At 40.8% G+C, this 144,179-nt stretch overlaps 1 protein-coding gene and 1 long non-coding RNA gene across 3 annotated transcripts; one reads left to right on the forward strand and one right to left on the reverse strand.

The window, feature by feature from the left end:
* Positions 1 to 57,964: 57,964 nt before the first annotated feature.
* Positions 57,965 to 117,984, reverse strand: CLIC5 (chloride intracellular channel 5). Of its 2 annotated transcripts, none has more exons than XM_039696036.1 (6): positions 117,661 to 117,984; positions 90,363 to 90,472; positions 89,895 to 90,020; positions 88,453 to 88,559; positions 69,356 to 69,537; positions 57,965 to 67,120 (listed from the first exon to the last, which is right to left on the reverse strand). In XM_039696036.1, exons 1-6 carry the CDS (start codon positions 117,721 to 117,723, stop codon positions 66,953 to 66,955), a joined length of 756 nt encoding a protein of 251 aa, XP_039551970.1. In that variant the 5' UTR covers positions 117,724 to 117,984; the 3' UTR covers positions 57,965 to 66,952. The 2 variants fall into 2 exon arrangements, with proteins under 2 accessions (XP_039551970.1, XP_039551971.1); XM_039696037.1 differs by lacking the exon at positions 117,661 to 117,984 and adding an exon at positions 110,299 to 110,421.
* Positions 117,985 to 118,064: 80 nt separating this feature from the next.
* LOC120496011 lies at positions 118,065 to 120,133 on the forward strand. The gene is made up of 3 exons (XR_005626197.1): positions 118,065 to 118,327; positions 119,102 to 119,160; positions 119,786 to 120,133. It is a non-coding gene; the product is annotated as an uncharacterized LOC120496011 (long non-coding RNA).
* Positions 120,134 to 144,179: the final 24,046 nt, after the last annotated feature.

Genomic DNA, 144,179 nt, shown 5'->3' on the forward strand with positions numbered 1-144,179 from the left:
AGATTTGAACCTGCACTTTCCTATTTCTTTGGAAAGTTTCCTAGCTGTTTAATTGCTTTTTTCAGGTTTTTTTTTTTTTTTTACCAAAGAGTTGTATCTGCCTAGCTGGAGTTAGTGTCCTGCTGTTGAAGTGCCTGTGTACATGTTAGTCCTCCTATAACAACAGCTGCTCACATGGCCAGCAGGAAACAAAAAAACCCCTTAGGCACAAAAAAAATTAAAATATTGAAGGACTTCATAAAAGTGACCCAATGGACTGTATGAATTCAGGCAAGGTCTAGTCACTTCTTTGAGGTCTGGAGGGGAATTGAAATCTGCAGAAGAAACACTCTCCTGACAGCTGGGATCTCCCTGCAGACAGAGCGAAGGTGCAGGGTATGGATCTCATCAAAGACAGGTTTGTGCTCATTCATGCCTTGCCAGTTCTGCTCACTTTGATGATAAAATTCCTTCTCGCTGCAATTTCAAGGAAATGGGGAGAAAACACACCAAATACTTTGGAAAATGTCACTATGGCTTTTCAAACAATTTTGTGTTAAGGAGGCAATGTTTTGTCTCTAAAGGGGATTTGCAGTGTTTCAACCAATACTAAATAGGAAGCTAAACCAACCTGTCACTAAAAGTAAAACGTTGACTCGTGTTGACGTTTGAGCCAAAACTCGTAACAGGCCTTGGGAAGAACAGCTAAGATCTCCTGCATCTGCTTCCTATCTGGAGGTAGAGGTTATTAACTTTGCTTTACTTTTTACTATGATAAAAAAAAGGAGAAGAATTAGCACCAAAAATATAAATTAGTTAAAAATCACAAGTCTCCTCATATTTATAGTGCCTCTCACAGAGAAGTAAACTCTTGATAAAACTGTTAATATTGCCACAGAATCATAATGCTCATTTTTTTAACTGTTATTAATCCCATTCAAAGAAAGAAAGAATTCAAAGTATTCCTATTGTTAAATGTGGTGAAGTGGAGAAATGCTAAGAATTCTGCTCCAGTATTATTCACTGTTTTCAACAGCTAAAATAACAACACCCAAGCTCATGGACAAATCTGACATGGAGACAACTTTTCTGGCCCTGTAACTGATGATTTAGAGGATTATAAAGTTCTGAGAGCTGCAGATGATACACATCAACTGTGTTGAGGAGACAACCTAGGAATATTAAAACCTGAAATACACATTACAAGTGACAAGCTAATCAGTCTTCCATAAAACTTAACACAGCTCTCCAAGGAAGAGCTGCAGTCTTTAGGAAAACATCTCTCTAAGATATCTGTCAGGGGAAAAAATAAAGAACAACTATTTCCATGAGATTTGTGAACGTTAGAAAATACAACACTTCTACTAAGTCCTGGAATACATGACCACACAGTGGTAATAAAGTGTCTGTCTCAGAGCCTTAGTTTCCCAAACTCTGTTGGAGGTGACTGAGACTCATTTCTAAAGCTTTCAGCTGGGATGTTTTATTTAATGGGTTTTGTTGTGTGGGAACTGATCAACACCCATGATATGATAAGGTCTGCCACTTAATTGGGAAATGGTTTGACTTAATGAATTTGAGCTCAGCCACTGCCAAGTGCTATCAGAGGGTGAAATCAATGCAACAAAAAGCCCCACCAAACATTGTGTTATGGAAATGGGTGGCAGGATCTGCCTGGATCAGATTCTGGTGGACCTAATATGAGAATCACATGGTGAGGTTTTGTGGTTGGAATTATGCAGAGAGTCAGTCTAGGTGATCTGAATGGTGCCTCCTGGCCCCAGCAGATATTAAAACAAGGGATGTTTTGATCTCTGTGTTGTTTAAAACTTATTTCTTGTGTCTGTTTTCACACTGTGAGTGCAAGGCATCCACTTGCACTCATATTTGTGAGCTCTTAGCCCTCTAATCAAGATCCTGCAAATGTTGTCTTTGGGAATGGGGCTAAATATATTCAAAAATGTTTGCAGGAGCAGGCATTAATCAGAGCAACCCTTTCTAAAAGGACTGCATTTAATTAAATTAATTATGTTTCTTTGTATTTAATTAATTCCATGCTTCAGGGTTTCCACTGGAGGCTTAGAGAAGCCAGGAAGATTTTTTTTCCCACCTTTGATGAACAACTTGGCTGCTGATTTTTGGTGTTTATTTTTCCCCTATTTTACTCAGATTCATCACAGATTGGCGGCACTCTGGCATGGGACATGAGGTCAGGGGCACTGCTGCTTCCCTCTTGATTTCTTTTTGCTCCTGTGCTCAGGTTTAAACTGCTCATCAGTTGCAGGGCCAGAAAAATCTTCTCCATATCAGATTTGCAGCAATTTTGTGCATTGGGTGGATTCCTTGGGCATTTTCACCTGACCAATGTCCTACAATTGAAAGTGCCAAAATCAATGGTGATGATTTGAGGCTGTTCTGGTCTCCTCATGTTCAATACTATAGTTTTAAGGTTGTTTTGCTTTCTCATGTCATAGATTTAATTTTTAACTTTTTTTTTTTTTTTCCTGAGTGTTTGGCAATGTAGCCAATGCTGTTTGGATTTGTGCAGAGAAAAGGCCCTTAGGGGACCTCCCAGGCTTAAGCATCTGCTACACCTGCTCACAGAGGAGTAGATTCTGTTACCCAAGTGATGCTCTACAGTCTGACATCGCTGAGATAGCTGAGCCTGAAGTCAGTGCCTAAAATTGTTTTCATAGTTTGTGGGGAAAATGCATCTAACAAAAGGCAAAACACAGAAATGACAGCTAGCCACAAATTTAAAGAGATTGTAATGCTGGGCTCAATAAAGATAGGTGATATATTAAAAAAATTATAGGCTCCCATTACAGTTTATAGCAGTCACCATCCTTTTAAGGGCTTCAACCCTGATCCATGGGGAAGAGGGAGAATTCAGAGCAGAGCCAAGGATGGAGGGTGGGATCTCCTCATGGCTGGCATGAAAACAAGCAGGAGACCATTTCTTGTTCTCCCTCCATGTGACAGGGCTGCATCAGAGTGCTCAGCTTGAAAGAAAACTGCATGATGAGAGCTGGGACAAGGAGGTATCCAGGAATGGATAGGGATTTGTGGTGACCATAATTAATTAGGGCTGTGACAAACTACTTTGTTCAGAAGTGCAAAGTAGAATTAGTATACTGATAACAAAACATGGCTTTATTTTTTTTTTAATAAAGCATGTTATTGACCATAGGCTTTAAATGTGGGCTTTCTACTTTGCTTTTAATTTGGTTTTTTGTTTTATTTTTTTTATTTGGTGTGCATCAGCACAGCGACACAGTCTTCAGAAAGTCCCTAAGGAAAGGTCAACATCCAAGACTACCTTTGATGTGAATAAAACATGGATGGAATTGCAGAAATGCCTTAAAATAATTCTGTGTCTGTACAGGACAAAGCTTGGCTCCCACTGGGACAACTGAGATTAAAACCAATGTCCTTAGAGTGAGGAGCAGGGGCCTGCTGGAGCCTCAGGGGCCTGCTGGAGCCTCAGGGCCCAGGACAATGCTCTGGTTGTCCATGTAAGGAGAGATCAGCACAGCTCCTCAACAGTCCCTCTTTCTGGGTTCTACCCTTGGAAACCTTAATTATCAGACAGGTCTTGCTGTGAGTTAAGCCAGGACCAATGTCACTAGATCTTCCTTCTCAAAATCCTCCCACCCTCAGGTAGAGAGGATGACAGAAATGTTCTGACACAAGTACTCTGTGGTTCAGCTCACAGTCTGGGCTGGGATTGCAAATGCTGTGGTGAGGCTCAGTGTAGAGTGTTCCAGGGCTTGCTTGAGATGAAAGGCTGTGTCATTTTTCTCCAAGAAATATTGGTCTGTGGGGGAAGGAAAATGATTGCTGTTAGTGCATCCTGTCAGGTGTGACTTGCAGGGTTTTTGTGTTCTTAGGGTTCCCTATTGAAAAAAAAAAACAACTTTCCTGGCTCAAGTGAATTTTCTGCAATAAAGGTAAGCAGAAAGTTGTTTTGGTTTGTTTTGGTGGGTTTTTTTTTGGTTTTTTTTTTTTTTTTTTTTTTTTTTTTTTTTTTTTTTTATCTTCTGGGCCAAATTGTGGAATGAATGAATTTCCCCGGGAATTAATGAACATCACAAGTCTCACTGTCCTCTGGTGAAATGCAAGACATCTACCTCTGTGGTACCTCCTTCAAGATATGGGACTTGAAAATATTTCTTTGGGAAATTCCCCTATGGCACACAGGTGTCTGCTGGGGAAGAAGAGACACAGAGCAGATGACAACCACCAGTCATGTCTCTCGTGCGTTCCTGCAAAATCCCCTATGCCACACAGGTGTCTGCTGGGGAAGAAGAGACACAGAGGAGATGACAAACACCAGTCATGTCTCTCGTGGGTTCCTGGAAGGTGGTCATGCATTGTGGTGAGGAGCCCAGCACAAAAAACATTCAAACATACCATCCCAGGGTCTGCCAGTCCAGCACTGCCCCGGCTTTGTACCAAAGCCATAAGGGGATTCTGCCTCAGTAGCAGGATGCCCTCTTACAGCCTCAGCACTTTGTTGCTCTAAAACTCTAGAAGATTTTTGTTTGGTTGTTGCATTTTTCTTTTTCCAATAAGTTTTGAAGGGAAAAAATATATACAAGAAATTCCTTCCCTTTAACAGAGCTGTCTCATTTTTTTTTTTTTAGATTTGCAGCTGAGGAAGGGTGTGTTCAAGGAAGAGAATGCCAGTTTATTAGGAAAGCTTTTATTTAACAACAAAACCAACCAAACACCAACCAAAACAAAAGTCAACAAGCTCACGGGTAAACAGTCCAACACAACAAATCAGAAACTAAACAGTAATGTCAGTTAAAAAAAAAAAAAAAGTATTATAATTCTTAAGTAAAAGCTACAAACAGAGCAAGCCAGACACCAAACTGATTTGATTATTCCTCTACTTTAGCACAAATAGACAAATGTCAAAATACAGCATTTTGTCATTCGACAAAGTGAAATTCTAAATTGAATCAAGTTGAACAGAGAGATGACTGTAGTTTAGACAGACACTCCCTCCCCTCCTGACACTGTGGGCCTGCTTGGCAGAATGCTCAGGTTTCAAATGAAAGAAATGTGTTGGAAAAGAGCAAGCAATGAAAAAAAATGTCCTTAACAGGAACTTCATTAATTAAAACCCAAGAGGCTGACAAGCCTTGAGCTAATATCGTGCAATGTTGGGATAAAGGGTATATATTACTCAGATCTACAAGCCAGGTTTATCCCCTGCCCCTATTATCAGGACTGGTAGAGATTTCTACTGTAATTTAAACAGTATTCACTGCTGGAAAAGAAAAGAAAAGAAACACAACATCAATAAAACTGAGCATGTTGTACTTCTGCTAACCTTAGGGCAGTGTGCAGCTCTCATCATTTATAAAATTCTGGCTATCAGTGTGAGGGTGTTATGCTGGGGCACATCACCAGAGTATCTCTCAAAGTACCTAAAGCAGATTAACCCCTAATGCAGATTAGCCTCAGACTGGCTTCATAGCAGTTGTCATGGACTTGTTGACTTCTAGCATTTGAAAATCCACCTTGGATAGGATCATGTCTCAGTTTGTCCATGAGTTTTCAGTTTCTCTTACCTTTCTACAGCCAGATTGGACTCTAGGCTGGCCAAGAAGGAAAACGGAGGGGAATCACCCGAGAGCCTTTTGAGTATTTTTTCTGGAAATAGCAGAAGAGATTTAAGGAAGAAGGGGTACAGCATTTCCTGAAGATCATAAAATCAGCTAAATTGGAAAAGACATTTGAGATCATCAAGCCCAACCCATGACCAAACGCCACCTTGTCAACTACTGTCAGATGTACCTTGTCTTCCATTAGTCCTATAAAGCAGATTTTAACTTCTGGTTTGTAGGGTTGCTCTGCCTGCCATAATGCTGCAAGGTATTTTTCATCATAGGTTCCTGTGTAAATATTCAGTTTACCCCTGAATATTTATCAGAACTTTTTTCCATGGCACTCATTGCCCTCCAAGCTGGGTTTCTCTGGAAGTGTCATCAAAATATTTAATTCCCTTGCCAGTACAGAGCACAGAAAAATATTTACTCCTGTCAAGCAAAACAAGGAGAGAGTGACTGGAGGGGAGTTTAGACCAGACAAGAACCTTGACAAGACAGATGAAAAATAAAACCAAGAACAATTCAAATAAGAACTCTGGGGTGAGATGGTTCAGGCTGTGTCTTGATGGAACTTTGAAGCAAAGAGATAGAGAGACTGGTGGAAAGTCACATTCCTGGGCATTATGTAGTTGCATGAACCAGGCCTCATGTCTCCTTCTCTAACCTTTGTCACTTTTAGCCTAATTTCAGCATGTGGTGATAAGGAAATTTTGTGATAATGAAGCAGGAGCACCTTTTTTCACCTCTTTTCACCTGGGGAGTATTTATTCATTTCACTGAGTTGCTGTCCTGCTCACTGACAGAAACAGTGATCCAAAAGCAGGAAAAGATCACATCTGATTGGGAAATATGAAATGGACATTTTTCACTGAGGACAATAGAAAGGAAAGGACAGGAATTATGGTTAGCACCTTGCTTACTGTGCACTTTGCAACAAGGAAAATTAAAGGATCAGTAGACCTTATGAGTCTCCCAATGCACTGAGCATCTCTGGGATTAACAGGAGGCAGAACAAGAAGAAAAAAAATTAAATTGCAATATTGCAAAGGAGATCATAAAAGAAACTGGTTTTCTGTCTTTCCTTTTTGATATTGGTTTTAAATTTTTTATTTAAATTAATTTAATGTAAATTTCACACATAGGAAAGAATCATATTTTGAAACAAAACCCAAAGCACTTGGAAATTTCATTTTTCATCATGACATAACAGACCTTCTTTCCTTTCCTTCTGCTGGCCAGTCCCAGCCAAAAACCCAGAGTCCAAAACCCATGCTCAATAAAGTATATGGAATAAAACAATACACGTTTGAGTACCAAACAACTGGTAATAATCAGGCTATTGAAATCAGGGGAGTAAAAGAAAAGGAGTTGAACCCATTTGCCAAAGGAAAAGGAAAACATACCCAAGGCTATTGCAAAAAGAATAAAAAATGGCAATGAGAAAAATTTATTTCTCTAAACAGAAATTGCTTACTAACATAAAGGTCTCCTCAGGACAGAGGAAACGGGCAGATGCCTCACTCAGGCTAGCAGCAGTTAGACATATTTGTCTCATTGACTTTCATCTCCAGCTCTATGGCAGTCCCAGAAACCTTAGTGGAGGTGGACGAACCATCTGAGTCCACCTCCACCATCTGAGTCATCTTGGATGACTCCAAGTAAGTTCTGCATCCATTATTTTAGGCCATATGAATGTTTGCATCCAAATCTAAACACAACTTATAGCCTATGCCTATTTCTATTTAAAACTTCCCTTCACAATAGAGAGCAAAACAGATTTATTTTTCTGTTACTATTATTAAAAAGGAAATAAGATTCCAACTTTGACAGGTGAAGTTAAAGATTTCTGCATGGGATTAGATCACAAAATTCTGGAATATTTCCTGCATAAGCTCCTAGTGACTTCATATTTAATGAAATTTTGAAAAATTGGAAGCAAATCTCAAATTACTAGAAATGGCTTTCAGTGAGAAATTCAATCTCAGTTAAAATTCTTCAGTCCATGGAGTTTATCATAAAGATAATTGAGCAGTGATGCAACTAGAAATTTTCACTAGAAAATCTGTGAAAATTCTCTTAAAGTGGAAAGCCTCAGCATGTAATCAGTCTTATAATCAATCAGAGAAAGAGATAAAGGGAATGGAAGCCCTAAAAATTACAAATAGAAATATGACAATGGAAGTGATTCTTCATAATAACGAGCTACAAAGGAAAGCAATGATATATTCACCTGAGGAACTTTTCAACAGGCTATAAAATTGTCAAAGATATATTTTCACCAATTCAATGCTGTGGCTTTATTGAACAAAAATTATTGGAGCATTTACCCAGGCTAGTTTGGATAATCTGATAGATGCATCTCCATATTAAATGTCTTTGAATGACCTTTCTGGCTTTAAATCTGCTGACTAAATTAGTCTAGTGGTGTCCCCACTAGACATGAACATCTATGAAGCCACAGACCTAATCTTTGCAGAATGAGCAGATGGTTGTGGTGCTTTGGCACAGCTGAGGGTGATGAGGCACTGGAATAGGTTTGTCAGAGAAGTTGTGGAGATGCCCCATCTCTGAAGTATTGAAGGCCAGGTTGAACAGGGCTTGGAGCAACCTGGTCTAGTGGAAGGTCCCTGTCCATGACAAGGAGTTGGAAATAAATGGTCTTTAACATCCCTTTTGACCCAAAACATCCTGTGATTCTATGGTTATGGTGTTAAAATTTGAAGTAAGTTGCATGTTTCTAGTTTAAAAGTCGATGCAGGATTCGGACAGCTCATGTATGTGATGCCCCAAATGAGGTGAAAGGGGTTTCAGCTGGTGGAGGAGGCTGTTAATGCTGTCAGCCTGTGCAGATCTTCCCTCTGAACAGAAACATGCAGAGCAAACTGAGATTTATCAGCATAAAAGAACTGCCAAGGGAGAAATTAAGATCTTCCCAGTGTCTCACATGGAGCTTTTGAATTCAGGCTGTCTTCATAGTAGGAATATTAAGCAATCTGAGGAGACTGCCTTACAGTCATTCCCAGGCTTCTTTGTGGAGTAGCTGGCAGAAAAGATGGGAGGGAAACAGCAGAGAAAGGTGAAAGATAAAAGGAAAATTTTCAAGTGAAGTGTTCCACTTATTTAACTGACTAAAGTTCACCATCTGTGTAGAGCTGTGTTGAGAGCCAAGGAATTTGCATATTACAGTGAACCATTTATGAAATACACAAATACACATATAAATATACTGTAGTAAATTTTATTGTAGCTGGGGTTTTTTTATCCATTAAAAGACCATATATACACTAATGTTCATAACTTTACATTGATCACTTGCTATAAGTAATCAACACGTTTTTAAAAATTCTGAGGATTTCACAGAAAGTTTCTCAGGATTACATTTAACATAGTCTTAAGCATTTACTTGATGTTTTCATTTCACTTCCAAAATGGAGATTTTTTTTTCTCCTCTAAACACTCCCATTGCCCTGGTTATTTTTGTTCTTTTTGGTTGTTTTTTGTTTGGGTTTTTTTTTGTTTGTTTGGTTGGTTTTTTGTTTGGTTTTTTTTTTGGTTTTTTGGGGTTTTTTGTTGTTTTTTCGTTTTTTGGGTTTTTTGTGTGTGTGTGTGTATGTCTTAGGATCAAACCAGGAAGAATATTGCAGGTGAAAATTTTTTTTTATTTTATTACACAAAGTGACCTCCCTAATCCTTTCTGACATATAAATAAGAAAAATCTTCTCTAGGACAAGGTCACACGTGGTACCTCTGTGGGTTTGCATGAAGAAATTCAGTTTCCAGCTTAACTTTGTTTATGTGAAAGGCTGCAGATTTGCAACAGTGAGGAATCTGGAGACTCAGCTGCTATATTCTAGTAGATCTTGGCACAAAATGAAGTTCTGAACACATCTGGTCAGTTAGTGGCAGAGTGTGTGAGTAGAGAGAGAAACAAGAGAAGATGCCCAGAGGTATCTTGCTCCTGTGCATTCTCTTGCAGTATTTGTCAGTCCAGCAGCATGTACAGTTCTAAATTATTCTGCACTTTCAACATCCACTCAGTCTTCAGCCAAACTCTCTGCATCTCTTTATGGAAATCATGATGGTTGTTCAGTGCTATGGAACTCAGTAATTCTTCTACCTTCTCCATAAAAATCAAGTAGATAAAAGCTACAGAGTGGTCTCCCCTGGTCTTGCACTTTCAGTATGGAATGGATTTGGATCAGGATAAACTGATCAAAGTGGAGAAATGGCCTGAAAGAACAATGAGCAGCACATGCAAAATTCCAGATTGAAGGATGAATAATCAACTGTATAAACACAAGATGAGGACTGAAAGTTTTATTGGAAAGTGTCAGGGTGTTACAGTGGATCAGAGGCTGAGTGAAGGTCCATCAAAGCCGTCATACTGTTGAGAGAAAAAAAAAAACCAAAAGGCAAACACAAGCCCATGAAGCCCCTGCTGCTTTCTTCAGTATCAGTATGTCCCCAGCTGGTTACAACATCCAGCTCTGACACATCTCTTAGGGAAGAGCATACCCTGACCAGGACAGCAGAGAAACTCACCTGAGGATTGGAGAAAGGCTAGAAAACCTGGTCTGGGAGAAAAAAAAATAAAATAAATGTTTTTATGAAGACAATAAACCTGCAGCACCTCCTGAAGGTATCTTCCATATATCCCTGTTTACATGCAATGTCCATGGAACTTATTTACTTTCCTACTTTAGACACCACATATGAACACATTTCCCTCACATCTCATAGCTGAAAACTCCCAGGAATCCATAGAGTCCTGTGCCTCCTCACTCACCATCCTCCAAATTTGGCTCTGACCTCCTCATCTCAAGGCTTTAGACAGCTCCAAACCTGTCAGGCAGCAGGTCAGGGCTCTCCCCAGCCAGCTGCCTTGCAGCTTCTGGATGAGGAGCTGGCTGGGCCCTGCCTGCTGTGTACAAAATAATCTGGGTTTAGGCATCAACATGTACTTGGTTTCTTCCCCTATAGAGCAGTGTCTTCCCAGCTAAATTACAGGAGTTCTTATTTTGTAAGATAGCAGGAAAGTTGTCAGGTATGAGCTATAAATGCAGATCCATTGCCTATTCAGCAACTGCTCATTTTTAGGGCCATAAAATTAACTATTACAAAACACATACTTTCCTAAAAGAGGCTGTGATTCAGTGAAGCTGAAAAAGCTCCTTTCTGAATAGGCAATAGGACAGGTATTGGGATCCAGCCTCTTCCATAGGTGTAGCATTTGAGCTACATCATATTGCCATGCTCACTGGCCATGGAGAAATTTGTGATTTCTTGAATTTCCTCTGCACCAGGCAGGGTAAAACAAGAGAAGGTTGCAGGAGCATGGACATTGCATTACAACACTTACTGCTGTGCTAAGCAAAGCTACTAATCACAACAGGAAAAAAGCCTAAACTGCCCAAAAAACCCCTAAAGATACATTTTCATAGCAGAATATTTGATGCAAGAAAAAGTACAAAAGTACAAATGTATGCAAACAGATACTGTACTGGGTAAATTGTGGACACTCCCATTGGAAAACTTGTACATGACTGACCAGTAAGTTCAGAATAATTTGCAAAAAATTGTTTAATAAGTAATCATTAATATGGAATAATTCCAAGGTAATCATAGATACTAAAAACTGAGATAGCACTTATTGGTTACCTATCTTTGTGAATTATTAGCCTGCAGTCTGCAAATAGCACATACATCTTATTAAAGAAACTAATTTTCCTAGAAAATGAGTCTTAGGATAGACCTGAACTATAGTAAATATTCCAGCTTTTCAAACTGATTTTATCTTCATGGAAACAATTCAAGCCTCAATTTATTTTTTCAGCTATGCTGTTGCTACTGAATGAGAGAGCTTTGACTCCACGTGTTGAGTATTCACCTATTCAAAAATCAGATTATTGGCATTCCAGTCCCCTTAGTCTTTAGGCAATATCTCCAACGCAAAACTTCCCTATGAGGTGATGGAATATTAGATCAGACCTTGTGGTCATGATCCATCCATAAAATGAAGCTAAACACAAGGGAATTGTTTTTAAACTTATTTTTAAAAGCTTATGCTTAAACTTATGTTTATGTCTAACAAATCATCTGAGGGCATTGCAAACACTGAACAAAGGTGCAATCTGGAGAAGAAAATACCTTGTTTTTCCTCAAATGTATCAAGCATCTCCACCTTATGGGTAGATGTGTGCACCTACACACACTTGCACGCATGCACAGAGCCAGGTACATGCACACACATATCCATGTGCATATAAATAGTTTTATGGCAGGTGCCTCCAAATGGCAGTGTTCCCACAGAATCCCCAGTTCTGTTTCTTGGCATGGAAGCAGACTTCCCTGCCGTGTAAAGACATGCTGTTATGCTCTTATGAGTTTTAATTTTCTGGCTAATTGTTGACAGAAGATCATGAAATCTCAGGGCACCCAGTCAACCCTGAGACTGCAAGGGAAAGTGAGGAGCCCAGACACACTTAGCAGCTCTTAATAACTTGTTGAATCTGAACTTCTGTCAACTCTGGCCTTTATTCTTTCCCTAAATCTGCGCTTGGAGCTGTTTTCTGTGTTGAGACATCTTGGGAGCCAACAACCAGCATGAAAGGAAGGATTGCTCTGCCCATCCTTGTAATCCCCTCTCTACGGGAGAGGTGCAGACATCTAAATAAAGAAAATTGCACTTTGTGTGTCACCAGGCTCCTCATCCATCATGCTGCTCAGCCAAAATATGTGCATATATGCCCCCAGTGAGCTATCTATGGAGGAACAGAAGAGAGAGCAGGAGGGATTGCTATGTCTGCCTGGTTTCTAAGAAAGCAATGGACTCCCAGCATAGGAAAAAAAAAAGTGTTCTGATTAGAACACCACAGCCCTTTCTGATTCATTGCCTTGGAGAAGTGAGAGCAGCTTTGGCATATACCCCTGCTATTGTGTGCCAGCTCTGAGAGAAGCCACACAGAGAAGCCTGGGGCCATACACCATAAGCAAAAAAAATAATCCACCGCAGTAATTGCTTCTTGTTAGTGCAGCTCAAACCCACAGACTGCAAAAGGTTAAGCTTTTGGTATAAAACTTAAATGGAGTCTGTCATGTTGTTCCCTCATAAATACAGTACTGTACTGTTTAGTTTGTTGCTTAAATCCTAATCTCACTGGTGCCTGGACCTTCTGCAGAAGTCTGAACATGAGAGAAGATTTCTAGTGTCAAATTCATTTTGACAGTAGACATTTATTTTGTTTTATTGGGATTTTTTTTTTTTTGGTGATGGTGTTGTTCTCGTTTATTATTGATTTTTTTTAATTAATGTTCTTACTCTCTTCACTGAAGTCCGCCTCCTACATGTGACATGCAGAAACACACACATGAGTATGATCATGAAACAATATTGTGGTCACATGCCAAGGAGGAGGTCAGGTCCTCAGGTCATGAGTCTGTGGGTCTACATGTGAACACCTTCACTGTGGGAGCACACCTGAAAGGGTTGGAACAGGGCTCCAGGCTCTCTCTAGGGAGGCTGTGGAGAAGCAGATTTCTCAAGCATGGCTAACACTGTCCCCAAAGCCTCTATGCACAATTAACTTGGGGAACTCACCACCACTAGACAGAATTGAAACCAAGGTGGCAGTGCTATTCAAAATATGGCTGCTGAAGAACACCACAGAAACATCCAGAAGTACCTTAACTTGCATAAAAATATGTGCATAGGGAAAGCAGCAGTGAATTTACATTCCTAACAGGCAAATTTCTGCGGTCTACACTCATTAACAAATTGCCTTAAAAGGCAGTGAAACAGTTAACCAAAGCGACATCTCCCTGCAGAAACTGTGCATAAAAATGTGCAAATGTTGTTTTCCTTCTCTGTATCAGCTTGTGTCCCAATGAACTGCCATAAATTATTCTGCAATACAGATTCTGAGTAGTACAGTTAAGCTCATCCCAGATAAGAAAGGTTTGTTGTTTGCAAAGATGTCATGGTTTTACCCACAGCAATAATGTATCTCTAGACACAGGAATCTCAGCCTGCTCGTGTGAATCCTCATGACTTGCTACAGTGGGAAAATAACAGAGTTAAAGATGGGTCAGAAATGTTGAGTGAGTGATCAGCAAATTCAGTCCCCTGAACTAACCTCTGGAAATGCTTTTACCAAATTCAGGAGTGAAACAAAAGTTCATCGTGAGCCATTTCATCATGACCTAAACTGTGCTGTTCAAGCTGTACAGACAACAGGAAAGCATTTCATAGCAATTTCTCTAATTAAAAAGCATTTTCATTTAACAGGTTTCAAACAGATTCCATTTTTCTGTGACAACTTTTGTGAAGCAACTCACTTAAGCACTTATCAGTATGAAAAACAGCATATAAAACCAACTTGAGAATGGAGATTTCTGAAAACAATTATTTTGCTAATGGTTAAGACAAGAATTTTCGTAATACTTTTAATTAAACATATGTTGTAAATAGTCAAATAAAACTAATAATATTGGCAATTGTGCACCCACAAAAATGTATCAGACAACTTCCCCTTCTTTAAAGCAAGCAATTTAAAGACATTTGTTCACCTGCTCTACTCTTTTGCTTGAAGCTATTAAACATTCAGTTACACTGATCTGAGATTGCGATCATGTCTGGTGTGATGAAATGTGTTAGATTAGATTTACTGACTGGGGAGCCTGGATCACAACTGCTTCCTGTTCCCTTCAGAATGAATCTGAAATTATTCCTTTAAAAATCATTTTATGAACCTCAAACCTAATTCAAGTCTCAGTTATAGGGTGTTTTACAAAAGCATATCCTAATGTCTATCCTCTGTCCTGACACTCCTTGTCAGATTCCTGCTCCACCAGCAGCTGCCCATTAGATTGGGTTCCTCAAGCATGGTCCAAACTGTCCTGATCATCTCTGTTGCTGGTCTCTGATTTGGTGGTGGTTGGTTCTGCCCCACCTTCCTCACTCCTACCCTTCCCTTTGGTGTCTCCTCTCTCTTTTCATGCCTGCGCTGCCTCCCACAAATGGAAATCATCCCCAGCTGCTTCTTTATCACCCCTGTTGGGTGCAGAGACTCTTGGGGAGCCAGGATTTGGCCGATTTCCCTCTTACCCAGTATATTTTCCTGTAATTTTGCTAGTCTTCTAACTAATTTTTTTACTTATTTGCAAATAACTCTACATCATAATATTACCAAGCCCTTCAGTGCAGTTTTCCTCTGCCTCACTTTTGCCTTACCATCTCCACTTTGGAGTTCCATTCTTAAACTTTCACCTTGTCAGATCTCACCAGTGCTTTCAAAGTTGCAGCATCACCTTCCTCTGGTTTTTGGTGCCATTTCTTTTACTCCCTTTCTGTCTCAGAGCACTCTGCTTCCCTCTTTCTGATACAAACAGGGGCATATGTGTTCCTGCTTTAGCACTGGCAGCCCTACCCTGCATGATGCCTTGTCAGATCCTGTCCTTCTTACCTCCAAATTTTTCACTTTCTTTTAAATTTTACTGCCTTTCAGTCACTGTTCTCCCACAGCACTCCAGAGATACTGGTCAGGATTTAGGGTGCAAGCATATTTTGACTTCTGATTGTCACACTGAGGAGCAATTGTCACATCACTCCACCCTTTCTGTCCACAACCACCTCTTGTTTCTTGCCTCACACCTACAAGACCTTGTTACCAACACTTGGAGAGTCACCAGGACCCACTGAGTCACCAGGAGAGCCCGTGTGTGAGCCATTAGCCCTTGGCAAGCACGGTGTAAGACATCTAAAGTGGGAACTTTATTAACACAGGGTCTGTATTTATACAGCTCCTGGTTGGGGACCTGACCCCAGAGTTCGGGGTCCCCAAGGGCCGAGGCACAATGACTAATAATAGCACTAATCCCACAAATATCCGCAAGGGAATGTTTTTGATTACAATACAGATGCTGATGTTTGAACACGGGGTTTCAAAATCTGCTTGCATTGTAATTTAAAAGAAATGGTTATGCTGTGGAAGGCCCTTTGACCCGTCTATACCTGCTCCCAAAGTGATGTGAAATTCATCCCCTGCAGAAAGGCAGAACAATGAGCCAATTAGACCCCCAAGACCCACAAAGGGTGAGTTATGTCCATTGAGCACCTACATATTATGAAAGTAGATTGTTGAAAAAAAGTACCCTAACTCTGTAACAGTCTCTTTGAACACAATATAAATGCTACTGTGGACCACAGGGGTTAATCCATTACAACAAGGCAATTAGATTTAGTGACTGTTTGGAAGATAAAAGCAGCGAGTCATAATCAATCCTGAGAACCCAGACATGATAAATTTCCATAATTTCCTCTTACTTCATAGATCTGAGCATGACAAAGCGAGTTAGGGTGGAGTGGTTACAGTCCCATGTCAGAAACGCAAGAGGAATTTTATTTTTATTAAACAAGTTACATGTGAAAAAGGAGTCTTTCTCTCACTCTCTTTCTGCAGTCCCATTCCAGATGGTGATATGTTTAGCCCTCAAATATTTTGACAATGCTTCTTGCTAAGCTTTGAATGTCAGTTTCTGGAGGAAGATGGGAACAAAAGGGGCTTCTTTCCTGGTTCTGCTACAGCCAGGGCACTTAAAATTGAAGGTCCTATTCACCATCTTCTGGTTAAATCCTGGTCAGGACAGTTATACTCTGCTTGCAGCTTGTTTCACCCACCATGGTGGGTGGGAAAGCACAATTCCAGTCTTGTCTGGAGGTGAGACATAGTGTTATGCACACCCAGGTGCTTCCCAAGGCACACTTCAGTAGTGGAACTAACAATTTCTGCAGCTGAGAGTGGCAAATCCCCCAGTCATTAAGCAATGGGCTGTCCACAGAGCCAACCCCTCAGGCCAGTGGGAAAGGCTGGCTCAAAGGAAAACCACCCTGGTAGTTTGAGTTCTGCAGCCACTGGTCAACTCTGCAGCACAGGTCAGCTAACCCGGCTGCAGGAAGATCCTGCCTCCCTGACCATGTCCTCCATCAACCTCTGTGATGGCCTAAATTAGGTAACTGAGGTTGGATGCCTGCTTGGTGTAACTCCACTGACCTCACTGTGATGTGATATGTCTGCAAAGGAAAAGATTTTGTTTTCACTGGGCATGGTAGCAGGGCAATGACCTCGAAATGTTGATGTGGAGAGTCAATGCCCAGACTTTCTCTGGAGATTTGGGTTAGAGGAACAGGGCTGCAAGTGCAAGGCACTGCCACCCTGCACAGCACAGCTTCTCCTGGCAACACTGCAGGGGAGCTTGCATTTGATCACAGGCAGTGGGATTCATCTCAGTTTTGACTCTCCAAAAATTACCTAGGCAAGCCATTGAGACTCCTGAACTCAGGAGGAAAAGATCAGAGAGGGATTAGAGTCGTAGAAGCATTAGGTTGGGAAAGACCTTTAAGATCAGGAGCAGGCAGAGGTTACTGAGGGATAAAATGCCTAAATAGGAGAGATTAATAAATTGTGAAGGTGCTAGCCATAGTACACAATAAACAACTTGTTTAGAAAAGAAATTTAACATTTAAAGAGCTAAAGCAACTCTTTTAATCTCTAGCAAGCTAAAAGCAAAAAATTAGATAAGATACCTGAAAATGTTTGATATGTCCAACAGCTAGTTAGCATCCTACTCACCTTTCCTCCTTTTCCTAAAAGAAAGCCCCAAATTAAGCCGGTTGGGCAGAACCCAGGCATTTTCCTGGCCCCTTGTAAAGATGTAAGTTCAGAAAAACCACACAGGAATTCTCAGGAAAAAAGCTGTCCCTAGTGGGACAGTCCTATTTTTTTCCTAGGAGAATCTCAGAGTTGTCTTCTTCATTGAGCCCCCAGCTCAGCATCACAGGAGTTGCCAACCAAAAAGGTGACAGAACTCTAAGAGTAAATAAACAGCATCCCCCTCCTCTCCCCACCCACCCATCAGACCCAGCATTGTGCATCTGCTGGCAACATTTGGGTTGGGAGAACAGGGATGAGCTGCCTTGCTGGCTGTGCTGTTGCTGAGTGACACATAATCCCCTGTTTGACAACTGGCCTGCATGTCTGTGGTGATGTGACCAGCTAACAGCAGTTCATACATTCCTCTACTGTGTGTAGCTTATTAGGCCTTTCAACATTTTTTCTTATTAATACAAGAATATGTGAGGAGGAAGAACATGGTACCAATTAAGTACAGCCATGAATTTTATGAACAGTATGCTGGAAACCACATTAATGACTTCATCAAGGCTAAGTGCACACATCAGTCCAGTGATATTTACTTCTTAAAATAAATGTAGAGCTCAGGAAGGACTCCCAGCTGACAGCCCTGAGGACCAAAGCAGCCTCCCAGCCACAGAAAAGACACAGTGAAAGCAGCAATGGGATATACCTCATTGCATTGCCATGCACATGTGGGCCCCAAGCCCACGCAGAAGGGTCACCTCTAGACTGGCAGAATAATTCAATATTACATCCTTTGCTGCTTATCTGCACTTGGAAGAGGTTCCTGTTTACGCCAGCAGTAAGAGGATCTTTAGTGCTACAGTGACCAGAGCCTGGATTCTCCTCTGAACTGCAGCAAAACAAATCAAATTACAGTTCTCCAAGAGTCAGCATCCTTTCAATGCACCTCTCTGCCTGGTAGGAAGTAGAGTCTCTGAGCTGCCTGTGAATTTAATCTTTGTCGTCTATTTGCTATTTTTTCCTAATATATTCACACTTTTATTCCCTTTGGGGTTTGGAAGAAGTTTACCATAAATATCCCTAAACATTGTCTATTTTTGTTACTGTGGTTCCCTTCTTCAACATATCCTTTGCCACACTGTCTAAAGATGACCAACTTGAAAAAAAAAATCTTATCCCATTCCTTATCATACTGACCAGCAATGCCTCAATGACTTTTACTCCAGGGCTACCTGTTGAGTTATTCTCATGCAGGGGGTGGCCAGTGGTCAGCCCTATCCCACTGGATGATTTATTCCAGCTCCAGACACCAGACACTCCCACTGCATTGGTACACCTCAGGAGTGGACAGTCTCAACTATTCTAATGAATGGTTGGCTTCTGAATACAGAAAATTGGAGGGTTTTTAAAGACTTTGGGTTTTTTAATGGAAGAAGCCACTTTTAATGCAGTTTATGCAGCGAGGACAGTGAGGTCCAGATCTCCTGCAAGAACAACAAATATTTCAGACAACCCCAGCCACAAAATTCATATCCAGTTCAGGATTTGAACATCCATAAACTTTGTTCTTGGTTGTGAAATTCAGCTCAGATTCTCATGGCAAATCATTTCTAAGGCCAGTGTCAGAACTGGACCCAGGCCATTCAGTGCTGGGAACTGAATCACTGCACATAGAAAACTGGAAAATTGTCAAGTGAAGAGAAATATACTGAAAAAAATGTTAATGGACACCCCCTTCAGCAAAGGCTGTTACCTGGGTATTCCATGCATAACCCTTAGGCTGCTTCAGTCTGTGTTTTTCAACTTTTATTCCAGTGCTAGTGAAATTTATCACATGCTCATTTTGCACAGGTACTATTTCATGAGAGGATATTTGAGATAAAAAACAAAATCAAATTTTGCTATGTATTCTTCCTCATAGTGAAGGAACTAAAAATAAAGGAAATGGAAACAAAGCTTTTTCAAATACATGACAGAAAACAATTTTTTAACAAACTACGAACTGCGAAATTAATTACTTTTACATAAGATTACCAAATACACCTGAGGACCAAAACAAATAATTGATTTTAAAGTAATCTTATATATGATCAGAGCAGATTTATCCTGGAACAAAAGCCATCATTTAATTTCTCTATAAAGAAATTTATGGGTTTTACTTTTATGGGTTTTAATGAAGTTAAGCAAGTGAGGACATCAGTCTTCAGATAAATCCGAGTAATTGTCTTCTCTTCAACAGAATTGCACAACCACAGAGCTGCTGGGTCTGGAAGGCACCTCTGAAGATTGCCCAATCCAAGCCCTTGCTCAGAGCAGGGTCACCTGCAGTGGGTTGCCCAAGACTCTTTCCAGGTGGGTTTTGCATATGTCCACGGATGGAGATTCATCAAGCTCCCTGGGAATCTTGATCCTGTGCATGACCACTCTCCCAGTGGAAATGGTTTCTCTTATGTTAAAATAGAATCTGCTGTGTTTCACTTTGTGCCCACTGTCTTTTCCTCATTTACTGGGCTCCATGAGATGAGGCTGCCTCTGCCTTCTTTCCCCCTAGCCCCTTCAAACAAGCATTTATACACAGTGGTACTTTTATTTTTCTGTACTAAATTCTATATCACACAGTCCTGAAGACACATATGTGTATATATATATTGATTTAAAAATATAAATAATCACAGCTACGTGGCTGGCTTTAAAACTGCACATAGTCCTGATCTTTTTGGAGTTCCTCTTGTGTGCAAGCCTGCACAGGATCAGAACATTTAAAATAACCAATCTGGATCCCAACAAGAAATATGCATCTGACCTCAGGATGCCGGGCATCTCACAAACATAGCTAAGAATTATGTATGTCAGGAAACTTACGTGGAGAAAGATTAGAAATGGAAACTATGAATATTTAAGTGTCTCCTTGGGTTTTTTAATGTAAATTTCACTGAGCCCAATCTCTTCAGTCCATGTTTTTTTAAAATATTTCCATACCTCTCGAAGTATCTAAGGTATGTTAATAGCCAGCTTTTATGCAACACAAGAAAAATGACACCATTTCAACTTATCAGAGTTCCTGCTTAGCAAAAATGTCACCTTTACACAGTTTTTCACTTATTTTTGTTGAGAAGTTAAGTCTCTTCCTGCACCTTTTCTGAATTAAAAAAGGAAGGGCAAAGGTGGATGATGAAACGTGCTGTGAAACACAGTTATACATGAGGAACCAGGCATGTAAAGTGTATTTTCATAACGTTCCCAGCAGCAGCCAAACTTCCACTTCAGAAGAGCTAGCCTTTCACATTTCTTTTTTTCTATGGGAAGGAAGATTTCCAGCACTGTGTTTAGTTTCCATATCACGCTTTTGCTGGAAATGTCCTCTTTCCATACAGTACCTCTGAGTCACGGCTCAACGGGAACGCTGACTATAATCTCCTCTTGACATTAAGATGTTGCTGAGCGACCAGAGGATATTTCAAGCAGTGGAATTCATGTTCAGCCACATGTTTGGGCTGACGACCAGTTAAACCTTGCTAGAGCAATATTTTTCTATGCTGTTAGTTTTTATACCAAACAAGGTCTGTAGTAACTGGATGCCCCAATTGAGCAAAGCTGTTTACAAGAAATAAATCACTCCTGGCGTTAAGAAAACACAAAGCCCGTTACTCTCAAGCAGAGCATCATTCAGATCTTTATTTCCCATAAACCTAACCCCCCAACCATGTGCATTCTCCTACATGGTGACTTTGAGTTGTGGTCAGTGCATTTCCATAACACTTTATTACCATGCTTACCTATTCTTGCAGCCTTACTTAGCTGCAAATGCATAAGCCATGATTTTGCTTCTCAAAAAAGGTAAAAAAATGCAGGTGAAGAGGTAGAACAAGAACATGTTAGAAGAAGTAGAACAAGAACAAGAACATGAACAAGAGCACGAACACCCCTGACATGAGGTAGAAATTTTGTTTGCTTAGTAAACCAAACCTTAATTCTCATGCAAAACCCCCAGTGATGCATGAGGACCAAAATTTGGCGCTGAAAACCGTGTGTGGCTGGTGCAAGCCCCTGAGTTTCAGGTCCTCTTTCCACCAGCCCACAGAGGATATGAGTTATTACAACTCCTGGCGCAGCTTTCCGCTCTGGAGGCTCCTGAGTTGCGCCCTGACGTGTCAGGTAAGCAGGACCCATCTGACACTTGTGAGCCTCAGGCCTCTGTTGCAGACAAGCTTCCTCCAAGCAGAGCGGGAGTGCAATCCCTGGTGATGTGGAGCTCAGTTCTCAGACAGATTTCAGACCAGGAGGTGGTTGTTCTGTTCCATTTCTGGAGCAGCACCCTCAGTTTTATAAGCCTCAGGGAGCAGCTGCTGCCAGCAGGGAGCACTGAGCAAACGCTTGGAAGGAAAAAAGGAAAGAGATCTCAGCAGGTTGCTTGCTTCCCCTCTCAGAGGAAGGTGAAAGTGGAGTGCTGGACCAGAACTGGAAGTCAACCTCAAACCCACAAGATGTCAACCCTGCCCATGGCCATTTTTGCATCAAAGTGTCAGTGACTGGGCACAACCACAAGGTCATCTCCATCCCTCTCTTTCCAGTGCAAGATCAGATCATACCCAAGAGGCTACAGAGGTTGATGCTCCTTGGAATAGATTTCTGTCTGAGCTGGAAGTTTCTCATCTCAGATAAAATTGAAATTCAAACCTCTGCGTGATCATGTAGCTGTTAGCTCCCTTTTTACAATGTCAGGAAAACAGTACTTTTATTTTGGTGCCTGTAATCTCATCTCTCCAGACAGTTATCTTTCAGCATCAGAGCCTGCTTCTTCCTCTCTTTCTGTACAATATGTACCATAAGAAGACCTTGATTTTTGACTCAGACCTCTCATTTCCTCGCCATGGAACTGAAAAAAAAAAGTTATCTTGAGACTTTAAACAAGTTCCCACGTAACAGAATTTCACTTTTTATTTCTCATATAGGTAGTAAAATGGTATCAAAAGCAAATAGTTACAGCTCAAACATAAAGTGTTCACCTAAATTATATATATTATATGATTCATTATTTTATGGGCATTGCCTTTGTCTTGAAACATTTTGTCAAATGTCCTCGTGGGTCTCATCCCATTTTACTCACCCTTTAAGATCATCAAGTCCAACCATTAACGCAGCAATGTCAAGTGCACCCCTAAATTATGTCCCTAATCATAACATCTATAATAAAAATTATAAAAGCTCTCATTTCTGCCAACAAATTAAGAAAAATATTTGTCATTCAATCTCAAGAGTTTGCATGCAGAAATTTTGGTTACTGTAGGAAAGGTGATTGACTAGATATTAATGAAAACACTTCTGATTCTAAAAATATGGCTTTCATCCACATGAGAGACAATTTCCTGTATTGTTTTCAGGTAGTCTGCTAATTTTAAACAATTTGCTAATTTTCCCATCCTGGAAATGGCTTTTTAAAGATGCACATTACAAGACAGGCCAAAGGATCCTGCTCAGAACAGCTACATTTATTAAAATAAATTAAATGAGGTCAAGCCCCTTTCTCTGATAATAGGAGCAGATGGCACAGCATAGGTCACATCCACGTCTTCTCCTTCATTCCCAAAAATTCCAGTGTGTCATTTCCTACAGTGCTTCTCAGGAACACCATGAAGCAGCCAGCACAGGCCAGGTGAGTGAGCAGGTGAGCACCTGGCACAGGCTGAGTTTCAGTGCAGAGGTTTAGCGAAGGTCAGTTTTTTCATTTTGAGGATTTGTGCTTATTTACAGTATTGAATAAAATATAATCCTAGACAGATAATCCAGAGAGCCTCCTTTTCCATACTTCAGCTATGGACAATCCCATGTCCATCTCTGCACAGATACAGAAAATTACATTTTTGGGCTAATTAGTGGAAGCAGAGGTGAATGTTCCTGTTCCAGGCTCACTCCCATGAATGCAGGATCTGGGCTCCCTGTGTGGGCACAGGCTGAAGCTCAGTGGGCAGATTTCCAGGCTTGGTGGTGAGTGCAGCAGGTAGATCTCCTGAGACTTATGACAGGAAACTCTATGGCTGCGAAGTGCTTTAAGCTGCCTTTGAAGTCTCAGCTGTGAATAATCATAACATTTCCACAAAACTGACATAAATTCTATGGTGATTATACCGAGTTCATGTTGACTGTGGAGCCAGAGGTATAAAGCTGTGGCACCGAGTGGCAAGTGTGCTCATGAAACTGGATAGCCCACACTGTAATTTGTAAAACTGGAGAGTGTGTTTGGCCGTTGGATAAAATTGGAACAGCTTAACTTTGTGTCATCAGTCCTAATAGCATTAATAACACTTTTTTCCTAGATGGTAATTTTGGCCAATATCCCTCAAAGTGTTTTACAAAGTGACAAGTAAAATTAACTCTAGTTTATAGGATAATAATTTGAGGCACAGAGAGGTGAAATTTCTGGCATTAGGACTCACAGTCAAAGAACTGAACACCCTGTTCACCATACTGCCTTCTTGGTGGTGCTAAATCCACATTTTGGACCAGAAAATACTAAATTCATGACTTTATATACTCCTATGCCCTTTCAATGTTTTATGTATGATATTTTTAGGTAGATATCTTCTATGTGTGATATAAAGGATTTAGGCTAGTTGTGTTAAAGAAAAAACAATTAGTTGTTATTGGAATATTGCTTTGCGTCCAAAGCTGTGTGAGAGAAAAAAGCAGACAAAAAGAAAGCAGGATAGATTTTTAAATAATTTAGATAGATTTTTAAGTATCACTTATGAGTGCAATTCGCCTTTTTTAAACTGCTTAACCATCCCAAGAATTGTTGTTCTTCAGAGATAGTGAAATAGGGAACAGGTAGGCACAAACAATTTAGACAGATAAATTAAGAAAAGCAATTAACAGGTAGGAAACACTCAACCAGCCCTACTCATCTTTTAAGCTCAAGTGCTGCCTTCACCCTCTCACACAGCAGTAAATAAGAACAGAGCCAGACACACTGGGTTTAAAGGTTCAAACACTTCCTCCTCCCCTGCCCAACAAAGAAGAGAGATGTCCAAAATATTTCCAAAGCAAATTACGATGGAGCCAACCACAAGAACGTCCTGCCACTTCACAGTGGCTGGTACCCAGCCAGTCGTGCTGTTTTCCCAGTGGAGTGAGGAGCAGAGTCTCAGCATGTTCTTCGACCTCAGCCCTGTCAGCCTTTTCCAGCCTCAGGAATCCCTGGATAATTGATGACCAGCTGGCCTCTGTGGCTGTCTAGGTGATTAGCAGTGTACTTGCAGAAGGGTGAGAGCCATGCACTTTGGATCACCCTCCATCACAGGTCTCTTGTGCTTGGCACCAAGATTGAGGATGGACTTGTCATCTGCATGGTACTGCTATACCATGAAAGACACCACTGCAAATCCAGGAGGACTACACCAGTGTTTTTTCTTACTTTCTGACAGCTTGGTTTTCTCCAGCGTTTTTGGCTTTCTTAAAAGTGGTTTCCAGTTGAAATGCCCCGTTTCTAAAGGGGACATTAAAAAGAGGGAAATAAGCTTTTACAGAGGCAAATAGTGATAGGAAATAATTTTGAATTAAAAGAGAAGAGAATTGGATTAGATGTAAGAAAGAAATTCTTCTCTGTGAGGGTGGTGAGGCCCTGGCACAGGCTGCCCAGAGAAGCTGTGGATTCCCCATCCCTGGCAGTGTCCAAGGCCGGGTTGGATGAGACTTGGAGGGAGCAACCTGATCTAATGGAAATTTAGATCTCCTCCATGGCAGGAAGATTGGAACTGGATGATTTTTAAGGTCCCTTCCAAACCCAAACTATTCAGTGATTTTGTGATTATTTACAATACTCATTGCACAGATGTTGGGGCCAAGAGCCACAAAAAGTCTTGGGTGCTTAACTTGTCCTAATTATCCTTCTAAGATCCAAATCCCTGAATTACCTCCCACCTAACTTTGGAGGTGCCTCCAAGGCACCATCAGCTGAATTCCCTACATTTGCCACAAATCCTTCCTCCTGGCACTGCTAAAAAGCACACAGTCTAACATGTGTGTCATTTTTAAATGCTGCCAATCCCCTTTTAAGGGTACAGCTGTATCTATCCAGGAATCTACTCAACAGTGGGAGGACAGGTGAATAAGGAAACTCTAGCCCTCCTTTAACACCCCTTGGTGTAGGATATGCCCTCTGTGACAGCAGTGGGAAGGAGCTGGCAGGAGCACAGCCCTCTGCAGAACTACATGAGAACTTAGCCCCATACTATTATTCAGACAACACTGTCCTGTATGTGGCTTTCATACCATTATGACACTCCTTTTTATACATCTTCATAACTTTGTGAACTTAACCATTCGGGCTGAAATTTTACAAATGCGGTTCACCTGTTTACAAAACAGAGCCCAAGGAAAAAATGTTCCATTGTCTCACAGTATAAAACTCAACAGAACGCAAATAGGTGTTTCATTAAAAAATTCTCCTATCCCTCTTCTCCAGAGCTGGGATTTGGAATTCAGCAAGGGGCTTACCCTACTGTCAGAGACATGCCTTTTCCTGCGAAAACCTTCTCTGGTGAAATTACCCGGTGAAATTATCCTATGAAATGAGCCTTTGGGAACTCTGAGGTCGCACACACTCCACAGAGACTTTTTTTTCAAGTTTAACAGCTTTGGAGTTTCCTCCAGTCCTGAGCCAAATATGAGTTTCTAGATAATTTGCTGCTCTTGGCTGTGGAAGGGGTGCTGGTAATGCTGGGGGAGCACGGAGACGGGGGATGCTTCTCGTGTGCTCCCATTGCTCCTCCTGCTGGAGCTGAGCAGCATGAGGGAGGTTGTTGGGGAGGGAGATGGGTAAAACACCAGCTGTGTGGGTATAACTAGGGCAAGGGAAAAGGTTTGTCCATTAAGACTTTTCCCACAATTACTGAAGTTGGCAATTTATATTATTTTTAAAGGAAAAATGTATTTTCTGTGCAAGTTTTTGTGCTGTCAGCTGAATGAAAATAAGTAATTCTAATTGCATGGGGAGATGTAAGCACAAGTGTTCCCAGCACCAAGAGCAGGGACCTCAGCAAGAAAGCAAATGAGGCCTCTTACACCTCTCCTTTCTGTCCCTGTAGTCCCTTGCTCCATTTCTCCATATCCTCTTGAGAGTTATGGGACTGCCACATTGCATCTCCTGGGTCTTGAGACTTCTGATCCTGAGCACCGGATGAGACCAAGATGGTTTGGATGGATAGTATATGATAATTTCAATATAGAGTCACAGAATTGTATAGGTTGTAAAAAACCTCTAGGAACTTTGAATTCAATAATTAACCCAGCAATTCCAAGCTGGCCACTAAACCATGCCACCAAGCCTACACATCTTTTAAATACCTGCATAGATCTTCTGCACGTGGAAAGAAAACTGAGACTGCAAAAGCTACCTAAACTGTGGCTTTTCCTAATTTCTTGCTCGCCTTTGAGACCTAAAGCTCTTGAAGAATAGAGAGATGTATTCATGTGTCTGTATGTAATATCCATTTTTGCCAGCTAATTTGTGTCTGGAATATCACAGACACCAGACTATCCAGTGTGAAAATGTTCAATATCCTAGGTAAAAATGCTGTCAAAAATTGGCATTTGGCTATGGGCTGCAAAGCTGAGAGAAACCCCAAAAAGGAAATCAAGGAGAGTTTCATGATCCAGTTGCTCAATAGCCTAATGCAGTTTTTCAAAGCCTCAGTGGTGGATTCCTGTCTCCAGGCTCTCTTGTGGTCAAGGAAGTGTGAGGAGCCACAAATGACAGCATGTTCTTGGCAGCAGTGAGCTAGCCTTGCAAGTCTTGCAGGACTCTGGTTCCTCAGGTCTTCAGGTTTTCATTCACCACAGAAGTAAAAAGGGCATGCACATGGCTTTCTAAATTTTCTTTCCATCTCCTGTACTTCATGCACATCCTCTGGTTCATACGTGTGTGAGTCTGAGAATGAAAGAGGAAACTGACGGATTTATCTATTTCACATCACTTTTCAGTAATGTTATTAGATGGAAAATGAAAAAAAGAGAAGAAAACCCATCAAGCAATGAAAAAGCATTTTTAGAAATGGAGACAGTAGACAGAACTGAAAAAACCTGTCTGAAATATCATAAAATTTTGTATGAACATAATTGAAATTTCTCAACAAATCCTGAAGGGAAACACACTTACTATAATTAGTTGTATACATAGGATAGCAGATGGCTGGATTCACTTTGAATTTCACTATTGTGGTTTTCTAGCTAAGTATCTCTCACCACTAGAAGACACAATGTCTGAAGTCCTTCCTGATTGTAAAGGTAAAAGATTTTGTGTTGGACACCATAGACTTGCCTGTTGAGATCCCTAGTGAAAGGAGGTGTTCAAAAATCACTCCTGGTACTTGGGAGAGGAATAAAGCACCAATGCCTCACCTCAAAAGCAGCTCCTCACCAGGCTGTGCAGGGCTGCTCTTTCAGTTGCTGAGTAAGACAATCTCTTCCACATCTGTAGAATAACAAAACTTCCTCTAGAACTTCAACAAAGAAAACCAGGTTAAACCGAAATAATACTCAAAGACCAAAGTGAAAATCCCATTCCTTTAAACCATGTCTTCCTAGACAGGGATACACAACTAAAGTTAAAACTTTCTTTGGGAGACAGAGAAATTCAAAACTTTTGCTTTGGACAGCTGAAAATTTTTGTGAGCTTGGGCACACAAGGTACAGACAAGGAGCAAGGAAGGATAAACAAGAAACTATAAGCTTGAAATTCAAGAACAATTTAGATTTGACTAGGGAAGAAACTTTTTTATGCTAAGAAAGTATATTGCTTAGGAATTTGAGTTTGTCATTATAGGCTGCTTTTTAGAACATGAAAAAATGTTGAGAACAACATGGATGATCATGTCTTCAACATCATGAAGTTAATATCTTCAACATCTTTTCCAGTTAATATTCCTCTAATTCTGGTATGTCACATGCACACATGTAAAACTACATTAAAAAGACACCAGTAAGGTTACAAAGCAGGCTCAGGCTGCTTTTTAGAACATGAAAAAATGTCGAGAACAACATGGATGATGATCATGTCTTCAACATCATGAAGTCTTTTCCAGTTACTATTCCTCTAATTCTGGTATGTCACATGCACACATGTAAAACTACATTAAAAAGACACCAGTAAGGTTACAAAGCAGGCTTCAAAATGTTCACAGAAATTAGACTTTATGCTTTTCCTATCTCCTGCCCCTGCACACATGTGTATGAGACAGCTAGCAGCATTATCTTGCCTGACTGCCATTTTCATTAGGAGAAATGGCATTGGGGCTGGACAGGACAGGCATGGGGACTAAATACCATGTGTCTTTCTATTCCAGACCCAGATGATAATTGAAGGATAAATTGACCTTTGCAGTGCATTACCAACAGCTGTTCTGGATGTGCTGCTGCCAAATCAGCTTTTTTTCTGTTATCTTCTGCCCCTGCACACATGTATGAGACAGCTAGCAGCATTATCATTGCCTGACTGCCATTTTCATCGGGAGCAATGGCACTGGGGCTGGACAGGATAGGCATGAGGACTAAATACCGTGTGTCTTTCTATTCCAGACCTACATGATAATTGAAGGATAAATTGACCTTTGCAGTGCATTACCAACAGCTGTTCTGGATGTGCTGCTGCCAAATCAGCTTTTTTTCTGCTGGATGTTACAGTGAGATGGATTGAAGACCAGTTTTGGAGTGGGTACAAGTGAAATTGTGCTGCACCTCCTTGCTGATAATGGTGAGACAAGAGGTGTTTAATGATATAAAGAGACTGAAGAGATGCTGTAGATCTTTTAGGTAGTCTTTGATTTGGGTCTCCCTCAGCAGAGCTTAGGCAGAGATCACCAGTTCCACCATGAGTGTGCTTTGGTATGGGTCAAGAAGGCCACTACATCCATAACTTCTGTGTGTAAGAACACAGCTTTGCTCAACTGTCTATAACAAAATGCCTTCTAAAGCAGAACTTCTAATTATTTTTTTTTTCCTACCAGCAAGAGAGGAATTAATGAGATTACAGAAACTTGAAGGACTTACTAGTTTGCTAGGCAAAATCTTTGAAAGGTTTAATCATATGTCAGTATTGTTTCAGCCAAAACAGTAAAGGTGCAATAGCAATTCTGGTACATCTCTATAAATCTTTTAAATTTGAATGTGTGTGAAGATTGCATTTATGGTTTCACAACCAGCTAGAATCTGTAATGCCTCAGAGGAACCACTTTGTCAAAGTGATGACTGCTCAGACAGTTGGTTATAATCTGAGTCAACACTTCCCCAGATACAGAGATGAAGAAGACATCATAGTAATTATCAAAAATTTATGATCTCAGAATTAGTGGTTTAACTCCCCTTCTGCAGCGATTAGCTCCTCTTTTTTGAAACTCTTCTTCTACACTCTGCTTCATTTGAGGCAAATTTAATAAGCAAATCCTCAATTTCTTTTTCGGCTCCTTAATGTTACATGTGCATTACTTTGAGGAAAAAAAAATGCATATGATTAGATAACTAAAGACAATGATAATTTACAGTGCCAGAAGGCAACATTTGGAACTTGATTGACACCCTTAATTCTGGCATTTATCAGCTTTTAAGTGCTTGATTCTACAACTATATAAAGTTCTTTCAGGTTGGTTGGATTATTTATTTATTTACTTTGAAGTGTAATATCCTAGGTATCAAAAACCCCCATTTTCCCTTCCCCTGCATGGCTCATCAGGTGCCACCATGCCAACATTCACGTGGGAAGGACTGGGCTCCTTTGACGCAGACTGTGGACCAGCCTCTATTAAAGATAAAAGAGAAAGCAGCAGTGAGACTAAACTGTCCTCTTCTACCAGAGTTATGTGGAGGTGAGAAAACTTCACCAGCAATTTTCACAGACATTTACTGACTTCAAAGGAATAATGAGCAATAGAAATGCTGGGAGTCATCCAGACTGCAGAGAGCCCTGCAAAACCAGGGCTCATTCCTTCTTCCCCTTCCTCTCTTACTTCTCCCAGTCTCCTTCCTACTTTTGAGTATACCTAATCCCACACTTCTATGCTAGACAGACTCAAATACAGCTGCTCAACTCACAGCAGAAAAATATCAGGAGTCAATTTAAGCATGCGGGCATTTAATGATTCCCTGGATGGACAGATTGAAGAACAGCATGACAGACAAACAAACAGACAAAAGCTCCTAAATATGTGGCACAAGCAGAGGTATGCTTTTTTTTTGACCTGCAAAATATCTGAGCTCAGATTTCATATTCTCAGTGTGTCCAAAAACTGCATTAAAAATATTTAGGGACGCATTACACCGAATTTACAAAATCTGGAGTCAGCACTTGTTCACACACATCAAAGCCCCATATAAACATGGGCACATTTGACTCCATTGTACAGATGTTAATGACTTTTTTACTGTAGAGGTTTACTTTTTGGTCACTTTTGTGGTCAGGAAGATAATTTTCAAGAAGCCCAGTAAGTAAATTCAGTAAGGCCCAAGGAAGTGGGTATTGTCATCTGTTAACTACCATGTTGAGCTTTGAAGTCAGGAGAAGCCACAGTGCTCACCACATGGCCATGGTTAATTTTGAGTGGTAATGTCTTCCTCCAGATGACATTATGTCAACCACTGCAATAATGTGCTCTCTCTAGCTTTGAAGGGTTTTTTTTCTGATCAGTGCCTAGGATTTTATCGGAAGAGTCATGGACCTTAGGGGAACAATTGCCAAAAACTCATTGTGAAATTTTGCAGGATCAGATTACTGTGGTGGAGAGAGGGTGAGAGTCCAAGGCAACTTTAGACATGTCTGTCTAACTCAGTTTATTTGATACAGGTTGTACAATTGCACAAAGTCTTATTTCCCTGTCAATAAGAAAATAATGTTGCTTAATAACAAGAAAATTATATGGTATTATTTCAGCTCAACAGAATGAATCTTGTAGCGAAATCTCTTTTTTTGTCTTAAGATTGTATATTTCTATTAATATGAAAGAATAGTGTAAAAAAAGTTTGTGAGAAAGATGTTTAATAATGACTAAACATTTGTCAACTCTTTTACTCGGGTATCATGTACTGACAAGACTAGTGCTCTAATACTTTATATTCTTTACCTTTTTATCCTTTGAGTAACTCCTTTTCAGTAAAAAGAAATTATCTTTCAGATCTGAAACAGTTATGAAATTAAATTAGCTGAATTAGATCCTCATTATCTCAATTAAACTATGATCCAGAGCTAATCAGGCCCCCTGTGTAGCATCCATTACTGTATTACTCTTACAGTACTACTTACCCATGATCAAAGAGCAAAACCATGAGATGGCCAGAAACTGAATTTATGTCTCCAATACCCAACTCCAATGCCTTGACCACAAAATCATCATTCTCCTAAATTGGTTGCATTTGGTTTTGGTTATCCCAAACCTCATCAATGAGGTTTTGCACAAGCAGAAAAGCATCAGCATTGGGCTAAAAGTAGCAGCCAGTGGGAGTCTTCCCATTCTAATGGCTTCTGTGGGCTTGAACTGGTATTAATGAGGGCAGGACTTGCCCTTCTGCTACTTGGCCCACAAAAGGATTTCAGTATGCAGTGCTTGAGAGGTGGGGATAACAGGAAAAAGATGGTCAGGATATGGATTTGTGTGCATCAGTAACTTGGTCTTTTTGTGCAGTTCTTTTTCCGGGAGCTCAATCTCATGGTCAGTCGTTCCTCAAACTTACTCATCTCTCATCACCTTCACTACTACAAGTGTTGCATATTGCTAAGGGTAATTCATGTGTCTCATCTTAGATTCACATGTTTCAGCCAGGGCCTGCATGAGACCCACATACAGAGGCTCTCCTCGAGCTCAGGTGGTTTGTGGGTGGGGAGAGTTTGGATTCCAGCCTAACTGCCTTCAAGACACATACTCTGGCAATCTGAGGAATTAACAAATTTTAATTTAACAGATCTTGATTTGCACCTAAAAACTACCCAAGAGAGATTTTAGTAGGTTCATACTTATTTTTAATAACCAGAGAAGCTAAGAATTCCTGAAGATCAAAATTCATGTGCAAGTTTTCCAAGGCAGAAAAGTGAGATGATGCAGATAGCTGACTGAGGTGACTTAATTCATGGCAAAATTAAAGGAATGTAGTAAAGTGATTCAATAAGCAAAGAATTTACAAATAACATGTAAATGGGGCCACTCAGTAAGTTCAAATTAACCTGGTTATTTTTTGAACCAACATATTTGGTCTATAAAAATATCTTCTGAGATATATGAGGTACATAGGCTTTTTTGCAGGGTCAGTTGGGTGTGTCGTCATTCTCCTGCAACAATGAACTTTGCACAGTCTCAATAGCACAGAAGTAAAATGAATTAAGAAATTATTAGCTAAGAGATGTCAGAAATAGGAATGTCAACAGGAAATTAGTTTTTAATATGGTACACCCCCTGGGCTCCTACAGGGGTTGGTACTGTGTCATGTCATCCAGTGCTTTGATCACTGTTCTGAGAACAAGTATAAATATTGCTGTTCATAAAGTTTTTAGACTGCACAAAGTTTTCCAGGTGGCTAAATAACAAATGAAGACTAAGCCTCAATACTGAATGAATTGGATCAGTCAGTAACCTCATCCCAATCAAACAAGAGATGTTTTGGTAGGTACAAATGGAGATGTATCTCCAGAAATGTTGTTCAAACAGTGCAAAACATCTCCAGACAAGCAATGGATGCTTTTCCAAAAAAGACAGATAGTTACATTAAAGTTATGATTTATCCAGGCAAGATGTGGGTCAGAGCACATTATTTTCAAAAGTTCAGTTTTAGATCACGAGAACCAAGTTAATCTGACCACAGGTGTACACTACTGTAGAGAAGTAGTCACTCTGGACTCTTAATCACAGAGTCATAGTACCATGGAGTGGTTTGGGTTGGAAAAGGCCCTCAAAGATCATCCAGACCAACACTCTTTCCCTAGGCTTGGATGTCTTCCACTAGAATAGATTGCTCAAAGCCCCATATTGGCCTTGAATACCTCCAACGATGGAACACCCACAGCTCCTCTGGGTAAGCCATTTCAGGGTCTCACCACCTTCATCACAAAAAAAATTCTTCCTTCCAATCTATATCTTCCTTCTTTCAATTTAAAACCATTTCCCCTTATAGACACACTACAGGTATTGGTAATAAGTCTTTCTCCTGCATTCTTATTAGCCCTCTTTAGATACTGAGAGGACACAATAAGTTGAAGCCTTCACTTCTCCCAGCTGAACCACCCCAGCTCTCTCAGGGGGAGATGCATTTTAAACTTACGATGTATCTCTTACAAATATACATAAAAAATCCAGACTAGTTTAAGCAATTCCCAAGGGATCTTATTTCTTTCCTTTGTATATAGTAGATGACTAAGTTAGCATCCTCAATGTTGCTTTCTAAAGTTATACAAGGTAAATCCCACCGCAGGTGAGAACAAAGGAAACAATACCCTCTAAGTCATGAGACATTAACATATCTTTTACTAAATTATACCTTCAGAACAGCATAAATCAGGAATAGCTCAATTCACTGTTAAAAAAATGACAACTTATATTGGAAGATAGTTTGAGAAATGATGAAAGAGTCCAGTTTTCAAAAACAGTTTCCCAGTTTCACAGCGTGCTTTTTGAATCACAGACTGTGTACCCCTCCTATTTCATTTGTATCATGATATTGCAGATTGAATGAAATGGTGTTTTTGTGGTAGTAATGCCATCAGTTTTCTCTTAGAATCAATTCATCAAAGTAAATTTCAACAATAACATCAATGTTTTCTGATTGGTGGAGAGTTCAGTGTGTCTTCATCACGAACTCAACCACATCTGTCCTTCAAGCAAGTCTGCTGACATTTCCAATGACGAGGAAGGGAAAATGGCAGGCCTGCTCACCCCTACGTGTCTGGCTTGCCTCCCTGATGTGACATCATTGCTCATGCCCTACTCCAGCATAATCGAGCAGGTCAGTGGTTATTCCAAGCTTCACCCATTCCAGATTCCACCCTTAACCCTCCAAAATGAGTCTTTTATAGTTAAATGATTCACTTATTAGGTAAAATAAACACGAAAATAATGTCAAATTAAAATAAAGCAAAGTAGCATGAAGTTAAATTCAGACTGACACTGAGCAAACAGTCTGGCTGGAATCATTATACCCTTTTGGAAACAGGCACGGATATCGGAGCATGGATCCAATTAGTTTCAATTGGGAGGACCCTTCCTGTTCCTGTCTCCCTGAGCTTAAATCTCACCATTTAGATGTTATTTTAGAGCCAGGGACAACTGTCCTGCAGTTGCCATCTACAGGAAGTCAAGAAACCTGCAAACTTTGTTCTGGGCTGAGACAACAAAATACTGAAACAAAGCATGTCATTTATCCTTTGAAAAGATCTTTAAGATCTTCAAGAAGCCTTGACTTCTATGAAAACCAGGAGAGAGAGCAAACCCAAGCCAGGTTCACCAAATGCAAGAACTGTCTTCGTGTCTGGAGTCAACAGAGGGGCCAACATACACAGACAAAAAACGAGGGGAAAGGGATGTGCAAGGGCTGCTCTGCAACTGTCTCAGAGAAATGCTGCACCACTATTTCAGGCTTGACTTTTATTAATTGTGATCCACAAGGAATTTATTTAGATGTACTATCAGACCACCTACAGCTGCTTCTCGGCTTTTCTGGTACTACCCCTTACCTCAGCCTAGCAGAGGCACAATGACACACAAAGTGATATGAAAGAGCAAGTCAGCAGCACTGGAGCAAGCTTGTGGCTGTAGGCAACTTTCTGCCTTTCAGACATAGCTCCCTTGTTGAAGTTGTGGTATCATATAGGGAAAACACAAAACCACAAGATTAACTTGGTGGTGCCAAGTGAAAGTCAGAGAGGAACTATTTACAAGGATAAGTAGTGATAGGACAAGGGGTAATGGCTTTAAGCTGAAAGAGGGCAGGGTTAGATTGGATATTAAGAAGAAATTATAAATATGAGGGCGGTGGGACCCTGCCACATGTTGCTGAGGCAAGCTGTGGCTGTTCCATCCCTGGAAGTGTTCAAGGCTGGGTTGGATGTCACTTGGAGCAGCCTGGTCTGGTAGAAAGTGTCCCTGTCCATGGCAGGATGGTTGGAATGACATGATCTTTAAGGTCCATTTGACCCAAACCATTCTGTGACTCTGTGATTCTGATTCCATGTCAGTTCAGGGTATGTTGGACACAGGATTCTTTACTGAACATGGCTGATGTTGGTACCACTCAACAAACCCCAGAAGAGGAAGGAAGGGCATTTCCCCAAACTGAGCTTCCTTGAGATCAGTGAAACAACGTTTTTCAGGCCCACATGGAAGAACAATTCCTACCAGCACTTGTAGATTTTACACCACTATGGAAACCATGCCCAGGGTGTGTATAATGCAAGGTTCATCCTCTCTTGTTTGCAAACATTCCGCCACCCTGAGAACTGGCAGTTCCTGCCAGCTATGTCACAAGAGGCAACATTTTAATATCCTGACCAAACAGAATCCAGGAACATCTCAGCAGCTTCCTGTCATAATGCTGTGAGCACCAGAGATATGTACAGCTCCTGATTTTGCATGCAGTGAGAACCAAAAAAGTGTCAGGATATAATTTCAAATATCTAAGTATTTATTTATATTTTAGGAGGAAATATAGATATTGAACATCTTTTATTTTATTCAAATCATTTATAAAATCTGAAAGCAAATGGAGCCACAGTATTTCTGCTGCGGATACACCCATATTTTTCTTCTGATTTCTGTGTATTTTGTGGCAAGTAGTTTTCATCTCTTTCTCTCTGCTACACCTGGAATTACCAATGCACATGAGTGTGTTATCTACACACTTAAATTCCCCTTCAGCCCAATAAAAACCATACACATATTTTTTATTCATATACCATTGAATTTGAAAATTGGGTAACAGTCATTAAAAAATAAAAATCAAAGCTGATATCACCATTTCTGCCAAGTCAGAGTGATCCAATCAAAACTTGGCATAATCAAGAGGTATGAATTCTTCCAAACATTCATTACAATCTTTAAAACAATCCTTCATCCAAAAAGCTGATACAGCAGCAGTCATCACTCCTAAGAAGCATTAACAAAAGAGGTATAAGAAAAGGCAAAAGCAAGAAGTTCTTATTTAAAATCATGCAAATGGGGCAAGAAAAATCTTTATTTTTGCTATACTTGCCCTTCAATATGACAGCTGATGTTGTTTCCTTAGGCTTGTGTAGGTTCAGTATTCTCTGGATGGGGTCATCAGCTTTTCAGCAGGACACTTTACATCCTGGCAGCATGTCACATGGCTCTGGCCATACAAAATAAAGCCATGTCTCACAATTCTTGAGAAATAAAATCAGTAAGATGGCATTGCTGTAGAATTTCTCTCTTTCTGTCCCTGGAGAAGCTGGTGATCTGTCTCAGTATTTGGCAGCTGCAGGTCGAAACTAAAGCATGATTGAAAAAAGCTGGGAGGTAAGTTTGGCTGGGCATGAAAAAAGGCATGAAGATATTACAATTTGTAGATGTCACCAGTTATTATTTCGTGTAATACAGCATTTCATCTCTTAGTACTAAGAAAGTCTTAGAAACAAACACTTAAGACCTATTTTCAGTGTCATCACGCTGTGAGCAAGCTGAGCAGACCTATGGCAGTGTTAATGTGTTCCTGTTGACCTCACAGAAATCAGAGATTAATAAGAAATGCTTCTGGAAACACCATCTTGAAGACACCCATTAATAAAAACATTGCTCATCTTGTTCCCAGTAATGTATTTTTTACATTTGTTGTCCAGAGAAGCTGTGGATGCTCCATCCATGGACGTGTCCAAGGCCAGGTTGGATGGGGCTTGGAGCAACCTGGTCTAGTGGAAAATGGCCTGTCCATGGCAGGGGATTGGAACAAGATGGTCTTTAAAGTCCTCTCCAACCCAAAGCATTCTGTGATTCCATGGTTCTATGATTTCCACAGCCTTCCCTGGCACAAGGTGAAGTGCACAATTGGGAATCCCTCCTGATGTCTCCTTTACGGCAAGAGATTGTGCCCATTCTGGCCCCTTGAATTTTGCAAACTGTGCAATCTCAGCACACTGGCTACTGTTTTGTATATTAAATTGTTGGGGGGTGGTATCAATAAACAGCTGCATGGTCAAATTAATATTGTTTACTGTCAAATTAACAAGGAAAGTGATACTTTCTGCTCTTTGTTTATAACCCTGCACAGTTGGCCCTGGCATCAGAAAGACTAAATGAAAATGGACAGCTCCCGATTGTAGATGGTCTCTGAGATCAAGCAGAAGGGAAATTTTGTTTGTCTTATAAGCTAAACAGTATCTTTTCAGGTTCATGTGCTCAGAATAACAGCTATTCAGCTGCACCAGCTGTTTTGTATTTCGCTGCTAATTGTGTGTCTCATTCCTTGCAGGTCATTGTTTGATTGTTGATGTTCACTCAGGATAAAGGAACAGGAGTCCAGAGCACATGTGTGTGCATGAGGTAGAAGAGTGGGAAGATGTTTAAATTCCTGGATGAAAGTTGTGTACATATGTAGGTTTTTGCTGTACTGAGCTTTAGAAGATAGATCCTGGCCTTTCAGCACGCTCTCTGAGCTCTGCTTTTGGAAAGATGGTGTAAAAGCGATGTCAAACACTTGTTTGCAAAAGTTATGTGATGCTTCACCCACACTGAGGGTGTTTTACCCCAAAAATGCCTCAAAAATCTACAAACAGATTTCGAGTCTCAAGAAATCTGAGCTCTTCAGTCAAAATATAAATTTCGAACAGAACTGAATCATTGCTTTTATTAAATATCTACTTTAATAGAAAAAATTTAATTTATTCCAGCTGACCCTCTCTTTAGGTGTGGTCTACACTATTTGAATCACGGAGATGTTACCTCTTCACACTGCTTCTTGCCATTCATTCACTCTTCTGCCTTTTCATCCTTCATCTCGCCAGTTACTAAAATTCTCCTATAATAGTTTATTTTCTATACTCCCTTCACTCAGACAGAAATATGGAAAGGCTGTCATCACATAGCAAAATAAAAACAATTGCTATTAGTAACAGGCACACTATTTGTTTATTACAGATTTCCCCCTAATTTTACATTATTTCCCTTATTGTCACTTCAAGACAGGTTTTTGCAAGACACTTGCTGTTGGTGTACCCTTCTCTTTAATCCAATAGTAATTCTACCATGTGTTTACAAGAATATAGTTATGAGAGCTGTGTGGCCAGCTTCCTAGAGCTGTATTTCTTGTCAGATGAGACAAAACTTGGAGACAGTTAATATACAGACACTTTGCATCCTTCTGTTAAATGCTCTGAAACTATGTGAATGAGTGTGGCATAAATGCTTGGATGCATTAAACCCAAAATGCAGCTCTTCTCTGTCTCCAGTTAAAAGGCTTTTGTAGTGATATCATGTTGATAAGAACTTTGAAATGCTATAAATAGGTAGATAGGATCTCTAAAGAATGTGTTTGAGGTCATTCTAACTCATCTATCTCAAGAAAAAAATTCACTACAGGCAACATTTGCAGATCACATAAAGTTTGGCAAACAGCTAAAACAGTAAGGGGGGTCATTGTTCCAGAGGGGCAGATCAGTACCACAGTTAGGCACGAAGGGTGGGATGAATCACATCCAAAGTGCTTTCAGGACACAGTCAGACCTGTTCTGGGCATCTGACCTGTGTTTTAGTCACTGCAGGTTTCATGCCAACAGTCAGTGAGGTTCATCTAGCTGTAGGCACCCACATCTGGTCAGAAGTTCTTTGCCCAAGGTTCCACTATCCAGAGCAAGAAGGGTTTGACTATAGTGGGAGTCAAGACAGATCACTGGTGGAGATTGACATATGCAGACACCTGAAATATGAGTTAAGGTGGCATCTAAGTAACTCCCCTATGTTCCCAGTGGAAGAGATGGAGGATAGAGAAGTGTTCCTCATTCCAGCCTAAGAGGCAACTGTAAAGTAACAGGTAGGATGTCATACTCCACTAAATTCTAAGGAAACCTGGTTGAGTGATTTACACAATCCACACAGCTTTAGAGAACTGAAATTCAATGAGATGAGAGAGAGAGAGAGAATGAGGAAAAGGGATGGGGGGAAAGAGAGGGGGAAAAGAGGAAGGAAGGAAGGAAGGAAGGAAGGAAGGAAGGAAGGAAGGAAGGAAGGAAGGAAGGAGGAAAAGATTTTTTTTTTAATTAGAAAATAGCACCATGTGTTAAGAATATAATGATCTTTATTGGCATTTTTAAAGAACAAATGTACTATAAAGCAAGATATCAAATCAGGATCCTATAAATTGAATTTTTTCCCGTGCTTTCATCTGGATGTTTAATGATATACTTCTGAAGCAAAAGCCTCTGTAATATTATTCCTTCAATATAACACTTCACAAATGACTAAACTTCAGAGATAACTGAAGCTATTTCTGAATGTCTCTGGACATTTTTAGGCTGATGAAAATGTGGAAACACAACAGCAAAAGGTGCCCAAATAATATATAACATACCTCTGTTATGCCTTGAACATGGTGTCTACTTTATTTTACTCTAACAGCATTTCTGTTATGTGATGCCAACTAATGCAGGGCAACTGCGAAGTCAAAGAGGATAAAGGAAATCACTTTTTCAAATCTGTGCCAGACTCTTTCAAAAGACAACTAGGAATGTAGCAAAAGTGATCAAAGGCAAAAGAGCCTGCCAGGCTTTATTTACTCTCTACTCTCTGTCTGTTGGGGATTGACATTTTTTATATTTTTGTTTCTTTTTTAAAAACAATAGTTTAGACAAATGTGTCTAGACTGATGGTAGAGCAAATGTGACATTAATTATGGATTCTTACACAGTGGCTCAGCTTATGTGGGCAGTTGCCAGTTCCCAGGGAAACAAGAATTGCCAGGCTGCCAAACTGGAAATAGCTGCTCATCTTACCATGGCCTCATCTCAGAGTGTGACTGGTATCAGATGTTTCAGACGAGGCTGCTGGCACATGGACCTGGGCAGCTGCAGGGCAGCAGAACCAGAAATGTGCTGCCATATGTCCAGGTGTTAATGCAGAGGAGCCTACAAGGAGATTGATTTGTTCTCACAGCTCTTCAGGAGATACTTCAGATCCCATCATGTGCCAGGTGAAAGCCAATCTGGCTTGGAGAAGATTTTTGTGCAAGTATGATGAGGCTTTGTTTGCACCCCAACCAGGTCCATTTAGTGAAATCCCTGAGTCTGATCAGGATTGATTTGCTCAGGCTTGACCACACAACAACAGGGACCCAGGCATTAGGCAATATCGCAGATCTTTTGCAACAGTGGAAAACATCTTCCTTGCTGGGGACATCTTCCATTTTGGGAAGACTTTTGTGCTATTCTGATTCCATTCCATTGGTAGCTCTGAATAAATGTGCTGTCAGTGAAGAAGAAGAAGAAGAAGAAGAAGAAGAAGAAGAAGAAGAAGAAGAAGAAGAAGAAGAAGAATATAATTTTGATAGTTTTGAAATCCTTGAGTTTTGCTCTGCCCCTCAGGACATCAGATCTCCCTGCATGATAATCCTTCTCTTTGTGACCATCAGGAAAATATAGAATTACAGAATCACAGAAGGACTTGGACTGGAAGGGAACTTAGACACTATTCAGTTCTGAGCCCCTGCCATGGACAGGAGCACATTCCACTATCCCAGGTTGCCCCAAGCCCCATTCAACCTGGCCTTGAACACTTCCAGGGAGGGGGCATTTACAGCTTCCCTGGGAACCTCTTCCAGAGCCTCACCAAACTCAGAATTTATTCCTAATATCTACTCTAAACATACCCTTCTTCAGCTTAAAGCCATTTTCCCTTGTCCTATCAGTCCATGGCCTTGTGAAAAAATCCCTCTCCAGCTCTCTTGTAGGCTCCTTCAGGTATTGAAAGAGGTTCTAATGTTTCTGTGGAGCTTTCCCTTCTCCAGGCTGAACAGCCCCAAGCTCTCAGCTTGTCTTCACAGAAGAGGTGCTCCAGCCCTGTCATCAATTTAATGGCATCTTCTGGACTCATTCCAAGAGGCCCTGTTCCCCTTGTGTTAAGGGCTCCAGAACTGGATGCAGGACTCCAGACAGAGTCTCACAAGAGCAGACTGGGAGATCAACAGGCTTTCATGCTAAGATGACCAATGGCCATATTAAATGTGCTCATTCTTAAAAAATGGTTAGTGACAAGCATAATTCTTGGGAAAAAAATCTGATCCAGTAGCCTCTTTCCAGCCAAACACTTAACTTTTCTCCTGCCATTCAATATTTCTTTCTATTGAGCTGATTCTTTACAGATTTTCCAGCTAATTCATGTTTGATCACTGATGAGCCACCACATATATTCTGACTTCTTGTGGAGCACATAGCAAGATATAAATACATTGTAATAACAGGACAGTCTCATTTTGTGTGGAACATATTGCTGACCATACTCAGTTTATGCTTAAAAGTCTGGGTTGTATTAGTGTCCCAGACCAGGCTGTTAGCTTCTACACAAGATTATAGGTAATGTGTTATCAAGAAAGTTATTTCTTAATATTTGAGCTCATTAATGAATCTTAAATATAAAATAATAAGTAAAAAAAAAGAAAACTATAGGTAAAATTTTCTGCCTTTAAACACAGACTCGGCGTAATAGGTTTTAGAACTTGCCAGTGACACAGCCCGTTATTGGTTTGCCCATATTAAAAACTTCCTGGCTCTATATTTAATCAAAAATAGCTCTGACTGGCAGAAGTGCTGAAGGCTGTAACCCTCTGGTTATCCACAGAACTAGAATAACAAGGGCAGCAGGGCAACCTCTCCTCACCCTGCCTCTTCACGCTGTCTCTGTTCTCAGAGGGTCCAACTCTTCCCACTCAGTCTAGGGCTGTTTTGCTGAGTCTGACACCAAAACTGTGTGACTGAGTTTCCTGCAGGGATGCCAGGGATGAAACCAGAGTCAATGTGTAGCCACAAAGAATCCCTTAAAACTTAAGACTCAGAAAGTGACTCAGACTGGCTGAGGAAGCCAATTCATACAGATAACTACTCTCTGCAGCACTTGGGCTAGGGTGAAAGAGGTGGGTGAAAACTCCTGCCCTGTTATTAAAAAAGCAATTTCCCTGAATTCTCCCTGCATTGAATTCTCCATTGCCTTAAGTGATCTGCTGGTAAAAGTGCAGCAGTCAGCTCCTCTGGTGTCAGAACCACAGGCGCTGGGCATCGCAAGCACCGCGCGCGCTCTGCAGACAGCGCGCTTCCCAAAACTTTTAATTCCATGCTTTTTGAGAGGTGTAAATGCAAGGCCACTGAAAGCAGGGTGAGTGGGGATGGACCATACTCTTCCCTCCTGTGTGTATTCAACACAGAGAAGAAAACGCTATGGGGAGATCCTGTTGGAGCTTTTCTGTCCTTAAAGGGAGCCTCAAAAAAGAGGGAGTCTGGGTTTTTAATTGGAAAGATAAAGGACAAGTGGGAATGGCTTCAAGCTAAAAGCAAAGAGATTTAGATTAAATGTGAGGAAGGTGATCTTTACTGTGAGGGTGGTGAGGTCCTGGCACAGGTTGCCCAGAGAAGCTGTGGCTGCCCCATATCTGGAAGAGTTCAAGGCCAGGGGCTTGGAGCAACCTGGGATAGTGGAAGGTGTCCCTGCTACCTCATCTTTAATATATGTTGATGCTCATTCTGAACATAAATTCACGGTTCTTTTTTTCCCTAACACACACAGAAAATTAGGATGCACAACCTACTGTTGGAGGATCCATAGTGCAAAGGCACTAAGCCCATTAAAAGCATTTATTTCATAAAAATAACAGGCTAGTGCCTGGTGTGGAAGGAGCTATAGGAACGATATCAAGAAGGATATCAAGAAGGATAGGAAGTAGGTAGGACCTTCTGGGTAAAGCCTGATCTAACAAATGACAGTAAGAGACACTAAATGACATTTTGATCTTCCTAAGTAACCAAATTCCCCTAAGTGACCAAATCCCCATAAGTCCACCTTTGGACTGACATTGTCCACCTTCCGAATTTTTTTAAAATTTCTAGGAGAACATTCATTTTCCATTACATCTTGGGCAAAGAAAAAAATTCCCTTTTTCAGCTGAATGCATAAGTAACAACAGCACACAGATTATGGAAATTAAATATCTGCCATGCTGTTCCCACTCTGCACAGTCGCATTCATTTACTTAAACTTGTTCAGCTTGTGCCAGTAATCAAATACTTACCTTTTGAGTGCACAACAGAACAGTGACTTTCCATCTACCTCCATTTACAAGATATTTCCTTAAACATGAAAATTTAAGTAGGTGGTATTGTCCCATGGATATTTCATCAGTGAAGAAGCTGGAGATATATTCTGTAGTTAAGTACTTGTTTTATTAATGTTTCTCTGTGCCCCAGGATCCTTATTCTTAAGCATTAATGCATCCTGAAGTATTATCAACACAAGGTAGGACAGTAAAATTAATCAGCTCTGTTTATTTATCAAAATCAAAAAGAGAAGTGATATTCAACATTATTAAATGTGCATGTAAGTCTAATTTCAATTTTCAAGAATTCCCTAAAGGACTAAAATACTGCAAAATAGTGGACTGGGTGTTGTTTGAAAGGGAATTAAGAAATGTTTTTCTTTCTTTTCCCTTTGATTTTAAACCATATTTTTACAGGCTTTAATAAGTTTCTGATAATTTCCCCGGTTTTGTTCATTCGTAGTTTTTTGTGTTGAATAAGGCCTATGTTTTGGGTTAACTTATTTTACTTTTCCATTTCCAGTATTTTTTCATCGAATTGGTCACCTGTCATGGAAAGTGCTTATCTTTCCCCATCCTTACTGTGATAAAAAAATGGCTATGAGACAGCTGACAATAGGAATTTTCCTACCTTTGTTTTTTTTTTTATATAATTGGTCTTTTGGAGCAGAAAATCCCTTCAAATACATAGGATGCAACCTTAGAATAGTTTTTTGGTTTTTTTTTAATTTAGGAGAACTTGGTTTCTTCATGGGAGTGAGTCTGAGGCTGTTGCTATGAATTTTATGTTTCCAAAGATTTTGAAAACTCACTGCCAAATGCCAGTATTTACTATTAATTAATATTTTTGACTACTTCCTGCCCACTAAATGACTGTTCCTGATACAGAATGGCTCATACTTGGCATGAACAACAGACGTGCAAGACTGAACACTCATGGAATACAACATTCCCTGTGAAAACACAGGCAAAGGCACAACAGAGAACAGCAGGGGGAAGGGAATATTATCTAAGTTGTGAGAGGGAAGAGAAGAGCCAAAACACAACAAAAGGAACCTCTTGGATGGCAAGTACCAGGGGAGGAAGGTGTGCAAGCCTGTGTGTGCGATCCCACCAGCAGCAATGGGGTACTGATGGCCCAGGCTCAAGGACCACTGAGCCCCTTGGAAATCCCTCCTGTGCTGGATCCCTGACCCCTCTCCTTGACCCCCAGCCTTGTAGCTCTTGTCCCAGGCTTTCTTTGCTGGTTTTTTTCTCTCAAAAAATTCAGATAATTAAAGTAACAAAAGATACATCCAACAAAAAGTGTGGAAATTAGCCATTTCCTGCCATTTTACTGTGGTAGCTCAGCTCACACAGACATTGGATATGGAGTGGAGCTACCCAAGGGAAGGTGCAGGACTGCAGGACCCTGGTGCTTGGCTGTCCCATGGATTCCCACACCACCATCAACAAAAATCTGCCAATAGTTTTTTGTGATGAATATATGGTTAAATATTTTATTTTGAGCACAAACACACTGATGGCACCAGTACTAGTACATAAACATGGGAGAAATGTTCCCTGGATGTCCATGTTCACACTGTTAAATTCTCCCCAAAAGAGGGAAGCTGCATCTGAACAGCTACTGGGACCAGTCTGAGCTCTCTGTCAGCTCCCAGCTCACAACTGGGCCCTGCTGGGATCAGGCCAGGAGCATGTTGGGGAAAAGCCAGGCAATTCAACAGCAGAGACAACAAAGGGGCTGCACATGAAAAGCTCCCTGGCACTGGCTAATCTGTCAAAATAGGTGAAGACACTGCATCTTTCATTAAAAAAATAAACAAATTAAACAAAACAAACAAAATCAAAACAAGAAACAAACAAAAAAACCCTCACCAATAGCACCAACAGCATAAAAATATGGATCAAACCCACTACTGCTTCTCAAGACACTGTGGGCTCCATCCACATTTTGCTTTCAGAACACTTCCTAAAAGGATGCTTTGAGTCAACAAGGTATTTACTCACTAATTTGTTTTCTATTTATCCCAGGGTTGAGTGACCAATCTTTTATTGTTTCCTTCATGAGAGTTTTGTTCCATCTCCCCATCTCCTCCTTGTATCAGACAAACTTGTCATATAACCATTGCCCAAACACTCCCAGCCTGTGCACCATAAGTTGTCATTTCTTGAGTTCAGAGCTCAGGACTTATTTTTCATGTACATTTTCAGGGTGTGGGGGAAGGAGAGAAAAGGGAAAATTTACAGAGTGAATTTATTTCTTTTCCTGCACTAGAACTAGTCCATATTAATTCCAGTTGTGCTGATGAAAGAAAAATTTTTCTTGGTGCTGCCCAGGAGGCTCTTGCAGACTACAGACTATTCCCCTTCTTGGTTGTAGACCAACACAACCTCACAGAACAGAGAGCTCTCTCTTCACAGCTTTCATCTGGCTCAGCCCTGATTTGCAGAGATATCAATAAGAGCTTTTCTCCAGGCTCCAGTGGGGAATGTCTACAGCTCTTGCCCAGTTTGCTTCCTGCTCTTCACATTTTGCTGGCAGCTGCCTCTGCCACTGGAGGGACAAATGTGTTCTCAGTTATCTCCTAATCACTGGCCTATGGCACTGCAGTGAGAGGAGGTGTTGGGGGACAGGAGCAGAATTTGTGCCTTTCAGAGGGGTGTTTCAGTCAGTGGAAGCACAGATACTCCTGGGGTTTGGCTGTCACAGCTGCTGACTGCCCAGTCCAGCAAAGCCTGCGAGCCCAGTACTTCAGCTCAGGCCACCCCTGCCCCCATTTGTGTGCACCTGAGATAACTCTCACTTGACTCCATACATCATAAAGCTAAATGTCTAGTCTGAGATGGTCCTCTGGAAAAGAACAGAGCCTCCCTTCCTAGGGGGATGTGTCTACAACAAGAAAGGCCAAGAGCTTTGTGGGGGTGCTCATCTCACCTCACTGATGGCAGATACACCTTGGTCTGAGGTAGCCAATGTTAGATGAGGACAAGCTCACCCCAGGGTTTTGGTGTGAGCCCTCATCTCAACAGGGTCACACCAAGGCATGCTGGGCTCTGCAGAGACCACACACAGCCCTTACTAATATGGTAGTTCCTAAAGATAAATAAAAACCTCAGTTCCCCTCCCCTTCCACATCTCCCTTAACTAAGTGATTCTCATGATTCATAGAATCATTCACGTTGGAAAAGACCTCTAAGATCATTAAATCCAACCATTAACCCAGCCCTGCCAAACCACCTCTATGAGCACCACACCTACATGTCTTTTAAACCCCGCCAGGGCTGGTGACTTCACCCCTTCCCTAGCCAGGCTATTCCAGGGCTTGATAAAAAGTACTACAAATAAATTAGTAGACTGGTGATTCATGGGTGCAAAGTTTCTAAGACAGTTTAACTCTTTCTGATTGAAGTTTTTTGCAGAGTGGGATACCACTGTCGTGATGGGAGACATCCAGTGCTGCTGGCTGAATTAATTGGAAAATCTGTCCCAGCCTGTAGACACCAAATGGCAAGAAGTTCAGCTCCTGGACCTTTAGGAAACCCAGGCCTTTGCATTTCAAACAGTTTCTTGTTTATCTCATCCACAGCTGTCACCTCTTGCTGTCCTACAGGGAGTCAGAAGCAATTCAGTGCTAGAAAGTAGTAAATAAAGAAATACAGAGAATTGCAAAGAAAGGACCAGCAGGCCTTATTTTCAGAGCTCATCTTCACTGGTTCTGCAGGCATGGCATCAATTTGCAGCTCTCTGAGACCCAACACTTGCTATTCACAAAGCTGGCTAACCACCTGCTCCTCTCAGCCACTGCATGTGTGTAACCCACACAGCCAAGAGGTTTTTTACTACAAAATGCAGCAGCTCCTGGTTTGTACCACTCCAGGCTGCCCCTCTGTGAGAAGCCACACAGCTCCTCAGGATGCTCCTGATGGCAAACACCAGGAAGGGGTTGACCACTGGGTACCACCACCAAGCCACGGCCCAGCTGCAGAAACCCAGCTTCACCCAGGAGGGGCTGGACACGCAGGGTCAGCGTCCAGTCTGAGCCAGGAGCTGGGTTCCTCCCTGCCTAGAGAGCATCTGGGCATGCACCACATTTTTAAAACAAGGAGGGAATGCTTTGGAACTGGCATCTGCACCGCTGCCTCAGTGCCCACAGCTATGCTTGCACAAATACATGAGGGGTATCAAGAATTTTATAATGATACTCCCTCACCCATGGTTCCAGTTAAAACCACTGTAATAAACAAAACATACAGAGCACATCACTGGCACCAGAGGCTATAATTTTCTCTGAGCAGAAATATTACCAAAAAGAAAAAGAAAAAAGAAAAAATGCAGGATTTCATCCAATTTAGGAAGAAATCTCTGCAGACCTTTCATTAAACTTCTCAACCGTTATTAAAGGAAAGTCAGTAGCCAAAAATTCTTTGATGATGACATTGAATCATTTGATGACAGAGTATTTTGGGAAAGGCTACAGATGCAGATCACTGGTAAAAACCTTGAGTCCCAGGCAGAATAATCTTTCAAATGTCACAATACTTTCTCTTTTGTGGGGGAACACTTTTAACCCTCTTTTAGAGTGAGCTCCACATTTTCTCTGAAATTTTTTGGTTTTGTAGCTATGAGGAAAACAATATGGGACATCTTTCCTTCTGAAGCTGCAAAGATTGTGAGTGATGGCAAAGAGAAAGCAAGCACCAAACAAGCAATCTTGGTACTGCAGGATGTGAAACATGCAACTCTCAAGCATACTGGGAGCAAATGTATTTACATTCTTATTTTCTTGCTTAAGACATTTCATAAAGCCACATGGAAAACATGGACTACATAGTGAACAATTCATCACCACATGGCTCCTCATTACTCAAAATTCTGTTGTCTAAGTATTTTATGTTTCAAATATCCCAAATTATTTATTTTTCACTAATTTTTAGCACCTAGCTGTGGGCACTTTAAATAAAGTACTTTTGAAGGTGCTGATCAGTGCTGGTCAGAAGATGAAGTTATCTGAACATGCTGTGTCACTCCTGTCCAGTGACACTGACCTTTTACGTGATCTTGTCTTTTTTTTTTTTTTTTCATTTATATGAAATTCTAAATCCTGTGGAAATGCTCCCACTCAGTAAACCAAATGAGCACCTCTTCAAGCACACGTTAAACTCTATCCCAGCTCAACAGACCATGTAACTCTTTGACTTCAATCATGGATTTATGGATAAGTGTGTGCTCATGCATTTTTTCAGGTGGGAGTCAAAGAAACAAAGGATGTGATCAGAGCTGCATTTGGCCAGCTTTGATCACCTGCAAAACAAAGCTATGGGCTACCTGTGCCCACCCCTCTGAGACCAAAACAGTGATAATTTACCACAGAGTCATAGAATAAGTGTTTGTGTTGGAAAAGACCTCACAGGTCATCGAGTCCAACCACTAACCCAACACTGCCAAGGCCACCACTACCATGTCCCCAAGTGACACATCCATACAACTTTTAATACCTCCAGGAATGGTTATTCCACCACTGCCCTGGGAAGCCTGTTCCAATGTTTCACAACCCGTTCTGTGAGGCAAATTTTCCTAATATCCAATCTAAACTGCCCCTGAAACAACTTTCCATTTCCCCTTATCTTCTTGCTTGTTATTTGGGTGAAGAGACCAACACCCACCTCCGCAATCTCTTTTCACATGGCTATGGAGAGCAAGAAGGTTCCCCCTGAGCCCTCTCTTCTCCAGGCTGAACCCCACCAGCTGCTCCTCATCAGACCTGTGCTCCAGACCCTTCCCCAGCTCCATTCCCTTCCCTGGACCTGCTCCAGCCCCTCAACATCTTTCTGGTCATGAGTTGCCCCAAGCTGAACCCAGGATCCAAGGTGTGGTCTCACAGCACCGAGGGACAGTCACTTTCCTGGTCCTGGTGGACACACTATTGCTGAGACACAAATGAAGATGTTCACCCAGTCCCCAAGCAGGTGGCAATGACTATCAGCCAAACATAGCCCATTTTGGTGCCCTGGAAAGAACAATTCATTTTGAGATGCTATTTCGCGTAAAAATGTAATTTAATTTCCAAATGCTGAATTTCAATGAGATATTTAACTTTGCTATCCTGGCTGTAAATGAAGATTAACTGTTTTGGTGGGGTTTTGCATGTGGATCCAAACCAAAAATTTTATTTGGAAAATTTTGACAGGATTACGTTTTTTAATAAGAATTTCCTTTGGGGTGAAAAATATTTTTCATCTGGGATACACATTGCTCAGAAGATGCTTTAACTGAGAGACACACACAGAAGGTCTATGAGCTATGCATTCAAATTTTTGGGAAGTGATGACAGCATTTAGCTGTTCCCCTGGGAGCTCAAGTCACGGGAGGTTCCTGACTAGGTCTCTGCTGGTGGTGAACCACGCTCAGGGAAGACATCAGGATTTCCCTGGCCTTGTTACAGAGTGGACAAAAGCAGGAGAGGAGCAGACCTGTGATGTCCATCCCTTTGGCTGTGTGTTGGTTTGGGCTGGGACAGAGATAATTTTCTTCACAGTAGCTGGGATGGGGCTTTGTTTTGGGTTTGTGCTGGAAACAGTGCTGACAACAGGGGGTTGTTTTTGTTATTGCTGGGCAGGGCTTAGACAACACCAAGGCCTTTTTTGCTCCTCACCCCATCCCACCAGTGAGGAGACTGGGGGTGCACAAGGAGTTGTGAGAGGACACAGCTGGAACAGCTGACCCCAGCTGACCCAAGGGATAGCCCAGATCATAAGGTATCCTGTTTCAGAAGAAAGAAGGAAGAGAGGATGTTTGGAATGATGGCATTTGTCTTCTGAAGTCACTGTTACATGTGATGGAGCCCGGCTTTCCCTGGGGTGGCTGAACACCTGCTGCCCATGGGAAGTGGTTGATGGATCCCTTGGTTTGTTTTGTTTGTGTTCATGGGTTTTGCTATAATAATTAAACTGTCTTTTTCTTAACCCACAAGTTGGCTCACTTTTACCCTTCCAATTCTCCCTCCCACCCCACTGGGGGATTGAGCAAATGCCTGCATGATGCTCAGTGGCTGGCTGGGAAACCTCCACAGGCTGCTGCAGGGGTGGTGGCACCAAAGCCATAAGGGCTTCTTCGTCAATATTATTTATCAATTGCATTATTTAGCCCCAATGCATGGTGGATCTCAACCCTCTGCATGAGATGGGAGGTCAAGAACTAAAAGGGAACATGGCACAGGGAGATGGGGCAAACAGCAGGAAGGAAGAAATGGTAATGAGATTATCATGTTTATTCAGTCTCTGGTGTCCTACATGTTCCCAGAAATAATGGAGCACTTGGAGACTCAGAGAGGAGGGTTTCAGAGTTGGTTTCAGATGGTCTGGCTATTTTTTCCTGTAGAACCAGCAAATGGCAAAAAGACCCTAAGGAAACATCATTCTCTTTGGCTCTATGTATTCCTAACCCACTGTCCCTAGGTTTGCCTTGCCACAGCCACCACTTCCTCCTCTCTTCTTCCTTTCTGTGCAGGAGAAAACTCTCCTGTGAGCCAGGAATGGGAAGGGAGTGATTGTCCTGCTCTTCATACAGTGTCTGGGAGACAAACAATTAACTTGACTGTTTGAGTGATGACTGAACATCTCTGGACAATCCTCTCTCTGCAAATGGAGGCTCCAGTATGAAATCTTCCTTTCATTTGGAATGAAATCTTCATTTCATTTAGATTGCAAATTCATGTGAGTAGCATGATGGCTTCAACAACTTACTATATTATTTGCATATAGTGTGATATATTTTCATTCTTTTATTGCTATTACTATGACAGCATGTCAGGCTGAGTGGAAAACCTTTTTCAAAGCTTGCTGGCATTACCTATTGATGATTTGTCACCATCCCTTATGCTTCCCTGTAGTTTTTTCAGAGGAGGGGATTAACCAAATGCTCTGCCATCACCTCCTGACAGACCCAGGCAGGTTCTCACTGCTCATCCAAACTACTCTGGATAAACACCACCACTGAATTAAGGAGTGCTCAGGCAACCCCTTAACCATGGAGAGAGTTGTGGAAGTTGTAGCAAATCCCTGGGACAAGGACATTTTCCAGCAGCTCAGTATTTGCTTAGCAAGCCAACCTCCATGGTGTTGGTTGCAGTCCCCGGGGCCTCTGTAAGTAAAACAGGACCAATGTACTGGGCAGAGAGAGGAGTGTTTGTGAAGGAGGATCTCTGCCCCCTGCACTGCCCGGGGTGGTTGGTGCCACGAGGTCCCACCTGGCCACTGTGACTCGTGGCACTGGGAAATGCAGTCAGTTTCATGCAGGTTGTATCTCTCCCAAAAAAAGCAAATTGTAAAAGTACATCAAAATATGATTTGTTGAATGGTGACCAAGAAAACAAGCCACCCCAGACAGCTGCTGTTCCCAAGCCTTCCCTTCCTGACAGGCAGCTGGAACTGATAAAGCCATAATTGCCCCTTCCACTTCAGAGAGCATCATGGGGAGGGGTGGAGATAAAGCACCCTCTGTTCTACCTGATGGGCACAGGACTCTCGTGCAAAGCAGATCTTTGGGTGAAACTGGTGCAAAACTTGTATTTTAATCAAAAAGTATCACAGATATTTATAATACCTGTAGATACTGTGGTCCCTCTACTCTTCCGAGCCCTGGTGCTGCTGGTCTGTCAGGTGCTGGTGGAGAGGATGGATCAGAGCTCCATTTTGTTCCTCCATGGCACAGATGAGCAATCAGTGGTTTGGCTGCCAGAGGAGCCCTGGAATGAGGCTGGTCTCCTAGGAAACAATGGCATTGTTGCCACTGGAATAAACATCCTGGTGGGCCATTTGTGTTTATCTGGTATTTCCATTCTCTGCTGATTAACCCAGCCAAGTGAGGTCTTCATGTGGTAATTACAACACAGCTCATTTGTGTGTGTTTTACAATGGTGTTGATATAATCCCACTAGAGCACCCCAAGCATGTGCAAGGAGTTCCCACCAGAAATCCAAATAACGCCCCAGCACTGCTGACAGCTTAATAACATGACAAAGTTCAGTCTCGCTGGATGTCAGGGACAGGAATGCAGCTCAGGCTGCTCTGACCTGGAGCTTTCAAAAATACTGTACAGTTGAGGCTGAGTGTTTGACAAATAACCTTTTCTTTGCCTGCTCAAATCCATCAGACGCTACCAGGTGCCATGGAGAGGCCACATGCCACTGTTAAAATGTTAAATTGAGTGGCACAGCCATCGAAAGCTCTGAGGAGGGACATTTATCTTTATTATTATTGTTATTAATAATGCAGATATTGCTGTGCGTTGCATTCCAAGGTATTTTTGCAGCACTAAATCATCCAAACGCCCATCGACGGCCCTGATAAATCACACTACAAACCAAAATTCAATACAGCTGTCAGCCCAGACCCTAGGCAAAATCTCAGTGAGCTTAATTATGAAGTTCAGGCAGAGACTTGAGCCTGCTTGCAAGGGGACAAGGGGCAGCCTGGCACTGGGACGAGGGGCAGGCTGGCATTGCCACTCCAGGAGCTCAGGAAAGGCTGCATCAGCCCTCTCCTCCCACTCCACAGCATCCCAGCACTGCCACAAGAAGCAAGGTGGGGACAGCTGCTCATGGCAACACCTCTCATTGTTTTTCTCTTTCTGCTCTTTCTACTCTGCTTTACTTCTGATTTATTTTAAGGTATTTCTCTTTGTATTATTTTTACGTTTCTTTTTGCTCCTCTCCTTTCCTTCCATCCCTTCCCTCTCCACCATCACTTGCCTTCTGTCTCACCATCCCTTTCTTGCTCTCTCCCTCTTCTTCCCCTCCTGACCCCCCCATCAAAGCAAGGAAACCGTAACCCAAAGGAAGAACAAGAGTTGAACCTGTGCCAACACAATGGGCCAAGAGGCTACATATGGAACCAGCAAATCACAGAGCCATGAAGGATGTTAGTGATTTAAAGTTATGTATATTGAAGTCTGGATCTTAAAATGAATCCATAATAGTAGAGGTAACTAATGGAGAGACTTAACTGACAGCAAGCAGAGTTTTTTTCTTTAACATTGTTATGTTCCCACAAACTCCTCTTTTCCTGTCCCCACCCTTCCCCTGCTCCCCTTTCTGATTAGTTCAACATCCACGCTGACAATGAAAAGCTAAAGCTGCTGCTTTATGAATAAAGATTTTACCCCATACACCATAAATATGAGTGCTGGTTGCAGCAAGGCATCCAACTGGCTCCAGCATCTTGGGGTTCTCCCTGGGGAATCATGGCAGTGGCAAGGGATGGGGAATATTCCCAGCAGAGCAGGCAGGCAGGCAGCACAACTCTGGCTGTGGTGTGATAAATAACCTTCTGAGGACTTGGGATTCAGCAGAGATGTGGTGCCAAAGCCAGCTGGTCCTGGGGTGGCTCAAATCCCAGCTGCACTGATTTTCTGCTGTCATTAAGGATGATAAACTCAGAACTAAAATTCTGCTCAGAGGGAAGGATGTCACTGCACATGTGTGTATGTGCACGTATGGATAGGTGTGCATACATGCACAAAGCATTTTACAAAGCACAACTACAGCAAAATATTGCAAAGTCACTCCAGAGTCAGGAAAGATCAAACACTGCTCATCTGCCCCAAATTTGCTACTTTTCATATGCAAGCTCCATGGTGGCACTGGGACCTGAGGCAACAGCTGAGGGGTAAGAACTTCTGAGCAGCCACAGCTGCACGTGGAACTGTAACCCAAATACCTGCCTCTAGTACTTAGTGGATATATATAAAAATTTATACATTTTTATATATAAATACATAAATATGCATGTGTATCTTGGCTCAGGCCATCTAGTATGCTCCCAAATTAACCTCTGAAATCAGCTGGAAGCTCATTTGTCCAGGGGGTGTTTCTAACGAGCCATTTGCAGGCAGCTATTCAGTAGAGGAGGGTAAACCAGTATGGACAGGAGCCAGTTTGTGCCAGTTTGCTCCAGAGATGGGGAATGATCCCAGTACATTGAGTTTATTGGTACAGCAGTTCCCTGAAATCACAGCACAGTGTGAAAATCACATCTTTAATAGGTGAAACAGAGTATCTGAAGTGAAAACTCATCTCTGAAGTTTTCAATCTTGCTTCCCCACACTGTGAAACACCATCCTGTGCCCCTTGGGGACAGAGGAAGTGATCTGGTGAATGTTTGTGAAGCAGTCACAAACAATGCTGCTGCAGAAAGCACATGATACTGTGACTGTTTTAGAGAGTTTCCTAACAGGCTGAGCAGTAAGGAATAAAGAAGTCCCAGCACCACTCTGTGCCAAGAAAACAAATTGCATCACCCATTCGGGGCACTGACGGGGCAGGAGCTGTGCAGGATGTGGTGCAGGAGCTGATGAAAGCTGGTACCACAACCCATCCACACCAGCAGTTGGATGAGGATTACACGGGTGACCTGAACTCCAGCAGGTTCTTCAAAGTCTTTCCCTTGGCACCAATAATGTTCTTTAATGTTGTTTTAACAAAGGATTGAGGGAAGGGGGACTTCTTGCAATAAGTTCTTTCTCACACTGTGGCTTTCAGTGCAAGGGAATCAGAAGAAAACCCCTCTGTTATCTCTGCTCTAAAATTCAGGAGCGTAAGGGTTACAAGGCTTACGTATACGCTAAAGAAAACACCCTTTCTTCTTGTTTTTGGCAGTTTAGACTATTCAAACTGCTGCACCTTCTTCCCTATGGCATTAAATTTCCCTTTGCATTCTGCAATGCTGATTTAGGGGGAAACTCAAAGAGATTAAAGTCCCTGGGGTGTACACACAACACCCAAGAGAGAAGGGTTTTGTTTCCCTCTAGCTGCTGAACAACAGGGCGGGTTGGAAATTGGCCACCAGCCACTGGCATGGCCATGCTGGCTTCTGGGATGGTGGAGGAGCCAATTCCAGTCCTGCTGAGGAGTGACCAGACTGTGGGTTTTCCTTTTCCTCCAGGCTCCTCCAGAGAAAGGCTAGATCCTGTCAGCGGTGGCTGAATATTGGCCAGATTGTGGGGCATGTGGGTATAGCCTATATTTATTTTTTTTAAAGTATATATTTGTTTGATGTTTTGCAAGCATCTGCTTAAGATTTCTGTGCTTATCTAACAGAAGGAAAGAGGCCATTCTTCCCAAAGCCAATTCAGTGCAAGAAAATGTCATAACACTGCTGGGCCCCTTCGTTTCATCCTTCGCCAGAGGGACTCCATAGTTCCTCTGCTGCTCCTTGGAAAGCCAAGAAGCAAAGGCTGGCAATTAAAGGCATCTGCTGGGCTCATGAAAGGAAAGGCATGCATGAGATATGAAGGATGGATGACACCTGAAATGTCTAAACTCTTGCCTGGCGCAGACTGGACTGATTGCTGCATGTCGAGCAGGACGTGTGGAGTGTTACGTCAGGTAGTCAGATAAAAAAGAAAACCCAAACTAAACCCTCCTTGACAAAGCTTCCCCCCACCCCATCGCTGAAGGAAGAGGTGCCAGCAGCTCCGTGGAGCCCATCAAGGGCTCTATTTTTTACATAGCAAGCAGGAAGAGACAGCAGTGCAAATCCCCGACAGAGAGAGCGATTACCTGGGTAGAAGTGAATTTTCAGAGTCTGAATGACCAAAAAAATGACCAGCAGTAGTGAGACATTGCTGTGGAAAGGGGAAAGCTTTGGCTTTGCTCAGAGCAAATGCATAAGGAATGATAAAAAAAAGACAGGAAAAGTCATAAGTGATCCAGGTTGTTACTCACCCCATTTTTCATCATTCAGATCTGCAATCACAATCACTTATGCACAGAAACCACTTATTTTACACAGTGCCTAATGGATCTGATGCACTCAGTTTTACTACTGTCAAACATCACCCAGGACAGTGTCCAGAGAGCCTGAGACCTGTGTTAGGTTTGTTTGTACAATGAGAGGGAACAGAGTTATAGGAAATAATTTCTAATTAAATAAACTACAAAACCACCAGTGTCAAACACTTTTTGTGTATGGTCAGTAGGTCAGACCTCAAGGGCTGGGGCTCCTGGCAGCCCTGTGTGAATTATTCAGTACTGACCACTGTCAGAGATACTCATCAGGATGGAGCAGTCTCATATCTGTGGTTCTGGCATGACAGTGACACGATGGAGCTGTGCAAGGTGTGTGTTTTTACAGCAGTGTCCCCCATCAGCCACAGCAGTGCATGGCAGCCCTCAGCAGCTGAGTGACTGAAGAGAAAAGCTGAGCTTCCATTCAGGACTGGCTACAAATTAAACAAAAATAGAGTAGTAATTAATTCTTTGATACGTCTGATGGTGAGTTTTTCAGATTCCCTGGTTTTCTTTCATGCTTCCACGACTGGAGAGAAAGGGAAAGATCACATCTGCTATGAAGGTGCACCTGGGTGTTTGCACATTTAGGACTCAGTCCAAAGGAAATCAACTAAGGCCCTGGATTTGTACAGTGCTGGACAAGTGAAGTGGTATTTCAGCACTAGTTTGAGCAGAAACATTCGGCTGGCACTTACCACCTTGAGTCTGGAGAATTTGAAACAGGTGCCCATTTTTATATCACACACCACAGCAAAAGAGAAGTGGTACCAGAGCAATGCAGGACTAGAGAGATGTGACCCATTGGGTACAATGTTTGGGACCAGAAGAGAAGCTGATATGTAAATTCAGAGAAATCTTGCTTGTTCCTCTCCAGCTGCAGCTGTTGGATGATGAACTCTTGTTGTTTCAGATGGAATGTGATTCCCTCTCATTTGCTATGAGAGGGATTCTGAGCTTCTGTATCTAAAGCACCTCTGGAACTGGTTTGCTTTGGGGAAGCTAAATTCAAAGTTCTGTGCTGGAATTCAATTTCCAGTACTTCACATTTGTGCATTGTAATCCCAGAAAGGACACCCTGGAGCCAAGGCACCCAGCCCTCCTGTGGCTGTGTCTAATCTCTCACAATTTCTTTCACAGCAGAAACAATATAAGACATGAGGCAAATGGAAACCTTCTTCCTCATGGACTTTCTCTCAGCCCTGGTATTTCAGGACTGCTTGACTTGGACATTGCTTCCTAAGTTTTGTATTTAACAACACTTATGGATCTATTATTCAGTAGGTTGAACCCCAGACTCCTTTTGATCTGAACAGGATCATCCAGTAAAGGGCTCCAAAGTTTAATTACACACTGTGTAAAAAGGCTTTTTTTTCTGACTGCTTTAAACTTGCTGCTTGATTATTTCATTAGGAGCACATAATATCTGATATGAGAAATAGTGAATGATCATCTGCCATTTAACCCCCCCATTATTTTATAGATGTATATTATAACCCCACCAGTTCTCATATCCCAATCTTAGAGTAAGGGATGACTATAGCTGTATTCAAGCTCTGAGCACACATTTGGTTTTTTGCAGGCAAAGAAAAGTTCCCTGTTTAAAAAAAAAAAAAAAAAGATTAACAAAATTAAACAAAGTTCCGCAATAACCCAATGAGAAAATAAACCACTTTTATTCAAATTATAAGGTGTTAATCACTCTTGGAATATAATTATAAACAGCTCCAATTCAGGAAGGTTGGTTTCTTCATTTAACACATACTCATTTGAAGGATACAAAAGAAGTATTTGCTTATATATTCAAAAGCTTAAAATGAAACAATGAGCAGATACTTTTTTGTGTTTAAAAATTAAATTTAACTCTTTCTTCAATAATAAAATATACTACCTATTATACAAAAAGGACAGTATTTTATTCACAGTTGACAGAGTCTCACAATCATAATATTAAACCTGAACTGCAATGACATTTTAATTATATTTTCCTATTATTACAGATTATGAGGGTTAGAGCAGCACACAAAGGCCCTAATCAGGGTCTTGTCATGTAAAGAGCTGCACATGCAGAGAAAAAATACAGTTCCTACTGGAAGAGGTTGCACTCTAATCTAAAATTGCACATTAAGAGAGGATGTTCCTTGACTGAAAAACACAAGTACACAAAGGGATCCTGGCTTGCTTTCTTATCTGATGGAGACCTCTGGATATACAGTTACTTTTCACTGTCAGACACTATAAAATAGTTGTTTACACATAAATTACTTTCCTTTTAAGCTTACCAGGTCTGAGTTTAAAGGTAATTCCTCATTTCTCCACATGAGTTTCAGATCTTGCTTTTAGCCCAGCACTTCAGGTGGGAGCCCTGAAGCCATTACCCATTTCTGGAATTAATGACATTTTGGAGGAGAAAATCCAGTCACGTGAATTCAGGTCTTGACCAGTACCTAAAATCTTAAGTGTCCTTTCAAATGAGCTCTTTTTTGCCTGTATGATGCCCTGAAGAGGTGTCATGTCTGATCATCATGTCATGGTTCACTGCCCAAATTTTGCCTTTGAATATCAGTGCAGGTCCAAGCAATTGTGGGTCCACTGGGGCACAGGTTGCTCACACACTGATATGAAACTTGTCCAAATATCTATTAAGACTTCCAGACTGGTTCCTGCTATCCTCTCTCTTTGGGCTCCCCTTACTCTCTTTCAACCTCAGACCTCCTCAAAGTAACCAGAATTGTGCTCCAAACGAGTCAGGATTTGAAAACTAGTAGGTTTTGGAGGGGAAAAAAGCACTTCTGCTCACCCCCAAACCTTACTATGCAACTTGGTTTTGATCTTCAGGCTTTAGAACTGAAAACGGGTTACAAAAAAAAAAAATCTATTGATAACAAAATCATAACTTTCTAGGAAATACACAGCAGGACATTAATTTAAAAAAAAAATTAAGGACAAAAGTGAGCAAAGGGGGGTTACCATCATAGCTCTGAGGGCTTGCACAGATGAGAACCCATTCTCCAGGAACCAAACCAAGCAGCTGTTGGGAATTTGTTCATTACTTCTGAGAACACAGTCAGAAGTAAAAGCTGTCAGGTTTGCACCAGGAAAGAGGGTTGGGTTGGGTTGGGGAGCGGGGTTTTTCATCCCAAATTCTTACAGTCAATAATGCCCAGCAATTTCCATCACTAAATAACACAACATACTCCTGGTTTCTTTGAAACACCAGGCTCAGAAACACGACAGCATTGGAAATGAGAAGTGGGGCAGCTCGGTGCACTTAAGGGAACATTTTTAAGCCATTTAGCAGGAGTTTATTGCTCCAGCACTGGAGGCTTTGAGCATTCAAGCACGACAGGGTGTGCATTGTTGTGCCAGAAGTGCCTGCCCTGGGTGTGTGTGGTGTGGGGCAAGGGGCCAAGGGCTGTGTTTAAACGCACCCGCACGAGAAACGCGATTTAGGCAGAACAAAGCGCACTCCTGTTGTGCCTCCCCGTGATTATAAAATAGATCTGTGTCATTATAAATAGAAAATGACTGGTGACAAAGATGCTGCTTTGACTCACTTCTGAGGCCAAGCTCCTTCACTGTGGTTCCTGATGTCAGACCAATTTAGCGGCTGCGCTGCAGGCGAACGTGTCTGGTTTGGGGTTAGCCAGTCCACATCTCATGATGGCTTAATCTCATTTTAAAACAGCAGGGGATTCACTGGGGTCCTTTGCAAGCATCACTCCCTCACCCAAGGACGGCTCTGAATGCCTTCAAACACGCTGCGCCCACTGCAAGGCTCGGATTGCTAAATACCAAATTACCTTGCCCTCCAAGGGACTGCCAGACTTTCGGGGTCTGTGAAGTTGAGATTCTACTTCCACACAACTAATGGTGTGGTTCTTGTTTATTCCAGTGGGAACCAAATCAAAGACACAGAAATAATAGCGCTGTTTCAAAAGTGTAAGTTTTCCTCCTTATGCCACTTTCTATCCCAACAAACTTCACAGCATTATTAAATAATGCAGATAAATACTCTGAATATATATATAGATCTATGTCTACATGTATGTATAGTTTTTATGTTGTACAATAGGTAATTTAAAAACAACAACAAAAAAAACCAAACAAACACAAACCCCAATAACCCAAAGCAGAAACTAGAACTGGAACCTGTATTGCAGTATCTGTAATATTCTGTTCATTTACTCCTAAGCATGCTCCTTAAAAAAACCTGCAATCTTTCTTCTTCAGTAATTTAATCAGAATCCCACTTGCATTTGTATTTTATATCACAGTTTATTCCCAAAACTGGAGATAACCTCTCATTTCCTGAAAACTCTTAAAAACTTTCTTAATGAAAGAGTAGAGAAATCTGCTGTTTGCAAATTCTACTTACTTATTGCTAACTTCCAAACTAAAGTAGTTAATTTAATGAAGGAGGGGAAAAAAAGGAGTGAAAAAGACTAATTTGGTGCCCGTAGCCATTTCCCAAATTCTTCAGAGTTTATAGACCTAGAGAGACAGGGAAAGAGCAACTTCTCAGCAGTGCAGCAGAATAGGCCAAAATGACCCTGTGAAACCCAAGCAATTCTGGGAATTAAATGATGTTCACTCCTGTTATGGTTCTACACTGCAAACTGCTTTTAGGGCTCCCAGTAGTACCCATTAGCAATAGCCAAGCTTTTCTGTTTTAATTTAATTTAATTTAATTTCCACCAACAAATTCCACCCTGTGGTGAGAATTGACAGTATCATGTTGAGAACCATTAAAGCATATTTGGATTGTTTTTACTCCATGTATACATAAAAAAAAAAAATTCCCCACCCTTCTTAGTTCTCTTTAGACAAGCCACTTCATAATAAGAGTGAGGCAGACACAATGGAGGCATCGTTGTGCTGTGGGATACCAGCACAGGGAGTGTGGCTGGAGATACAGCAGAACATGCCTTGGCATTACTCTGCCAGCACAGCCTGGGCCCTGCTCCACTCTGAACGCCCCTGGGACCAGCCCAGAGCCTGGCAGCACTGCTCATGTCCCTGCAGTTACCACCTGGTGTCCTTCTTCTGCACTAAGAACCTTGATACCTCTCTTTTCTGCCTGAGTGCTCGCTGTTCTCTCTGCACTCGAAACATCTTCATGCTTATGCCACCTTTGGCTTTGCTGGGAATTCCTATTGGGAATTCCCCCACTGGGAATTCTGCCACCAGATTTCAAAGGGAAGAGAATAATAATGCCCTTCATTAATATAGGCTTTTCTGTCATGGCTTTTAGGCCCCTCTCCAGGCAGGCAGGCAGGCAAGCACATGTTTAACATTAAACACATCAGTAGTCCCTATTCACATGCTGCAAGCTAGAAATGCTCATTAGTGCTGGATCCTGGCTCCAGCTGAGCTCTAACACTTCAGCCAGGGAGGCAGGCTGGAGGAAAGGTGGCCCTCAAACCCTTCATCGCGGCTGCACCAGCACTGGTGGAGCAGTTTTGGCTCCTCCAGAGGGTGGTGGGTCCCCTTGGCAGTGGAGGCTGACCCGCTGAGCTGTGACAATGCCAGCACTCAGAGCTGCTCAGCCCATGAGCACAGCTCAAACCCACCACGTGCAAAGGCATCCTTGGGAGTGCTTTCAGCATTAGCATCCCTCCAGTGAATGGTGAAAGGAGAATGAGCTGGGGCAACTGGGGAATAGGATGATTGTGCTTTGGCCTCTGAGAGGCTGTGAGTCCTGCCTGGGGAATGCCTGAGGGGTCACACGGGATTCTTCAGGTTTTTATGTCACGTGTTAAAAAATAGACATTTCAAGTTTTGGCAAACAGAACTGGATGGGGTTTGTGGGCTTTTCTGGGGCCGAGTCTTGTTGGACTGTGGGACAAGGAAATAAAGCAGCTTAACGCTCTCTGCTTTCCCTGCACGTGAGCTGGAAGGGGAGAAAAGGGACCAGGACTCCTCTTTTCACTGCTGAGCACTGAGTGGGCTGTCCCAGTTCAGTGTCCAAGCCAGCACAGCCCTCCTGAAAGGAGCAAATGGGAAATCTGTGACTCAGAGGGAACCTGTCTACTACCTGAGAGAAACCCCCAGGCAAAGCCACCTTCAACATGCTGCCTTGCTCCTGTCTGTGCTGAAATTCAAAGTCCAGACTAAACAGTTACTTAACTCTTGCTTAAAGGATCCCAGATGAAAAGACACAATTTTAGAAATTATTTTAATGTTCTTTTCTCAAAAAAAAAAAAAAAATCATTACCTCCTTCAACTTCTCAACAAGTATAAACCTCACAGCTTTCCTGCCTCCTCTGGAATTACTAAGTCATTGCAGACATCAAAATTAATGAAGAGATGAAAGATTCAACAGAGAGGTAAAAATCTTATTGGAAAAATAGTTCTTAATATCAAAAACGATTCAAGAAAAATGAATACATTTAGAAAAGTAATGAACAAAGGCAAATTTCCTGATGCTTAAAAGAATACACATGAAGGAGGACACAGGACCTAGGGATTATTTTTTTCATTAAAACACCAATTTTTTATTTATTTTTTTAATAATGCTTCCATGTGCTTCTGGTTTTACAGGATTGTGATTTCCACTGGCTAAATTTTTGCAATACTTTTGACTCGGCTAATTAGCCAAACTCAGGTGGTGCAGACAGGGGGTTTCATCCCACCAGACAGAAGGGCTACACTAAAACTTAGTTTCACCTGTGCCCATCCACAAGAATCCTGCTACTTATCACTGAGGAAATGGTTATGGCTAACTTGGAGCTAAATTTGAGCACAGACAAGAGAGGGAGAAAGGTGCTTAGGGGTTAAAATAAAATAAATATATATTTAAAATAAATAGTATGTGCAATTCAGCTGAACTTCCTTGTAGGAAACAAAGTTGTCTATTTTTTTTGTGCTGTAGATTGTCATTCACCCTGGCAGTCGCCTTTCAGCTGATGCAACTAGAGGAGTAACCTGCAGCTCTATATTCCACACCAGACCTGATAAAGCAGTATCATTATGTGATTTCTATAGGAAAAAATGCTTCTTAGAAACCCTGGTTTAAATAGACTTTAAAGACATACTCTTTAGTCCTACCTGTGCTGAAAAATGACCTCTTGGCAATTCAAAGAGTTCTAACAGAGAATAAGGGTAACTAATCTATGGGATCCTCAAGAACTCCCATAGCAGTGCTAATAGAAGAAAAATCAATATTCGTTCCAGTATGAATGGAGTGTTGGGTTGAGTGAGCAGGGAGCTTTGAAATAAATATCTAAGAAATGTTTGGATGAAATGGACATCTTCACAGACATTTGGTCTGCATTTCTGAAATGTAGATTATTAAATCCACATTGTTGGCTTCTTCCCTCCCTGCACTATGTCTTTCTTTACATCTTAGAAAAAAATTTATGAACAAAGTTATTGTAAATCTGCAATGTCTGTCTTGTCACTTAGATTCTTTTCAGAAATGCTGCCTTGCCAATGTAGATATACAATCCTGTATGATTAATATTTATTACTTATAATTCTAAATACAATGGAAGGTCACCAAAAATACTCTGCCTAAAAGAGTCTGGAGCCCTTTACAATCTCATTGGTGATGGATCCTGAGCCTTGAGAACTGAGCTCAAAATCTTAGCAAAACACATTTCTAAGCAGGATTTCCAGTATTTCCTGCTTCTGGCAATGGATAAAGCCAAGAAGCACAAAGGTGAGTGAAAGTTACACATCTGAAAACATGAGCTTGGATTTCAAACCCAAACAAAGGTCAGGGAATGCCTGAACCTGTCCATGATCTTGGATCAACCTATAATAGAGTTTTGAGCAAAATGCAAAGTTAGGATTCAGAGTGAGACTTGAATTCAGACAGAACTGGCACCTTGGCTGAAAATTGCTCAATTTTCCTCTAATTTCTCATATCCATCATTATATTTTATCTAGATATTTTGGAATACCGTATGAAAAGCGAATATATTTAAGGATTTTTTTTTTGCAATTTATTAAAAGGAAATTAGCCTGGAGACTTTTAGATTTTATTATGAAATCTTAAAAAGTTTTTAAGAACATGAAAATCATCTCAGAAAACGCTCATTGCATTTATAGACAATTTTCTTTTTGATATGAGCCCAACCATTTTTAAACACTTTTTTTCTAAAAAATAGATACAATTTGAGGTCACTGAAATGAGCTGATTGTGATTTGGCCCTCTTCTATGAAGAATAGAGAAAAATATATAAGAGAATGTCAGAACTATGAGATTTAGCAAAATGGAGAAGATTCTGAGATGAAAATCAGGGCAGATCCTGGTTCACCTGCCTGAGATCTGCTGCATATTTGGACAGTCTTCTTTTAGGACATAAATATAATAAGCAGACAGCAAGAATCTGCATCTGTGTCTGTGTCTTTTATTCAAATATTTACAGAAACTGTGAATAAGGAAAGTTACTGACTGAATTGCAAACCTGGGAAAAGGCAAATGAGAAAAATGTAGTTTTTGTTGATTGACAGGATCATACTGAGAGTAAAAAATCCCCAGGACCATTGATCAGACAGAAGACTTTTCTCTAGGAACAAACTTGCAGAGCTTTGCTAATAACACTTTCCCAGACTGACTGAGCCATCCTGACCCAAGTGTTGACTGAAAACAAAAACCAGAAAGACAGAAAGAAAGGATCAAGTCAATTAAGATAAATAAATAAATAAATAATTTCCAGAATTAAATAAAAAAAAAGAAAAGACAATAATATCACAATAATTCCAATTCATGAAGAAATGTTTTTAACAAGCCACATGTGCTTGTGCAGATACTTCTAATCTCATCAGATTTTTCTGGCTGCTATTAGTGTTCTCTGAGCCAGCTGATTTCTCAGCAATATTTTAAGCAGTGCAAGCCTTTGCCCTCCAGTCTAGCCACTGCTAAAATAGCCCATTCTAGGAGAAGACTTGGGAGTTCATGGATTTTCTTCCAAGGTTTTGAAAGTTCAGAACAAATTGACCATTGCATGTGAAACAATAGTCAACCACAAACTCCCTTCAGTCAGCAAGCAACATTCTGCTCCCAGCTGGGTTAGTGTGAAAAGTGGAATTATCCCACTAAAGCAAGAGGATGGTTTCAGATTGTCATCAGCATCACACGGCAGAGCCTGGCTTTCGATGTTGTTCCACTTTTCCAGCTCTCTGGCTGCAGACAAGTCTGCTTGGTCACAGCTCACCTGTGGGGTTGGGGTTCCCCTCAAATGAGTGCAGTTTTAGCAGCTCTGACCAGAAGGGGAGCCACAACAGGTTACAGCTCAGCTTTATTTTATCTTTAAAAACAGCAGTAAATCCCTCCACAAACTGAAACCCACAAACCATGTGCTCTCCTGTACGTACTGGAGCACACGAGTTTCAAGTGGAAGAGCTGTCATTCTGAATTTGCTGAAGAAATGTGCAAATAATCACCAGTGTAAAGCAGATGTGCCAGGCAGGCACTGCAGACAGAGCGAAATAATCTCTTTTAGGAAAAAATGCCTAATTCAGAATTGTGGAACCCGGATGGGTAAGGCCTGGATGAGTGGGATTGAGGCACCATGCATGGATTTCTGCTAGCACACTTGCTGAATTCCTGGCTGGAAACATGCCTCTTGCTGTGCCAGCCTGCCCTCTTTGAGGCTCTCACAGCAAATTCCTCCTGGGCTGAGATGATGAGCATTGAGAGTGACCCATCTGGAGCCCAAGACGAGGAAAGCGTTTCCCCTGCCTGGAATCCGTGTGCAGCGACAGCTTCCTGCTGCTGATCCAAGTTTCCCAAGATAGCAATTAAAAAGGAACTGGCAACCATACAGTCAAGACGACAATATCCTGCGTGGTTTGCTTTGCTGTGCCAATTCCCTCTGTGGGTGCTGGAGTCAATCTGCTGCCCCTGTTATTGCTGTGTGTGTCTGTCTCTACCAACCAGCAGATCCACTGGGCATTTTGGCACAGGACTGCTCTTCCAAGGGCTGCCTGCTCAATTGCTCTTTCACTCTCTTGCTTTAAACATTTCGATCCAACAACACCATGCAAATTTTATGCAGAGTAGCATCTGCAAGTCTGACATATTCACTCAGGCTTCCCCCTCTTGCGCCAAGTTAAAAATAAATACCCTATAAACTCCTGGGCCTGCTAAGACAGAAGATGCATTCAGAGAGTTTATTTAAATATAACTGCTAAGAGCATTTCTGCTTTAGGGTCAAAGTCTTATTTTTCCCCTCTCTCTCTCCTGAATTTTGTTCATGCCTCAAGGATCTTAATAGAACTGAAGGAAAAAGCGTCCTTGAAATAACCTAGACAGGAATCAGTTCTATGTGTTCCTAACTCTCTTACCTGAAATTTCAGCTATTTTTAAAACTCTAAAGGATGCAGGTCATTATGTACCCCCAACACAGAACAAGAAACTAGTCAAGCGGACTCATTTCCAATACTGATTGCAAATAATACTAGTTGAGCTAGATCTTGGGTTAGACTTCAAAGGGTGCCCACCCCCATTTCCCACCCCTCCCACTACAGCTGCCTTCCCTTTTGTCCAGGGAGAGGCAGATTTGTCCCTGCCCAATACACTTGGAACATGTGAAGTCATAAAGATGCCAACCAGACAGCATAACGACAAAGAATATCTTAAGGCAACAAGGAGCAGAGTCTGTAAAAGGGGATACTGAGCCATGGCTGGGGGCAGTTAGGACTTGCTGAGCCTCTTGGCCACGTCTGCATAGGCTTGCTCGATTTCCTTGTCTGCTGCACAGGTGTTGGTGAACTCATCCCTGCTGTACGCGTTCTTCAGGTACCGCCACAGCCCCGTCATCTCCGCCGGGAACTCGAAGTTGCGGTATTTCTTTGCAACAATCTAAAGCAAAGATAAAGCACCTGAAAAAATCCATCTCACAGGGGATGCATCTCATTCTTAGGGAGCTTCTTGCTCTCCTCTGTCATATAATTAAGAGCAAATGAGGGGAATGTTTGGAGAATCAGTGATTTATCACAGAAAAGCCTGAGAAGTGACTGCTGGTTGTCCCCTATCATGCAGGGCTGCTGCTTGGCCTAAGGATACTCTAAAGCTACAACCTGGCTACTGTTACCAAATTTCAACTTTTATGGTACTTGAAGTGCATTGATTTTACCATATTGGGGGTTTGGGGTTTTTTTTGACAAGTCTTGAGTACATCACTTAAAGCTGAGACACCACATAAGAAGAGGCTGAATTATAAAGAGCAAGACAGATTTAAAAGAAATGCATTAGTAATGATTATAACATGTTTTTATATTAATTATTATATTTAACATTATTTTTATATATGGTATTATATTTTTAATATATGCAATATATTTTGCCTGGTAAGTGGTGTCAGAGGATATAACCACCTACAGCTGTTGGAAGGCTGGATCCGTGTTCATGAAAACTAAAAATTCAGGGTGGTATGGGCACCATGATTAGGAAACCAAGATGATTTAGCATATATTAGAAACAGGAGCATTGGGATAAACTGAGAGAGAAAATGGTTATTTCAAGACTTGTTAGACTAGGAAATTGTCTATCAAGGCAAATTTTTGATTTCTAAAAACACTCAGGCCCTTATTCAGGAAAACAGTTAAGTGCATACTTAATTTTAAGCACCTGTACAGTCCCATTGAAGTCAATGGGATTAATCTGCACTTAAAGCTAGTTAGTTGGTTAAGTACCTTGCTGAATTGGGATATTTCAGTTTCCCTTTAGGAATATACCATATAGAATAAGCTTGTGGTGACAGAGTGAACTATCTGATAGGAAAGGATGGATTAGCTAATTTAATGAGTGCTTCCAATCTCTAATTTTTCTGACAGTATAAAATTGTTCCTGGGCATAAATTACATACATATGTGCCACAGAGTTCCCCTTTATTTTTAAAGCACATGGTAGAGCTGTTTTCCATCTCAGATTTCTTAGGACAGTCATGTGCTCAGAAACGACTGTGATTTGTTTCTATTACCAGGATTCACTTGGTATATGCAAGTCCAAATCCTGTCCTAAACTGCATTTAATTAAGCATTCTTGCCTTCCATGAGCTTCACACGCATATGGGGAAGATAAAACCTGCTGGGCAACTTAAGTCAACATTTTTTAAATTTCCAGCACACATCTTCCATCAAATGAAAAAATAATTCACCCTTTTCTTCTATCTGTTAAATGCTTTTCAGGCAATATCCTATGGCTATGCTTGTCTGAGAAAAATTTTAATTCTCTTTTTACATCTTTCATTTCATCCCTAGGAGACAAGAACCAGTGAGGGGCCACACATTCATTTTGCATTGTCTGACTCCAATGTTGCCAATGAAGACGAGCCAGAATAAGTGCTAAACCTGTGAGGATATTATCACATTTCTTACCTGGTGACTTATGTGCTTTTTTAATTTTTTTTCTTTTTGCATGTGTGCAGTCAGCTCCCAGGCTCAGTTTATGTTTTGGCTCACAGAGCCAAATTAGATGCATGACTTGGCTTTAATTCCTAGCTCACTCGCTTGCCAAGGTCTGCCAGGTACTTGCGTTATTCTAAAGCAACATGTCATCTGATAAATTAAATAAATGCAACATTTAGAAGTCAAGATGATGTACATGATTTGCATTATACCAGCAACCATAGTACATCTTAAATCCCAGACCTTGGCAATGACTTTGATTTGTTAACTTCTCCGTGTGAAATACCAGATGGAATAAAAATTCCCCAAAGAGATGGACTGCTGCTCTTAAGTTACAAATGGGTGGGAACTGACTAAAGTTTTGACATGTTTCTTAAGGGCATTAGGAACTAATTAATACAAAAGACTGCTGCTACTTGCAGCAGGGTAAAAATAAAGAAACAAGACATCTAGAACTCAGTACTGTCTTGACCACTAATAAGTGATGGGACAGTTTTCCCATGAACTAAGTATCAAGTTCCTTTATTTAACCTGTAGGAAACACTGAAGAGCAAAACTGTGTTTCAAACTGTTCTTCTAGGCCTGAAGAACTCTCTGCTGAAATACATGTTAGCTTTGCACTCAGCTGTCAGAGCAAGGCACATCATGTCAGTTAAGGCTTCTTTCACCATCTCACAACATCTTTTACCTTGACAACGTGGAGTTTGGGCAGAAGGTTGCAGTCAGCAAGTGTCAGGTCATCTCCATCCAGAAACTTGCGTTTAGACACTTTTTCCTCTTCAGTGCTGTCTGCATCAATCTCCTCTGGCAGGGGAGTTCTCAGGTAGTCATCCAGCTTCTTCAGAGCCTTCACTAAGCCCCTTTCAAGTGCTTTGCCAAAAAAAAAAAGCCAAGAATAAGTGATTAGGGCAGGGTAGGAATTGTTTATAAATGCTTATTATCAATGGCTATGGTAGTGTCTAGGAAAAAAGCCAAGAACCAATTTATTCGTTGTTAATTTGTGATCCAAAGCCAACACAATCCAATGGCAAAGTAGCCCAGCAAATTACATCTGCCTGAGGATAAAGCTCATCCTGCAGGGAGAAAAGGGACACAGGGACCTTGCTGTACCATGTCTTCTCCTGACAAACAACAAAAAGCAGTAAAAGAGATCACAGAAAGAAAAAACAGCTTGTCAAGATGATACACAAAAAAACCCCATACTGCCTATGATATTTCTTCTGGTCTGTTGAAAGCCATGACACAGGAACCGGAACCCTACTTCATTTTTCTAACCAGCTGCACAGGACTGCAATGAAGCAGAATTTTCTAGCATTACTTCAGCTCTATCAAGTCTTAATTTTACTTCTTTCAACACCCTTGCAGAGTAATTAAGGGCAATAGCAGTAATTCCAAAGATGCTAACCAGAGCTCCATAGAGCTGAAAGATATGCTACAAACGAGATGAGATATTAGCCAGTGTTAAAATTCCTATTTAACTCTGGTTCAGCCTGGGTGCAAACACTCTTTTTGAGAGATCTCAAATAGTCTCACAATGGAGACTCCAGACCTCTTAGTTCAGTTACTGAAGATCATGTCCCACACTGCTGCTGGCTCCAACAAATTCCAGTGTTCAAATGCCATCTAAATCTCTACAGCAGAGTGCAAATTTTTCACCCAGATAAGGAATTTGTGTTTTTATGCTTCATTGTCAGGACAATAGAAAAGCTTGCTTGCAATTGCAAGTGCAATTTGCACTTACAAAAAGCTGGATAACTCTCTGCAGGTTTGTGCATTACCCAAACTGCAAACACTCAGGGCAAAGAAGGGTCTTCGGTGTTTCTGTCTGAAGGGTGAAAAGCATGATGGAGTCCTGGTCCCCCACAAGTGCCCCAAAGTGCTAAAGCAACATAAATAAGAAACAGCAAGAATTTACAATGTGAAAAAATAACAACATGACTCACGGGCTTAAGGCCAGAATTTCAGCTGGTGAAAATTACCTGCAGTGATTTATACCTGCTGCAGATGTGGCCTGGAGTCAGTATTAATGGCCTAATACTGTAAAATCTTATATCTCTGAGTAACTTACTGCCACTGAACCTAGGAGAGAGTTACTCAGGTGGTATAGCACTACAAGGCCTACGGAGGTAAGTACAAGGACCAATGAAATAGGGGAAATTTAGTTAATTATATGCAATAAATTCTTTACAGCTGCCCAGAGAAACTGTGGCCCCATCCCTGGCAGTGCTCAAGGCCAGGGTGGACAGGGCTTGGAGCAACCTGGGATAGTGGGAGGTGTCCACAGCAGGGGGTTTGCAACTAGATGGTCTTTAAGGTCTTTTCCAACCCAAACCTTTTTTGATTCTATGGTCCTAAATATATTCATGGACCACGACAGACACTCAAAAGGGCTGCAGCAATCACCCTTCACAGAGAGCCTTGCTGGCACAGGTAACTCCACAGGCTCTGTTGTCAGCTGCCCCTGTGCTTTTGGCACAGAGAGAAAGGCAGCACATCCAGGGCTACTGAGAGAGCAGGAGCTGAATGCCACAGAACATGATTTCCCTGCTGCCCTAACATCCATTAAACCTGTGCCAGCAGTGGAAGTCAGATTAAGCCGCTTGATGCCTTGCTCCCACTGAAGTCTCTTGGCCCAGCACCAGGGAACCATACCAGCTCTTTTGTGGCTGACTCTGAGACACAGTGGCAAACCCTGGCTTAATTGATTGACTGAAGAAATTACTGTGATCCAACTGAAAACACCCCCACAAACATAGCAGGGAGGGAAGGAATTTTATTTCTGAAAGCAGAGCATCTAAAGCGACTGAAGTGCTGCCATCCATAAAACAAAAGTGTTGCCATCCTTCATTTAATCAATTCAAATTGAATTTTGACACTGACATTCTGCTGTCAGATGCTGTGGTGCCTTTAATTGCCTGCAGCTGTCCTGCCTCACAACTTCCACGGGAGGGTAGGAACTGTGGAGTGTGGCAGCACTCAAAGGATTTAGCAATCTCTTTTTGGTTTGACCTGTAATACCTGTTGAATAGTGAGTTCTGCTTCTCTTGGTCAGCCTCAGACTGTGTCCTCTTACACTGTGCTCATGTAGAGACAGTGAACTGGAATTCCTGTGATTTCATGCAGTTTTGTTCATCTGGGTTTTACAGAACTGGCTCAACACTGACCACTTTCCAGTATTCCCTTCACCCAGTAGGATTTTGGTTCTCCAAGTCATCTGAGCAATATTCCAGTGTCAGGAGGGTGTTTGATGCTTTGTGCTAGCCCATGGGGTCAGTCAGGTGTGTGCACAGAGACAGCAGCAGCAGGTGAGGTGTGTTTATGTAACTCTTCTGGAACTTATTAGGTTTTGGGGGTTTTTTTTGCCCTCATTGCTCTATCAAAGTGCGTCATGGCTGTCCCAAAAACAATGCCTGGAGTGCAGCCTGTTTGTGACAGCAAGAAAAACAACTGTCTGAATTCATAGTTGGCTCTTGCATACGGCAGCTTTAGGCCAGAAATAAGTGTGTATGTTCAGGGCTCAATACATCTGTGACCTAATTCACAGGCTCTGCTGGAGCCCACAGGATGCTGACACCTCACATTGAAATCACCACAGAGTCAGGACCATCTTATATCCTGACAGGCAAGAACTGAACAACTACTTGTGACACCAATGACCCCATTTTTTTAATCAAAACTCTTCATAGTAAACTAGATCTCAGATCCTAGTAAAGTTCTCAGAACAGCCTGGAAAATAGGAAAATAGTGAATAAGAGAGAACTGCTCTCCTTCCAATTAGTGAAAAAAAAAATTAAAAACTAAGAGAATTACAATCCAAAATTTGCTACATCAAATGGATTTTACGTGCACAGGGTCAGATTTTTAAAGCCTGTTGATGATTTCCAAGGCATTTTTTTGAAATCTATATGCAAATATCCATGCTGCAAATGCTACTTTCTAGGTGCCCTAACACATTCAGATCTATCTGTTGGATTTGAAATCTTATGTTCTTTGAGAAGGTACTCAGGGAAATCCCCACTCAAAGCAGGAGGATGTGTAAAAGAATCTAATTTTCCCTCTTGCCTGGTAGACATTTAAGCATTATGTCAAAGGTGAAAAATTGTGAGTGGAGACCAGGAAATGACCTCTTCAGAATAGCCTACAGCTCTGAATGTTCTGAGACTCTTCCTGAGGAAAGAGTCCTCAGCTTGAATTAATTCCTTAAACTTGGACTTAATTCCAAACTTCCCCCACTATGGCTGTTTAATGAAAAGCTGGATGACTCTCTACATTGTCTCCACTGAGAACACAGGGGACAGGATGCACTCACCAAGGCAGGGGCCATGTGAACACCAATCAGCACCAGACTGGATGAAGACATTTAAAAAGATCTAAAAAGTTACTAATTCCCCATTTGTGAGAGAACCACCCACAGTGAATTTCAGAAGTGGCTAAGCACCTAATTCCCTTGGCAACTTGTCCTCTGGGAAACATCATTAAAGAACTAAATAGCTTTGCTGATAACAGCTAATGGGTGGGATTAATCTTCCCTGAAGTGAGTAAAATTAAAAGAATAGGTTTGAATTAAACACCGTGAGAGCTTCCTCTCTGTTCAGTGGAGTTTTCTCTTCTACACTTGGTTTTGGTGACCCCTAAATGAGCTGTGGGGAGAACTTCTCCTGAAGCGTCTAATCACACCCTTGCATTGTCTTGGTAATCTCGGGGTGGAGGATTCAATATTACAACACCAAGCAGAGCCAGGCTGTGGCTCTGTGCTGCTTTTGAAATTTCTACCTCCAACTGCTTCCCCACCCTGCAGACTTTCAGTAGGAACTTAGAGATCCCAAATGTGATCAGCTCTCAGAGAGGAGCCCTGTCATCAGCTTATCCATGTGACAGCTGAAATGTCTGAAACCATTTTTCTGGACACTGGAATCACCAAGCACCAAGGCACCAGCATCATATTGCCTTCACTGGGATATATCTAATATAACCTTGAATTCCAAGAAATTCTACCCATGTATAGACAAAATCCATGGTGGAACCATCTCTCTCTCAGCCTTTTCTACTTCATTCTGGACTACTTATGCAGCCAAAGACAACTTCTAGCAATGACAGTCCTGCCCTGTCATCCCACCAGTAATAAACAATAATATTAGTAAAAAAAACCTCGCAAGCTTTTTGTGATTTTTCTTCTCCCTTCAAAACTAGGATTTTAAACAACTTTACTTAAGAATTCTAAGTTAGAAGCCAGAAAAATAGCACTTTCCAACCTCAAAGCAACCACAGAACACTTAATGAATGTATTACCATCTGTCAAATGCACAGGGTGAGGTTCAATTTAGCTGATGATACCTAATTCACATTGACGTTCTGTTTTCAGCAGAAGGTTACTTGATGTTGAACAATGAGATTAACAAATTCTGACATGCACAGAAATACAAATAATGTAACAAAAGTTAATAATGGGCAAAACTGTGCTGTTGGTTACACTGACATAAAAGAGGAGTAACTGCATTGTCAACAAGCTATTCCATATTTACTCCAGTCCAACCAAGAACAGACTTTGGCTCTGTTACTCAACTCTTCAAGCAAAAACTTCCTTAAACTATTAGCCTGTGCAACTATTTCCAGGGGATGGAGAGAAACCCTTGTGCCTTGAAGTACTTATATTGCATCTGAACAAAACATTGGAAAATGTAATGCATGGAGCAATCCTGCAAGTCAAGCAGAGGGCCAGATGACAAAGATTCATTAATAGGTACCCAGGGTGAAATTCTGGCCATCCTGAAGCTCATGGAAGTTTTGCTGTTGACTTCAGTGGGATTAGGATTTCTCCAGAAGCTTTTAAAGCCAAAAGGGACTATTTTAATCAGTTAATCTGACCCCTGAAATAATACCAGCCATAAAACTTCCAGCGTACCGGTCGTTTCCATCTCTGTTTTCTGTGGGTCAAATAAGGCTGAAGCAAAATGGAAAGTAACTAGAAAGTAGTAAAAGAAAAATGGTTTGGAAAAAGTAAAACTGATTCAGACTGCCCACACCCACAGCATTTGCAGAGGTCAGGCGAGGACGCTTTTTCCCCTTCCTTGAACTCCAAATATTTCCTTCCTTGTTTAATGTTGGGACAAGGAGAAATAGCAAAGCAGACAAAGCACATAAACACCAATCTCTGTGGCCTGAACGAGCCACTGCAAGGCAAATCATTCCATCCTAAAATAGTAGCCTAGGAAAAGCTGAATTACCACCAGAGAAGCCTCAATCTCACTTTCTCTATCTCTCTCAGTCTCTGTCATAGGCAGACTGGCTACCTAAATTTAAAATAGCTAAAATTAGGTGAGATGACTCCTTTTTTATGTGCTTGTGTGGAACCTCTTGCAGGATAAGGATTTCACTTGATAGTTATTATGGAAAAAGTTTCAAAGCATAGAGGGCACAATCACAGTACTAAGAACAACAGATTTTTAAGCAAACTGAACATAAAAACTATTTGACTTATGTGAAAAGGGAGCAAAAACAGTTAATTTTTTAAACAAGCTGCAAAAAAAAAAAAAAGCAAGATTTTTAAACAAACACAAAAACAAGGAAGTCATATTTGGGGATGTTTGGTTAAGTAAGTCTTGCCTAGACATCCAATAATTTTTGCATCACTTTTTAAATGGTGACAATCTTCAAAATTAACATATCATTTCCAAATTATAAGGAGAATAATCTTCTGCTTCAAACAGTTTAACAGAAAATACTTTTACTTTCCAAAGCAGGTTATTATTCACAAAATTCCACCCACATTTGCCAATAAATCAGGTTACTCACACCACCCATGGCATTTTTATTAAATAAACCTTTTGTCACAAAACATTTTCTCCAAGTCAAGGACAAATATGCGTGGCGCTCTTTCTGAGTGATTATCCCTGTGACAACAAGGCTTCAAACTGACTGAAGCCCAGCAACATCTTGTCTTTTTGTAGCCAACTACCTGAGGCTGATCTCAGCACAACTGCAAGGCTCTTAATTGTCAAGCCCAGGCAAGTACAACAAACCATGATCCATGTACAAAAATGAATGATTCCTGCTGCTACCTCACTGATTGATGTTTTCCCTTTTTACTGCTTTCTTCCACTGCCCTCCTGTAAGATTTATCCTGTAACACACGCAAATGAACTTGGTGAAATACCAATGAGGGAAAAGGGGGAACAGTACATAAATATTCACAGTCTCAATCAAACCATCTGAGATTTATTTTTCCTTTAAAAAAACAAACCACCTTTCCTGATCACTTCCAGATTCACAGTTTGATATTATATGAGACCGAATACTGTTTTCTGGTAGGAGAAAGGAACAAGCTAAGAAACAGCAATTTAAGGTAAGAAAATAATATCATTCCACTAGTCTGACAGTCTGATTAAAAATTAAAGATTCATATTTTCACTCTCTTTTTCCATCCTGTCCTTTTTTTTTTTGGTTTGTATTTTCTTTTTTCCAGGCTGGCTCAACAGAGTATTGTAACTTTAATCTGTATAGATTAATTCTCCATGGAGGAGCTGTGACTGCAATACACGTGACTCTGCACTTCATATTGAACAGTTTATCTTCCCCCCTGTGATTTCAATAAAACCCTCGAGATCTGGTGCCCCTTGACTTCTTCTGTTCAGCCCTTTAAGAGTCGGGTGCCTTGTCTAAGCTGGTTCTGTAGGTTCCCTCTCTGCTCAGAGGGACTGAGCATCTCCAGAGGGCAATTCCATCCAACTGCCTGAGACACCTGATTCAGACCAGAGTGACTCACTGTGCACATGCCCTTCTTGCTGCATGAATTACAGATGAAACCTAAAAGACTAGCTCAGACTAGACACCTCACTTTCAGGGAGGTGAAGTCAGGCGAGACGAATACTACTCTTTGAATATAATTTCACAGTTCACCCAAGTGATCTAGGATAATACCTCCAATTTTTTTTAAAGTTACTTAAATATTAGGGTTTACTCCCCACAGGGCAAATACATTGCCTATTTGAGCATTGCAGCATCCTTTCCAGGCATGTTTCTGCCTCATAAAATCCCCAGCTCTGAGCAGCAAATGAGTGGGAGGTCACTGGGAGAGCCATTGGAAATGCAGAGGAGGATGAAGGTTGTGTGCTCCCATGCATCCAAGGCATTTAGATGCCTAAGTCTGGGCCAAAGGGAGTTTCTGGGGTGATTCAGCTCTCCTATTAAAGATGTTCCACTCCAGATAAATAATTCAATATTCACTGGAAAAGAGACTTGTGCATGTTCCCACAATAAAGGTGAATGCCCACACAGCCATGTGAAAAAGCTGTGATCTCTGTGTCTCTGCCCACTTAATGAATCAACAAATACCTTATACACACAGAACAGAAATAAATTAGTGTCTCTTATTCCTCAAATCCGCTCTTTCCTGGTTTGGGGTTGTTTTAGGGGACAGGGGCTCATGTTCATCCTCCAGGCAAGTCAGAGCTGGGACTTGAAAAGGGATTTTTTACTCCCAGTCAGTGCTGGGGTGAGCAAACACCAGGAATGGGGTGAGTCACAAAAACACAGGGGCACACATGGAAACAGACACAGAAGTCTGGTCATAAATCACCTTTCAGACATGGTCTGAGGCAGGCATAAACAGGGACACATTTTCCATACATGTAGGGACATATATGTTGTTCTGTGTATTTGCAGTGAGAGAAATGGAGGTGCTAAGCCCCAGGAACACTTCCTCCAGAACTCAGAGGAAGATGGAGCTGACACAGCTGAGGGATACCCCAAGCACCCTCAGAAACCTGGACACATCAAAAATCTGTTGATTTGCTTATGGGTAAGATTTCCCTTGCCTGATTTCTAATTGTTAGGTAATTATTCTGACCTAATTGTTCAAGGTAGCAATAAAAGAAAGGCATCTCCAAAGGAAATTCTCCCAACTTTAAGAAAAATCAAAATGCCCTTTAGAAATGTCTCTCTCCATTGATCAGAAGTAGGACTTTTGAATGACTAATATATAACTTTTAGACAGAATTAAGTGAAATGATCCCAACCTTATCATCTCTTTTCCCTTCTCACCCATCTGCAGACTGATAATGTGGATTGATTGATTGATTGATTAGAGCTTCACCCAAAAAGTATGGGATATTTTGACAGACATGTCTCAAAACCTCCACAGAAGGAATGAGAAAGACTGAAAGCTCAATTCCCAGCACATTTTCCTAAAACAGAGAGCAATGATCCAAGGATTAAGAGGCTACCTGGATTTAGGAGACTTGAGTTTCTTCTTCTCAAGTTTTCTATATGGCCTTATAAAAATAATTTAAATCATTTGCTTTGCCATGTCCTATATCCAATATAAAAATAAAACTACTCTTTGGCCATAAACTTTACATTAGTAAAGCAATAATGCACAAGCTGTGGAAACATGTTTCAGGTTAGACACGATAAACAGTAAATATTACAAAAAGAACAGGCATCTTGGCATCTTTCTATTTTTGTGATACCATCTGTCCTAGTCCCAAATTAAACCTAGCAAAGCAGGTGAATCAATAACACCTTAAATAGTAAGTTAGACATGTTTTTCAAATATCTAGAAAGATTGTTTTGACTTGTTTCTATTTTTTTACAGAAAACTCAGGTTTCCTCCCTCCCTTTTCTTATCCATTGTTACAATGGAGGCAAGAAATAAATGGAATACTTGTAACATTATCATGAAGAATGCTGTCAGAGCCCCTTCAAATGCTGTTTTTTAAGAAGAAAAGCCAGGTGTTCAAATGACACCAAAGAAAAGCTTCACTCCCAAGTCTCTTAGGAGTCCAATGACCCTGAGGGCAGGAAGCAAGTGAATGTAAAACTACTGGCCTACAAGTGCCCCAGGAAGAACAGCACCGAACCTGCGTTTCACAAATCATCGTGACCCTGTAGCAGCACGTAAGTGACAAGCATCATTTCTAGGGCACGTCCCCAAGGGCCTAATCCTGACCTCTGCCATGTTAGTCTTGTGCAGGTGTCCCTAAAGCAACTGCAGACAGCAGCAGCTGATTTGCATCAGGAATTTGGAAAAAAAAAATAAAGCCCTGCAAAATTTAAACGCATATTTTATAGTATGAGGTTATCCTACTGCTATCTCGGTGTTTAAGTGTGTTCACTCAGAGTTTAAACTCTTGTTTTGCTACTGAAGAGCAAATAAGGCATTTCTGGGACTAACAAAGGAAAAGTAACTTCATGTATCTGCGTTCAAATAAGAGAAAAGTGAGATTCTGGTAGCGAGTGCAGCTGGGCTTTAGCAGCAGTGCTCTGGGGACCCCTTGTGTTCCAAGACTTAAGTGAAGAAATTTGTTCCTGTACAGGCTGATGGTGCTTGAATCTTTAATACTAATTTCTTCCAATTCCAGGCATGTAGAAGAATAAAGTCTGCTTCTGTTTACACCAGGATAATCCCAATTGCATTCCACTGTTTTCAACTATGTTTTTTAATTCCAGCATCGATGAAGACACATGAGAGGCAGACAAAGCAATGCCTAGCTAGCAGCACCTGAGGATGAAATTTTAAAGCTATTAAGTTCCCAAACCCCTTCGTTCACTTGGAAAAATCTCAGTCTCAAATGGATTTAGTGTTTCCAGAATTTTCTGTGTTCAATTTTCCAGAATTTTTCTGTTCAAAAATCGTTACTGAGACACAAAAAGCCATGAGACGACGAGATTTGCAAATGAGTCACATCTTAATTCTTTCCTTCCCATTGTTTCTCTGCTTTTGAGATTTTTTTTTGTTTCAAGCCCCTTGAAATGACTTAGGGATCATTGTGATTATACCTCAACCTCCCTGAAAGGAGCAGAAGCAAAATCAGTTATAATTAAGTCTGGATGTATGAAAACAATCCAAGAATTAGTAGGGAGGTCACATTGCCTCTGTTGCAACTGAACTGTTGAGTCAAGTATTAAAAACATTTTTTCCAGTTCTGGTGTCCCCAGTTAAAAAAATGAAAAAGGCACTGGGAATTCCAGCAAAAGGTCAAAAGAAAACAGTAAAATAGTGCTCAAGGACTGGATAAAAAGCCCCAAAGACACTTCAGTGGACCAAGGACATTTCAGTTTCTCCTGTTCCCTGCTCAATCAAACCAAATAATTTTAAGGATGGAACATTAACATGTTTGCTTAATGGGCAAAACTCACTGGGATGTGTTTTGTAGGAGATGATAGTAAATAACACAAAGATCCTTCTGGCCTCAAAGTCCATGAAATTCAGGTTACTTTTTTCTGCAATCAGAAAAACCAGGATATTTTTACAAGAACTATTTCTCTAATTCCCATTTTGTCACCTCATTTCTAGCAGTATTTTCAAGCTGAAAGTCAGTGACTTAAGATATATCTAATAAAGAAACTGAGTAACATTGATTTTCATTTACGTCTCACTATTCTTTTCCCTGTTATTTTATGGAGAACATTTGCATGCATTAAACAAATAATAATTGAAAAAAAAATCTTTTAAAATCTGCTTAATGAAAAACAAAACCTGGGCCAATTCTTTTCCCTTTGAAGTCATCAACAGTTTTGCAAACTGACTTCCAGGAGCCAGTCACTGGCTATCTACCATGTGATACCTTGCAATGGCTAAATGCAAACCTGTGAACAATCCTGTCAGGACATCAAGACCAGTTGGGTGTTTAAACCCCAACATTTGGTTATATAAGTTTTGGACACTGAACTAAGCAAGGCCATAACTTCACCTAAGTCTTTGCTGTGGGGAACACACTTAAGATACACCAAGTCTATCACAACAAAGAGAGTCATCCACCAGGGCCAAACCATAGAGCAATGAAGTTAAAACTCAATTCTAAATAATAATGCAATTTAGGCCTCCCATTCCAGCAGCAAGGCTCTTAATTCCTCCCAGGACTGCTGCTGCCAGATTGCTCTAATCCACTTCCAGCTGTGCTACTGCTCCTGTGTGCGAGCATGGGAGCTCGGCTGGGAAACAGAACAAAGCATCCCAGTAAAGCCAGCAGCACTTGGAGGAATATTCCAACACACAGGGGAAATAATTCCCTCTTAAAGGAGAGCGTCTGCCAATTGCTGTTCCCATTGCAAGTGTTTTACTCTAGGCCTGGCCGTGCATACAGGCCCTGATTCAGCAAAGGCTTGAGAAAGTGCCTTAATTTCATCATGTCATTAACCTTGTTGACTTCAGCATGTTCTGTAACTTTAAATTATATAAATAAATACATTCTTTCTTTTTTTTCTCTCTCTCCTCCTCCCTGTGGTATGCTATGTCTTCAAAGTTGCTTCAGCACAGACATGTCAGAAAATTTGGTCTGCTAGTAAATTTAATGCAAATATTTACTATTCCCAAAATGGCTGCATCTAAGACTGTTAACCAGGCTTACCAAGTCCCTGCCTTGGAGAGCCTGCAGTCTGATCACATCTGGACTTACAGAAAATGTTCCTTTTGTGTTGTTTTCAAATAATGTTTTTCACATTTCCACCAGGAAATCTTTGTTCCTCAATTAGCAAGGTATTAGAAGATGGAAAATTCAGAAATATTCCCTTGTAAGGTATATATTTCTCAGATTAAGGTGATGGTGTGTTATCATTTTAGAAAACTGAAAACCTCTTCCTTTTAATGACATAACATTTCAGTTCTCACTTTTGGAAGGTCAAAAGATATTGGTCCTTTAAGCTGTCACTGGTACGAGACAGAATATTGATGGCTCTGGGCCTCCAGCCAGCATGATTTTGAGAACTTTCAAAAAAGTTATTTCTCAAGAAAATTTATTTCACAAACTGCTGTTCCTGGGCATTTCAGACTTTGATTACTGGGCAGAAAGTAGATAAAGCAATTTGGGACAGGTGATAAATGCAACTTGCAGCACTTCTTAACAAGTTAGCACAAAGCTACACCACAATTTTAGTGATCTTTATATGTGTGTTTTTATAAGGAGACAGAGTGAACAGTTTTATTAGCATATCATGAGTGAGTTATGTGGGTCATCCCAAATGAATGGCAATAAAAGCTTTATATCACACTCACCAACATGTATTTGGTACTTTATGTGCCACAAATGTTGCAGAAAAGCTATTTTACATATGTTTTAAAGACTGGGTATTTTTTATATTAGGGCTGGTTTTGTAAAGCTGCCAAGCACTTTAGCTACCATGAGCCCAACATTATTCAGCTCATGGGGAGTAATAAAAACTTGTTTAAAACGTTCTGAAATAGCTTTTTTTTTTTCTTTTTTTTGTGCTTCAAAAGGCCAAAATTAAAGAATCATGGAATCAGCATGGAATAATGGGATGGCCTGAGTTGGAAGGGACGTTAAAAGTCATCTATTTCCAACCTCCCTGCCAGGGACAGAGACACCTTCCACTAGAAGAACTGTCATCCTGACAAGTTCCATCACTAAGCAAGTCCTTTTCTCTAAAACAATTTTAAAAGCTCTTTCTAGTCTTTCCTGGTTGTATGACAGAGAAAACTTGGTACTGTCACTGTCACACCACAGGACAAATTGTGCCTTGTTCTGGGCCTTGGACCGATGTGGGGTTTGTAGCGGAAAATGGAAATTCTTCAACTAAAGAGAAAGAATAAAAAACCATAATGGCAAGTTGATACACAGACATCACACACATATTTATATTTTTACCTATATATTTATATGGCACCTTGAAAATCTGTTCAAAAATCACAAACCGTAATGTTGGTCCCAAATTAGAGTCTGATCCAAGATCCCTGTCACAGGAAACTTTCCATCAATACAAGAACATTCAAACGGATTTTTCAACTTGCTCTGGCAAACTCAAGAGCAGCTTTGCCAGGAATTTTGCTGGACACAGGGTGAAGCCTCCAGGCATGGAACAGATCAGAAGGACCAAAGACTCAGGAGAAGCCATATCACAGTAACAGCTGTGTTATGATCCCTTTGGCTGAGAGAAGCCAGGCTGGAAGGAAAAGGGGTGACTCCCTGCCCTTCCCCACCATAGGTGGAGATGCTCTGGGGAGATGTTTTGCTCTCCTGCTGCTGGAGCCAGACCACACCATGCTTGTCAGGCTGTCCCAGGCTGCCCCAGCACATCAAGAAGCTCCTACCCCTGGCTCAGGTGCCACAGAAGGTCTGACCATGCAGCTGGTATTACTGTGAATATTCTAAGCTGGGTTTGGAGTGAACAGATTTTCTGCTTGTGACAAGAGGCATGTGATGGCTTCTGGGAAGGATCAGTGTGCACAATTCAGCCTGTGCACATACCTGTCCTATGGGTCTGACCCTCTGCTTAGCAGGAGTAACTCCACAGTGTAAAACTTCTGTAGGGCAGTTTCAATTCCAGGCCTGTATGTGTGTGTGCATTTCTAGTGCACGTGTACACACAGAGCACACTGAGAGAGACATTTCCCACCTCACGCACCAAACCACAAAGTGTGATGGAGCTACTGAAAGAGGTGAACAGCACTTAATCACATGCGAGTTAATGATTTAAATGCGCTTTTATTTTTGGCCTCTTGATGTAAATCCAAACCAGACAAGCAGAGTCCTCTGGTCAGACGGCTGGAAATTCCTCTGCACGAAATCATGTTGGTGGTCTCCCAGCTCAGCGCCTTCTGAGGAGCTGTACAGTGAAATATCCTTCCGTACCACTAATGAATGCGCCCACCCACACTGGAGCTGGTGCCCCCTAAGAACTCTATTCAAGAACAACTTTTTAAACTCCTACATGAAATCAAAGGGCTCATTCTGCGAGCCAAAGAACTCACAATTTTAGGCGGGACAGTTAATGGGTGGTTACCCCAGGTTGTCCCCTTGGTTTGCAGCACACAGTCTCGTAAGTAAAAATAACAAGCAGGATGCTGACTGTGTACACAGCATTCCAATTAATTAGATTTCATCCTCCTCCAATGAATACATAAATTGTTGCTTCCCTGGTGACCGTACAGAGCATGAGTGACTTGCCCAGCATCAACCAGAGGAACCAAAATAAACACACAAGACCTCAGTTTACTTTCCTGTGCTCAGACAAGACTTCCTTCTTGATACTAAACAATCACTAAGCAATTAAAAACTCTCAAACTGGCCATGAAAACTTGAGCAAGAGTGCCCAGGAAATAATTTTCAAGACTACTGCACTGAACCCTCCCAAGGACTCCTGTCTATGTGTGAATGAGCCCTGGCCATTTCAGGCACAAGGGGTGAAGCCTGGTGACAACAGCCAGAGAACTGAATAATCTGGTGGTGCTGCAGAAACACAGATCTAATCCCACAATGAGGAGATGACTCCTTCAAACAGGCCTGTTATAAAATTATCAAGTGGCACAGGGGGTGGAAGGAATCAAGTTCTGATTGAACTGACTTGAAATAATAAATGCACACACTTTCTTTAAACACAGCTTGCCACATCCTGAGAATCTGGAATCAATTCCTTCCCTTTCAAGAAGCTTAAAAGTGGTGGGACTTTGATATGGCATGAGCATGTTTGCTTCTGGGCTTACAGCCCTCGCCAGCCTGTTCCAAAACTTTCAACATTTTTATATTATAAGACAGAAAAGTTAGGAAAACAAAGATGGAAAAAAAGAATCAGAAATTCAGGGAACTATTAAATCACGGCAGCCTTGCTGCCAAATACCTTTGGTAAGTAAATGAATCATGATCAATAACATATTGCCATGTAGACTTACAGGAGAAGGTTATCACCTGCTTCTGTGCCAGGCATAAAACATAACGGTGTGTGGCTGATGAAGTACTGCATGAATCCAGAAAAAAAATCACTATTTTTCTCTGTAATGCTAAAGCATTTTTGCTTCAAAGTAAATTTAACTCATCCAGAAAAAACATATTTTTTTTCCATGAAAACTTTGTCAAAATTGATAGATTACTATGAAAAATTTCTCTTTTGACAATGTTACATTTGTAAGAGGAAACTGTCTTGACAGAAAGAATCCTGTTTTGGTAAGGGGATGTTTCCGCCCTGACTGTAAAGCTGCTTGTGCAGAGCTGCTTTATACATTCATATATTTGCCAGCAGAGGGTGTCACAATCTCAGAAACAGACCTACAAATGTATCCTTGCATCTGTTTATTCACGTACAGGACTCAGACACACACTAAAACAAGGATTTACCAACCACCTCTTGTTGTCCTCACCGACTTTTCCACTATCAAGGGGAAAAAAAAATCATTTATCTATGTAAAGGCCGTGCTAGCAGTGCCATCCCAGAATAGGAAATACCACAGTGACACGGCCAGCAGCAGCATCACCTGAAATGTGACATTTCTCCATGGCCCTGCCTGCAAACTCTGCTAAGAGGGACAGCAGCTTGGACTTCTCTTCAGTGTGCACCAGATTCCCATCAATTCTCACATCCAGTACCCTCCTGCTGCACAAATATCATTAATTATCCCAACCACTTTGTGTCACTTTTCCCCAGCCCCAGGCTGGGGTGAGAGCTCACATCGCACACACCACGGGACCTCCCCTAAACCGGTGCCCTGCAAGGAATGGTCACACGTAATGACACCTAACCCACACTTGTCACAGCAGAGACAGGCTGATACCACAAATTCCCAGCCCGATATCCCACACATTATTGAATTCACTTCCCTGACTCCTGAGTTAAGAGAACATAATTTAAGCAACTTGATGTTTGGTGCTTTAGCCACCTTGCTGTCCTGCCCCCGGGCCTCTATTGCCAATTAAAAGAAATGAAAACTATTGTTCATATAGCAATCTGGGTTCTATAATCTATTTTTAATTTACTAACAACTCTTCTTCTATTTGTGTTTTGATCACATGCAACTGATGTTCCAGTCACTGGTGTGGCTTTCCAGATTAACCTGAGCACTGGAATCAGCTGGAGCCAGGAACAGATATAGAGCATGACTATGAGACACATATAACCTCTGTCTCAGAGCTGGGAGCTATAGAAACATTTATGATAATCACAAGCAGCAATCTCTGTTCTTTTTGGGTCTCACCTGCTCATGTGGAGACAGGAAAAGGGACTTCACCTAAGTAATTATATTTTATGTTTATAATTTATTTTTTTTGGTCACAGAAGTATATACAACTACTTCTGCTGTTATATAGGAAAAATAATATAAATATAAATATAAAGAAATAGAAATAGAAATAGAAATAGAAATAGAAATAGAAATAGAAATAGAAATAGAAATAGAAATAGAAATAGAAATAGAAATAGAAGTATAGTACCATACCAACATAATATTAAAATACATTAAAATGAATGTATAAAATTTATTTAACGTATAAATATAATGAACCATAATATTAATACAATATAAAAACTATTTACTTAAATAGAAAGCCTCAAGCTGTACTAGGGGAAGGCCAGGCTGGACATCAAGAATTTAGTCAGTGAGAGGGTTGTTAAGCATTGGAATGGGCTTTCCAGGGAGGTGCTGGAGTCACCATCCCTGGAAGTATTCAAGAAGTGACTGGATGTGGCACTCAGTGCTATGGTTTAATTGACAGGGTTGTGATCAAAGGCTGGACTTGATGATTTCAAGGTCTTTTCCAGATTCCCAATTTCCAAACTCCAGGTCTTTTGAGATTCTATGATTCTGTTCTATTATTTTAAATAATGCAGGAAGACCTGCTGTAAAATTATATGCATCAGATGAGAACTAGAGCCCCAGATCCCTTTTGAATCAGTGTTGCAATTTTACAAAAATTTATTAAATACAAATAAAAAATAAATATATTTATTATGAAATCTGTACACAGTGTTGCTCTCCTTTCCTCTTTTTACTGCTCAAGAAATGCTCAAGTCTTTTTACTGCTCAAGAAATGTAAGACAACTACTTTTTGACTAACTCATTCTCCTCCATCCAAATCAGCCTTCAGAAAAACTGCTGTTGTTCAGATGAACCAGACAGAAGGTGAATAAAACATCCCTGGGATTGGGGAGAAACTATTCTTCCCTAGCCCTTGAAAACTGACAGTCAATTACTCTGCTGAAATTGAGGTCTGCACTGACAGTCCCAGGGACCTTACTTCATTGACAGAAAGAACATAGTTATAGATAGAAGGATCTAGTTCTGCTCTACCCATGTCTGCTTTATTCCCCTTGCAGTGCAGCACTCCAGCTATAATAAAATTAAGCTAAAAGCTTTTCTCTACTTTGAAGAGGAAAGTTGAACATCAGTACATTCAGAGACTGCAGTGTCTGGGTAAGACAGGAGCAGGAACCAGGTAACAAAAATGGAGTGAGGATGTTTGCAGGGAGCAAAGATTGTGTCTCTCCTGCAGCTTAACAGCTCTTGTCTCAAAAACTTTGGTGTGGTTAATTGTCATTTAGAAGAGTACCTAAACCAAGAGCTTGTTATGCAGAACTAGGGAAAGCTCTCTTTAATCATACTCCAGCTTCTGAAAATGTGGAGTGCTTTGTCAGGTTAGATTCCTTATCTCACCACAGTGGACATCAGACCTTGAATTCCAGCTCTGCTTGTGGCCAGATGCAGACACCTCTAGGATGACCATTTATTCCTGGCTGGAGATGCCAGCCCCTGTGAGCCCAGGGATTTGAATACTGCAGTCACTGGGAAGCAAGAGTTGGGACTGTGCATGTGGGGTAGCACAGCTGAAGATTTGTAGTTGCACAGCAGACCATAAAACTTCCTTGTAAATGGCCAGGATATTTTACATTCATTATTACACATATTTAGTCTAACTCTTAATTTATCTTCCTTTTACAACTTCCTATAAAGATCAGCTGAGCATCCCATTAGCATTAGACAAAAAACCCCCAAGTTTTTAGCATCACTGAGAAGCAAAGCACTATAATTATTTCCTTCTGTTAACAACACCAAAATATTACAGAGGAGATTGTTATCTGACATAAATCATCATTTACCCACTTTTATCTCATGGGTCAGCCCCGGGCAATGAAATATAATTGCACAGATGAAGTGTGTGGCAGAGCTGGAACCTGCAAAATTTAGTGTTTTCTGAATGATGGGATATAAGCCCATGGTATTCAACAAGCCTTATGTCTCTGTGAAAGCAGTAATACAAGGGAGGAGGTACATCAGTGAATGACTGCAAATATTGTACTAGATCATCTCAAGGGATAGGGATGTGTAAATCCACAGCTTTATGGAGCAACAGGAGCTCAGACTCGCTGGAGTTTTTCCTGTCTGAGGGGAAAAGAATGTGGAGAACAGCAATTTCATTAAGAAGACACTGTGGGATGCATATAAATATGAATGGCATCTGGCTTCTGGGTGACTCTTTCTTTTCATAAACAAATGTGAAGGAAAATCTGGAGCTTACAGAGTGCAATTACATTTCTTAAATACACGTCTGTCTTTTAATTATTTTATATGGAATGTCTCGATATATATGAGCAAATTTGCTGTAACAGCATAGCATAATCAAAAGATAAGGGGGCCAAGAACCTGATGGCAACATCCAATAAAGCATGAGTTGCTCTCACAGGTTTGGGACCAGCCAACACACACTCCTCTAAGCAGTGCTGGGCCAGGGGAGGAGGTAGCACAGGCCACCAGTCTCTTCCAGTAAGCAGTTGGGGATCCTGTTCTGGTGAGGAAATTGTGCTGCCTGGACAGGAGTCATGCCGTGGCTGTTGGTAAAGAGGCTACCAAACACTGGCTCTTTTACTTTTTGAATTACTACTACAGATGTAGTTAATTCAGCTGTGGGCATGTGAGTTGACTCCACCTAACCAACCACCTGGAGCTGATCAGCAGCAGTGCCTGATGTCATCTGAACAGAGTTTACAAAAAATGATGAGAAAATGGCAAAATTCTCCCACTTCTAAGCACACAAACTCCCTGGCACACTTGGCAATGGTCATACTCACCAGCATTATCCTGCTGCTTGGTGTTTTTGATGTATGCAGAAAATTTGGAAAAGATATCAATTCCAGCAGTGTTTGATTCCCGGTGCTTAGCAGCCAGCTTGGGGTACCTGAACAGGCAAAAGCAGTGGGGAGAGCAACACCTTGTTACCAGCATCACAGCCATGGCTACAAATATAATTTACAACAAGAGAGAAAAACCTCCAGTGTGAAGAACTGTAATTAACACTCATTATCTCAAAACAACAGCCTGGCAAGACCCTCTTAACCCTATCTATTATCTGTCTGTCGAGGCAGGCATGTGGGGAGCTACACAGGGATGGTGTCAAGACAAAGGCAATTGCACTCATGCTTTATGTAACCACAATCCAAAATCGGCCATAATTGAGAAGGAAACAAAAATTTCCAGAAAGGTACAGGGGAGTTTGGCAGCCAGATCCCTCCATTATGAATGGCAGTCATGTCTAATCCTCTACTCTGAAAATGTACTCCAGGATGGAATAGCAAAGGGTTTTAGGATTAACCAGGTGAAGGAACATAAATGTTCCAGTCACTGCATCACTTTTTACAGACGTTTGGTGAAAAGGAATATATTGATTTGAAAGATAAACACAAACTAATGACTCCTACTGACTTCAGTGGTCTTGGAGCAGAGTATAGAATATTTAAATGCCTGATCTCTTGCCTCAGGACTGGCCTGTAGCTGCTGATTCGCTTGGAGGTAAAATGCTCCATAAGGAACCAAGCCAAATTTGATGGATTCATAGATTCTAGGTCCAACTCACAAGCCAACTATTTATTTTTTCCATTATCCTTGTATTAAGTCCAAAATGTTTAACTTAGTAAGGCATATCTGGTAAATCTAAACCTTTCTTTGGTAGCTTTTTCATACTAAAAAAAATATGGGCCTTATTCCTAATCTGAATTAGTTTAGTTATAACTTCCAGTTATGGGCTCTTGTCATTTCTTGACTAGAATAATGAGCACTTTTCTGCCTCCCGAGCCTCTCGTCCTCTGTAATCAGCTTCCCTTCCAACCTTCCTAACACACCATACAGCTCAGAAACCTCTAGTTTTTCACTGTAAAATGCTTTTCCTGGCACAGATATTTTGTGTGGCAATTCTCAGCATCTATTCCAAGTTATTTTTAGCTTTGCAAAATGTGGCCACCAGACCCCTACATTTTTTTTTTTAGTACTGGTCTCCTTAATTCTGCATACAAGGGCATCCAGAAATGTGTACAGAGAAAACATTCTGCAGTTATTAGTCACATAAGTAACCTTCACACATGGAAGTCATCTCACTGAAGCCAGCAAGTTTCATAAATAAATATTACTCCTGTAAGTAAAGGTTGTAGGAAGCAGTGCTTTTTAGGAACTCTTCTTAGGACATCTTTCATTCCTAGGAAATGGAATATTGACTGAAAAAAATAGCCGAAGGTCTTACTTTGGAGGTGCAAGAATCTCTTCCAAGAATTCCTCAATCTTGTTAACATCTGTCTTGACTTCTCCATTAAATGTCAGGAAAGGTGGGTGGGTCCCAGGAGCCAGATTGTGCAGGTCAGCTGGCTTTCTGCAAGCAGAGAAAAAGTCATGAAATCACTAATCTTTATGGTCGGGTAGTTGCACAGATATTTATAGTTCCTACAAAATCAGTCTGCCTTTTTTTTTTTCCCTCTCCAGTAATTTGTGGTTGGAAGACTTTGAAACTACCCCAAGCACCCTGTTTAATATAAAAACATTCCACAAGTGAGAAAAAAATAAAAACAACAGCCAAACCTGAATCCCAACTATTTTGTTGTGCACCACAGGCTCTCTAGGCCAGATAAAAATCTGATTTAACTTGGAGGGGGTCTTTCTATAGTGCAAACACTGGGTCATACACCTATTTTCAATTAAACAGAACAATTTTTACCTTTTCAGATCAACAGTGGTGACATTGAACACAACTCCTTTGAGCCACAGGATCATGAAGAGACGCTGGGAGAATGGGCAGTTCCCAATACTTTCTCCATCTATACCAGCCTGGAAGGGGGAAAGGAAAATGGATTTCAGATTTGTTACTCATTTACCTCCCGCAAGATGGAAAACTGGATCATGAATGAAAAATGAGCATTTTAAAAATAACCAGCAGTGCTTGTTATTTAATACAGTTTATCATCAACACAAGAATGATGTTGCTGCAGAATTCAACTTTTGTCAGGAGCTCAAGGATGCTACATGGAGCCTCTCCTGAGGACATCTCTAAGCAGATGTGTCCCTTGCTGATGGCAAGCAACACCCAGGGTGTTCTTTAACTGCTCGCATCCCTACAGGACTGCCTGTCTCATGGACAGGGTGGATGCACTCAGGACATGATTTCTGCTTTATTTAAGTCTATAGGCTGCAGTTTATATCAGCTCAATATCTGCTTCACTGTTTTACTATGGAAAACACGTACTTTAGAGTTAAACCCAAAAACTCTGGACACTGACTCATTCTTGTCCACATCAACAACTGCCTCAGACACAAACAGCTAGGTCCAGACAGAGATCTCCATCTGAATCCTTCCAAGGTTCAAGGCAGGCTTCAGCCACCACATTCAGTCTGTTCCTATCTCTAGTATCTAATGAATTGCCTACAAACCACTACACAACAACACAAAACTGCTAGTGTTAGCATTGAGGAACAGCCTATTTTTTCCTCCAAAAATTTATGGTCCTTAGCCATGCAAATTCTAACTTTGAGCCATAGAGGGATACAAATAACACCAGCTGAACTGAGCCAAGGACAACATCCTTCTACAATAATCATGCTTGTGGCCAAAGCTTTCAGGATGATAATTGTTTTGATAGATTTCCATTTTAATTTGTGGTACCATTGTGTTTAAAAGATTCTTATAATCCTGGTGAAGCAACCAACCTTCCGCTGTTGACCCACATGGATTGCATAACTGTATTTTAAGCACAGTGTGTGTCCGAAAATGGCTGATGAAAGAGCTAAGCAGATAAATGCCCTTTTCCTTTGGAGACAATATTATTTATTATAATTACAAATATTATATTACTCTGTTGGCTGTCATAAATTTTCTCTTATTAATATTCAAACTGTGAGGTAGCATTTCTCTGTCTTAAAGAATGAATCCCTTCTAATTAGTGCAGCTCTGTGGAACATCCCCAGCACAACTAAAACATTTTGAGACATGTCCAGTTGGTACAAATTCAGGTCTTGCCTGTGAAATGTTCAGCCAAAAGATGTTCTTGTGAACATCAAGAGTCTTTCTCATGTCTTGAATGCAAGACATCTGACAGTTCTGGTTTTAAAAACAAATTCCCCATTTCCTGTCACCAAACTATGGGGAGAGTGTGAATTCAAGGCTTGGAGACAACCTGACATGAAGTTCAGGGCTGTGTAAAGAGATTTGATCCGGGTTCAGATTCAGTTTCAAGCACTCAGACTCTAGAGGTACTTGGATATAGGGGGCAACAGTGTGGTTGCAGTTTTGCTTGAAATTATGGATCTGCAATATGTCTGGCACATGGCATATGCAAGGATCAACAAACAATGTGGGCGAAAGAGTGGTAGAGCATGAGGATGAGTAAGAAAGGATGCATTTCCATCTACCTGAGGTCTGAGAAGCCTGGTTTTACAAAATTTCATTAGTTTAATCATTAGCTCTGTTCTGCAAATATCATGGCAACAGCAATAATGTCACCATGGGAATACCAGGGACCACCATATGAATGCCATAATTACTGCAAAGTTCCATTTTCTGATTTGGATTTTTGTTGTTAAACCTTTGCCAGGAGCTTTGGACTTCTGACCCTTCCTGAAAAGAGGCAAACATTATGGGAGAAAACAGCAATATGACACCAAACTTCTTGATTTTTTCACCATCTTAGGCATAAATCACAATTTCATCTTTTTCAGGAAAGACACAGGAACACAATTTCCCTGCTCTCTCCATTTGTTTATTCTCATGCAAAGATTAAGGTTTATCCAGACCTGTATCTTCTTATATGTTCTCTGTCCTTCAAGGGAATGGTGAAAAACCATCTCCAGACCAGAGGACTAAAGAAGGGACAAAGTAACTGAATCACACAATCTTAGAATCAGCTGAATCACAGAATCAGCTGAACCACCAAATCACAGAATCTACTAAATTGGAAGGGACCCACAAGAATCCCTGAGTCTAACTCAGCAAAGGACATCCCCAAGAGTTACACCATGTGCCTGGAAGAATGATAATGACAAGGGAAAAACAAAAGTGATGGGTTGTGTGGGGCTAAGGGATGTAGAAGTCATAGGGAAAATGAAGAAGATGTGAAATCTGGAAGAAATAAGACTGACTTGGTGATCAAAAATAAAATTAATTGTGTAGGTCAAATGAGGCCTCCAGTAGTCCCAAATGGTCAAAATTCCTTCTCAACACTTCCAAAGCAATAGGAAACATTTATTGCCAGAGACACATTGGGAATAGGCAGAGGAAATTCCAAAAACAAAAGATAAACTAAAGAAAAAGTACAGTATGATCTCTGTTCAAAGCTCTGGGATCTGGAAGCCAGGCTCATGATTTGGGTGGAGACTGACTCATGGGTTTTGATCTCGTGTGACTGGCATAACTGAAAATGCTACCACAAATCACAAGGCAAACTGGTGACAGAAGAGGGAACAGAATCAAAATCTCCCCAGCAACACAATTTATCTATTATTTTCAGCTCTTTTTCTGTGGAAATTATAGGCAAGGCTCTGTCGGTTTTGTGAGTCCTTTCTCATTGCCTCTAACAGCAGTCAGTAATTCAACATTCAGCACGCAGAAAGAGCAAAACCTTAGTAGGTAACAACTTCAAAGGCTTATCAGAGTGTTTTGAGATCCCTTGTGAAGTCTATTAACTACCAGGAGGAGATGAGAAAGTAAACTTCCCAGGCTTAGTCACTCTCAACTTCAAAGAAAAAAAGCTTTCTTAAAGCACCCCAGTAGTGCCTAAATAAAAATCTGTTACCTATTTGTCCAAGAGTAAGGGCTCAGAAAGGCAGGAATTAAATAATACCTTCATCAAGATCAAGAACTCAAGCAGTGGATGGAAAGAAAAGAACATACAATTGACAAGCTGGAGAACCACCATTTATCCCTGCTGTTTTTCACAAAAGCTTTCTCATGCAGCTTCCCTGAAACACAGTAAAAGTGATGAAGCACTTATAAAATGGAGCAAGTTGGTGACATATGCACTCTCTCTACCACTAATATTGGATATTTCTGATACAATGATTGCAGCTAAGGACAGTCTGACAATTCTGAATAAAAGACTGCAGCTAGGGACAGTTTGAGGCTTTGTGGGCACTAGGATAAAGGAGATGGAGTTGTTAAAGTGCACTCCCAGCTGAGAAGAGCCTCACCTGAAAAGGCAAATTCCCATAGTGACTGTGGAAAATTATAAAAGATTTGAGGATTTGTTGGGTGAGACCTTTTGGCCAATCACTACTCACCCCACTGAAGTCTAGCTGAAGTGCCCAAAGGAAGGTCTCCTGTGTGAGCAAGGCCAAGATGCACATCTGAAAGATGAATCTGTCCATTTTTGACTGAATCCACTGAGTGTCTTAGTTTTAACTGGGATGAATGTGGTCCCCAGCAATAAAAAAGTCTGGAGTTTGTGGAGGCAGAATTTCTAGAGACTTAGTTTCTCCATCTTGGAAACAGCACTTTCTGCTCCCATTGCTTCCCACAAACATAATTTATTAGTTTACCTACTCAAAAAAGTATGCTTTTCTACTTAGTCTCCAGCTGTTTCTGTCCTTCACACCAAGTGATGCAAGGTCCTGCCCTGGGTGGAACTCAGTGTAATCACATCAGGAAAAGCCTCCAGTAAGAGCAGCTGCTTCCCTCTATCTGAGTAATGGCAAGAATGAACAAAATGTTCTCCTTTATTAATTATAAGGTGCTCCTCCTTAAACAGTTCAGCTATTTTTAGTGAATTAATTAAACCTTACAAACATTTGTGTGCATGCGTGGGAGCTGCATGAACTCATTAGCAATTAACAAAATTTAGGTGGTTTCAGGAGGGAGAAAAAATAGTTCCAGTGATTTTATGAACTTGTGTCAAGTATTTTTGTGAAGTCATGGAGTATCAAAAGCCTCCAACCACTGCGCAGCACAGCTGAACAATGTGAACAAGGAGCTCTTCTCAAGTTCAAGCTAATACTTTGCTATAAATTAAATAACTGGAATAAATTTCCTCACATATTCCAAAAAATACACCAACTGGTACATGCAATACACACAGACAACTGTATATTATTTTAACTAACCTTAAGGGAGGAAAAAAAAGACAAGTTCCAGTTTTTCCCAAAATACAGAACTTCAGAGAAATACACCATCATTAATAATGACTAAGCATCTAGCTAAAAATGGCAGCACTGGAAAGAATTGCATATGGCAAAGCACTGTGGTTTTTCCAGGCAAATAATGTATTTGGGTTTATCTATCCTCCTTCTCCTTTCATTTTTCACTGTATTGAGGTCACTCTGTACGTGGTCCAGGGGTCTGTTAGACTGTGGGGTAAAGCAAGGAGATATTTTTTATTACATTAAAACACTTTTTTTTTTCCAAAAGGATTTAACAAGTTAACAAAAATAAGCAGACTAATTCACCTAAATGTTTCCCAGTAACGATTTAGGAGGGATTTGATTTCATCATCCCTACAATCAAACTCAAGGCTCACATTACACATGGTTACATCCTCTCTGTTTTAAAACTGGGAAAGCTCCTGCCTTTTGACACTTACTCTCCTTACACTCAGAACCCAAAAGGGAAGTGAAAATCCTATTGGAAATGCAAAGCAGGCCAGGAAATATCCTATTTATTGTGCAATTAAGAAAAAAAAATCTGTCTTAGTAATTATACCACACACACAATAGCACAAATCTCCATTGTAGGGAAAAAAACATGGGTTGCAACATGAGATCAGACATGCCAAGGTATTGCTTTAGTAAGGGTTATTTTTTTTTCCATTTTCTTGTATTTTTTTTTTCCTTCTCAACTTCTCATCCAAATGCAAAAGCCAGTGAGCTTTCTGGAGTGCCACCAACCAAGAGGCAAGCTAAGAACTGTACATTCATAGAGCAGCACTGGTAGGTCTTAGGTAAGAAGTAAATCTTGTCTCACAAGCCCTGTGTATCACAGGACACTTGTTGACTGTGGCTCTGATTTAGGAAAGCATTTAAGCATGTGCTGAAATACATCCCAATTCAGAGGAAGTATATGCTTGACTTTAAGCATGTTCTTAAGTCCTGTTGATTTCAATAGGACTTAAGCACATACTTAAGAACTTTCCTGAACACGGACCAATGAAAACAATAATAAATTTGCTGTGCAACATTTCAGCTTCATTGGACTTTTCCTGAGATTTAATTTTGCTAGGAGAAGCTGTGGGCAGCAGCTTTCCAAAGGAGGGCAAGATAGAGCAGGAATATATCCCTAAGCACACACATGGAAATGGACCATGTGCGTGTATGTCAAATAAAAATAGAGCACTTGCCTGAAGGGCTGTCAGGGTAGTAAGAAAACAAAAAGGAAGTGGTGAGACTCTTTAGCCAGCTCCCCAAAAGCCAGCCAAAACGCTGTCCAAGTTTGGCATTACATACAGGCATATATTTTAGGTGCACATAAGCTGGACTGGTCTGTGCTGCTGGCCAGTTTGAGGGGAGCTGGCTTCTCACACTGGGTTCCAAGCAGCTGAGCAGCACAGCAGGGCTGAGCATCTCCAAGGAGCTGCCACTGCACTCTCACATCTCTGCAGCTTTGGAAGAGATGCATTTGTACTCTTGAGACGTTCAGGACTTTCTGGGGATGGAATTGCAGGTTGGAGACCCCATAGGCATCATGCAGTTAGGACATGACAAATATTATTTAGAAGTTTGGTAAATCATGATTTTTCAACTTTTTATATCTACATGAGGGGCAGCATGGGCAGGAAGGGATCAGTCCTATAGGTTGGCTTCTTCCAGAGAATCCTTTCTTGGTGGGTTAGGATATTCACAGCTAAAGACCAGATTTATCTGCCAGATTTATCAGCTGAGGTCCTGGCAGCACAGCAGCTGCATGCACAGGGATCAACCTGCACAAATAGGTCTCAGTTTCCTCAAGGGCTTTGTTGGAGCCACTGGCCACTGCATTTGCTCTTGCATGAAATAATTTTTGCTCTGAAATAAACCTTGTGATGTCTGAGGACTCCAATCAGTCATGTGCAGTTTAGATTTATAAAGCTACAGACTAGGCATGGCTGAATGGTCTGATCCCATGGAAAGGTTTCTGTGCTATTCCATCACCTCCTCTGCTTTCTTCTAAAGTTCCATGACTTGACAAATATCAATAGACTAGAAGAGCACAGACTAGTCTGACACCCTGGAACATGACATTATTTGTATTTGTAGATCTGTTACTTCACTTTGCATGTGGCCAACCTAATGAGAATTTAATATTAGATAATCAGAAGTAGTGGGAACTATTACAAAACTTCCGACACCAAATATATAAATATACATATGCATAAAGTTTGGTACCAAAATTTTCTTTTTCCAAGAGACCATATTCCAGCTTGCTCTGCTGTGAGGAACTTCTAAACACCGAGACTTACTTTCAGAGGGTGATGTATAAGGGAAAAGCCCCCAAAAGAGTGAGAGTCACTAAGAACACCAGCAGTACTGTAGAAAGAAATCACACAGAGCATGTATTTATATTCTTTTAATGTCAGCAAAACACAAGCTAAAGGATGGGTGCTAAATGCAGGCTGACATTTTCAGAGTGGCTAACAGTTTTAGATCTTGTGAGACAATTTGGAGGCAGCTGACTTCTCACAAGTATCAACTCTCTACACTTGGCAAATCATGCCACAAGCAACCCAAAATGAAAAGCTGATTTTAATAGCCTCAGTAAGAGGAAAGTATCACTAACTGTGAGTTTCTTGAGCAACTACACAAAAAATTCAGAGTGCTTAAAAATAAAATCTCCATTGGAGATTTGGAAGAATATTCTTTGAGGAGCTCACTTGGAATGTGACAAATACCTGATGGAGATTCATGAAAGCTTTGGCCATATCACCTTGGGGAATACACCTGGAGTTGTGGTCTTTGGCCAGCCCCCAAGGACAGGAAAGGTGCTGGGACCACACAAAGCTCAGAGGTCACAACATGCAGCTCAGCAGGACTCACAGGGCTCTTGGCTGCCCAGCAGCCCACCCAGCAGACAAAATTTCCTTTTAAAATTACTATTGCAGTTTCTCTCCTCACACAAAACCCACCACAGCCTCTGTTCAGTAATGCTGTGAATGTTTTAAAATGAGGTTTTTAGACTTTGGCAATTTTTCGGTTATGAAGAATTTCAAGATTTTGCTCTAAATTGCGCTTTCTCATCATAACTCTTGTTTTTTAGACCTAGCACAATTTAGAGCAAAATCTTGAAATTCTTCATAACCAAAAATTGCCTCTCTCATCATAATTCTTGATAGCAGATTAGACACAAAGTTCCTGTGTTTCAGAACACAGTGGACTGAAGATTACAGGTGTTTAATTCTTGGCTTGAGGGACAAGGAACAATCATCCTTTACACTTCTTCCTGAGCCTTTTCCAATTTAATAAAGCAATTGTGCTCCCACGATTCACCGCTTTCTCATCATAACTCTTGATAGCAGATCAGACACAAAGCTCCTATGTTTCAGAACACAGTGGATTGAAAATACAGGTGTTTCATTCTTGGCTTGAGGGACAAGCAACAATCATCCTTTACACTTCTTTCTGAGCCTTTTCCAATTTAATAAAGCAATTGTGCTCCCACGATTCACCAGGACCCTGGAACAGGATCCTGGGTACCCACATCAGCCAGTGGATGCAACCTCAGAAAACAGCTTTTAAAAGCTTTGCTTTTTGGGGACTCATCAACAATTCACTGTGAGAGAGACATCACAGGAACAAGAAAATAACTCTAGAAATGTCAGATATATAAGTTTAACATATAGAAAGATGTCAGAACAAATGAGTAACAGTAACTCACAAGTGAATGTGGAAATCTAAAGTTGATAAGAAAAGACAATATGGACATATCAGGAACAAATAACATGAAATAACCCAAGTAAATTTTGTTCTCTGCCAGGTTTCCCAGCACTTTGGGTAGGAAAGAAGAAGCAGGTACATAGAGCTGACCTCTGTAAGGCTTATGGCATCAGATCCAGACCACATTTTCATTAACAAAATAGGGAAACTAGACCTGTATGAAACCTCTGCAAAGTGCTTGTACAAGTAGTGGAAAAAATACTTATGGAGCAGCAATAACCGAGTTTTCTGTTAGCACATAAACACATAACAAATAGAGGTACCATAAAGGTCTGTGACAAGATGAGTCATACTTAATGTTTCCATTAGCAAAATGGAGGAAGGAACAGAGAGAACCTTACAAAATTTCCTGCCAACAACAAGCACAGAGAGGTTACTGGGATTTCCCAGGAGAGAAGCAGACTCAAAGTGATGCTAAGAAGTTGGAACAAAGTGGCTGAAATCACTTAAATGAAATTCAGCAAAATAAACTTCAAGGTGTAAGATGTGAGAAAAACAAAATGTGATGTACAAAATGCAGGATGGGGAATAGCTGGTGAGGGAAAAGTGAAGGAGGTTTTACGTAAATCACAATGTGAATCATCAGTCTGTGCCTCTACAGGAAACAGCAACAAGTTAATGAGATGTACACATGTTGCTCTACTACAACATAACAGTCTCCTCAAGCATGCATAAGAATGCTTCACAAAGAGGATGATGATCCATTGTTGTTCATGCCCACAGAGGATGGGATTAAGTATTTTGCTCAATTTGCAACAATAAAGATTTAGGAGGGGAAAAAATGAGTGTAATTATAGGCCTAACGAAACACAAAGCAGGCTTTCTAAGGAGATTGTGTAATCTGCATCTAGTGGAGGCTTTGAAGAAACCAAAAGAAGCTGGTAAAACTGGTCTTGATTTATTTCATCCTGCTGCAGAGCATAGAGGGGGAACAGAATGTTTTTAAAATCCTTTTTAACAGTATATATTAGTGACTTTGACAATAAAGCTGCTCCTGCTGCAGGTGCTGGATGCTTGGTGGCACAGACTTTTGCCTCCCTCTGACCTGCACAGGATGAAATCTGGCCCCAGTGAAGTCAATGGCAAATTTGCCCGTGACTTTGACAGTACCAGAATTTCACTCAGAGGTTTCATGGCCAGAGGGAACAATTATCATAATCTTTCCTGACCTTTTGCATCATACAAATATAGATTTTGCTCAGCCTGTAGCCAACATCTTGTGGCTGAACTATAACATATGTTTTGGAAGGGTTTTTGGGAGAGGCACAGGCCACACATAGAGTGGTAGTAAAATCCCCTCTAGCGTTGCCTGCTTGCATTGCAGGGAGCAGCTCCTGCTCCCGAGGAAGTCAACGTCCCTTTTCTGGGTTTTCCAAAAGGTACCTGACTTGTCACATCAGTTATACATGGTGCAATCTTTTTTTTCTTATCTATCAGTTGCATTTATGCACGTGGGTTCAAGCACTGGAAGGAACCCTAGTGACAGGATTTGGGGAGTCAGGACACAGCAGTATTTAGAAAACTCTCACGATTTTAGTAAAATTCAATAGAGATGCTGGTTTTTGTTGTTTTGGATACAATGGAGTATCTCATGGGAAGAAGTAAGGGCTTTGAACAAGAAAGTCATAAAGCCATTTTTTTTAAGGCAAACAGAATTATAGTGGTTTGGGTTGGAAGGGACCTTAAAGATCATCTATTTCCAACCCCTCTGCCATGGACAGGGACACTTTCCACCAGACCAGGTTGCTCCAAGCCCCATCCACCCCAGCCTTGGACACTTCCAGGGATGGGGCAGCCAATCCAAAAGGTACCTGACTTGTCACATCAGTTATACGTGCAATCTTTTTTTTCTTATCTATCAGTTGCATTTATGCACGTGGGTTCAAGCACTGGAAGGAACCCTAGTGACAGGATTTGGGGAGTCAGGACACAGCAGTATTTAGAAAACTCTCACGATTTTAGTAAAATTCAATAGAGATGCTGGTTTTTGTTGTTTTGGATACAATGGAGTATCTCATGGGAAGAAGTAAGGGCTTTGAACAAGAAAGTCACAAATCCATTTTTTTTAAGTCAAACAAACTTATAATCATAGTGGTTTGGGTTGGAAGGGACCTTAAAGATCATCTATTTCCAACCCCTCTGCCATGGACAGGGACACTTTCCACCAGATCAGGCTGCTCCAAGCCCCATCCACCCCAGCCTTGGACACTTCCAGGGATGGGAAAGCCAAGCTTGTCTGGGCAATCTGTGCTCGGGCCTCACCACCCTCACTGGGAAGAGTTTCTTCCTAATATCCAATCTAGACCTGTTTCCTTTCAGTTTGATGCCATTTCCCCTTGTCCTGTTACTGCAGGGTCTTGTAAATATTTTCTCTCCATCTTTCTCATTGTCTCCCTTTAGGTACTGGAAGGATCTTGTCCTGCAAGATTTTGACACCAGTGCCTGTTCAGCTCTGCATACCCATAACGCAGCTCCTTCATTTTGGAAGCTTAAGCCTGCAGGATCTCATTAGGATTTTTTGCTTTAGGTGTCACATCCATTAATGGGTTATATTCCAATGGAGTAGGTGGTGGATGCCCCATCCCTGGAAACGTTCAAGGTCAGGCTGGACAAGGCTCTCAGCAAACTGATCTAGTTAAAGATGCTCCTGATTACTGGAGGAGAATCAAACTCTATGACCTTTAAAATGTCCCTTCCAACTCAAAATATTCTATGATTCAGTGATAATGTACCTTATTTAATTCCATTACCGTCAGTATTCACACAAAATATTCCCACTACATTTTCCACTGACTTCAGTGAAAGCAGAGTCATACTTTGGATTCACTAGTTTCTTCCTAATAAATGATTAAAACCACATGTGCCCTGAAGGAAGAATTTGTGAATAACTCTTATCTAGCTATTCACAAAGCACCAATTTTAATACTTTCAGATAGTGATGATTCTATATCCTGAGAGCTAATTATATACCCAAAAAAAAAAAATCATTTCCCCCTGAGGAAGCCGCAGAAAATAAAATGAGAGATAGATCAGTGCCAACAGGTGTCATAGGCAATGCAAATTCTAGCCAAATGATTCCTGTTTCTAGGGGAGATCAGGTGCAAATCAGGTGTTTCTCCAAAACAAGATCTGTGCAGAGTTCCCATTACAGCACCAGAATCCTGCATGCATTTTTTCTTGTAAGAATTAAACCTGCCACATCTGGAATTTGGATGTCTGTTAAAAATCTCTGAGCCAGGGGTATTAATCTGGCCACACAGCATATCCTGCAAATGTTGGTGAATAGCAGCCAAATTTCCATGCCTCTAAGCAGCATATCAAACTAACAAATAATAACAGCAGCCAGGTGCTGAAAGTCAACGCTGAACCTGAAATAAGATCCAGGGCTGAATTATTTATTGAAATTCCATTACTTTATTTGCAGTCTTAGGAAAGAGAGTCACTTGCAGGCACTGCAAATAAAGGTCTGGATGGTGGCTGTTGCTGATAAGGGCATTTACCATATCAGCTGATCCCATAAAGTGTCCTGAGGGTCTCGTTTTTTACCTTATTAACATCATAAAAATACTGAATGGGTTAAAAGAGCAATTTGCAGCCCTCAGGAGGTGTCCCAGAGTGGGCAGAACTGGGCCTTCCTCTCTCCTTTTTCATCTCCAAAGTTCACAGCCCTGCAGAGAGCAGGGGCAGCTCCATCCCAAGATGTGATGGGTGTTTCTGACTTCCACTGAAGGCAGATCAAACTGTGCTGCAAAGCACCAGCAAACCACAGGCCCAAAGCAGTCTTTGGTTTGATGTTTGCATGACGTGTGGCTTCCAAGCACAACCCAAAATCACTCCAATAAACTAATTGTCAATACAATATAACTGGTATTTGGACCAAGCCTTAATGCCCTGAGAATTAAAATGCCTTATAAATAAATTGTCTGGTTTCCAGCTACTCACAGAGAAATAATTACTGAGTTTAGTATTGAGGAGATTTTTTTTACTTTTCATCTTTTGTTCCTTGCTGTATTCATTCATCTGATCATCTACACAGACATGCAGTCACATTTAGCCATTAGAGGGGTGTTGCACCACAAGAGTCTTTTCTGATGCCACTCCCTCTGAATATTTTCTTAAACAAGAAACAGAGAACAAGTCCTGAGTTTATAAGTGAAAATACCTGCAGTGAAAGCAAGAGTCTAAGACATACACACAAACAGCAAGTAAATGTTCCTTGGTACCCACCTAAAAGCAAAACAATTTGTGTGTTCAATATCAAATGATGGAGAAAATAAGCAGGGTGCTTTCCAAAAGCTACTGAGAAATTTTGAATAACACTATGTACTAGTAAAAGTAGAATTTAGAAATATTTTTTTGCACTATGGACTTCTAAATTTAATGTATGATAAATATTGCAAATAGAAAAGAACAGATCAAAGAGAGAAATGTGGAACACATTTCTTGTTTGCTCAGTATCCCAGTACAAGATGATTTCTTAAATTCCTTTACCTGTACTGTTTGGGCCAGTTTGAAATGCTTTAAAAAGAAATGGTTTTGATCATTTTCTCAAGACAAATTTTTACCTGAAGCTTAGAGTGAATTTCCTCTGATTTCATTTTATCCTCTTACACAGCATGAAAAACAAAAGCAACCAAACCCAAACCCAAGGCTTAATTAAGTTTAATTCAATACTATTAATCAAAATAATCAATTGCACTTTCCTTAGCATCTCTTCACTTCTTACTGTCCTTTTGTTTCTGGGATCTTTGCTGATGTTGTTAATTCCAAATATAATTTTTTTTTTATTTTTATCACTCCTAAGTCCCTCGTGCCCCAAGTGGAGCACCCTCCAAAAGGACCAGCAGTGACTCCAGCATGGCTGTACAGCAGAACTCTTCTCCAGCCTGTTCTGTCCTCCCACAGCTTTCTCAGAAGCAGTCAGAAGAGTTCTTCCCAAAGTATCTCTTGCTTGCACTCTTCCCCCCACAAGAAAATAATAACTTTGTTGATTTTACTCCATTTCATTTCATGCCACTCACCTTTCAGCCACATTCCCCATTCCCTGGCTTCACCACTGATTTGGTGACAGCAGCCCTGAGATCTGTCCCCACCTCCCATCCCTTTCTCTGGCTCTCCACTCTGCTTCTCTGCCATTGTCACCCAGCTGCTTTATTCAAATTAAACAAATCCTTTGTGATATGGTGGAAATGGAGTGTGACACAAGGGTCATGCTCTCTAAATCTCCTCATCCATTTATTGTTAAGTTCACAAGAAGGTGCCACCTTCTCTGGAGACAATCCAGGTTAATCAGGTAATTGAGAAACCAGGATTTGGCAAGAGAATTTCTGAACATTTTCTATATATTTGTGCACAGCTGGGCCTAATTCCCTCAAATACCTGAATAAGATCTGAAAAATAAGCTATTTTTTTTTAAATCTTTACTTACAATTCTCTCTAAAATGGAGATTTTTTTTTTCCCTCCCCCTATTATTGTAAAATGTCAAGCACACCCGGGTGGTCTTCAAAAAATAACAAGAGAAATCCTATAATTTCACACTTCCAGTGAAAAGCTAAACATCTGTTAGTGCAAAATCTCTCTTTCTGGCAGAATGGCACAAGGTGATTAGTACTAATGCTGCACTCACTTTCAAAGATTCTGGATATGGCTTAAAATAAATGTTAAATAAATATTCAAATAGTTTTTAATAAGTTAAAAAATTAATAGTCCTTGGTGCCCAAAGTGAAAGAGATGTCATGGGACTAATTATAACTTTATGAAGATTATAATATTTATATAACTTTATAAAAAAATATATAACTTTCTATAAAAGTTATATAACCTCTCCAAAGTTCCCATCTTGGCCACATCCTTCCCCACCTCTTCAAGGTTGGACCTGAGGAGCTGTCCACAGTCAGCATTTCTAAGAAACATTATTATTGTTGAATCATCTGTTTTGAGATAAACTCTGAATCATGAGGCCATCGAGCAGAGATTCTGCTCAGTAAGAGAACAAGGTGTTCCCCCAAGCACAGGTCAGAGGGCTGCTGGCGCCAACGAGCCAGGATGGGCAGGGAATACTCCCCACCCTGAAACAAGTCTTCCCTCACCCACATTCACCTGCCTTTAGCAGAGACTGAACAGCAAGAAGACTTACAGAGTGTTTAGAGAAACATGTAATGGAAGATTTGCAAATATGGAATTGAAGTATGTAATAGAAGATTACACTCGTGCACCCCGAGGAGCAACTTGTGGCTCCCTCTTGGACCAGGCTGAGGACAGAGGGCTTAATGCAGAGGAAATATCATTTTTGAACCTCAAGCAAGACCCAGTCCTAGGACTGGATCTAGAGCTTAATTGTGAGACTCGGAGATATTGTTGTAAAAAAAGAAAACAAAAACAAAAATTCAAATTTAGCTCATTTCGGTACAAGAAAGAAAATAGAGTTCCTTGTCAAACTGCATGGATGAATTAACACTTAGAATGAAAAGTCAATTAATGAACCAAATTCTAATTGAAGACTGAAAATAGACTTAATAATGAAGGGCATTGTTGCGCTGAATCCTCTTGGCATGTCCTGGGCATTTAAAAGAACTAGGCACAGAAAAACAACTAAAACTGCCATTCCGAGAGAACCTAGAACCTGCAAGAATATTCCATGATTCAATCCCTCTTCATTCAGGAAGAGCTTTTTAAAAAAATACAGTAAATAAAATAAACAAGCAAAACAGGTCTCCAGTTGCACACTGAATCAGCAGCAATGGCTCGTCACAAAAGACAGGGCAATGAAAGAAAATAATTTCCCCCCATGATATGCATTTGCATCTGTTTGAAGTTGCCCATTCAGCAGCTAAAAGCAAAAGGAAAGCAGTAACACAACGTGCCTGTTGACCCACACAAATTGAGTCACAATCTAGAAAAACACCAGCAACAATAGCAATGATCCATCGGGGCTGGTTTCTCTGATTTCCACTTGTTTGGGACAATACACAGGTACAGACAAGCAGCAGCAGGCAGAACAACAGCTACATGCCCTGGATGTCAAGGTTCAGGGGGTTTATTTGGGTGTTAGAATGTCATGAAGAGGACAAGTTGGCAATCCATAGAGAGAAGCACCAGCTCAACCTGAAAATTAATTCAGTATTTTGTCAGGAGTTAATCCACCATGATTGGGTAGCTTTTACAGTCACTCAGTAAAGGGAAAAGAGGGGAAATTTTATCTGGACATGCTACTGGACTACACAGATATGAAAATGGGTGTTGGGGCAAACGTTTCATAGGGAATGAAGCCAAGGCACAGAGCTGTGGAATGACTTAGACAATGACAGGCAGAAAGGGAATTCCACTCTTGCATCTCCCAGTTTAGCTCTTCCTCGTCTCATCTTCAAGGTCTGACCTGTACTGGCACAGCAATCATCAGCTCAGCCTTTGGAGGCCCTTTCAAAGTCTGGCCCTTTCGTAACCAGGTTTGATAGGCAGGTAAGATAAGCAATCCCATATTTACCCAGCACCTGAACTAATCACATTCCATTATCACACCCAGGACACGTAAGCAGCCTCTCAGCATCATTTCTGTCAGACTAACCTCAACCAAATTAGTGCTGCCATTCAGAGACACAGAAAGCAAAGATTCCTTCTGTGCTTCAACCAAGCTCTGTTCTGTTTTGTCAAAACCTCCTTCATAGTAATGCCCAGCTGGTTTGCAGACTTTCTGGTGTGTTTATTCCTTTCTTGTCCCTTGCTATGTGTGCTTCACTACAGCATATCTAGTCTTGGTCTGAAGCACAGGCAGACAGGGCACGACTTCTTTGGTGATTCATTCCAATAGGTAATCACCTTTACAATTACTATTAAGCCTACTCCTACTCTGACTACATTTGACCTCAACTATTAATGTGTTGCACAGAGAAGATGTGAATTCCCCATCCCTGGAAGGGATCAAGGCCAGGTTGGATGGGGCTTGGAGCAACCTGGTCTAGTGGAAGGTGTCCCTGTCCATGGCAAAGGGACTAGAAATAGACAGTCTGTAAGTCCATCCCAACTCAAACCATTCTGTGATTCTCTGTCTTCTTATACCTCTTACCACTGTATTAAAAAGACCCTGCAGATATATTTAATATTGCAGTCAAGTGATGTTTGCTCTTTTAATTAAAGGAGAAAGGCTGCCTTCAGGATGGCAATCTTAAGCAATTTTTAAGCCTTAAAAATATTCTTTTCTACTTCTCTTACAATGTCCTAACACACACAAACACTGTGTGTTATTTAAAATAGCTGGTCAAAAGATAATCTAAACATTGACCCCACCCTACTAATAGCAGTGGCAAAAAGAGAAAGTAAAAATGCATAGCTGTGATTAGTATGATTTGTGTGTTTATTATTGGGCTATTTACTGTGAATTACTGAGCCTGAGTGGCACAGGAACACTGAATCAGTCATGCTAAGTGCTGAACAAAACACAAAGGACACAAGAGCTATTGACTAAAGGACAGAGCACAGGACCAAGGTGAAGTTCTTGCTGGCCCTCCTTGCACAAGGCAATGACTTCTCAGCTTCTGCACCTGTAAAGTACTGACCATGACTGTACAATGCTTTGGAAATGCTATAAAAAGGCATCTCTATTTATTTTTTACCTCAGGGAATGGATTTTGCAAAGAGAGTCATGTTCAGAGGTGGCTGCCAAAGCACAGACCAGCCTGCACAGCCTCCTTAGCAGAACTGGGATCTAAGGATGCTGAATTACCATCAGCATCTAGGAAGTTTGGAGAATTTCTAGTATCACCCTGTGTTTTACTACCAAGAATTAAAAAAAAAAAAAAAAAAACTCACAAAAAAATTGATCTTCTGAACATTTAAAACTGATGCTAAACAGTCTTTTCTGAATACAGACACTTGCTGAACTCAGCTGTCAGATTTCTGAGATGGAGCACACAAGGATTAGCTCCTCATACTTAGAACTCCACTGGGAGTCTGCAGCAGCAGTTTCTTTAGAGGTGATGATCCCTTCTCCAAGAAGTAAAGCATTACACTTATGTCCTTATCTACAGCAGAAGTTATAAAAATACTATGTCTGCTTTAGCATCTTCTTGGTTAAGAGAAACAGTAACTAAAGCCATACGTAAATCAAGCAAATTTCCTCTGTGCATGAAACCCATTCCCAGAATCATGAACAGGTTTTAATACCTGAGATACTGGTGAACAGTGACCTGAGTCAGATGTTTTTCTCAGACCAGAAGAAACAAAAAAACAGTCTCTTTAGAGTTGATGAGCCCTTCTCCAAGAAGTAAAACATTACACTTATGTCCTTATCTGCAGCAGAAGTTATAAAAAATACTATGTCTGCTTTAGCATCTTCTTGGTTAAGAGAAACAGTAACTAAAGCCATACGTAAATCAAGCAAATTTCCTCTGTGCATGAAACCCATTCCCAGAATCATGAACAGGTTTTAATACCTGAGATACTGGTGAACAGTGACCTGAGTCAGATGTTTTTCTCAGACCAGAAGAAACAAAAAAATTGCTCAGAGAAGTTGTGGATGCTTCATTCCTGAAAGTATTAAAGGTTAGGCTGGATGAGGCTCTGAGCAAGCTGGTATTGTAGAAGGTGTACTTGCCCGTGGCAGGGGAGTGGGAATTACATGATCATTAAGGTCCCTTTCAACTCAAACCATTCTATGTTTCTATGAAATGCAAGAGAAGCAACAGAAATAGTTAAGAAATTGCTTCTTTACAGCAGGATTTATATAATAAAGGAGAGGAGGGGGAACTTTCTACTCCCATATAATATCCTTGCAAGTTTTATAGAATGTAAAGTAAATGAAAATCAGTTTCAGCCTCGAATATTAGGCCTTGAGCATTTTAATTATCTTTTGCAGCAAGCACATACAGGTGAATGCCATGGGCTGCTGTCATCTGCACTCCACACCAAATTAGCATCTATCAAGATGAGGATTTAGAAGAACAAATTGTCACTATCTGAGCACTTTTATCTTCCTTAATAGAATGTCCTTTATACCAGATTAGCTATAGCAGGGGCAGTTTCAACTCCTGCTGTCCTACAGAGGCATTAATACAACACAGCCCTCCTGAAATGCATTTCAATTAGTGCTTTATTTCAGTTGTATGAAGGGTTGCCAAAAATACATAAAATGGAGCTATTTTAATGTCTTTTGGAAATCAGGTGCAAAAAATTGGAGAAGCCCTTGAGCTCCAGATATACAATACCTCTTAAGAAGTAACCAGGCTGCTTTGGGGACCAGCATGGAAATCATGGGAATTACAAGACTGGTAAAAATTTATGAGTCTGTTTGTGTGTGAGAACAAGCAGGAAAAGCAGAGAAGATGCAACAGATGTGCACAAAGCTGGCACCAGAGAAGGACTGGTATCAGCATTTTATCAAGGTGAGGAGAGCCTTGGGTGACTCAAGGAGGCAGAAAAGCACAAAAGTAAAGAAATCCTGTGAAGAATTTGGGTCAAAACCTGGAAATATTACTGAGCTTAACATGTAATATTCACATTGCAGGACCTTTTCACAGTTTGATTAGAAAAAATAATAAAAATCAGAGGGTTTGAATGATTGGAGTTCAGCTGTTGTTTTCTATTAAGATAATGTGTGGAAGTGCTCATTTGTTCATAGACTGGAAAGTAAAAAGAGAAAGCTTGATTTGGATTATGACAACACTGGGGCCATCTTAACTTGGCAAAGCTTTGCTGTGGTGGGTTAGAGAACTGCATCTCAGGGGCTTTGTGATCAAATCTCTTTTCTGAGCACATCTCCTCCTATGACACTGTACCCACGACATTTCTGGCTATCATTTGAGTCACTGAATCAAAGAAGTATATGTCCTAAATCATGGAAGATCAGTTCAACCAGTGAACACCACCATTAATAAAATATAGATACATACAGAAGAGTAAAATCATAAACACTTTAAAAAATAAGTCATTAAATTATTTTTGAGAGGGACAGAATAATATTCATTTACAAAGAATCTTTAAATTTAGGAGAATCAGAGAAAAAAATCCTATCAACTCATCATTCTACATTTATGTGTGTACTGGCAATCAAGTTATGTAACAAACAGCAATGACATGTTGTAAATGCAATCAGTTAGATTAAGTTCCACCCTTAGGTATTATTAGATAAAATTACTGGCTTTGGAACTGCAAAACACAGCTGGATACACTTTGAATTACTTCTGTTCCACTGTAATAATTTCCAAGTCTTAAGTTTAATATAAAAATCATGCCAGGAATACATGATGCTGATTAAATTCCTCAGATATACAAAAACCAGATTTTTTAAACTCATAGCTCCAGATGTACGTATATATATCCCTGCTACCCCATCTAGATGAATTTTACTGCATGTCAGCAACACAGAAGTGCAAAAAAATGGGGAGAACAAGGAACAATGAAGGAAAGGGAGAAGGAAATGGCCACATGAAATTTTACTGTGTCAAACAAATCACTTCAAGCTATTTACAAAGTACCTACTGTAGCACTTTAGGTACCAGCTCTCATTTCCTACATCATGTAAGATTTATAGACTGAATCCAGCACAAAACCAAACCCTTCCTTATCCCAACTGATTCTCCCTGACTTTAAGTCAACCTTATCTTAAAAAAAGTTTATCACTGAAACCTTCTATTATTCATGTACAAAACTAACACTTAAAGGCACAGCCCTTTAACATCTGCCTAACTCTGTTAAAAAGGAGTAATTTGAAAAATCTACCAGAGCTCCTAACTGAACAATGGAAACACTACTAACAAAATAATGTTTCTCTTACCTCTGCAGCACTGATGGGATTATTTTGCTCATATCTACCACATTTTGAAGAATTATGAGCCACACAAGAACTACATGATATTGTTACTGTGATGATCAATGTGCTCTCCTACACAATCCTTACACAGCCTTGCATTAAACCCTATTTGACACAGGCAGGTGGATTTGATCCCAACATTAAATCCTGGAACACAGGCAGACGCACTTCCTGCTGGCTCTCCTGGAAAAGCTCCCTGTGTATTTTTGGGATGTTATGTCAAACGATCCCGGTGACATTTGCTGTTCTGGATTAGCCTCAGCAGAGCCATGTATTGCCAACGAAAGTTTCCTGAGGACACTGGAGCTTCATGGTCATTGCTGAACCACGACCCAGCAACCTGTGAGCCTGACTGGAGGGGAGCTGCTAGAGAAGGAAAAAGAGCAACCTGCAGCTAAACGTAGAGCATCCAGGGCACACTGGTGGCTAATTCTAAGTACCAGCAATAATAATTAGGAGTATCACCAGTTCTTCATGGTTAAATTAAAACACAGTGTTTACCCAATTTGACTGTGTGGCTCAGAAAAGCCAGAAAAAAAGGAAGGAGCTAGCAAGTGGAGTTTAAACAAGATCTCAAATACACTTAGCCAGGCCTAATTCTGCTGCCACCGAAGTCAGCACTACAAAACTGACTTGCTTTTGTGGCCATGACCCAAGCTGAATGTTTCTGAATTCTTATTTATCCAAACAGATCCCATTTATAGAAAGTATGCATATTCAACAAAGCATTTAAATATGTTTCATTTTAATCAGATGTTTTGATCACAAGTACCATATATATCAATACCATCAAATTTAATAAAAAGCAAGTAGTCACAGCTGTTTGTAGAGGAAAACCCCTAAACCATGGCAGATCAGGGCATCATTCACCTTTAACCATAAACTAAGGATGAGACCATGAACTGAGGCAGGAGACACAGCTGGAAATCCCTTCTTAACTTGAGAACCAGTTTCCCAGGCAATCCTAACATTCCAGACTAGGTTCAAGGTGGCTGGGATAGTGAATATATGCCTGCCAAGTCACTTTATAAACTTGGCCTGCTGAAACAATTTACTGCCTGTCTCTAATATTCCCACCAACGAGGCCCTTGATGCAAAACAAAACCTCCAAATGCTCAGAGACAAAACAGACACACAGACACACAGACACACAGACGCTGGGTTGTATAACTCAGGCTAAAGCTTCTTTAATGTATTGTTTTTCTTCATCACAAGGAAAAACAAGCAACTTATAATTTTAAAACATTTGCTAGGTGGTTATGTGGCAATTTATTGAATTCTATTTTAAGATGCAATTTTAAAGCAAAATCAATTCTTGCCAAGACGGATGTTTTTCCTCTGACTATTTTTTAAATTATTTTATTGAAAATGCTTAATTTTAAAAAAAATAATCAGAGGAGCAATGGTCAGTCCAGATAGCATTTCCCTGATTTAAGCAGATCAAAAGTGGAGTTGTTACTGATTTGTCACTCTGATCACTCCTGATTTGACAAGATCTTAGCAGAACCACTACACTGAAATACTCAAGTCTCCCTGCAAGGAACTTTCAAAACTCAATTACAGATGTTTAAACAAACCTAGTAAAATTATTTTCCTCCCTGGTGTCCAGACAGGATCTGGTAGATCTTGTAAATTTTGTAACCTTAATATCAAAGCACAAGGCCAGGATGCTGGAGGAGGAGACTCAGGCTGCTGATTATGCACTGCCTCACCAAAAGCAGTTTGAAGAGACGCAAACCATGGTGCCCATCACCTGCTTGGCCGATCCAAAATGTAAATTTCAAGATACACAGTAAACCCTGTGCTCCCACCACTTCCAGGGTGACAGCTGAAAGGTGTCAGAGACTGCACACACTGTACACATTTGCTTTGTACGGTGGTTGTGGCTTTTCAAAATGTGAGAGGCTTGGCAACAAAAAAATGTTATGGTCAGTCTTGGAACACCAGACAGGTCGGACCAGATGTTTCAGTGTCATTATTCTTCCTTGTGCTTTTTTTATCTTTGTTATTTCCTTTTTATCTAGAAAGTTTAGCTAAACATAGGAATGATTTTGTATGAAAGCCAAGCTGAGCTCATAATACCCAGGAAATAGCCACACTTCTCAAGAAACAGAAATGAACTTAGAGCCCTCCAGGTCTGATTCTGATTTCTAATCATCAACAAAAAAAAACTTTTTGAGGGCAGTCTATGAATGAAATACACTGCAGAGTCTGTCTTGTTATAAAGTGTTAAAAGGTTCCTACCAAGTTATCCTTCCCTGATTGCAAAGCCAGTACTGGTTGTGATAACCCTGAAATTCTGAAACTGAAATCAGTTTTCTTATCAGCGTGGCTCTCTCATATTAAAACCACAAAAGCCTTAACAGTGGGGAATGATTTCTTGTAACAGGTGTAACACTTTTATTTATATCTTCCTTTAAGGCTATGTGACAACACTTCACCAGAATCCAAACCAAGTTTGGATTTGTGGTTTGAAATCACCTTTCAAGCAGAAAATACTTTTAAAAAATCTACAAAATGTACCCCAAATAAGCCAGAACAAAAAAAAAAAAAAAAAGAAACCAAACCAAAACAAAACCCCACCCAACTTGCTCCTCCCTGAGATAATTTCTGGGATAATTGTGTTCACAAGAAGGGCAGCAACACCTTCCTGAGAGCAGCAGCTCCTGGGGCTTTGGTGGAGCACCCTGCTGCTGATGACTGCTCTGTCCTGGCAGCCAGGCTCTCTGACTGACCCATTCACTCAGAACAGTAAGCTTGGTACAAAATTTTGCCATCACCTTTAGACACAATCCTAACAGGCCCAGTCAGCTGGAAGATGGGGACATGTTTAATGTCTGAAGTAGAGACTGTGGAAGTGCAAGGCCTCTGAGGTCTCTTTTGATTTCTACACTTGCAGCACCTTCACATTTTCCCTGGAAGGGTGCTCAGTGTGACTGTGGGTGAACACTGAGAAGTAAAGCCTTACACATTTTAAGCAAAAGCTCTTGCTCACCTAATCCTAGAATGGTTTGGGCTGCAAGGGACCTTAAAGGTCATGTCATTCCAACTCTCCTGCCAAGGGCAGGGACACCTTCTACAACACCAGGCTGCCCAGATCTCCAGCCAGCCTGGTCTTGAACACTGTCAGGGATTCACAACTCCAGGCAACCTGTCCCAGGACCTCACCATCCTTATATACAGAATTTCTTCCTAACATCTAATATAAACCTATAGCTTTATACATAAAGCTATAGGTTTATATATTAAAAAAACTATAGGTTTATATATACAGCTATAGGTTTAAATATAAACCTTTAGCTTAAAGCCATCCCCTTTTAACCTATTTGCCCTTGTGGAAGGTCTCTCTCTATCCCCTTTAGGTACTGGAAGGTTTTCTAAGGTTTCCCTGGAGCTTTCTCTTCTCCAAGCTGTTTTCACAGCAGAGGTGTTCCAGCCCTCTGATCCAATTGGTGCCCTCTTCTGACTCATTCCTGTGGGTTCACGTCTTCCTTCTGCTGAGGAGCCAGAGGTGGATGCAGCAGTGCAGATGGGTCTCTGAGGAGTGGAGTAGAGGGGCAGAATCACCTCCCTCGACCGACTGGTCCCCCTGATTTGGGTTCAGCCCAGGACACTGCTGAACATACCCATAATATAAATCCATCAGTGCCACAACAATGACTCCTTCTAGAAGTAGCTGCCTGCCAGTTTACCACACATTCTCCTACCACCACGATATCACCATCTTTTCACTATCAGAAATAGGGGTTAGGATATATCCTTACTATAGAGTGTTTCTAAAGCAGGAAGATTTTTTAAATAAAATGTACTTTGGTCCACTTGTGGATTTGTTTGCTTTCCAGACTGCATGCTGAGCAATGCAGTTCCCTTTGCATCATGTTTTGTTTTCCATGGGTACAATGTATCTCCCTTCAAATTAACTCTTCATATTAGGTACTACTCTAATCCTGAAAGGCAAGGAATGTACATCCAAACACCTGTTTCCATTGCAAACAGAAAGAAGCCACAAAGTCCTGTGGTCCTCCCTTATGGGTTTTAATTGTATTACTTCACGTAATAGGAGCACTATTTCAATTTTTCAAATCATTACGTGCATGCATACAGGTGCAAGATTGCCAGGAAAAGCTAAATATATCTTCCAGCAGGGTGTCATTGTCATTTGTACAGAAGCAATTTGCTTCTCCAGCACACAGAGGATTGAAATTAGCCTGAGGTACAACAAGCTGGGTTAAGCACAGAGCAAGCACTACCTCCTGACGTTCCCTTGCTGCCGCTGCCGGCGTCTCGCGACACCACGCATCAAACCCTTCTCTGTGCCAGCCTCCTCCAATTCCCTGTCAAACAAGTTTACAGGGGGAATTGCTGCTGCAGAGTTTCAGTGTTCAGCAAAGGCCTGCTCACACAAGCTGCACATCTGATCAAGGCAGCACCACCTCCCTGGCAGACCTCCCTGCTCCCACCATCGCTCTCCTCGTGTCCTGCCCCAGATTTGGGGGGGTGTTGCTCTCAAACACTTGTTCACAAAAAAATACCTCACAGATCCAGGCTGGGGCACCGTTAGAAAACAAGTGAAATCAATGGGGATGATAACAAATAGGTGTGATAACCACTTAACCTGTCCCTGCCACAGCAGCTCAGTGTCCTGGCGGTGCCCAGGCTGTGTGTGTGTGCTCAGGATCTCCCGAGCCAGCCTGCATTGGGTTACAGAGCAGCTCTTTTGGTTACACTCCCTGCTTGTCTGTCTGAGGCTCCTGCTCTCCTGGTTGACAAACAGCAAAGGGAAATAGAGCAATTGTGTAACACCTTTCTTTTTTTTAACCTGAGACAGAAAATGCTTTTAATGGGGACACGGTGGCTGGTGAAAAACAGCCCTTTCTGGTTTTTTTTGGGCTGGTGGAAGATACAGTTTCCACCAGGCCACATCTACTGCCCTACATTTTCGGATTTATTGTTGCTTTTCTGTGTTCCTTCAGGGATGCAGGACAGAACTCTTTTCCTTGGGTGAAGTATCATCTCTATAAAACTGAAATGAGGAATTGCTCATTGATCCCCACATTCCCTGCTGTTAGAACTTGCCTCAAGCGTGGTTCAGTATATTTACATTTGCCACTTGCCCCAGTATCTCACGGTCCTCCAGAAGTTACCACTTTTCTGTTCTTTCCTGCCTTAAAACAGGCAGAATAAGTCTCTTCTCCTTTGCAGAGTGTCTCCTGGATCAGCCTTCCTGTTTACCTCCCCTTACTAATATTCTATTCTTTGCAGTCACCCTCCAGAAAAGTTTGCACCTCTTCATGATTCTCTTATATTCTCCTATTTTTCAGCTTTCAGCTTGTCTCTCCTTTGGATGCTCTCTTTTTATTTTTGAACTTCTGAAGTGTATAATTTAATACTCTGGTCACATGCTTTACTATAGAAGCTTTTAAACTTTTAATTAAATTAATGGCACCTTTCCAAAACATCAAGAATTGCAATTTTTCAACCTAAATGGAAAGTCTCCAGGAAGATACCAATTAATTCTTCTGTTCCAGCTCTGAGTTTTATGTGAGTCTCTATGCAATTCTGTAATATGCATTATGCAGGAAGTCACATTACTAAAAATGTTCTTTCTGAAGTTATAAATCTTCAGGTGGTGGCATGGCTTGGTTTAATGCAGTGCTCATTTTCCCCACTATCTTATGGATCCGCAGCTTCACACAATGAATCTGGGCAATGACCTTCACTTTAACAGCTGATGCAGTCAAAGAACCACATATCACAAACATCCATGTCAGCCTCAGTGAAATAGTGCGAGCACTAAAACAAATCAGCAGCTACAGATTTCCATTCCAGCACACATCTGCCTGATGACAGAGTACCAAACAACATCACAAACCTATTTTTTAGCCCATAAACATCTCCATTAAACATAATTTGGTAGAAACAACTTGTAAGAGGTGAGGTGTCTGGTTGTATGCACTCATGCTGGTCCATTTTAGTACATTAAGTTCTCTGTAAAAAATATGTACTGGGCTCTTATGAACCTGAAATTCTTGTCAAATCTGTTTGCTATGGAAAAAGACCTCATTGCTGGCTCAGTCACAGCACCTGCACCTGAACTGACTGGTTTTGGAAGATGTGTGAAGAGGCTTTGTATACACATCATGGATGTGGCTGACATTTCAACTTACAGCCCAAAATATCCATCAGGGAGTACAAAGCAATTACCTACTCTCATCTTGACAGAAGGGAGGGGTTGGAATTTGCTTTCCTAATCATTCAGGGCTGTTTGCTAAGGGTCTGAGGTAACTCCCACATATTAATAATAATCCAATGGATTTACAGGAATGCATTAGGCTCAGAGAGACCAAACACCTGCAAGTGTTCCAGGCCAGACTGGACAAGATTTTAAGCAACCTGGTCTAGTGGAAGATGACCCTGCCTGTGTCAGGGGGATTGGAACAAGATGATCTTTGAGGTCCCTTCCAAAACAAGCCATTCCATGATTTTACATTTGCATAGGGGATCTCAGCCTCAATGTGTGTAGAGGCCTTAAAACACTCTGAACATCAAAAAATCTGAGCTCTTCACTGAGACAGAGTTTGCATGAAGTTTGCTATTAATAAGGTTGTATGTGTCACAGGTTTTAACCATGCCACTGATTTTAATGGTAAGGTTTTCACAGCCCAGGACCAACAGTCATATACAACTTGAAACATTCTGAAACCCTGCCACATAAAAGCTGTAGTAAATTTTCTATATTTTCATTAAATTGCTTTCTGCTCTCAGTTATCCGTCTATAAAATCAGTATGAGCTTCAGTCTGAGGAGACTGACAGTAAAAACTGATTAAGTTTTTACTAGTTTAAGAAAAAAAAAGGAAGTATTGCAGTAAATAATCAGAAGACTGACAGTTTATCTCAGTCCTTATTGTTTTATGGTCCATCAGCATTTCAGACCTGACAGCCTCTGCTGAGGAACCAAATCCTGGTACCCCACAGCTCTTCCCAAAAATGGAAAAGAAAGTCAGGATTCAGAGAACAAAACCTGAAGTCTACAGCCTCAAGTCTAAAGTTAGGACACAGTACATTGCAGGCAGCAGGCTAAGAATAACAGAACAAACTCACGAGGAGAGAATTAACAATAAAACACAGGAACTCTGCCTCTCCCTCCACAACATTACCTAATTCTAATGTCACGAAGAAGAAAGCAGAGTGAGTGTGTGTGCAGGAGATAACAGGCTGTCACAGCACCGCTTCAACCCAGCGCCAGAAAATTAAAGTTTGATTATTCGGCAGAAGCTGAGCCGATCTGAGAGTCACACCAGTGTCCAGTTCACAGCGCAACTTACCTTCACAAAGAGCTCGATTTCAGGGTCCTTCCCTTCCCCATTAGCAGCAACCGAGTCTGTCATTTTTCACCCCCAAGGCTACCAGCTGATCTCTTGATATTAAGTGGCAAAAGGAGGTTTCAACTGCACGGCGTGTGAGTTTCCCTTCCGAACCGCTCCCACAAAGCTGTTAAAACATCACTTGTAATGATAAAGCTCGAAAGCAGTGGAGTAAACAAGTTTGCAGGCAATTAAATTAATAATTAAGAAAGGCAGGCAGCAGAGGAGCAGTCCCTGTTACGGTAGTTCTTCAGAGCAACAAGTGCTGCTGTGCTCTGGTACAGGATCCTCATCTGTCAGAGCTGCAGCCCTCGCTGCCTGCCCAAAATAGCCCACAGCATAAAAAAACAGAGGGTGGGGTTAAACTCATAGGGGAGGAGACAAGCTCCTGGTACCTACGGCAGGATCAGTCTCTGAACAAATAATTCTGCTCTTCCCTGTTTTCAGCGTTTCTGTGGTTCCCTCCCTCATTCTACAGCTGGGAGCACCAGGGACAGGGAAGAAGGAAGTCCTGCAGCCGGGCCGGTTTCGTTGCTTTAAGCAGCAGTGATGTTTTTTCTGCTTTTCTGAAGGGTGTTTGTCCTGCCTCTAGCTGTTCAAAGTCCTAATATTGTTATTGCAGAGGAAGGTAAGAGAAAAAGAGCCAGTGCACTGCTGTTGGATCAGTCAAGGAATGGGAAGAAAAGCAGAGCTTTGCCTCAGCAACCCTCACCATGTGTGGGGTACAAAGTGGTACAGAAGCCAAAACTGGGTGAGGGAATCACCTGTGATGTGACCACTGCTGATGGAGCTCAGGAGCAGAGGAATGGGAATGTTTGGGTCCCATAACTATTTCTCAGCATGTCCTTGGTGTGCTGGGTGTAGAGGGGGGACAGAAGGGCAATGATTTGCTGGGTGGAGCGTGTGAGGTCAGTTCCAAGGGCCTCAGCCTGCTGCTGACATGCTGCTGTCATCCCTACTCCCCTTCCTTCACCCTGCATTCCTGGCGTGACTCAGAGGGCACCACACAGCAGCCCTGACATGAGGTGGCACCTATAGAAAGTCCTGACACAGCCAAAAGGCACGAAGGGAGGGAGTGTTGGCACAGGAGGGGACAGCAGGCAGAGGTGAAGGGGTCAATGGCACCTCCTCCTCATCCCCATCCCTGCCTGGAGGGACTTTGTGTCCTCCTGCCCTCGGGAAGTCTCTTCCTACACTTCTGCCCCTGATCCTGTCTCAGGACTGCCAAAGCTCTGGCTCACAGGTTGTTGGCAGCTCGAGCTGCCAGGCATGAGCAGTTTTACCTTCCCCTTCTGACACAGAGATGCCTTTTGGGGAGGGTTTTGACATGATCAAACACTCGCCTTTCCTGAAAGTGCTCTTAGCTGTGTGCCTCTGTGATGACCTCCAGTTCTCTCTGTAGGCATTTGACACAGCTCCAGAGCAGTCACAGCCAACACCTCCATGGCCATGGCATTTTGGGTAAGTTCTATGGGAATTTTCCCACAACAGCTGCCTCATGTGCACTACATGAAGGACTGAAATGGTTAACAAGTAAATCTCATTATGCTGTTGCAACTGTAATTACAACATAATCATCATTATAATTACTGTAAAAGTATGCTTATGGTTTTTAGATCTAATTAGCACTCATTCAAATTACTAGAAGGTTAACTATAAGAAAATTAAGTGTTATTACTCCTTTGATTTCAAATTTTTACATGTAATTTTTGGACTAGGCACATTAATTACCAAACATTTAGAGTACAATTATTCTTAAGCCTACCGGCAAGTTTCCAAGGACATGGGCTAGGTGTACTTACATGTGGCAGAAAGAATCATTGCATTGTAATTATATATTACAGTTATAAAAGTCTGCCAAAAACTTAAGAGTAATCACCGTATCTCTAAAACGCGTCCCTAAATAATGCATTATTAACTATACAATTATAAGCTTTTGGGATTTGCAGAAAAATTGTTTAGCTCTAGCACCTCGTGGCAACATAATTTCTCTTTAATAGAGGTTCTTGGTAACAATAGGAAATGGATCATCCTGACTGTTGACTGAGGTTACCTCAGTCTCACTGAAAACATTGTTTTGACATAGGCAAGTGGTTTGAACAAGTTATATCCCAGGACCATTGGCTCTGGAAGAGAAGATACTGCCAGCTGTGAGCACAGTAATAAGGTAATGCTGTTAATGCTAAACCAAAGGGTAGAAATAAAATCAGCTTTCCCAACATCAGCACTTACAAGTTGTGATGCATTACAAATTGTGACCTATTTAGATGTCTATTTTAGAATGAAGAAATATGTCCTAGAAGTGTCTAATTTTTTCCACTGAGCCCAGGGTAATGAGATAAACATGTAAAGGTCAGACAAATCCTGCAGTAATTTTTAAGTAGAAGAAAGTTATGGCTTTAGAGCCTGATCCCTGTGCCTGTACCATCCCTCACTCCAGAAGTTGTGTGTGCCTTGCACTTCTGAAAGTCAAACTCTAGATGTAGCAATTTCAGTAGACACCCAACGTGTTAAAACATTCAAATCCTTCCCTCCCAGTTACTGTCTGGGCTTAGTGGTGTGTTATAATTAGTAATTAGTTTGCAGATGAAGATTATTGTGCTGAGGCTCAGCAAAGCTGAAGGGAAACTTTGCAATACAAAGGGAGCAAAGGTGCCCTGCAGCCATTTCCATCCTAACCCAGATATAAACTGTGCAGGGACAGGCCAGATCCCACCTGGCTCAGGGTGTTCTAGGCAGTGCTGCCACTGGAAGGTGCCTTCCCCATTTGCTTCCACCTCACCCCCTGCCCCAGGACCTGATATGGGGTGCTCAGAGGCTGCAGAAGTTGAGGAGTAAATACCACACATCTGGTGTTCCAGCTGTGCTTTGAGGTATCCATGGAAAGAATAAGCCAGCCCACCTCAAAAAAACCCCCTCTGCTTTACAAAAACACCCCCCATGGAATCCCTAGAAGAGACCAAACATAACAGACAACATAACTTGTTCATAATGCTGATTTTTTGAAAAAGAGATTCTGGAAGCTGAATTTAGGATAAACATTGCACAAGGCAGTGAGTAGGAGGAAATATATATATATATATATATATGCACTGCTTTAGAAATCTATTCATGCATTTACTGCTTTTCTGTCATATAAAACTGACTTATCACTTACATCTGGGTGGAACCTTTCTGACTATAATGGTTTTTAGTGTCTACACAGCTCTTTTGTGTATTATGAAATCAGCTCTTTCTTCAGCCAAATTAAGGGTAAGGTACTGATAAATAATTAGTACACTCTCATTTTACTGCAAAGAATGAGTCACTTAGTTTGGCCTATCATTTTCTCACAAGTCAGAAGTAGCAGAGGCTTTGAGTTACACACAAGAACATTAGACACTGAATTATGAACTCCTCATAAGCCAAGTCATTATAGTTTGAGGTTTATGAGATATAGAAATGAATATGAGCACATCATCCCATTAATAAAAGAAAAGGATGGCTTCAGAAAAGGAACAGTCACATCCCTACGTAAGACTCTATTGTAGGTGAACCCTGGTGCACTATCAGCTTTCACAGGCCTGATCCAAGCTTCACTTCCAGCAAAGATTTGTCCTGAGGGGGTGAAGCAGAGGCCAAGCATCCAGAATGTAACTCTATCAGTTCTCCAGCACACTGCTACGTTACCAAGAAGGATCAGAGCACAAAGCACATCCATCCCCCAGTGCTTCCATCCAGCTCCTTCCATCAGAGCAGGTATTGCAAGTTTTGTATGACACAGACAACATTTTTCATTGTGATGAAAAGATGTAAAAGCTCGGTGCAGCTGTAGTAAATGCTGTAAATGGTATTCAAGGCTATGATTTTACCAGGAAATTATTTAACTACTTAGTTGTCAAAAACCCCACACCTAAGCAGCAGTCAGGGTAGTTTGAATAGGTTATGGAAACATCTCTTCCAGAGAGAGTTCTGAATTACTGACAATTTCCAACTGCATTTACTGGATGCTAGTAGTTTTGATATGCAACACACGTAAAAAGTTAACAACTGCAAGGAATCAATCCTGTATTTTTATTTTTCTTTTGAGTTACAATCTGTTACTATCAATTTCTTGTCTGAATTTCAGAAAAATCAGAAGATTTGTCTCAGATATCTGAGGCCAGACAGCAGGTCTGTTCCCCTCCCCAAGTGTACAAGACATTCAAGGACATACAAAGCTCTTCTCATCAGCCTCATGCCAGCACTCGGTGACCAGATACTTTTCCTTGACTCTAAAGATGTACAGTACCTCAAAATGTGTTGGTTTGATGGAATAACTGTGATTTTGTTCCTTTTTGTAAATTTTCCCACACTCAAGGTAATGGAAGAAAAGACATCAAGAGATACAAAAACAGTTATGCAGCCTGGTTGTTCCAATAAATGGGATGGGATGGGATGGGATGGGATGGGATGGGATGGGAAAGCCTAAACCAGAAAACTTTGCATTCCATTAACTGGCCAGTTTGAGGTAACCCCCTCCATACCCACCCCCAGTTATTATGAATCCATCACAGCCATGAGCTATAGCAGCTCTCCATTATCTTTTTATTAAAAAGCATTATTTTAGCTCTAAAATTATCTTGCTGAAAACTTTTCTTTTTAGCAGAATGAATCAGTTCAGACTGGAGTTTTGCAAAGTTCTAGTCCAAAATCATGGAATTATTTTTATATATAATTATGTTTTCAAATGGATGCAGCACCAAACTTTGCTGTAACATTAATAAGCATTAACACCTTCAAGAGAGAACCTGAAGATAAAAACTGAACCTGCTGTTCAGTGTGAAGAGAGATTGCATTATGGATTATGATCTCAGTGCTCACATAGAGAGAGCCTAGGTAGCCATTTGTAAGGAAGTGGCTCTGAAAAGGTACAAAATCATCTTCTAATGCTGCATTCAGTACAGAGACTTCTAGAGGGCAGTGGTTTATTTCACTATCATTCCAAAACTGACATGTCAATTAAAAACAAAAGATACTTCCAACCAGGACTGAGACTGCTCTGGAAAGTGGTATTGTAGGAGATACAATGGAGAGCATGACAGATTGTCCCAAACTGTGAGCCATATGGATAATGCAGCTGATAAAAGGAGAAATGTGGAAATCCTCAGCCCTTGCTTTTCAAAATGAATCCTCCATGTTATCAAGTGTGGTGAAAAAAACCAGTACCAGATAATTGTGATGTATCCATTGTTGTTGACTCACTACTGTCATAGAACTAAAATTACATTATTTTACTTCCAAGTCTGCAACAGAGTAAGTAATGCCTATTCCTCTCTTGTTTTACAGGAGTTCATCATGTGAGTCCCTTTTTAGATTATTTCTGTTCTCTTCTTTGTATGCTTATCATAAATTAAGTCTAAATCAATTAAGATTTGAAGTATGAACATGCAAACTAGGATTAAATCCCCTCCAAACAAAAGATCAGCACACAATATACTACTTTAAACCTAATTTATGAATTATTTTTTACAGAAAGTGTTCAAAATGGCATGTACAACTCATGCACATCTCAGGCTAGGCTTCAATTGCTCCCAGGAATTAAGGCTTAAAGAATGCACAGTTGCTGCTGATTTCATTGGACACATTTGTGTTTCACACTGTTGTTTAGCAAACAATTTGGCTGAGAGCTGAAATTACTTTCTGTGTTCTGATGCACGTTATTTCTAAAAGTTGAAGCCTTCAGCAGCTCAGTTTGAAATTACCCATTACTCAGGCTAGTGCCCATGGGTTCACACACTGGCAGCAGCACCTGCATGGCAGGTTTTGTGCATGGATCTGCACTGTGGGTTTCAGAATCCTCTGTGGTGTAGGTACTGTTTGGCATAAGAAAAGGGCCTCTGGATTTTTGCTCCCTGATGAACTCACACTGGATCAGTGTGAAATAGCAGGGCTCAACATCCTTACATCCCTCTGTGGCAGCACAGTTTAACCTCTGCAATGGTGATGCCTCTGGTCAGTGGCAGTGCTGCTAGTCCGGGTTAATGCAGCTGGCTGACCTCGAGCCTCTCAGTGAACTGAAGAACTCTTCCATTCTCCTTAATAAATTGCCTTCATTCATTTTTCATTTCACCTTTTGGTACTTCTGTGATAAACTTTCCACAAAGTTTGCCAGCTCACTTGCCTTAGTGCATCACCTCAAGCTGTTATGAAATGAACGGTGGGTTCTTTGTTCTTTTTTCCCTTCCTAAGAACTTCAAAGTAAGAGTTCAACATCTTGCAGCACCTAAAGTTGAGTTGGTGATACTCCATTTTAGGTTTGGTTGGGTTTTTTTTCGCTTAAGGACCCTTTTCACTGCAGAGTTAATGCAAACAACCAGGATGAATTGAAGCAAGGTGGTGAGTTAAGCACAGATGTGAACTTCTCTTCTGCAAATACTCTTTTACATTAGCAGATTTTTGCTGGTAACCATCACATTAACAGATTTTTGCTGGTGACCAGCAAACCCAGCTCATTAGGACTTCAAAGAACATATCCCACATTCTTAAGTGAAAGATGGTTGTGGTAATTCTTGAAAAGGTGGTTGGCTTAAGACCAACAGTAAATTTTTAGTGAAATTCAGCACTGAACACAGTCTAAATAACAGGGGTGCCTTGTTTAAGTCTGTCAGAAATGGGAATACTGGGCAGTCTAACTAGAAGGACATAAGGGGTTTTTTTGCCTCTTAAATGGAAGATTTTCCAAAAAATTTCCATCTCTTGCCAAAATCACAAATTTTCACAGAGCACGTAGCAGGTATCACTTTTATAAGAAAAGTGTGGACCCTTGGCCACTGGCTGCAATACCTGGGAGGAACTTCACAGACCACCAAAATGTCAAAGCCCAGTTTGTCTTTGCAGTGTCACTGCTCAGACACAACTCTGATGCAATTCTGTAGAAAATGGACTTAGGTTTTCCTGTGAGGCCTACATCAGCTGGAAAAGTTCTAATGAGATATGGACCCCTTTATTCACTATTAGCAACTTCTACCCATTTCTAGCCAAGCAGCAAGTCACAGTTGATACCAGACTAATTAATAAATATATATAAAGTTATCTCATGATGTTGAGAGAAAACTAAATTCCCCTGCAGAGGGTGGCAGCAAACAGAGACTCTCTAGTTAAGCCTTGCTTACAGGTTCATGCAGAAAATTGACCTTCAGAGAAGAAAAGCAGAGTTCAGAAGGGTAAAGCTGTGAGTGTTGTGAGGTTTGCTCCTCTCAGCTGTGCCTCTCGACTAGGTGGATGTCACTGTGGGGGAGTTTCTATCATCTCTGACCATGCTGGGTCTCCTGACCAGAAAAAGGTGACTTTAGGGTACAGAATTATCAAACCAACATGCTCTGCAATTCTCTTATATGCCATGAGAGATCTAGCAATCAAACAACAAATTAAAAGGTAATTGATAGCCCTTTTTAGACAACTAAGTATATAGAATCAAAACTGAAAGTAAGTTAGCCAGGTCATCTATCACTCTCCCAAGATATTATAAGCCTTGCACTTTATTATTGTAAACCAGAAAAAAAAATGCTGTAATGAAAATGAAGGGGAATCCACACATAAAAACTTCACAGTGCAAAGCTTCATAAAATCAGGGGAGGACTCAGAGCCACTGGAAGTAATACATGTGGGAATAGTTTACTATTGATAGGGCTGATAGTGACACTGATTTTTAATGCTTCCTAATTCTTTTCCCATTTACACCCTGTTTTCAAGTAAAAGTAACTTTTTTCAGACTTTAAAAAGGGAGCTTTTCAACACTGGTGTCTTCTCTATTCATCCAAAGGACTTCAGACACCCAAAGATTTATCTTGCAATGCACTCAGCCACTGAACTCACTGATTCCCCAGGCTACATCCTAAAACAAAAGCTTGAAAGTGAACAAAAATGCAAGGAAATGACCTAATTTCCCCAGAATCAACAGCAAGCTAAGAATAGACTCCTGAACTCCTCAATGTCAGCTTAGTCAAACCATTGTCAAATGAAAATACATTTGTTTTCCCAAGTGTTCAGAACTCCATTGTCATGGAGTACGCTCTCCATACAGGTGATTATGTGAATATATACAAAAGTACAACATTCTTGTACACAGTATTCTACAGGGCACATTTCCAAAGACATTCCACCAGCCCACCTGCCACGCTCTGCTTGGAAAATCTGGCCTTCTGTCTGTCTCTTTTTTTCTTTTTTTAATTAACATAAAATGTACTTGGTTCCCATCCCCGTGAGTCACACAGTGCAGTCTTGACAAGTTAATTGTTAAGTGGAGCTAGGCAGCAGAGTGTTCTTTGGTCACATCCTGGCAGGGCCTTGGAGAGCACGCTCTCCTCCCTGGCTGGCGGTCCAGCAGGGAATGCCAGGCTGGCGGAGCAGCGGGCCGGGTTTTTGTAGCAGGGCTATTTTTAGCTGTTATCAGCCGCGGGTGTGGGGCCAATCCGCGCCCGGAGCCGCACAGAAACTCTGCCCTGGCCAAACTTCACTCGCTGCAATCTCCCGGGGGGGCAAGTGGGTGAATTTGCTGCTCTGGAGTTGGGCTGTTCTTTATACGGCTCCTGCAAGGCGCCAGCGCACCAAGGAAGCGCGGTAGGAGCATGAGCAAGTTACTGATTCAACAGATAAGCATCCTGCCTATATTTGGTGAAAATGAGTGAATTCAAGGTGCCTCATGAAGTCCAATGAGTGATGTAATCATTCAGTAAGATATACATATAAATCAATCTGTGGTGTTTTTACAAAGGTGGTGATTTTTATGTCACTGTGTAACTATGTACTGTGTAACTGGAAACTACTTACTGTGATTATTTACAAATCCATAACTACTTACTGTGATTATTTACAAATCCAGCTCACCAAAGAAAGGGAAGACAGATTGGTGCCTCTTCAAAACGGGCCACGTGGTGTATAATAGACTTTTAAAACTGGACCTTTGTCTAGCTTATTCTTTTAGTAACTTTTCATGGAAATATGACCTTGTAGTAACTTTAGACTTTGAGAAATGAATTTGAAATGGTGAGAAAAAAGTGTATTAAAATGATGAAGAATTTCTGATGGCATTAAGAAAAATAAAAATGTTATAAGATTAAATTAGTTCTCCCAGTATTTCTGTTTACTGAGGACTTGCCAGTATTATTTGGGCACCTCACTGGCCATTTCTGGCTAACAGAGACGATCTTGCAATGAGGGACCACCCAAAGTATCAATGTTACAGCTAAGGATTAACATATTTACAGAGCAAGTATAAATGTGAGCAAATATAAAACAACTCTGCTAGTCAGATTTTTAATCAATTAGATTTTAAAATGAATCCAAAAATAATAGAAATACATGTGAGCAGAGGTCTGAAGAGTGGTTAAATACCTATATTTTCAGATGCAAAGCTTCCACTCCTTCCATTTGCTTCTCAACCAGCCTTCAAATTACAGGAACACAGTGTTGAGATCTCCCAAAGCACAGCAACACAGATATTTCACCTCAAATAGAATTTGTTTACTCAATCATAGGTATCTTAAAACAGGAGATTATTAATAGAATCTTTTTGTTGCTTGTTTAGTTTAGCTATAAAAGCAAAAGCAGCCTGAGAGAAGATGCAGCTGTGAAAAAAAAAAAAAGGCACCTTTGTAGAAAGAAAATATGTGCAAAAGGGAATTACTATGACAACTGGCAGAAATGGAGACAAAAAGGATTGGCTGGTTTAGCCCCAAAACTTCTGAGGTTGTCTAAGCCTAAACTGATTTTTAAAAGAGCCAAATGCATGAATGACTACTAATGGACAATGCTGGCACAAAAGCAAGGATGTTTTAGCTGCACATAAATCAAGGTAATTTGGAAATTAAAGTGTCAAACCTTTAGAGCAATGACATTGTGAAACAGATTTCCATAATTAATAATAATAGTAATAGTTTCTAAATAGACTGATCACTTTGTGAATGAAGTATGGCATGATGAGGCTGTCTGCAACAGAATACTCAATTTTATGTCCCAAAAAATCACATCCAGTCTTATGAATTTCTTTTTCAGATTACCTAGAATCCCCAAAGATACCATCTTGGTCATTGTGCAGATTTCTACCTTTCTGTGCCTCATCTTTTATAAACATATAAGCAGGAAGATAACGGTCTTTCTCTCAGAAGATGTGTTCTCGAGTTTTACTTCATTAACACCTGCATGAAGCCTGCAACAGAAAATCAATTCACTTGTAAATCAAAATCCTGGTTTTGAACACTGCTGGATGTACTGAAACCAGACCTGTACAGTGACAAATTCACTTCCCAGCTACCCCTGAGCACACGTCATTGGAACATCATCAATGTCACTGACATCTTGCATTATCAGAGACGTACCAACAGTACAAATTCACCTACAATTGTTTCATTAATTGATATGAAAAAGATCATCTAGAGATCTAAATATAAAAATCATACCTTCAGATGACAAATAAATGACTCATTTTAGAGTGACACACTTCCTCCTTTTCTTCTGCTACAGAAGGCAGTTTCATACAGGTTCATAACATTTTCCACAAAAAAAAGTGGTAAATATTTTTTATATTGCCCCAAATACATAAAAATATTTATATGTCTCTTTTCAGCCACAAACAAAGTTATGAGAAGTCATTGAATAATTCTAAATTAACTGGTAAATACAGTGGCACAACAGGGAAAAATTTCCCTTCAATGCAGGGTCTTATGACCCAAAGAAACAAAGAATTTTTCTTTTCCGAATTAAAATCTTAAGCTGTGTTTGAAGCAGTATCTAGGAATTCAAATTCAGTATGTTCAGTTAGCTTTTCTCTTCTACTGTGGTGTCTGAAATAAAATGTAATTTTAAAACAAATACAGTTGAAAGACACATATATGGGTATTGCTGTTAAAAAAATGATAAGATTTGACTGAAGTTAAAGAAGAGTGCTGGATCTCAGTCTTGGAAAGATGATAAAATGTATTAGATAATTTTTTCTGGTTAATTTAGACAGTAAGTGAACAGCAAAGTGTCCAACATTGCACTGTTTGATCACTATTGCACTTCAGTTGTTGCTGAGTGGGGACACTGAAACAAAAAGGGAAATTAAATAGTCTGAAAAAAGAAATTAATCAATCCAACGTTTGTTTCCAGATATCCATTACCAGAATTCACTTCTAGTCTAATCTAGTCATCCAAGATTTGTATTTAAACTGTCACTGGTGGTATTCAGTTTATTTAACTTCAGGTGACCAGGCCATTGTTTTCAGTGAAAGTTTATGGCTTGGTGCAGTTGCCCAAGCCTCAATATCCAGCAGCATTTGGAAGGAGAGCTGAGGAAATCCATAAACAGATATGAGACAGGATCTGTGGGACACTCCAGAGGCCAGGAAAGAAGCCTTTAGACATCTAAACCAGCAGGGGATGCCCGTGGCTGGAAAACTGAATTAGGTCCTGCTCCATACGATGAACGGAGTCAACCTATCAAGGAACCTCCCTCTACCGGTGGTGCTTGCACTTGGCCACAGGAATTAGCATCCCATCATGCTAGTTCAGATAGCTTTTTGTTGCAAAAAGAGCCTAGACACCCTGCAGAGGTGTAGTTAATGGCTTACAGAGGCACCTTCATTTGGATGAGCCAAATCCAACCCTTGATATCTAAAGAAAACAAAGAGCAGAGCAGAAATGTTGCTTTCCTTTTGCAGACTCCAAAGTAGTTGACATATTATCATTACCTGTTGCTCTGCAGGGATTATGCATTGTTTTGCAATTGTAAAATCTTAGTCTCAGTAGAGCTGATCTTTAGGTACTTCTAAAATAACTCATTTGGAATAATACAAATTGCTCTGTTTTGGATAGGATCCATTTAACAGGTGACAATAATGCTACACAGATAAGTTTTCAAGGCCAGCAAGAAGTAATCAATTCACAAATCCAAACATTTTTCACTCCAAAACTGTAGGTGCTAGATGTTTCAAAAGAAAAAAACGAGTCCATGCTGGGATAAGAGCCTTGTTTTCAGAACATCAAAGAGGGTATCACAAGATGAAATATATATGAGGAAAAATAAATTACTAAATAAATCCTCTTTTAATTTTCTCTCGGTGTGACCTACATTATTTACATTGTGTTTGCCATTGCTGCAATCACTGCGCAGGGACAATTTCCTAGGTCTGTGTTTTGAAGCTGTTGCTACGCTGTTGTACCTGGACACCGCTGTGGCTGGAGCCGCGCACTGAGGGGGGCACGGGAGCGCCAGCTCAAAATTGATTCACGGACCTTCCCACAGGTGTCTGAGTGAGGCACAGACTCAACAACGGTTGGAAGCAAGACCTTTTACCCTTTGTATCCAAAAGATTAAGCAAACTGCTCTGCCCTGCTGCTGAAACACACGTTCTGCTCATGACTGATAGTTGGGGGACTGGGTGTTATCTGTAGCGGAACGGCCGTCACCAATCTTTTCACACACATACACACAGAGTACTTTGGCTAGGCATAAATCCAGCTGTGAAGAGACTCACAGCACAGTTTTCCTCCTCAGAAATAAGGGTTAGTAGCTATTAGGTTTATATGTGAAGACTTCAGAGATTACCAGTCTGCTGTACATGACAGGGTGGAGGAGGGAGCCATAAAGCCACGCTGGGTCTGCACAGTGCTGTGGAGGTGTTAGAGGTGTATCCCTACTGTCTGAGCTAGCAGGGCAAAAGCACTGGTGAGGGTGTCCCTCACACTGGATTTATGTCAGAGCAGTTCTCTGACTCCCAAACCATGCTGTTTTCAGTGAAGGGTGATCAGAGTCTGATCACACCAGTAAGAGAAACCCAAATGCTCTACAAGTCAAATGGCAGCTGCAAACTGTGCAGTGCTACTGAATTACGCCTGCTTGCAAATGGGTGAGACTGTTTCTGAAGCATTTATTGGGAAAACACCAGGGCTGGAGGAAACATATAAATGTTAAAGGATTCAAAAATAAGTTAAAATAAAACAGATAAGTGTTCTGACTAGAGAGTTGGATAAATTATGAATTAAAATGGTGCTTGCTGTAGTAATTTTTATTAGCACTGCTATTTGCACTACCTGTACCTCCAAACTGGAGCCTAAGAATTATATAAATTAACTGGAAAAAGACTGGAAAAGGTCATAAAAATGACCCCTAAAACAAAACCAAAAAAAAGGCAAAAAATCAAACAAAAAAACCCCCCAAAAAAACACAAAAAAAGAAAAAAAATTAACAAAAACAAACAAACAAACAAACAACCACCAAACCACTCAACATTTAGAAATGATGACTCAAGCTTGAAGGCAAGCTGAAGGAGTTGTTTAGTTCAAGAAAGCAAAGACTGAAAGAAATTTGATCTGCGTCTTCTATATATATAAAGGTCTGTCTATTAAAAAGAAAAATAGCATAATTCAGAGCAATAGAATTTTACTAAAGGAAAATATTGTCTCAGGACAATAATTAAGCATTGACAGAGACTAATTAGTATAGGTGCTGAATGGGCATCACTGAGTGTTCCCAAAGAAGCATGTGTTAGAGACAGTATACTAGATAAGACTGAGAGCAGGACACATCACTTGGTATTCCAAAATTGTATTTCTATATTAATGGTACTTGTAACCTATCTCAAGCTTTTTGCAGGAATAAACAACCATTTCATTTTAATTATCAAAACAGGTATCACATTAGGATATTGGCTCCCCATGAGTCATTTCCTGCTGTGTACATGTCAACTTCAGCATCTTGGTCTGTAAATCTGCCAAGACTGGAAGATTCTGAAAATAGTTCTTGGATCTTTTCCTTGCTCAGGTTGCTCAGTTAACACTATTTAAAAGGTAGATTATGAATCACTCAACCTTTTTCTAAGCTTATGAGTAAGACCAAAATAAAAGTTGCTTACTTCCATTAGATTTATTATTTATAATATTTTTAAAGGCTAAAATGTTACAAAAAGACAAGCTACTATAATTTTGTGTACGTATGGAGAGTTACAGCTGCCACCTGGCTTCAGCCTGAATTTATCTTTCTACCTGCTAACCTTGTGCAGAAGATATTGCTGAACACCAGCCTCATGTGCTATATTGGAGTCAATCAGAAGACAAACTGGTTTCCATTGCTAGGAGGTGTCTGGACACCCAGTTATGCTGACAAATATCTAACAACCCAAAACTGCAAATACAGCTGTTTTCCTCTCTAAATGATGAGTGTAGTAAGAAATGCTCAGCTCTGCTCAGCAAAACACCAGTCTAACCACTAACTTATGACTGGACATCCATGTGGTTCCGCTCTCTTCAAATTACACATGCTTAAAATTAGATTTGTCCTGTGACTTCATGTTCTGACCAATTAATACATATTCCTAAACGGAATTTTCTCAACAGAATGCTTCATAAAACAAGAGAAAAGCCAGCTCATTAGGAAGAAGTGTCATTTTCCCAGTGACACAATGAGTCTCACTGTCCCTGTGAGAAACATGATCTATCATTCACAACAGTTCAGCTCAGCTTGGGGAGTCAGTAGGGAACTAGCAGAGTCAGTTGTGCCACCAAGCTGGAGTCCTCAGACTTTCCTGGCTTGGAAATCAGAGAACCACAAAATCACAGAATTGGTAAGGTTTGAAAAGACGTTTAAGATCAAGTCCAACTGTCAACCAGCACCACCACCATGTTCACCATTAAACCAGGTCCTCAAGTGCCACATCCAGGTTTTTGGATGCCCAGGGATGGTGATTCCACTTCCTGGAGCAGTCTGTTCCAGTGCCTGACAACCCTCTCCATGAAAAAAAAAATTAAAACTAAAAATTAAACTTAAGGCATTTTCTCTCATCGTATCACTCATTAAGTGGGAACAGAGACCAACCCCTAATTGGCCCCACCCACTCCCTTTCCAGGGAGTTTGGAAAGCAAGAGCCCCCCAGATTCCTCAGCTGCTCCTCATCAGACTTGTGCTCCAGACCCTTCCCCAGCTCTCTTCCCTTCTCTGGGCATGCTCCAGTCCCTCAATTTATTTTATTACATGAGGGGCCCAGAACTGAGCCCAGGATTTGAGGTGTGGCCTCAGCCATGCCCAGCACAGGGGACAGTCCCTGCCCTGGCCCTGCTGCCACACCATGGCTGGTACAGCCCAGGTGCCTTTGGCCTTCTTGCCCACCTGGGCACACCTGGCTCATGTTCAGCTGCTGTCACCAGCACCCCCAGATCCTTTTCCAGCTTTCCACCCATTTTCTCACAGCCTCCAGCACTGCAGGAGTTGTTGTGACCCAAGTGCAGGACTCAGCACTTCAAATGAGGGAGTGGGAAACATCTTGTTGGAAAAAACAAAAATGTCCTATATTTTCCAGCTCCCAGCTTAATGAAATTTTACAGAAGGATACCATGATTACAAACAGAAACAGCTAAATGCATAGGTTGTGATTCTTAAATATCAGCACTGGTATCCACTAAAAGGACAGGAGGCACAAATTTAGATACACAAAATTCCATTTAAAACATAGTTTTACCATGAGGGTAGGACATTAGAACGGCTGCACAGAGAAGTTGTGATTTCTTCATCTTTGGAAATATTGAAAACCAAACATGACCCTGAGCAAGCTGTTGTAGGTGATCCTGCTCTGAGCAAGGAGTTGGACAAGGTGATCTCCAGAGATGCTCTCCAGCATCCACAACTCTGTTACTCCAGTGCAGTGATCCAACAGGTGCAGGCTGATGATGCTAAACCACAGTATAACATTGGTATTTTTGCCTAACACAAGGTGTTTATTGCTTAGGGTAAAGAATTACCTTCCTTCTTTTGGGAACCATGCTCCTATGGTACAAATGAGTACAGAGAGGCTATAATCTGCATTCAGTCTCAGGTCATCAAAAAAACCCAGAAAGGCAATAATTTTCTTCTGAAAAGAAAATTGGAGGACTGGTGTTTAAATAACAACTTAAGGTTCAGGAAAACAAAAAAGTTAAAATTTTCAAAGAAACCCAAACCTTCAGAACAAAGATCCTGCTCAATAGGATAATACAGTTTACAGGTGGGAAGGCTGGACCTTGGAGCTATGATTGGGTCAGGCTGTCCTGTGCACTCAGTGACACAGCCTGTGTGCCAGTCATATTTCTGTTCAAATTGCAAAGGCTTTTGTTTGAATAAATGACAGAGTTATTGAAAAGGCATTAAGGTGGTTGTGACAAGCCTGGACGTGCTGCATTCACACAAACAGATTCGTGTTCTTACACGCTGCATTCTGCTGTTAAAGGCACAGGGAATTCCTTTTTTACCTTATGGCACATCCTGAAATAGCCCAGTGACATGACATAGTTACCAAGCACTGATAATCAGTGAAAAATGAGTTAATGTAAACATTTTCTTTGTTTCTAAGAAATTTACTACTGTAAACATTATCCATCCAGCTGCACTGTGAGTTAGATACCATTTAATCTCCCCACTTTCTCTGGTGTTCAGTCCTCTGACACTCACGTTTCCAGTCATTCACAGAGATTTATTAGGTCTACAAGCAAAGGGAGGAATAAATAATGGCAGAACTGTCATGATCACTATTGTCCTACAGCACCAGGTCCTGCTGTCACTGTTAGTGTGTGCAGAAAAGTGCAAACCCAGATTAACCCAATTTTAGAGCAACACTGGCCTCAGGTGGACTAGAGACCATGTGAGAAGGGAACCATCTATGAGTAATATTTATTGACACAACTGAGATATTTGTTCCATGTGCAAGAAGCCACAGACCTCAGGGATTTACCTACTCTTGTTATATATTATTCTGTGACCTTCCATTTTACAGGCTGACTTTTGCTATCTAGATAACTAAAGAGAGTAAAGCTGGATCTGCACTCCATGGAATTACTGCTTTATTACCTTGATACCAGAAAGACAGAAAATCAAAAAGCCAAAAGCTAAACATCATCATGTTCTCAGGAGTAAAACACTGTAACAGGAGTTCAGTTCAGTCACCTACCCAGCAGCACCCAGTGCCCTGCCCACTGGGCACAGCATGGATCACCTGAGAGCCTCATGTCTCAACCTTTCAGCCAGGTAGGGACATCTTGGGGCTCAAGGACATCTCAAAGACACCAGGCAGTCACGTTTCCAAAGTGAAGAGAGCACAGTTTGCCTTTCTCTCTGGAGTAGCTGATAAGAACCTTTATGGGATAATCAACTACTCTGCACAACAAAAGCAAGGAAAAGGACTTCCTCAGACCTTGTCCCTTGACAGCTCTATTCAAAATACCTCTCTACTCACTTTTGCATATTAACACAAACAACTCTGCTTGAATGGGAACATCTGCACACATTTCTTATTTTATCCATAGAAAAAGAAGACATTGCTATTTTGAAATAAGAGGAATGTGAAAGAATAAGGAAATTAAAGAGATTAATTTAAAGCCCAAGTACAGGTTGCTAACACCATGTAGTTGCTAACCAACAAAATGTACTCAATTGCTGCAACTTTTAACACATACATGGGACTACATGCAGAAATATAAAATAGAACTAATGTCACAGCTCTTACTTTGACCTATAGCCAAAATATTTTTAGTAATGACCATGATCCAGTAACAGAAATAGGACAGGTGCTGTTTCAGGGAGTCATTTAACCAAATAATGACTGCTGAAAACACTTTTCATTATGTGTTGTGACAAAATCTCTTCTCCAGCTTCCAAAGCCCCCATGGAACTGAGAAACAGATTTTGATGATATTATTTATGTTGAAAACTGACAAACTTCATGAGGCTTCTCTTGAAATAACAGAACATTATAATCATGGTGTATTGTTCTATTCAAGGTACACAAGATCTTGAACATTTTTATATAGTTAAAAAGAAGGAACTGTCAGGCCTGTGTTTCAGCCTAATAAATGTTGAGTAAGGTTAACTATAAGTGTGTTTATGAAGGGAATCATAGTGTTTATTCAAGAACACAGGTGTTTATAGTTTTGAAACCTAAATAATGCTTTATAAGGCATCAGAAGGTGTGAAAGTCCTCTCAGTAATTCATACCTAACTGGAAATTAACGAAAATGCATGTTTAAATTGTTACAGAAATACCTAAATCTAAATATTGAAAGAAAGAAAAACTTCTTTCAGGGATGAGCATTATTTAAACTATATATTCAGTTTTCTTCATAGCATTCACAGCTATTACTTCTGAGCTCTCAGCTACTAGATAGTGAAGTGCAGGGATAGCTGAACTAGCCCAAGTAAGTAGTAGCAGCCTAGCTGTAACAGCAGGGAGATTTCCCAGAATAAATGAATTGCAGCAACAATCAGAATACCTGCACCCTACTTCCACTTGAATGAAGAAATCCCAGGCACTTCCACACAACACAAATCACCTCTTTCTCTGCCTAAAGATGCAAGAGGTAAGTGAAGAGATTGGCTCCCTGCAGCAGAGTTGGGAGCAAAGCAGTGGGTAGCTGTGTTTCACTGATTTGGAGGATACACATTAATTTGGGGTTTAAAAGGAGCATCCAAGTTCTTACCTTTACAAAAACAGAAATCTCCAAATCTTCCTGAAAGTTGCTTGTTTCTCCAAAGTTACTGTTAAGGGGAAACTTGAGGGAAGTTGAAGAGTTGGTAAAAGTGCTCTGTCTTTGACGAAACTGGAAATCTGGAGGAAAATGCAGGTTTCTCTCAAACATTGTGCCCTCTACATCTTTATCTTCCAGAGCTGGGCTCATCAGATCCATCTGCTGCTGTGGGTGGTCTTCTTCAGCACCATGGTGAGATGAAGAATCATCTTCTCCATCACTTCCATGCTGGGAGGCCACAGAATTATTACAGCTATCTTCTGAGTTCTCCTTGCTACCATCCATGTTTTCTGGGGTATTAGCGATGGAAAAAGGGGATGCTGAATCTTCATGGACGTGATCAAAAATATCACCCCCTTTAATTTCTTCAGAATCTGAAACCTCAGAGACAGTGGTGTCGTTAGCATTTTGATTGATGTCAGTGAAGACTGGATCTTCCATGGCTGCTGGCTGGTGAGCTTTGCCTGCCTGCTGGTACCTTACAGACTACAATTAAAGTGAGATGTTGACAGACAAGGCTCCTCAGGAGGAAGCAGGGTCTGTGGTGTACTTTCTGAATGCTCAGCTACACATGGCAGATCTCCAACAATCATTTACTGAGAGCCTTGAATCAACAACTGCACTTCCACCGAAGTAAAAGGCTGTCTCACTTTTAACCCCTTTGTCGATCTGACTCCTGGGAAATGTATCTCAGGAGCTGTAATCAACTGTTCCTCCAGATATTGCCTGGATAAGTATAGCAAAAACCAGCTGAAGAACCTATCAGTACTAGAAAGCTACAGTAAAAAAAATAAGTCTTCTTACATAGGAAGTCAAAAATAGTTGTACTGGAAGTCTTATCTATGTAAAGAGGTAGAAATGCAGACTTCGCCCACTCACTCATATTTTCACAAAATATGAGTGAGTTTTTTCACAAAAACTTCAAGGAGAAGCAAGGCAAAACAGCCTCAATAATACAAGCAATCATCTACAACATTTTAGTGGTTACTTACAAAATCATCAACAACTGAAGATCATTTATGAAAAAACTACAAAAAATATAAAGAAAGAGGTAAATTTTACCTCTTTCCAACACTGCCTCTCATTCACTTTGGGGGCCACACATTTCACATTTGTCATTGTCCTCCTCTGATCTATAAACTAGGGCCAAAACTGTAAAAGCTCTCATGAGCTGCCCTGGGAATATAGGAAAAGAAAGCAATGAAGAAGTATTAATCATGATTACATATATATAATGCATCAATTAATTATAAACACATTTCAGTTATGTATCTCCATGTTGTAAGACATACACTGTAGAAATCTAGTTTGCCACCTTGTGTATGCAGTTCCTTTTATCTAATGAACAAGAGACACACCAAACTGCACAGAACCTAAAGTGGGTGAATACTGCCAGCTTTAGCAAAGAATTAACTGCCCTTATAGAGACAGATACACATTCCAGAGCAACTGAATTCAACAGAGCTGAAACTTCTGGAAGATCCAAACCTGCAGTTATCAGATTATTATAAAGTCACCAATCTATTAAAGTCATGAGAACTTCAAGCCTTATTGACTAAAGACTTTTGATCTCCATGTTTACTGCATCTGGATTACATAGATTATTACATGAGTTCTTATAAACTAGTTGTATTTAATCTTTTGGAGTTGAGTTAAAAGGAAAATAAAGGTGTTTTCCCCTAACCCATCCTTGTAACTTCCTGAGTTACAAGGCCACAGCCAGGTTAGATTTCTTAAAGAAATAAAGAAGTGAAAGAGAAAGTTGGCAATTCAAGCCATTCCAGGCAGAACAAGAAGGGAACACAAGCCGTTTCACAGTGCAGGATAGCAGGTGCAGCCTGTCTGGGATTTATGACTGTAGTTAACTGCCATTACTCTTATATTAGGAAGTTTAGAGTACTACTAAAGTTAAATATCAAAAACAAAGCAATATTTCATCTTACTTAAACTTAGGGCTCCTAGATAACCAGAGAAGTGCCAAGATCATGGTCACAACCAAGTTTAATTGCTGTGATTGTACAGTACAAAGATGCGGGCAAGTATCAGAGATCAATGAGATCTCTTAGCTCACAAGGGCATTTCTGGCCTGCTGCATCTCAAGTACTTCAAGGATACATTACCCATTACCAAGGCCTAATTTCAACTCTTACTACCCCCACATTCCTGTCTGACACAAGTGGTCCATCACCAAACAGGACAAAGCACATCTCTTTACCTTAGCTGTATGTAACTCAGCCACAATTCCTCACTAAATCCTGGAAATCCTAACTCGGAGATCCTGAAACATATGCTGCATAATCTGTCTTGCAAACTTCTAGCACTCAAGACCAAGGTTAATGATAAGACCAATTTAAAATCATGAACTTAAATTACTGAAGTTTCAGAAACTTCAGAAAAGCAATAAAACAGCTGGTAAGTTTTAGAAATTCAACTTATTTTAGGACTACTTTTCACTTCTAAGAAAACGCTTGGATTTCTTCATATTTTGTAGAAAGACAAATGTATTTCTGCCTGGGTCTGTTCAGCCTGCTCTCAGCATGACTTTGATCAGCAACTCCCACTGATCTTCAACCCCTTCTTGCAGAGTGCTTGCAGGATTAAACTCGCTGGGATCATAAAAACTCTCTCCTTAATAACTTGCCTGGCAAACAGTTTGAGGGGAAAAAAAGAACACAGAAATATGCATGACACGAAACAAAGAACAAAGTCCAGTTGTAGTCCAGTCCATGCCTTTTTTTTTCCCTCCACCAAGACAACATTTGCAGGATGCAGCAGCACCTGCTGGAGGGTTTAAAATATCACAAGTAAAACAAGGAGTAAGAGTATAAGGTGAGTATAATTTAAAAATAAATACAGTTGATGTGGGTTTCTTTATTGTGAGTTTTCCAAGTTCTTCTTTCCTCTGCTACCCTCCAAGAGCAATGAAAAGTATCATTAAGTGTCCAGTGAAATGGGACTTTTCACCTGTACAGAAGTGAGGGAAGAGGTTGTATGGGGCAGGAAAGCAAAAAAAAAGGTCTCAGCACAACTAAAGCCCTCTGAGTAACAGTCCCACCCTAAAGCCATGAGAGTGCAAGATTACAAACCAGAGATCACCAATTTCAGCCATTCCCTGAATTCTTCTGCTCCCAAATCTAGAAGGTGTTGAGTTAATTTGGAAGTTAGTAACACAATACTTTCTTCTGCTAATTCTGTAATCCAGGTTGTGTCACTGACCATCTGGACCCATGTGAGCCATTGGTAATGCTGGTCACTGGCTCTGCAGAAACACAAAGAAGCATAAAAAACATCAGCAGAAAAGTTCATGAAAGGACAAAGAACATGAGCTATAGAACTCCTTATTTTCAAGAGAAACTTGTTTTTTACTTTATGACTGAATTTCTGATTCTACTTCAACTTTATTCTTTTTAAAGGAAGACATACCAGAATCAACATGACTACAAATCCAGATAGCATACTTAGACACAAGTTACAGTTTTGTAACTGTTCAGTACTTGGAATAAGGAAATCACTGATTCTTTCTACAGTCCAGTGGGCAGTGATGAGAACCTCAAAGTACATAATAGAAAAAGATGGAAATAATTCTATCAAAAGGAGATGAAGATGGTCTTTAATACAGCCCAGTTATCAGAGCTCCCTACAACAGATGTGTCTGTTTAGACAGCAAGGCTGGTATACATCTACATTTAGAAGCCCACAAATGGACATCAAAACTGAGGCTAGGAACCCTGATCACTGCCTGGCTCACTCTGCAGAGACACACAGAGCTCAGTTCAGGAGCTCAAACATACAGAGACATTTACTGGTATTTAAGTTGTTTGCTTAGAGCAACTTGATTTATCTGAAGGATAAAGGCAATGGCACACTCAGACTGCTGAAGCTACCACTGAAACTTCAGCAGCTCACCCTGAAACCCCAACAGAAATCAGCACCTCCACCTTGCACTTATTTTAAAATGACAAGCAGAAGACTGACTTGTAAAGAAATTCTGCATTGCTAGAGTCAGTTATCCCTCATCTCCAGAGCGGAAGAGAAGGGTGGGAAGAATGAAGAGTAACAGGAATATCACATCCCTAAAGAGAATACCTCACATATTCTCAGAGATTAAGAATCAAAGGCAAAACCCCACATTACACTATTTAGTATGGATTCCCAAGATTTCTACCTGGGTAAACCTTTACTGAAGCAATAATTTGCACATACTTTAGACATTCCATAATATTGTAAACTTCAACTCATCCATCAGTTCCACAAATAGTTTCAGTGGTTCAAAACCCTGTTTAGAAATAGCAACCTGCTTTTACAGGAATTTCTCTGGTCATTTGCAGTTGGATATTCCTATAATTTTAATGGTTTCATAAAAGAGTCCTTCAGTTTGATTTGTTCTCAGTGAAGCTACTTGCACAATTTAAGCACAGAGCCTGTAAATCATTCCTCATAAACTAAAGAAATTAAGGCCCTTCAGTTGCTTGCTCTAAAGTATCTTTTTCCAGACAAAGAGATGCAAAGAAAATCCTGAATGGTTAAAACACTCAGAGTTCCTGGAAACAGCTGAACCTGAAACTGAATGATGACAAAGTTTACCGTTTCTCAGAAACTGAGGCATCTTAGCATCCCAGAGGATCAGACCCTTCATTTGCACTTAAGTGCACTGAAAGAAAATCATGAATGCTCCTGGCAAAGTTCTCCGTTTCTCAGAAACTGAGGCATCTGATCTGATCCCAGAGGATCAGACCCTTCATTTGCACTTAAGTGCACTGAAAGAAAATCATGAATGCTCCTGGCCATTCAGGATGTTGCTTTTACAACAACAACAAAAACCAACAACTTTTTTCCTTCATAAATATTCAAAATTTCCAAAACTTTGCAACATGTAGTTCAAGGACATCATCAAAACTACACTGTGGGCTCTAGGAGACAGACTGGTCATGGTTTACAGACCTACTAGAAGGGACTTGCAATAAATTCATACCACTTTGTTTTCACTCCTGGCTGCACTCAATACCTGAAGGAAGTCAACCACAAACTCCTGCACCATTTCCAGCCTCAGCTTTTACTGTTGTTAGCAGCAAACCATCTCTACACAGTCCATCAAGCTTAATCCTCTACCCACTGCCAATCCTGCAATAAAAAGTGTGTTGTTAGCAGCAACCCATCTCTACACAGTCCATCAACCTTAATCCTCTACCCACTGCCAATCCTGCAATAAAAAGCACGAGGACAAGATTTTATCCCACATTTTGTTCCTTTATCTGTATTCTATTTGTACTGCAGTAAGGAAAACAAACACACCAAAGAATTATTTCAAAAGACAGTGGTTTCTAAATGTTCAGGATGACACATTTCACACAGGAGTCAGCACACCCTTGAACCAGGCATCCAGAAATCCATCTGTTGTTCTGCTAAAACTGACCTGGGTTCTGCAGTCTTGAGGGGCTGGTTCATGAATCCAGGACGCCACTGTAGTAATGGTGATTCACCTTCACCCAGATTTCCTTGGCTGTTGGCTGCATAAAAGGCATATTTAAAGCAAACACACTCATAAATTTCAGTCTTCATTTGACAAACATTTGTCCACTTGGAACCAGACAAACAATAGAAAGCCACTTTGCACAGGACACTCAATTCTCATATTATCAGTAGCTTTTAGTTGTTAAAAATACCAGGAGTCATTGTCAACATATATTTGAAAACCTGCTTTACCTGCTGCAGCACCTAATTGTTCCCAATTTAAATGTTTCACAGCCCTTTATTTTTGGTCTTCCAGTTCATTTTGTAAAGCTTTACTTGATTTGGTCTTTAAATCCATGTTTAGAAACTCCATTGGAATATCTGAGAGCCTAAGAAATGCCAACATTTTATCTGCCTAACAGCTCCAAGAAAAACATTTTTGTTTGCCTTTAAAATCTGGCATAATTTCAACAACCTTGTTTATCTCTGGAACTAAGCACCCTTGAAAAGCTCAGCAAGCCAGTTTCAAGCCTGTTTGCAGTGGAGGCTGTGGCAACTGAAATAAAGAAGGCAGAGGCACTACAGTCCTCTGTATCACCCTTACAGCCTTAGGGATCTCCTTCCACATAGTTTGAGAAACAGAAAGGTTAAGAGCCCTTTTTCTTTACAGCCTCCATATACAAGCAATGCTTTGGATTAAATGGGCACTAAAAGTTCAAGGTCTAATAAAGTTTAACAGCTGTTACTTACCCAGCTCTTTTTATGGTTTCATGAAACATCTATTTTTTTTCATCTCAATTTTATAAAGATGCATCAAAACACAGTAAATTACAGGTTAAATGACAGATTTAAAAAAACTACTGAGCAAAAATGGGGAAAAAATGGTGACAGAGGTCTCCATCACATGGATAAAATTAAAAATAAAATTGGGAATACAGGAAATATTTCTTATTCAGGAAAGTATGCAATACAGGGCAGGGACATCTTCCACTATGCCCATGTTGTTCCAAGCACCTTCCAACCTGACCTTGGACACTTCCAGGGATGGGGCACCCACAGCTTCTCTGGACAACCTGTGCTAGGGCCTCAACACCCTCACAAGAAAGACTTTTTTTCCTAATACCCAATCTAAACTTGCTCTCTTCCAGTTTGAAGCCACTCCCCCTTGTTTTGCCACTCCATGCTCTTGTAAAAAATCCCTCTCCATCTTTCTTGTAGGCACCCTTCAGGTGATGGAAAGCCACAGTTAGGCCACCCCTAAACCTTCTCTTCTCCAGGCTGAACAATCTAAATTAAATTAGTCCAAGTTTAACCCCAAATTTAATTAATACAAATAAAGTAAATTGTTTCACCTCTACAACACTAGAGGGTATGGTTTCTCATCTAAGCGTTGTACTAAACCTAGCAACCCCTGAGAATATTTTGAGGTTGCCTGCTCTTTTCTTTCTGGCACTGACTAATGTTTTTTGAGCTGCAAATACTCAATTGTGCTCCAGCAGTAAATCTGGACAGCTCTGGCAGCATCCAGTGCTTAGAACTGCAGCTTCTAAAGGCAAATGTGGGCTAAAATACAACAGAGAGATCAAGGTGAAGAAAGGCAGTAGAGCTCAGTTTTACTCCTCTTCATGTAAGTATACATGTAACTCACCCATTTCTTGTAGGCAAACACTGTAAATGGAACCAAGAGCTGTATTAAACACATTAGATCCATATTGGCTAGACCAGCCCAGAGTTCAGAGCTGCTGTGTTGTGCTGCCTGTATGATGTGTCAAACTGAGCACAACACATTAGGCTGGGCTCGTGAGTAAGTGAACACTGCAAATGGTTTTCAAAGCATGTGGGCAAGGGTAAACAAGAGATTACTCACACCTTTCAGGACTGAGCAGCTGAATGAGTGTGCTGCAAAAGTAGGCTGGCAAAAGAGCCTCAGTGCTTAAAAGTTGTCTGTATCTGTACATAAAGTTTTTAACAAGAACTCAATTGTAACTTAATGAAATTGGTCAAAATATTGCACCTGGAGTTCTAGTTCACTCCGTGTAAAAAATATTTTTAAGGCAATGCAACAAAGTAATTTATAAAGGATGTATCCCTCCTCCACATGATCAGCCATCATGTGTATATTCACAAAGCTGAATTTGTGTAATCAAAAAGAGAGAAAAAAAACCACACAAGGACCTTGACTTGAATTTGACATAGCACCTGAGTAGCTGGAGGTGGTTTTTTTTCCCTCTTTTACAGGCCTGTGTTTTGCCACACCTTCTGCATTCCATAAATCAAGGTGAATCAGGGGCGTGTCACTTTATTCAGCCTATTGTACTACATTTTAGAGCCACTCCACAGCTGGCACACACAGGTAGCAAAACCTGCCTAACTCATACATATGTGAAAGCCATTAGGAAGATACAAGCTGAAATCTACAGCGCCTGCAGAGTAAACATCTAGCAGGGTACACAGAATGAAATTCAGATCCACTTCAATCAGTTATGAAGCCATAAGCATGTGTTTTTCTCAGTTTTTAGGATGAAATTTAAAATAGTGATGAT

The sequence above is a fragment of the Passer montanus genome, unplaced genomic scaffold, assembly GCF_014805655.1.
Source record: "Passer montanus isolate IOZ18808 unplaced genomic scaffold, ASM1480565v1 scaffold94, whole genome shotgun sequence".
Classification (NCBI taxonomy): domain Eukaryota; kingdom Metazoa; phylum Chordata; class Aves; order Passeriformes; family Passeridae; genus Passer; species Passer montanus.

Bases quoted from the DNA above. Each gene is read 5' to 3' on its own strand.
- CLIC5 (XM_039696036.1), bottom strand. From the start codon at position 117,723: ATGACAGACTCGGTTGCTGCTAATGGGGAAGGGAAGGACCCTGAAATC. The intron at 88,560-89,894 runs GTAAGACCTTCG...TTGCCTGTTCAG, and splicing joins GAGATTCTTGCACCTCCAAA to GTACCCCAAGCTGGCTGCTA. The intron at 69,538-88,452 runs GTGAGTATGACC...TTTTTGGCAAAG, and splicing joins CAAGCAGCAGGATAATGCTG to CACTTGAAAGGGGCTTAGTG.